Source organism: Hyperolius riggenbachi, chromosome 6 (genome assembly GCF_040937935.1).
Source record: "Hyperolius riggenbachi isolate aHypRig1 chromosome 6, aHypRig1.pri, whole genome shotgun sequence".
NCBI classification, from domain to species: Eukaryota; Metazoa; Chordata; class Amphibia; order Anura; family Hyperoliidae; genus Hyperolius; species Hyperolius riggenbachi.
The window spans coordinates 316105311-316249489 of NC_090651.1; the positions used below are offsets into that span (position 1 = coordinate 316105311).

Genomic DNA, 144179 nt, shown 5'->3' on the forward strand with positions numbered 1-144179 from the left:
ATAATTTTAGTTCTTTGAGGTGGTGTATGAGTATTGGAGAGAGGTGGTGTATGAGTATTGGAGAGAGGTGGTGTATGAGTATTGGAGAGAGGTGGTGTATGAGTATTGGAGAGAGGTGGTGTATGAGTATTGGAGAGAGGTGGTGTACGAGTATTGGAGAGAGGTGGTGTATGAGTATTGGAGAGAGGTGGTGTACGAGTATTGGAGAGAGGTGGTGTATGAGTATTGGAGAGAGGTGGTATATGAGTATTGGAGAGAGGTGGTATATGAGTATTGGAGAGAATACCAATACGGGCAAATTATATAAACAAATATCTATGCGCCTGGTTCAGAATTGCAAAGACCAATAATTAAATAATAACAGCAATACAAGTATAAGAGTGTATAAAATGCGGGTAAAAGTTCAATGATTATATATGCACACGCCTGAACACCCACAAATATGTATATCTGTACACATGTATAAGCATAACATTGAGAGTACAAGTTAATTAAATAGATAGATAGGGGCCATACCAGTTCCTCTGTGAAGAATTATGTGTAGTAGGATAGTTGTGATATGGATAAGCCGATAAGTACACTGTAAAGACTTACATAAGACTGCATATATAATCATTTAACTTTTACCTAGATTATGTACATATACCGTACTTTTATTTTACATTCTCAGACAACGCATTTTGTGGGCAACAGCGCCACTTCCTAATGTTTTAAACGTGCCTAGAGAGATAAAAGTAATAATGCTAAGAGCTCCATACATCAAAAGCCATTTATAGATTAGACAAAAAAAAACTTTCTTAAAATAGAAAAAAATTGCGATAATTCAGGTTGGAGTGAGCTTGAGATGTCTCCCAGAGCATCACTGCTAAATATTTGCAAATTAATTATTGTACCCTTAGCAGCTAAACACACCTCCAGAACCGCTGGAATGCAATGATGTGTCAGCTTGTTAATTTGTACAGAGCCATAATAATCCAACATGCATACAGACTGTTTCGGATTGTTTGATCCTCATCAGTGCATGGCATGGATTAATTTGGCTCTATGGAGTAGGGCTTGTAACATTGAGAGGTACAGACTAACCAGCAAGCTCATGGTGACCCAGAACTCATTGGAGTGTGTAAGGGACTACAATGGTCCTAAAAGCCCCCTTACTAAGATGTTAAGAAAAACAAAAGTTTGCTTTCTTAAAACAGAAGAATTTACGATAACTCAGGTTAGACAAGACATACTATATGATTATTATTATTAGTAGTACTGGTTTAAAAAAGCACCAACTAAATCTGTGCCGCTGTACAAAGTAAGAAACAAACATGGGGTACATAATAAAACAGGCAATGGTATACACCAAATATAGACAATGGTACAAAATACAGAATTGGGAGACATAGTAATTACAGTGACAAATGCAACACGATGAATAAAATGTATAACACATTCCAAGGCACAAAAGGGTGAGAGAGTCCTGCCCTTGCAAGCTTACAATCTAAAGGAATAGAGGGGAACAAGAGGTGGGGCAGTATATAATATTCATACCTAGAGGCAATGGGCCATATGCCATTCACTTTTTCTCCTAGGTAATATTTTCAAACTTTGTCAATAACTTCCCATTAAAACCACCAACAGACAAGAAAATGCTCAAAATAATTTTGATAGTACTTTTTCACCTACTTTTTGGTACTTTTTCAATTGCAAAATTCTGAAAAGTCATTTTAAATAAAAGATGAAAAAATGATCTCCAAAGAGAAAACTCAGGTAAAAAAAAATAATTGCATATGGCTCCATGTGTTTTTAGGTTATCTAGTAAGGAGTATAACTTTGCCAGTAAGGCAGAGCATATGTTTGTGAGAAAAAGTGAGTTTTGAGGGAGCGCTTCAAGATTTCAAAGGTTGGTGAGTGATGGATGTGTTTTGGAAGGCAACTCCAAAGGAGGGGTGAGGCACATGCGAAATGTTGTATAGGTGAATGTGAGGAGGTAATTCTAGAGGAGGACAAAAGAAGGTCATGTGCAGATCTGAGATTGCGATTGTGTTGGTATCTGGAAACTAGTAAGAAGATGTACGGGGGGGGGGGGGGGGGGTGATTATTTAATCTGGATCCTCTGGTTAATTGGCAGCCAAAGAAGAGCTTGACAGAGAAGAGCAGCAGAGGAAGAGTGAGAAGAAAGATGAATGAGCAGCTGTGTTCAATACCGATTGGAGCGGTGCCAGTCTTGCAGTTGGTAGACCACAAAGTAAACAGTTCCTAATGTCATGACTCTCTGCAAAGCCTGAGTAAATGGCTAAACAAACAATGTTTAAGCCTATAAAAAATGGATTCATAAAATATATGCATAAAAAAAAGATTTAAAAAAAGGCTTTTATAAGGCTGACAATATACAGTATGTAGTGTACAAAACATCATTTTAGTTCCTTGAGGTGATCTATGAGTGTCACAGGAGCCCTTGTGGCTGACCGCACTTAGCCTTCTAAACGGTGCCAGCGCACAGATCGTGCGAACTCTGGTCGCAGTCAATGCGCAGGAACCGTTAAGAATTAGCCGCAGACAACTCAGAAGGGAGCCTGTGAGACACGGGTAATTACAACGTCACCTACTGGTTCAGAGTAAACTGCCACCACCGCGGTTACTATGGGACCGTGGGGCCCACTAACTGACTGACTAATCCTGCGAATAAAACGGTTAAACACACGATATTCTGTCTAGCCAACAACAAACAAACAGTAGCGTATCTTCAGAGACCCGGGATCATTTCTGTGTGTGCTGATAAGCAGGGTAGCGAAACAGTGAATGACTTGGGGAAAGTCGTTTATTCACGCAATATAAATAATTAATATATACAGACAATTATGAAAATCAACAATTATTGAAACAGTAATAGCCAGTATGAAAAATAAAAGAAGGGAGAAAAATACTTAGTTCCTGGAAAGATGTCCTGTTTGTGGGAAAAATCAGAGTTCTGGTTTCCAATCAAGTTCAAGCAAAACGGTTTCAAGTTCTTAGAGTTCTTTGTTCGGATGGGTCAGCAAAATGGCCACCAGCCCTATGTCCTCTGGCTGGCAGCAGATTGTCATGAAGATGGTAAAGGGAGGAAGAGCTTCTCAGGCAGCTCATTCACTTTTAATGGAGATGAGCTCAGAGGCGGGCTTCCAGAGTCGGCCCCCTAGGCCGGACTATGGTAATCACACCTGGGCAGGGGCTTTAGCAAATCCATAATCCTGACAGGTTCCCTAGGCCGACCTGCGCGGCCGGCACACAGATAATAATTACATATTCTCGATCCCCAGAACCTACCGATTAATATGATATCAAACTTGGGCATGTTTGCATGCCCGGTTACAAAACGGTGGAATTCCCAGCGTTCTGGTTAGGCTAGGGGCCCAAATTTAATATCAAAACACTCACAAGCTCCGGACCAGCAGAATGATATAACTTTCACATTTCTCCGATGTATGGTACTTCTAAAACATGCATAAAGATCATAACTCTATGTTCCCCTATCCTGGCTGAATGGTTCCGCTAAGTCTGCCCCCTGCTGGGATTAGCTTCCTTGGCTCTGAAAAGACTCCTGGTTTGTTAATTAACATCTCCATGAGATCAGCTAAGTGTCACCTGGCTCCCAGAGCCAAAAGGGAAATTGTGCCTTCCACAGGGAATATGTCCCAGCTAATTAACAGCTTCCCCCCAGGCTGTCACTGTAGCTTAGGAACAGCTGGGGAATCTGTCTTAGCTGAGGGATACTGTCTGAAGCGCAATCGATGCAGGAATCGAGTGCGATCGTTCTTTACTTCACGGGCGGTGCCAGGACGCGCCTGCGTCCCCGCAACCGTCCGTGACAGCCCTCCCCCTTGTCCGCGGCTCAGCCACTCATCCGCAAGATGTGTGGCGGCGCCGCTAACCTGGCTGACGGGCCTCGAGTTGCCGGTACGGCGGGAAAACCTATTGGAGCCTGTGGCTCGGTTCCCCTGGACCGGTCGCGGTCTGCTACCCTCAGGGTTGACCCAACATGGACCGTTCTGGACAGGGCGTTTGCGCCACTGCAGTCGGACGTGGTGCCCGCCGGGACTGCTGACAACGGGCAGTGGGTTGGTTAGGTCAACAGCCAGCCCACGCAGGGTTCCCCTGCTGAGTGGCTGTGGACCTAAGGGAACCCCGCGGGAATCCCTGGACCTTCCCAGCTCCTGACAGACGGCACATGCCCTGCAGTAGTTTGCTACATCCCTGTTCATCCGGGGCCAATAAAACTGGTTCCGAATACCGGCGAGCGTCTTGCGGACCCCTGAGTGCCCTGTCAGAGGATTACCATGTGCGGATTTCAGCACATGTCCCCTGAACGCACTCGGGACCACAAGCCATTTGGTATTCGCGTGGGATCTACCTGTAGGGGCCTGTGCAGACTCACTGTACAGTCTCCCACCTTCCCAGTACACCTTGAAAGCGGCCCCGTCTGCGAGGGGCTCAGCGGCTTGCTGCATGAGCACCTCCAGGCTTGGGTCACTTTGTAGTGCGGCTGAGAATACGGCGCTGTCAGTTTCAGCCAACTGGCTCATGTCACACGAGGCCAGCGGCTGAAAGGTCTCATCCCTGCGGTCAGAGGAGGGGGAGGAGGCCGGAACCCCCTCCACCTGTTCTGAGCTCGGGTTCTGAGCAGTGCAGCTGCGCGGTATTGCTAGCACAGGTACACTGTCAGAATGGCACAGACGGACATTACTCAGATCATCATTGCATGCAGTAATGACATTGACAGGTATAGACATTTTTTCATTACAGACAGGTTGTACAGGAGACTCAGGTACAGTTACAGCATCATCACAACAGACGGTCTGTACCTCAAACTCAGGTGCCTTTGAAGCAGGCACTATTGAACCTGGTACCCTTGAACTGGGCACATTCAACCCACCTCCCCCTGGTGCTCCCCCAAGTGTATAAAGTACCTGGTGGTGGGTGGAGAGTCCGTCTCCTTCCGTGAGCGACAAGGCGGTCGCGGCAGGTTCATAGTAGGACACAAGCTTGCCCAAATCAGTCCCTAGCAACACAGGGACTGGGAGATCCTTCATAACCCCAACAACCCTTTCGTGGACCCCTCCCACTCCCCAATCCAGCTTCACTCTGGCGTGGGCTATGTGGAAAAGGGTGCCCTCTACTCCAGTAAGGGCAAGGGATCGGCTGGAGCTGATGCTCTCCTTTGGCACAAGATGTGAGTGAACTAACGTGATGTCAGCTCCGGTGTCTCGAAATCCGGTGACAACTTTGCCGTTCACTCTAACAAGTTGCTGCTGGTCGGTTCGGTCGCGGATTTCCTGTCCGCGTGCAAACAGGACAAAATCTGATGATCCAGGCTGTGGTTCGCTGGCGGGTTGCCTCTGCTGTGGGTGAGGTGCAGGTGATGCAGATGATCCAGGGGCTGGTGGTGTCTGTCTCCGCTCCGGACAGTCGAATTTCATGTGTCCGGGCTGGCGGCAGTAGTGACAGGTGACCTCTCCAGGCGCTGCAGGCCTGGGTGCAGCAGCTGCGCTGGGTGGCCTCTGTGGCGGTCGGCTCACAGGGGCAGGAGGGTCTGCCGAGGTATTGGGCTGACCTCCTCTCCAGCTGGATGGGACAGTCCTGCGGGTATCAGCCACCCGGGTAGTTGCAAAAGTCTCAGCAAGGTCTGCAGCGACAGTTGCTGAAGCCGGCTTGCGTTCTAGCACAAATTGTCGTACATCAGCAGGGCAAATGTTCAGAAATTGTTCCAGGACTATCAAGTCCTCCAGGACGCCATAAGACCCTTTGGTGAGGCCTAGTGTCCACTGGCGGAGTGTGGTGAGCAAGCTGCTGACCACATCTCGGTACGAATCAGAAGACTTTTTCTGCCAGGCCCTGAACTTTTTCCGATAGGCTTCTGGCGTCAGCTGGTACTTAGTAACGATAGCGTCTTTTATAGCAGCATAATCATTATCCTTCTCCGCAGGCAATTCTGCGAAGGCATCAAGCGCTTTGTAGCGCAGCAACGGTGTCAGATGTCTGGCCCACTGGTCTTGGGACAGACGATACTGACGGCATGCTTTTTCAAAAGATCGCAAAAACAAGTCAATGTCTGTGTCTTTTTCAATATTAGCAAATTTAAATTTTGCACTTACGGGTGCTGCAGCTCCTTCAGCAGGGAGGCTGGGCGGTGAACTCCGGCTGGCCTGTTGAACCTTTGCCATGTTGAGCTCATGCTGTCGTTGGCGCTCCCGCTCAGCGGCATCCCTCTCCGCGTGGCGTTCTGCAGCAGCGGCCTCCCTCTCTGCGTGGCGTTCTGCAGCAGCAGCAGCATTGCGTTCCGCAGATTGGCGCTCCTCACGCATGTACTGCAGGTACTTGTCCAGGTCAGTGTCCATCAGCTTTTGTAATGCCTGCTGCATTAGCGGATCAGTACAAACGGACAGTCCAGTACTGGCCGGTTCCAGGCGAGTACTTTCAGAAATTCTGGGATTGGGGTCCACACTGACAGTCTCTGGCGTAACTGTTGCAACAGGGCCCGCAGGATGCTCAACCTCTGTACGCCTAAGATCTTCAGCCTCTGGTTCCCCTTGATTGTCAGATGGGCTGGTATCCACCTCAGCGGACACTCCCGGCTCCCGCAGTTGCTGGGCATCCCATCTGGACAAGTCTGCTATCAGGTCCCGTTTTGTCTTGCGGAGGATGCCAATGCCCCTCTCTTCGCAAAGATTTTCCAGGTCTGCTAGGCACATGTTCTGGTAGTTCCCGGACATTTCCATGCCAAATAAAATAAAACTTTGGGGAAGGGGTACTGGCTACACAGTCTCTCTGTATATATAAAAAATATATTGCCTTCCAGCTACACCAACGAATTAGTTCGTTTCTCGATAGCGCTAGCGCTATCGCAGATACTTTCAGCACAACACAGATCCAACCGCTGCCTAACACTGTCACAGGAGCCCTTGTGGCTGACCGCACTTAGCCTTCTAAACGGTGCCAGCGCACAGATCGTGCGAACTCTGGTCGCAGTCAATGCGCAGGAACCGTTAAGAATTAGCCGCAGACAACTCAGAAGGGAGCCTGTGAGACACGGGTAATTACAACGTCACCTACTGGTTCAGAGTAAACTGCCACCACCGCGGTTACTATGGGACCGTGGGGCCCACTAACTGACTGACTAATCCTGCGAATAAAACGGTTAAACACACGATATTCTGTCTAGCCAACAACAAACAAACAGTAGCGTATCTTCAGAGACCCGGGATCATTTCTGTGTGTGCTGATAAGCAGGGTAGCGAAACAGTGAATGACTTGGGGAAAGTCGTTTATTCACGCAATATAAATAATTAATATATACAGACAATTATGAAAATCAACAATTATTGAAACAGTAATAGCCAGTATGAAAAATAAAAGAAGGGAGAAAAATACTTAGTTCCTGGAAAGATGTCCTGTTTGTGGGAAAAATCAGAGTTCTGGTTTCCAATCAAGTTCAAGCAAAACGGTTTCAAGTTCTTAGAGTTCTTTGTTCGGATGGGTCAGCAAAATGGCCACCAGCCCTATGTCCTCTGGCTGGCAGCAGATTGTCATGAAGATGGTAAAGGGAGGAAGAGCTTCTCAGGCAGCTCATTCACTTTTAATGGAGATGAGCTCAGAGGCGGGCTTCCAGAGTCGGCCCCCTAGGCCGGACTATGGTAATCACACCTGGGCAGGGGCTTTAGCAAATCCATAATCCTGACAGGTTCCCTAGGCCGACCTGCGCGGCCGGCACACAGATAATAATTACATATTCTCGATCCCCAGAACCTACCGATTAATATGATATCAAACTTGGGCATGTTTGCATGCCCGGTTACAAAACGGTGGAATTCCCAGCGTTCTGGTTAGGCTAGGGGCCCAAATTTAATATCAAAACACTCACAAGCTCCGGACCAGCAGAATGATATAACTTTCACATTTCTCCGATGTATGGTACTTCTAAAACATGCATAAAGATCATAACTCTATGTTCCCCTATCCTGGCTGAATGGTTCCGCTAAGTCTGCCCCCTGCTGGGATTAGCTTCCTTGGCTCTGAAAAGACTCCTGGTTTGTTAATTAACATCTCCATGAGATCAGCTAAGTGTCACCTGGCTCCCAGAGCCAAAAGGGAAATTGTGCCTTCCACAGGGAATATGTCCCAGCTAATTAACAGCTTCCCCCCAGGCTGTCACTGTAGCTTAGGAACAGCTGGGGAATCTGTCTTAGCTGAGGGATACTGTCTGAAGCGCAATCGATGCAGGAATCGAGTGCGATCGTTCTTTACTTCACGGGCGGTGCCAGGACGCGCCTGCGTCCCCGCAACCGTCCGTGACAATGAGTATCGGAGAAAACCGACCTACTGTTTCATCGATAATCTTAAGGGCCCGTTTCCACTAGCGAGGTAACTGGTCCGAATCCGCAGAGTTTTCCCGCAGGCAAATCACATGGGGAAACTCTGCCATAGGAAACAATGGCGCAGCCGGCCGAATCACTTGCCCTAGCGATTCGGCCGACATTGCCATCAGTTTTCGTGCAGGAGGCAGCGAATCCTATAGCCGTGCATGGCATTGCTTCTGGTATTCGTCTGCGTACCCGCAGATCCGGAAGTGTCTCACAGCCAAGAGCTGTGGCTAGTGGAAATGGGCCCTAACAGTCACAATACTGCCAAATTATTTACAGTATACAACCGCATATACAGCTGGTTCGTAATTGTAAAGAACAATAAATAAATAATAACAACAATAGAAGTATAAGAATATAAGACTAAAGTATATCTATGTATAAAATCCAGGTACAAGTTCATTCATTATATATGCACTTGTCTTAGACAAGTCTTTACAGTGTACTTATCTGCTCCTGTATATCACAACCATCTACTACACATAAAACTTCACAGAGGAACTGGATACTATCTATCGATTTAATTAATTTGAATTCTCAATTTTATGCTTATGGAAAAATGTATGCGTACAGATATACATATATGGGCGTTCAGGCGTGTACATAAATAAGCATTGAACTTTTACCTGGATTTTATACTCACATACCGTATATATTCGACTATAAGTCTAGAAATGTAGGTCTGACTCACTAAATAACCTATCAGGGTAGACTTAAACATGAGTCACAGGCAACACTGAGTACACTGCATAATGTGTGTACTATTAGTGATATTACTATTTGCAGCAATGTACTCAGGGGTAAGTGAAACTTTCTTGATAAGGGAAATGCCAAGATAAACAGGTCTGAAAGTCCTGACCAAAACAATTAGCATGGAAAGGGGCAGGGAAAAATACTGGGTTGCAGGAAGGGGAAGGTGGGGGTTGGGTGAATAATTGCAGCACTTGGGGGCCTGGAGGAGTTATTGGCTGGCTTAAAGCGGAATGAAACCCAGCATTTCGTCTTTGCTCTAATAGATTATTTACAGCATATTATATACAACCAGCATTTTTTTTACTAGTACAGCATTCAAAGGGTTACACACAGGATTTACAGTAGAAGCTCTGTGCCAGCGAAGCTGGACGCATCCGAACTAGAGATAATGTTATCTTGTATTTAATTGTATCAAGGGAGAAATGTAAACAAACACTTCTCTGATATGCAGGCCCTCCTGAAAACAGTCAGACGATCAGAAAGCATTTCTGCTTAAGTTAGAACATGAATAAAGCAGTTATAAATAAAATGCAAAGTCAGCTGTCAGAGCAAAAGAGTGTACTTTGGGAATGTATAATTTCTAAATTAATAATAATACTTATGCGCAAAAGCAAATATGATAACCGTATGGCATATAAAAAGTAGGAAAACACGTTTTTATTGAATATTATGTCAGAGTTTTATACCGCTTTAAGTGACAGGAGGGGTTAATGGCTGCAATACTGTATGCAGCGCAGCTGTTAATTCTTCCTGGTCCCCAAGTGCAGCCATTAACTTTTCTGGGTAGACTTATACTTGAGTCAATATAAAAATCTAGCTTAACAGGGTCAAATATTGGAGTCAACCTATACACAAGGTCAGCTTATATTCGAGTACAGGTAAACCCCAGTTTACGAACGCCCGACTTACGAACGACCCGCCGATATGAACGCCCGTCGACCTGCCGCGATGACGTCACGCCGCCGGGGACTACCTCTTCTGCGCCGTTTTTAATGCAGAGTAAGTACAACAAAAGGTAGATAGGGGACATCTCACCTGATCCTCGGCGGTAGAAGGTCCCATCGTGCTGCCCGGAAGCTGCGCGGCCCGTCCTCTCGCTCCGTCCACTGTCCTCCCGGCGACTTCTCATGCGTTGCATAATGACGCAATCAGGAGAAGCCCCCTAGTGGCGGCGCCTCCTGATGCGTCATTATGCGACGCATGTGAAGCCACCGGGAGGACAGTGGATGGAGCGAGAGGACGGGCCGTGTAGCTTCCGGGCAGCACGATGGGACCTTCTACCGCCGAGGATCAGGTGAGATGTCCCCAGTGGCGTTCCTATCGTTGGGCGCAGGGGGGCGTGGTGCACCGGGTGACTGATAGGCAAGTGGGTGTCGCCAAGCCTCCCTGGCCCCTGGAGCAGCAGAACAAGGAGGAAAAGAAGCGCTAGAAGGAGGGGCGTGGAGGCAGCGGCGGGGAGGGGGGCCAGAACCCCCCACTCCCTCACCAGGGACCCCTCCTTCTGCTAGCTTTCCCTCCCGAATAGCGGCGGCAAAGAGGCCAGGCGGGCGGGCGGAGGATTACTCACCTAACTTCCGCGTTCCAAGCGCTGGAGCACAGCGTCCTCATCGTCACAGCTCTCCGCCTTCAATGCCGCCCACTGTGCTTCCTGATTAGCGGAAGCACAGTGGGCGGCATTGAAGGCGGAGACCTGTGATGATGGGGACGCTCCGCTCCAGCGATTGGAACGCGGAAATTAGGTGAGTAATCCTCAGTCCACCTCGCCTCTTTGCCGCCGCTATTCTGGAGGGGAAGCTAGCAGAAGGAGAGGTCCCAGGTGAGGAAGTGGGGGGGTTTTGGCCCCCCTCCCCACCGCTGCCTCCTCGCCCCTCCTTCTAGTGCTTCTTTTCCTCCTGGAGCAACTACACTGGGGGCAACTACTCTGGCCACACTGGGGGGCAGCTACACTGGGGGCAGCTACTCTGGCCACACTGGGGGCAGCTACACTGGAGGCAGCTACTCTGGCCACACTTGGGGCAACTACGCTGGCCACACTGGGAGCAACTACACAGGCCACACTGGGGGCAACTACGCTGGCCACACTGGGGGCAACTACGCTGGCCACACTGGGGGCAACTACGCTGGCTAAACTGGGGGCAACTACGCTGGCTAAACTGGGGGCAACTATAGCCACATTGGGGGCAGCTACTCTGGCCACACTGGGGGCAACTACGCTGGCTAAACTGGGGGCAACTACTCTGGCCACACTGGGGGCAACTACGCTGGCCACACTGGGGGCAACTACGCTGGCTAAACTGGGGGCAACTATGCTGGCTAAACTGGCGGCAACTATGCTGGCTAAACTGAGGGCAACTACTCTGGCCACACTGGGGGCAGCTACTCTGGCCACACTGGGGGCAACTACGCTGGCCACACTGGGGGCAACTACGCTGGCTAAACTGGGGGCAACTACTCTGGCCACACTGGGGACAACTACGCTGGCCACACTGGGGGCAACTATGCTGGCTACAGTGACTGGGGGTAACTACGCTGGGGGCAACTATGCTGGCTACACTGGGGACAACTATGCTGGCTACACTGGAGGTAACTGTGCTGTCTACACTGGGGGTAACTACACTGGGGGAAACTATGCTGGCTACACTGGGGGCAACTATACTACCTACACTGGGGGCAACTATACTAGCTACACTGGGGGAAACTATATTACCTATACTGGGGGCAACTATAATTAACTATACTGGGGCAACTATACTACCTATACTGGGGTGGGGGCAACTATAATAGCTACCTATACTGGGGGCAAACTTTATTATTGCTGGGAGCACCTATACCTGGCATTACCTGTCGTGGCACGCGTAGTTTGCCGCACTTGCTCCTTTTTTTTGGGGGGGGGGGGTGTCTTATAATACCCAGCACCGGGTGTCAAATACTCTAGGTACGCCCTCATGTCCCCTATCTACCTTCCACTGCGCTTACTCTGCATTAAAAACGGGGGCAAAGGGGGCTGTCCTGACTTAAGGACAGATTCAGGTTAAGAACGAGCCGACAGTCCCTATCTCGTTCGTTAACCGAGGACTACCTGTATATACTATATTCTTATACTTCTGTTGCTGCTATTATTATTTATTTATTGATCTTTACAATTACGAACCAAATGTATAGATACTTGTACGGTATATGTAATTTGGTATTATCATGATTGATAAGATTATTGCTTGGCTTTTTTGGGGGGGCTGAATCTATTGAATGGCACTTTATCTGACCTGAAGAAGTGAGCTTAGAGCCACAAAATGCGTTGCCAGTGTATATTGAAGTGTCATTTGCTATATGAAGTCATCGCTTTTGAGGTAAGTTGCCTTCTCTTTTCTCATTTTAGTTATTTTAACAAGTTAACAACAAGTATGTTTTAATTCTGACATTCACTTAGGGGCATACTCACATTTCTTGTCAGTGCTTTAGACATTAATGACTGTGTGTTGAGTTGATTTGATGGGGCAGCAAATTGACACTGATACAAGCTGTACACTGACTATGTTACATTGTATTAAAGTGTCATATCTTCAGCTTTGTCCCATGAAAAGATATCATAAAATATTTTCAAACGTGAGAGATGTATTCACTTTTGTGAGATGTTGTAGAACTGGTAATATTGTATAAGGATTGAATCATTAATGAGCACCTTAACTGATTAACACAGCTACTGGCTAATTAATCAGCATCTAGTATCTTTTTTTCAATGTTTTTAATGAAGGTGCAAAGTTACAGCAATTAACAGGCATATAATGTTTCTTGTACATAAGAACTTTAACTCAAGAGAACAAGTGACAGATTTGGTAGAAAGGGGTAAAGAGGCGCCCAAGGTGAATAAAATGCATTAAAAGCAATTGAAATTTAGATAAATGAGGTGGCTTACCTCAATGATGACACACCCATATAGAAATGGTGTAACGATCGGTGTAACACAGAGAGGATCTGATTACTGGTGATCTGCAGTATCACTGGCAATACAGATATATACCCGATTATTGATGATCTGCAGTATCACCGATAATCAGATATACAAGCTAACCTCTGGACACCTGAGTAGAGTGTTTGGTGCAAACAGTAATATTGAGAGGACTGTGCCTCAGCGCAGTAAGGAGTACTGCACAATTCCTTCTGGACTCTCCCGGAGGGAGGAGTCAGGCTGAGAGAAAGAATGTCAGAACGAGAGTGACACTCAAGAGGAAGTGTCACTATCAGGACTGGGAACCGCCTCTAACAGTAAGGTCGGTTCTCGAGGTCGGACAGATCAGGTCGTAACCACACGGACAGACAAGGTACAGAATCAGAAGGCAAAGGGAGGAGTCTAAAGTACAGGCAGGGTTCGGCAACAGGGTATCAGAAATATCGAGGTACAAAATCGGAAGGCAGATGCAGAGTCTAAGGACGAGCCGGGGTTCGGCAACAGAGTATCAGAAAGGCAAAGTACAGGATCAGAGTTCAGGAGAATGGTCAGGCAGGCAGAAGGTCATAACAGATAATCACAATCAAACTAGTACTTTAAACTATCAACAATCTCTAGCTAAGTGTAGGATTACAGCTCCAGCTGGTCCCGGCACACTTTCGGATCTGATTCAGGTCTGCGTGCTACCACGTAGTGATCGCAACGCCAGACAACCAGCAACTGAACAGCCAGCAGTATATATACACAGACACTCTCCAGGCCCCTCCCTAATTGCTGGATCAATGAGAGTTGTAGAAAATGTCAACTGACCAGCCTGGTCAGCTGACTAACTTCTGGCTGTTATATAAGCTCTGCGCTCGCGCGCGTGTCACTCTGAATCCCGGTGGACCATCAGTCCCAGCCACACCAGTACTGTCTTGCAATGTATCCATCGGACCGAGCGTGGGAGCCGCCGCACCGCTCCCTACACCAGCGGCGGCTTCCCCACGCTCAGCCCCCTTGTCAGGGACACTGCCATGCGGCAAGTCCGCCGCCTCCAATGCGGATTCCGCCGCTCCCAATGCGGATTCCGCCGCTCCCAATGCGGATTCCGCCACTCTGCCTATGCGGCATGCGGTGGTTTTTCCGCGTTGTGACGCCATGCTGGACGCGGAAACAGCCGCCTCACCCTGAGAAGCAGCAGCTTTTCCGCATTTCTTCACAGTACCCCCCCCCCCCTGAGGAGTGGATTCCGGACAACTCCTCCCAGGTTTCTCGGGATGTAAGGCATGAAACTCCTTCCTTAACTCGTCCGCATGCATGCGAGTCCCCGGTACCCATTGTCTCTCCTCAATGCCATACCCTCTCCAATGCACCAGATATTGTACCGAATTCTGGACCATGCGTGAGTCTAATATTTTCTCTACCTCATACTCAGGTTTCTCATCCACCATCACAGGAGGAGGAGGAGTGGGACCCACATGGACTGCAGGTTTAAGCAGGGACACGTGGAAAGATCTTACGCCCCGCATGCTGGCCGGAAGATCCACAGCATAAGTGACGTTGTTGATCTTTCTGGCTATCGGGAAAGGACCGACAAACCTGGGACCCAACTTGTCTGAGGGCTGTTTCAGGGTCAAGTGACGTGTGGATACCCAAACCAAGTCTCCTGGTTGGAATCTCCACTCCAAAGACCGTTTCTTGTCAGCTTGACCCTTCTGACTCAGAAACGCCTTTTCCAAACTGTCTCTCACCATCCGCCAAATGTCTTTAAAAGACCTTTGCCAGGCCTCCAGAGCTGGAAACGGAGTGGGGGCCACTGGTAATGGTGAAAATTTGGGTAATCTTCCAGACACTACCTGGAACGGAGAAAATCCGGTGGAAGAACTTTTCAAATTATTTTGTGCAAATTCTGCAAAGGGCAGAAATTTAACCCAGTCATTCTGCGCCTCTGCAACGTAGCATCTCAAAAACTGCTCTAATGACTGGTTGACCCTCTCCGTCTGACCATTGGTCTGTGGGTGGTAGCCCGATGAAAACGACAGCTTCATGCCCATTTGGTGGCAGAATGCCCTCCAGAATCTAGACACGAATTGGACTCCTCGATCGGACACTATGTTTTCCGGAATGCCGTGCAGCCGGAACACGTGTTTGATAAACAAGTCGGCCAATTCCTGGGCCGAGGGGAGTCCTTTCAAGGGCACAAAATGGGCCATCTTGCTGAAGCGGTCGACTACCACCCAAAGGACCGACAAGCCCTCTGACCTGGGAAGCTCACCCACAAAATCCATGGATAAGTGGGTCCATGGCTCACTCGGGGTGGGTAAAGGCTGCAACGTACCTACAGGTGCCAGCCGGGAGGGTTTGCTTTTAGCACATACCGCACATTCCTTAACAAATTCTTTGCAGTCAGCTGCCAGAGAAGGCCACCAAGCACACCTGGCCACAAGATCCTGTGTTCTAGATGCCCCAGGATGTCCCGCATTCTTGTGTGAATGGAACATCTGAAGCACCCGGAGACGGAATGGCAGAGGCACAAATAAAACCCCCTCAGGCTTCCCCTCAGGGACATCCTGCTGAAAAGGACTCAAGGTCGCTGTCCAGTCTTCCCAAGTCTCCGTTACTGCTAGCACCAAATTCTGTGGGATAATGGTCTCTGGGGCAGAGGGCTGTGCTGTCTCCAACTCAAAGCATCTGGACAGGGCATCTGCCTTAATGTTCTTGCTACCCGGGGTATACGTAATTACGAACCTGAACCTCGAAAAAAATAAAGACCATCGAGCCTGACGGGGACTTAATCTCTTAGCCCCCTCGATGTATTCTAAATTCTTGTGATCCGTGTATACAGTAATCGTATGTTCTGCTCCTTCCAGCCAGTGACGCCACTCCTCAAAAGCAAGTTTAATGGCAAGGAGCTCTCTGTTGCCTATATCGTAGTTTCTCTCTGCCGGAGAGAACCTACGAGAGAAATAAGCACAAGGGTGTAGCCTTCCCTGCAACCCTTACCGCTGAGACAGCTCAGCCCCTACCCCAACCTCCGAGGCATCTACCTCAACAATAAAAGGATAAGAGGTGCCTACATGTCTCAGGATGGGTGCGGAACAAAACAAATCTTTTAAAGTGGAGAAAGCACTTAATGCTTCAGGAGACCAGTGGGTGGTATCTGCCCCTTTTTTCGTAAGACAGGTGAGGGGTGCAATGACCGTGGAATACCCCTTTATGAACCTTCTATAATAATTCGCAAAGCCTAAAAACCGCTGTAAAGACTTCAACCCAACCGGCTGAGGCCATTCCAAAACAGCGGAGACTTTGGCGGGGTCCATAGACAGGCACGTGGTGGAAATTATTTACCCCAGAAAGGCGACAGATGTTACTTCAAAAATACACTTCTCAAGTTTAGCGTAAAGTGAGTTTTGCCTTAGTTTGTTTAATACAAATTTTACATGTGTTCTGTGCTCAGAGAGGTTGTTGGAGAAAACAAGTATATCGTCTAGATAGACTAGAACAAATCTCCCCAACACCTCTCTGAAGACCTCGTTGATGAGTTCCTGGAAAACGGCCGGGGCATTACATAATCCAAAGGGCATCACCAGGTACTCGTAATGCCCGTCTGGCATGTTAAAGGCCGTTTTCCACTCATCGCCCTTTCTTATGCGTACCAGGTTGTACGCGCCCCACAAATCCAGCTTTGAGAAGATCTTAGCGTCGGTGACCTGCGTAAATAAATCGTCTATCAGGGGCAACAGTTAGCGATTCTTCACCGTGATTTTATTTAGTCCCCGGTAATCAATACAGGGCCGCAGGCCCCCGTCTTTCTTTTTAACAAAGAAGAAACCTGCTCCAGCAGGCGATTGGGACGGGCAAATGAAGCCCTTGGCCAAATTCTCATGGATATATTCTTGCATAGCCAACTTTTCTGGCCCAGATAAATTGTACAAATGACCCCGAGGGGGCATACAACCTGAACGGATATCAATGGGGAAATCGAAAGAGCGATGTAGGGGTAATTTGTCTGCTGCCTTGGGACAGAATACATCAGAATATTCCAAATATTGCTCAGGTACCCCCTGTACATGAACCCTGGTTTGGCCCAATGTCACCTTCCCTAAACATTTCTGAAAGCAGTGTGCTGACCAAGAAATTAGTTGGCCGGTGGCCCAATCAATGTGTGAAGAATGTAGGTGCAACCACGGCATGCCGAGTATAATGGTGGAGGTTGTCATATGCAACACAAAGAACTGTAACTTTTCCCAGTGCAGTACCCCTATGGTGACCCCCACCTCTGGTGTCTGAGACAGTGGGTGATTCCCTTGCAGAGGAGAGTCATCCACTGCCGTAACCTGGATGGGTGGTTGTACTGGTGTGAGGGGAATACACAATCTCTTAGCAAACTCAAAATCCATAAAATTTGCCGCGGAGCCTGAATCGATAAAGGCTTCCGTGACCTCAGTCTTATCTTCCCACGTAACGGTACAGGGAAGAAGCAATCGTTTTTCTTCTAGGGGTAAAAGTCGGACGCCCAGGGTGTTACCCCCTACCACTCCTAAGCGGTAGCGTTTCCCCAGCTTATTTGGGCAGTTCTGTACTATATGCCCCCCTTCAGCGCAGTACAGACACAGCTGTTCGGTCATTCTCCGTCTTCGCTCCACCTGGGTCAGTTTTGACCGACCAATCTGCATCGGCTCGGGTGGAGGCAAGACCGGAGTAGGAGGTGGAGTCACTGGAGCTGTGGCGTAAGACACCACTCTGACACGGGAACTACCCCTGGTCTGCTTTTGGTAGCGCAGCCTGCGGTCAATGCGAATGGCCGATGAAATGGCCTCATCAATGGTTCTGGGCTCGGGCTGACTCAACATTAGATCAGAGACCTCATCAGATAGGCCTGACAAAAAGCAGTCCAACAGGGCATAGGTGTCCCACCTAGCTGTAACTGACCACCTTCTAAATTCAGCCGCATAATCTTCGACCGGACCTTTGCCTTGACGCAAAAGCTTGAGCTTCCGCTCAGAAGTCGAGGCAAGGTCCGGATCGTCGTAAATTACTGCCATGGCTTTCAAGCAGGGATGCTCGGATGTGCCTCATCCACGAATTCGGCAATCCGCGTGGTTGCAAAACAAAATCCGCATTCGGCCCCGCCGCATGCGGATTTTCGTCCGCGTCCACGCAACCACGCGGATTTTCTGCAGTGAATGGCGTAATCACGCGTGGATTCCCGCCCGGAGGCGGATTTTCTTTTAACGTTAATAACAAAGCCCCCATACATGCTACAATCCCCCAAATTGCATGGATTATCGAGGTGATAAGGGGCAACATAACTTCAACATAAAAAATACCCCCAAATTTTTTTTTTCTAGAGAAAATGGATTTTAAAGTGAAATCAACACTTTAAATGGGGCTATTAATTGGTAATAAGTGGTTTTAAAAAGGGATATACGCGTTAAGCAATCAAAGAGGTGAAGGCGAGTTCCAATGGCACTTGGCGGCGAAGGTACCGCTGGAGGAGGATGAGTGACTGACGCCAAAAAGGCCCCAGAGAGGTTTTTGTAATTTTTTTTTTTTTTTTTTTTTGCAGCAATTAGCAATGACATCGCTGCAGAGTTGTCAGTGGACACGGGCAGTGTGAACGCAGAGGACAGTGGTGGTAGCGACTGAGTCAGGAGAAGGACTATGCGGGCGGTCAGTTCAGCAGCACAGAAGGACCACAGCAACATACTGGTAGTAGTAGTAGCAGCACAGCGTCATAGTGCTGGCCAAAAAATTAAATGCACCCGGTGACCCGGGCAGTGTGAACGCAGACAGAGTACATTGGTGGAAGCGACTGAGTCAGGAGGAGGAGGACAATGCGGGCGGTCAGTTCAGCAGCACAGAAGGACCATGGCAACATACTGGTGGTAGTAGTAGCAGCACAGCGTCATAGTGCTGGCCAAAAAATTAAATGCACCCGGTGACCCGGGCAGTGATAACGCAGACAGAGTGCATTGGCGCGAAACCCTGCCAGACATGTTGCTAGTAATGAATCACTGGATGCAGTGGGCACAGTACAAGGTCACTGAAGGATGCACCAGGCACAGTACAACGGCACTGAAGGATGCAGTGGGCACAGTACAAGGTCACTGAAGGATGTAGTGGGCACAGCAGTGGGCACTGGATATACAACTAGGTCACTGAAGGATGCAGTGGGCACAGTACAAGGTCACTGAAGGATGCAGTGGGCACAGCAGTGGGCACTGGATATACAACTAGGTCACTGAATGATGCAGTGGGCACAGTACAAGGTCACTGAAGGATGCAGTGGGCACAGCAGTGGGCACTGGATATACAACTAGGTCACTGAAGGATGCAGTGGGCACAGTACAAGGTCACTGAAGGATGCAGTGGGCACAGCAGTGGGCACTGGATATACAACTAGGTCACTGAAGGATGCAGTGGGCACTGGATATACAACTAGGTCACTGAAGGATGCAGTGGGCACAGTACAAGGACACTGAAGGATGCAGTGGGCACAGCAGTGGGCACTGGATATACAACTAGGTCACTGAAGGATGCAGTGGGCACAGTACAAGGGCAGTGGGCACAGCAGTGGGCACTGGATATACAACTAGGTCACTGAAGGATGCAGTGGGCACAGTACAAGGTCACTGAAGTATGCAGTGGGCACAGCAGTGGGCACTGGATATACAACTAGGTCACTAAAGGATGCAGTGGGCACACAAGGATGTCACACTGTGTAATGAGATGCTTATATGCCAGCAAGCGAGCAGTGGGCACTGGGCACGGCACAAGGTCACTGACAGAATGAATGAACTGCGCTGGCAGAGAGTGGCGGCGCCGGCGGTGTGACTGGCTGCCTGCAAATAGTACAAGTGTATAACTGTCACTGGAATATACAAGTGAACACTGCAGCTGCACTAACCTGGCTGCCTGCACTACACACAGATAATCCCCACTCCCACTACACTGACTACACTGCAGCACTGAACCTGCCTGCACTACACACAGTTAAATAATCACTAGACTCCCACACTCCCACTACACTACACTGACTACAACTAACTACAGCAATCACTCACTGACTAGCTAACTGTGTACAGTATAAGAGCAGTGTTAGCAAAAAAACCGCTTTGTTTTTAACACAATAAATGCACTTGCTTAAACAACAATGGCCTGGAGATAATCCTCTCAGCACCACAGTCTAGCAAGGACAGAGCTTTTCCATCATGGCCTCCGCTTTATATTCAGGAGGGGAGGGCATAGCTCCCCTCCTGTGATTGGTTGCTAGGGCCTGGCTGGGGCCCTCTGATTGGCCTGCAATGTGTCACTTTCGCATAGTTTGACGCATTTCCGCTAACCACGACTTCAGCGCCGGGTTCACGAGCGTGAATGCGGATTTCTGTCCGCATTCACGCGAAGCCGAAGCAGATTTTCGTGGTTGAAAATCTATTCATGGCTTAGCGTGTCCGAGGCGGAATGCGTCAAAATGGTCGTGAATCCACGCGTAAGCGTGATCACGACCTGGCGGTGAGCACCACTGCTTTCAAGAACTCCTCCACAGAGGTAAGGGCTAAGTCACCGGCAGGCAAATTGTACGCCCAGGTCTGGGAGTCACCAGATAGCAAGGTTTTAATAAATATGACCCGTTAGGCATCAGTCCCCGAGGATCGGGGTCTCAACTCGAAATATGATAACACTCTACTCTTAAAATTCCGGAAGTCAGACTTGTGGCCGGAAAATTTATCAGGTACGGGCATACGTATGTCATCACTAGGAGGGGATCGCACCTCATCAACTGACGTCTGGAGGGTTCGCACAGAGCCTGATAGGGCATCAATTAATGCTTTGTGCTGGCCCAGTGCTTGATGGATGTTATCCACCGAAGTGGCAAGCACACCCAGAGGGTCAGTGCGTGCGTCCATCTGTTTTTTGGTCTGGCGTTCTGTAACGATCGGTGTAACACAGAGAGGATCTGATTACCGGTGATCTGCAGTATCACTGGCAATACAGATATATACCCGATTATTGATGATCTGCAGTATCACCGATAATCAGATATACAAGCTAACCTCTGGACACCTGAGTAGAGTGTTTGGTGCAAACAGTAATATTAAGAGGACTGTGCCTCAGCACAGTAAGGAGTACTGCACAATTCCTTCTGGACTCTCCCAGAGGGAGGAGTCAGGCTGAGAGAAGGAATGTCAGAACGAGAGTGACACTCAAGAGGAAGTGTCACTATCAGGACTGGGAACCGCCTCTAACAGTAAGGTCGGTTCTCGAGGTCGGACAGATCAGGTCGTAACCACACGGACAGACAAGGTACAGAATCAGAAGGCAAAGGCGGAGTCTAAAGTACAGGCAGGGTTCGGCAACAGGGTATCAGAAATATCGAGGTACAAAATCGGAAGGCAGATGCAGAGTCTAAGGACGAGCCGGGGTTCGGCAACAGAGTATCAGAAAGGCAAAGTACAGGATCAGAGTTCAGGAGAATGGTCAGACAGGCAGAAGGTCATAACAGATAATCACAATCAAACTAGTACTTTAAACTATCAACAATCTTTAGCTAAGTGTAGGATTACAGCTCCAGCTGGTCCCGGCACACTTTCGGATCTGACTCAGGTCTGCGTGCTACCACGTAGTGATCGGAACGCCAGACAACCAGCAACTGAACAGCCAGAAGTATATATACACAGACACTCTCCAGGCCCCTCCCTAATTGCTGGACCAATGAGAGTTGTAGAAAATGTCAGCTGACCAGCCTGGTCAGCTGACTAACTTCTGGCTGTTATATAAGCTCTGCGCGCGCGCGCGTGTCACTCTGAATCCCGGTGGACCATCAGTCCCAGCCACACCAGTACTGTCTTGCAATGTATCCATCGGACCGAGCGTGGGAGCCGCCGCACCGCTCCCTACACCAGCGGCGGCTTCCCAACGCTCAGCCCCCTTGTCAGGAACACTGCCATGCGGCAAGTCCGCCGCCTCCAATGCGGATTCCGCCGCTCCCAATGCGGATTCCACCGCTCCCAATGCGGATTCCGCCGCTCTGCCTATGCGCCATGCGGTGGTTTTTCCGCGTTGTGACGCCATGCTGGACGCGGAAACAGCCACCTCACCCTGAGAAGCGGCGGCTTTTCCGCGTTTCTTCACAAATGGATATTTACTAGTGAAAAAAGCACAGGCAACGTGTTTCAAGGGAAACTCGCCACTTCCTCAGGCCAGATAAAGTGCAACTAGATGCCGGTAGCCGGATTCAAGGCACCTCTCTGTGACAGATTTGCACATTAGGCATAGCAGAGAGAAAATCTTCCAATCAACCTCTGATAGCTCAATGTATTTTTCAGTATATCAGGTCCATCATATGACTTTTTATCTTTTGCCTTACTTTTTTCTTTTTACAGTGATATGAAAATGTTGATGTGGTGTTGAATATCATGAGACTACACCACAGCCTTTCTAGTGGGGATTAAGCCACGCTCATGTTTGTTCCCTGTCAAGTTCATCTGAGGTAAAGCAGCCCTTTTTAAGTCCTTTTAACTTCTGTACAGGGTGGAGTTCTGTCTCTAAAGTTACATACTAATGGAATGTTCTGCAATCTCATGGGAAAGAGGTCAACATGGAAGAAAAAAACTGTAAAGAATTCATGTTTGTCTGCCTGGGAGAAGGTATTTTGCAGTCCAAAATCTTAAGGCTTGTACACACGTGCAGACAATCTGCCCAAATATCATTCCAACCGACAGATGACTGATAACGGGCGGTTTGTCCGATCCAACCGGCGGATCTATTGACCAACTATCGTACAGGCTGGCCACGTGTGTACAAGTCGTTTAAACGACTTGTTTTTTCTTTTAATGCGGGGTATAGTGTACGCAGAATATTTAAACAAGTTGGTTGTTGTTGGTCAGCAGGTTGGTACATAATGATCGTGCAAATAACGAGTCGCGCAGTTGGTCGGTTGGTCGTGCATTAAGTTGCACATGTTTATGTACCTTCAGGGAGGGAACAACACACTAGATGGATTCTGCACAGTCAAATTGCACAGTTTTCTTCTTTTTCCCGCAGGATGCGCTCTTTCGCATACAGTATATTGGAAATGCAGAGAAATCATGGAACGATTGTGGGAAAAATGTTTGTGAAAAATGCATACACAAAAGCCGACACAGATCCGGTAATCGCAGGGTAAAATGGCCCTGCAAGTGTGTTCCCTGCTTTAGGTTACTTTCACACTGATATGTTGAATTGTGTTGGATAAAATAACTGCATAGCAAATGTAATACGCAGGGCTGGATTTACCATAAGGCACTGTAGGCATGTGCCTACAGGCGTCTGGCGGCTCACTCTCCTCTCCGAGTGCCTCCCTCCCTCTTTCCCTATGCAGAGTCCTGATGAGAATGTAAATGAGAGGTTACTAATACTCACCCGACTCTCAGCATTCCACTGATGAGATCTACCTTCAGTCATGTGAGGAAACGCGGAAGCACAGCCGCTCGCTCTCAGAGCGGGGCGGCTGCTTCCGCATCCAGCATGGCGGCGCCGCATGGAGGAGCCGCCGCACGCCGCGTGAGCAGCGGTGAACGCGGAAAGGCCGTCGCACTGCACGCTCCCGCGGCGGACGCCAGGGACAGTGCTGGTGTGGCTGGGACTCATAGTCCACCAGCGTTAGTCGTGACGCGCGCGCACTGAGGCAGAAGATATGATGGCCAGAAGTGAGTCAGCTGACCAGGCTGGTCAGCTGACTCTGGCTCCACTCCTCATTGGTCCAGCACTTGGGGAGGTGCTGGAGAGTTACCTGTGTATATATACTGCTGGCTGTTCAGTTGCTGGTTGTCTGGCGTTGCGAACACATACGTGGGAGCACTCAGACCTGTAGTCAGATCCTTAAGTGTGTCGGGACCAGCTGGAGCTGTAATCCTACACTTAGCTAGATTCTGTTGATAGCTTAAAGTACTAGTTGTTTGTGATTATCTGTTATGACCCTTTGCCTGCCTGACTATCCTCCTGAACTCTGATCTTGTACCTTGCCTTTCTGATTCTCTGTTGCCGAACCCCGGCTCGTCCTTAGACTCTGCTTCTGCCTCCTGATTTTCTACCTCGATATTTCTGATACCCTGTAGCCGAACTCTGCCTGTACCTTAGACTCTGCCGCTGCCTTCTGAATCTGTACTTTATCTGTCCGTGTGTTTACGACCTGGCTTGTCCGACCTCGAGAACCCACCTTACTATTGAAGGCGGTTCCCCGTCCTGTTAGTGACACTTCCTCCAGAGTGTCACTTTCAGACAATCCTTCCTACTCTCAGCCTGACTCCTCCCGTCTTGGAGAGTTCAGGTCTTCGGAAGGAATCCGTGCAGTACTCCTTACTGCACTGAGGCCTAGTCCTCTAAGTGTTACAGTTGCACCTAACACTACACTCTACTCAGGTGAACAGAGGTTAGCTGGTATATCGGATTATCGGTGATACTGCAGATCACTTATAATCTGGTATATATCTGTATTTCCAGTGATACTGCAGATCACCGGTAATCAGATTCTCTCTGTGCTTCACCGATCGTTACAGAACGCCAGACCAAAAGACCGATGGACGCACGCGCTGACCCTCTGGGTGTGCTTGCCACTTCGGTGGATAACATCCATCAAGCACTGGGCCATCACAAAGCTTTAATTGATGCCCTATCAGGGTCTGTACAAACCCTCCAGACGTCAGTTGATGAGGTGCGATCCCCTCTCAGTGGTGATATCCGTATGCCCGTACCTGAAAAATTTTCCGGCCACAAATCTGACTTCCGGATTTTTAAGAGTAGAGTGTTATCTTATTTCAAGTTGAGACCCCGATCCTCGGGGACTGAGATCCAACGGGTCATCTTTATTAAAACTTTGTTAACTGGTGACTCCCAGACCTGGGCGTACAATTTGCCCGCCGGTGACTTAGCCCTTACCTCGGTAGAGGAATTCTTTAAAGCCATGGCAGTAATCTACGACGACCCAGACCTTGCTGCGACCTCTGAGCGGAAGCTTAAGCTCTTACGGCAAGGCAAGGGTCCAGTCGAAGATTATGCTGCCGAATTTCGTAGGTGGTCAGTTACGGCCAGGTTTGACACCTATGCCCTGTTGGATTACTTCCTGTCTGGGTTGTTGGATGAGGTCTCCGACCTAATGTTAAGTCTACCCGAGCCCAAGACAGTCGATGAGGCCATCTCATCGGCCATTTGAATCGACCCTAGGCTACGCCATCAGAGACAGACTAGGGGCAGTCATCGTGTCAGGTTGACTTCATATGCAGCGCCTCCCGCTGAACCCCTTGTAACTCCATCTCCTTCTGTCTCATCGTCTCCGGTCTTGCCTCCACCTGAGCCGATGCAGATCGGTCGGTCTAAACTGACACAAGTGGAGAGAAGACGGAGAATGTCGGAACAGTTATGTTTGTACTGTGGTGGAGGGGGGCATAGGGTACGAGACTGTCCCATTAAGCCTAATAAGAATAAGCCGGGAAACGCTACCGCCTAGGAGTTGTAAGGGGTGACACCCTAGGCGCCCAACTCACACCCCTAAAAGAAAAACGTTTGCTCCTTCCTTGTACGATTATGTGGGGGGACAAATCTAAAGCCACGGAGGCCTTTGTTGATTCAGGCTCCGCGGCTAATTTTATGAGTTCAGAGTTTGCAGAGAAGTTGGGCATTCCAATCACCCCAGTAAAACCACCTATCCAGGTTACTGCCGTGGGCGACTCCCCGCTACAAAGGGACCGTCCGCTATCTCAGACACCAGAGGTGGAAGTCATTATTGGGGTACTGCATAAAGAAGGTTTAAGTTTCTTTGTTTTACACATGACTACCTCCACAATTGTCCTAGGTATGCCTTGGCTGCAGCTCCATTCGCCACTGATTAATTGGGCTGCAGGACAATTAACCAGTTGGTCAGACTTCTGTTCCCAACAGTGTCTAGGGAAAGTGACATTAGGTCAGACCAAGATTCATGTGGAGGGTGTTCCCGAGCAATATTCTAAATTCTCAGACGTATTCTGTCCCAAGGCTGCTGATAAATGACCTCCTCATCGCCCTTTCAATTGCCCCATCGATCTCCGTGCCGGTTGTATGCCCCCGAGGGGTCACCTGTATAATTTGTCTGGTCCAGAAAAAGTGGCTATGCAGGAGTACATCCGTGACAATTTCGCCAAAGGGTTCATTCGCCCCTCCTGGTCGCCTGCGGGGGCCGGTTTCTTTTTTGTTAAGAAAAAAGACGGAGGTCTCCGACCTTGCATCGATTACTGTGGCCTGAATAAAATCACGGTAAAGAATCGTTATCCATTGCCATTGATAGACGATTTATTCACGCAGGTCACAGACGCTAAGATCTTCTCAAAATTAGATCTAAGGGGTGCATACAACCTGATCCGCATTAGAAAGGGCGATGAATGGAAGACGGCCTTCAACACACCCGACGGGCATTACGAGTACTTAGTGATGCCCTTCGGGTTGTGTAATGCACCAGCCGTCTTCCAGGAGTTAATCAACGAGGTATTCAGAGAGGTGTTGGGTAGATTTGTGCTGGTATACCTTGACGATATACTAATCTACTCCAACAACCTCTCCGAGCACAGGGTCCATGTTAAATTTGTATTGGAAAAATTGAGACGAAATATGCTTTATGCCAAGGTGGAGAAGTGTATTTTTGAGGTGACCACTGTCACGTTCCTAGGGTATGTGATTTCCACCTCGGGCTTGTCAATGGATCCTGCCAAGGTCACAGCTGTCTTAGAATGGCCACAGCCAGTGGGGTTGAAAGCCCTGCAGAGATTTTTGGGTTTTGCGAACTACTATAGGAGGTTCATAAAGGGGTACTCCACGATAATTGCCCCCCTTACCAGTCTCACAATAAAGGGGGCAGATACCAACCACTGGTCCCCTGAGGCTGTGGCAGCCTTTTCGCACCTAAAAAAATTGTTTTGCTCAGCGCCTATTTTGAGGCATGTAGACACGTCCTTTCCCTTTATTGTGGAGGTCGATGCCTCGGAGGTTGGGGTGGGGGCGGTGCTGTCTCAACGGTCAGGGTTGCAGGGCAGACTACATCCATGCACCTATTTTTCCCGTAGGTTTTCACCGACAGAAAGAAACTACGACATAGGCAACCGGGAACTTCTGGCCATTAAATTGGCATTTGAAGAATGGCGCCATTGGTTAGAAGGGGCAGAACATACGATCACGGTTTACACTGATCATAAGAATTTGGAATACATTGAGGGGGCTAAGAGACTAAGCCCCCATCAGGCCCGTTGGTCTTTATTTTTACGAGGTTCAGATTTATAATCACGTACACTCCAGGCAGCAAAAACATCAAGGCAGATGCCCTGTCCAGATGTTTTGAACAAGAGACAGCATAGCCCCCCGCTCCTGAGTCCATCATCCCGCAGAGGTTAGTGTTAGCAGCCACAGAGACCTGGGAAGATTGGGCAAGGGTTCTGGGTCCCTTTCAGCAGGATGTCCCTGAGGGAAAACCTGAGGGGGTTTTGTTTATCCCATTGCCATTTCGCCTACAGGTTCTACAAATGTTCCACACCCATAAGAATGCTGGTCACCCTGGGGCTTCCAGAACGCAGGATCTGATTGCCAGGTGTGCTTGGTGGCCTTCTATGGCAACAGACTGCAAGGAATATGTCAGGGAATGTGCGGTATGTGCTAAGAGTAAACCCTCCCGGCTGGCACCTGTGGGAAGGTCACAGCCTTTGCCCACCCCGAGTGAGCCATGGACCCACTTGTCCATGGATTTTGTGGGGGAATTGCCCAGGTCGGAAGGCATGTCGGTCATTTGGGTGGTAGTCGACCACTTTAGCAAAATGGCCCATTTTGTGCCCCTGAAAGGACTCCCCTCGGTTCAGGAATTGGCCGAATTGTTCATCATTCACGTCTTCCGGCTGCATGGCATTCCGGAAAACATCGTATCAGATAGGGGAGTCCAATTTGTGTCTGGATTTTGGAGGGCATTTTGTCACCAAATGGGCATGGAGCTGTCGTTCTCGTCGGGCTACTACCACCCACAGACCAATGGGCAAACGGAGAGGGTCAACCAGTCTTTGGAGCAATTTTTGAGGTGTTATGTTGCGGAGGCGCAGAACGATTGGGTCAAGTTTTTGCCTTTCGCGGAGTTCACACACAATAACTTGAAAAGTTTCTCCGCGGGGTATTCTCCGTTTCAGATAGTAATCGGGAGGTTGCCTAAATTCTCCCCATTACCAGTGGCCTCCACTCCATTTCCAGCACTGGAGGATTGGCAGAGGTCACTCAGGGACAATTGGGGAATTGTTAAAGAGAATTTGCAAAAAGCGTTTCAAAGTCAGAAGGGTCAAGCGGACAAGAAACGTTCCTTGGAATGGAAGTTTCAGCCAGGGGATTTAGTCTGGGTGTCCACACGTCACTTGATCCTGAAGCAGCCATCTGCTAAACTGGGCCCCAGGTTTGTGGGGCCATTTTCTGTGACTAGGAAAATCAACAACGTAACTTATGCCATTGATCTTCCTGCCAGTATGCGGGGTGTAAGAACTTTTCACGTATCCCTGCTGAAACCTGCAGTCCATGTGGGTTCCACTCCCCCTCCTCCTGTGTTGGTGGATGACCAACCCGAGTATGAAGTGGAGAAAATATTAGACTCGCGCATTGTACAGAACTCAGTACAATATCTGGTGCATTGGAAGGGGTATGGCATTGAGGAGAGACAATGGGTACCTGAGAACCGCACGCATGCGGACGAATTAAGGAAGGAGTTTCACGCCTTACATCCCGAGAAACCTGGTAGGAGTTGTCCGCAGCGGTGAACGCGGAAAGGCCGCCGCGTGCAGTGCGGCGGCTCCCGCGGCGGACGCCAGGGACAGTGCTGGTGTGGCTGGGACTCATAGTCCACCAGCGTTAGTCGTGAAGCGCGCGCGCGCACTGAGGCAGAAGATATGATGGCCAGAAGTGAGTCAGCTGACCAGGCTGGTCAGCTGACTCTGGCTCCACTCCTCATTGGTCCAGCACTTGGGGAGGTGCTGGAGAGTTACCTGTTTATATATACTGCTGGCTGTTCAGTTGCTGGTTGTCTGGCGCTGCGAACACATACGTGGGAGCACTCAGACCTGTAGTCAGATCCTTAAGTGTGCCGGGACCAGCTGGAGCTGTAATCCTACACTTAGCTAGATTCTGTTGATAGCTTAAAGTACTAGTTGTTTGTGATTATCTGTTATGACCCTTTGCCTGCCTGACTATCCTCCTGAACTCTGATCTTGTACCTTGCCTTTCTGATTCTCTGTTGCCGAACCCCGGCTCGTCCTTAGACTCTGCTTCTGCCTCCTGATTTTGTACCTCGATATTTCTGATACCCTGTAGCCGAACTCTGCCTGTACCTTAGACTCTGCCGCTGCCTTCTGAATCTGTACTTTATCTGTCCGTGTGTTTACGACCTGGCTTGTCCGACCTCGAGAACCCACCTTACTATTGAAGGCGGTTCCCCGTCCTGTTAGTGACACTTCCTCCAGAGTGTCACTTTCAGACAATCCTTCCTACTCTCAGCCTGACTCCTCCCGTCTTGAAGAGTTCAGGTCTTCGGAAGGAATCCGTGCAGTACTCCTTACTGCACTGAGGCCTAGTCCTCTAAGTGTTACAGTTGCACCTAACACTACACTGTTCTCAGGTGAACAGAGGTTAGCTGGTATATCGGATTATCGGTGATACTGCAGATCACTTATAATCTGGTATATATCTGTATTTTCAGTGATACTGCAGATCACCGGTAATTAGATTCTCTCTGTGCTTCACCGATCGTTACAAGTCAGAGGCACCAGTAGCTACCTAATACTGAGGTTCCTCTAGATACCTAATGTTGAGGGTACTTCTGGCTACCTAATACTAATACAACTATGACTAAGGGCAGATTGTAAGCCTGACACGCGTTAGTTGATCCTGTGGATGTATTGTGTCTTTTTTGTGTGGACTTGTTAATAAAAGAATATCGACATTATACCTACCTTGCCTGGTTTGCAGACCCTCTCCGTTTGTATACGTGGACTAGCCTGGCCGACCAGATCCTGCACCGTTGGGTGTAAGTTTATGGGTGTATCGGTGCGTTTTGAACCATTTTTTTGACCTAATACTAAGGGGCATCTGGACCAGCCAGCACACTGGCGGAGCAGTTTGGTGGGGTTTGTAGGTTCATGAAGGGCGAAGTCTGACGACATCTGTGCCTATAGGCTCTTCTTGTGAGGTAAATCCGGGCCTGGTAATACGATTATACTGCAATGGTACATACATTCACATCGGTGTGTTAGTGGTGTGACAGAATCCATCGGAATAACACAAGGCATGCTGTGTGGTCATGTATAACGTGAGCATTTAAAGTTGTAGTAAAGCATAGTTTTTATGTACCGCTTCACTGTATGCATCGTATCGCATGTACTTTGCAGTCAGGAAATACAATACTATGCCCCACTGTGAAATTAGCCTTAGGGACCTGATCCCCGCAGCTCCCTCTGAAAAGCTGCAATATAATAATTTGCTCAAACTGGAAGCTAAACTCTATTGCAAGGCAAATTGCAACCAACAGCAAATTTTTTTTTTCAAACTCTCAGCAGCGATAATACGCCATATCCTAACCAGAAATTGGCTTCATCAGCACCTTCCCCTTGTTGGGTTAATAGTTGCATCATGGTTTGCCATATCTTTTATTTAGTAATCTTATTTGAATTAGAAAATATTAGAAATATAGTAAAACAATGCAAAGTAATGACAGATTACTGTTCACTCAGACATCCCACCTACCACACCCCATACATACCTCATACATCCTCCATATACTTCCCCCCAAAAAACTCGGACACTTCTAGGTCCTCTCCTCCTCCTTACAAAAACAAAGAGGTATACGGAAGTCAGACAACACTCCGTTTCATAACAACCCAACAAGTAGCATCAGACCTTTCAGTCACATCATCTTCTCCTATCCAAACTCTATTATTTAAAAATGCTATAATATCCTTTTTCCATTCTCCAAGAGAGAGTGGTTCCAGATTTTTCAATTTTTTAATAATAAGCTTCCTAGCTAAGCTTACCCCCAAATCTACCAATAGTTTTTGCTCAGGACCACCTTCTGCTTCTTTTGTATCCTTAATCCCAAAGATTGCCTAGTTTACATCTAATGTAACCCCACGGATTAAGTACCCGGAGCAAAATTCCTCCACCCCCCTCCAGAAGCCCTCCACCACAGGGCAACTCCACATCATATGCAAGAAGGTACCTGAATCCTGTCCGCACTTCCAGCAGGTTTCATCTGGCTATTAATTTATATTGGGCAAGCGGAATATAGGTGTCCGATTTTTAGAATTCCAGTGCATAATTCTCCATTCATTTTAATTCCTTCAATTTTTTCCCAACCGTCACAGAATCGTGGGAGGACCCTGTGGAGGGTGGCATCCAGCACTTTATAAATGTTTGAGAGAGTCCTCGGTGGCCTTTGTTTTAATAGAACCCATCTTTCAAAATTGTTTACTTTGTTGCTAATAACACCCTCCTTTCTCTCCAAATTCTTCCAATAACTCTTTAGCTGTACAGCAACGAAACAATTAATTTTATGGGAATCAAGTAAGGGAGAGATAGCTAGTTCACTATTACCTACTAAGTCTATAAGTCTCATATCCATAGCAAGCCATGTCTTTAGTTGGTCCAAAATCTGGATTATTTACGATTGATATCAGTGGGGATATTCCATCAAAATGCCGCCATCTCTTAATTACTTTAGCTAAAATTGACACCGTTGGTTGGATAAGGGGATGGGAGGGAACCAACAAAGCAGCTCGTATCTGAGCTGGGATCCAGGAAAGGAGAAGGTCCCGGCGGAGGTAGCTCCCCTCTATTCTTACCCATAATCTATTGTCCTCATTTATTCTCCAATCCAGCACACGAGCTAGATGAATACTAGTATAATATCTGTAGATGTCTGGAACTGCCATACCCCTGAGATCCTTACCCCTTGAAGTAATAGAGAAGGCTATCCTACACCGTAACCTTGCCTATACAGGGAGTGCAGAATTATTAGACAAATGAGTATTTTGACCACATCATCCTCTTTATGCATGTTGTCTCACTCCAAGCTGTATAGGCTCGAAAGCCTACTACCAAATAAGCATATTAGGTGATGTGCATCTCTGTAATGAGAAGGGGTGTGGTCTAATGACATCAACACCCTATATCAGGTGTGCATAATTATTAGGCAACTTCCTTTCCTTTGGCAAAATGGGTCAAAAGAAGGACTTGACAGGCTCAGAAAAGTCAAAAATAGTGAGATATCTTGCAGAGGGATGCAGCACCCTTAAAATTGCAAAGCTTCTGAAGCGTGATCATCGAACAATCAAGCGTTTCATTCCAAATAGTCAACAGGGTCGCAAGAAGCGTGTGGAAAAACCAAGGCGCAAAATAACTGCCCATGAACTGAGAAAAGTCAAGCGTGCAGCTGCCAAGATGCCACTTGCCACCAGTTTGGCCATATTTCAGAGCTGCAACATCACTGGAGTGCCCAAAAGCACAAGGTGTGCAATACTCAGAGACATGGCCAAGGTAAGAAAGGCTGAAAGACGACCACCACTAAACAAGACACACAAGCTGAAACGTCAAGACTGGGCCAAGAAATATCTCAAGATTGATTTTTCTAAGGTTTTATGGACTGATGAAATGAGAGTGAGTCTTGATGGGCCAGATGGATAGGCCCGTGGCTGGATTGGTAAAGGGCAGAGAGCTCCAGTCCGACTCAGACGCCAGCAAGGTGGAGGTGGAGTACTGGTTTGGGCTGGTATCATCAAAGATAAGCTTGTGGGGCCTTTTCGGGTTGAGGATGGAGTCAAGCTCAACTCCCAGTCCTGCTGCCAGTTTCTGGAAGACGCCTTCTTCAAGCAGTGGTACAGGAAGAAGTCTGCATCCTTCAAGAAAAACATGATTTTCATGCAGGACAATGCTCCATCACACACGTTCAAGTACTCCACAGCGTGGTTGGCAAGAAAGGGTATAAAAAAAGAAAAACTAATGACATGGCCTCCTTGTTCACCAGATCTGAACCCCATTGAGAACCTGTGGTCCATCATAAAATGTGAGATTTACAAGGAGGGAAAACAGTACACCTCTCTGAACAGTGTCTGGGAGGTTGTGGTTGCTGCTGCACGCAATGTTGATGGTGAACAGATCAAAACACTGACAGAATCCATGGATGGCAGACTTTTGAGTGTCCTTGCAAAGAGAGGTGGCTATATTGGTCACTGATTTGTTTTTGTTTTGTTTTTGACTGTCAGAAATGTATATTTGTGAATGTTGAGATGTTATGTTGGTTTCACTGGTAAAAATAAATAATTGAAATGGGTATATATATTTTTTTTTTAAGTTGCCTAATAATTATGCACAGTAATAGTCACCTGCACACACAGATATCCCCCTAAAATAGCTAAAACTAAAAACAAACTAAAAACTACTTTCAAAAATATTTAGCTTTGATATTAATGATTTTTTTGGGTTCATTGAGAACATGGTTGTTGTTCAATAATAAAATTATTCCTCAAAAATACAACTTGCCTAATAATTCTGCACTCCCTGTATAAAATTTTGGAAATAGGAAACAGCAAATTTTTAAACATGTCACCACACCCAATTTCTATTTCCTTATATCCATGAATGTCTTTGCACACTTGCGCTAAACCTGAGATTAGAAGCTGACTGGCTACGACACTTCCATCAATTAGAAACACTTTGATTTATGTACATGTGTACATTGAAACTTAAAGTCTAAGAGGCGGGGGGTATACAAAAATCATACCTGGGGCTTCCTCCAGCTTCCTCCAGACTGATCGCTCACCACTCTCCTGCGCCGCCTGGATGGTCCATAATTCGGATCAGAAAGTCCTTCAGTTGGTGCCAGTTGAAGCACTGCAGGAGTAGTGAGTGGCGCTGGAGACATAGCAGCACGGCGGCACGTGATCCTCGCATTTAGCCCGGAAGGAGGTGAGTTTTTACTCTTACTTTTAGACTGCTTCCCGCCACTGCCATAAATCTTTTTAATGGAGAGGGGAGCAAGGATAGGGGCCCAAGGAGAGCGAGGGAGGAGTCGGCGAAGCAGTTTATTTCAACGCGTCCTGCTGAGAGCCGAGCTGGGCGCTGTCATAGCAGCAATACTATGATGCACACCATGCGTACCGGTAATACGGAGCACCGGCGGCTGCCAGACCACGCATTACATCTCCCTCCGAGTTGTCGCATAGTATTTAATGGCACCTCGGAGTTTAGCGGCAGCAGGGAGACCCATCATTCGTCTCGTCCTGCGCCGAGACGCCATGTACTCAGAGTTGGGCCGCCTCCCCGGGGCTGCTCCCCCTCCATCACTGTAATCCCCCTGCCTGCCAAAGCAGGGGGAGGAGGGCACCTATACCTGGATACCGACCGTATACTGTGGCACCTATAACTGGCTAACCTATACTGTGGCACCTATAACTGGCTAACCTATACTGTGGCACCTATATCTGGCTAACCTATAACTGGCTAACCTATACTGGGGCACCTATACCTGGTTACCTATACTAGGGCACCTACTGTATACCTGGCTAACCTATACTGGGGCACCTATACCTGGTTACCTATACTAGGGCACCTACTTTATACCTGGCTAACCTATACTGGGGCACCTATACCTGGCTACCTATACTGGGACACTTATACCTGGCTACCTATACTGGGACACCTATACCTGGCTACCTATACTGTGGCACCTATACCTGGCTAACCTATACTGGGGCACCTATACCTTGTTACCTATACTAGGGCACCTACTGTATACCTGGCTAACCTATACTGGGGCACCTATACCTAGCTACCTATACTGGGGGGTTAAATACACTGCATCGCAAACATCGTTCCCAAGCCCTCCAGGGAGGGGGGTTGCCTCAGACACGCTTTCCGAGCTGGTAGCATTTTGCATATGAGAAGTTATGAGTCTTATCAAACTGCACAGAACAGTCCCAGCCAAAGGTATGCGTTTGAGGAGGTGCACAACCGGGTCAGCGCATGCACAGTAGTGCGCACCCCAGCTGACATGCAGGTTTTACCAGGGCTGAAAGCGGATCAATTGAGGTGACCTGAAGGAGAGTGAAGGACCTTTAAGACTAAAAGGGTCTGGAAGAACCCTGGATAAGTAAGAACATGCTTTTCCCCCCTGCCTCAGTATTTCTTTAGGGTGGCCTTTAACGGTACAATATTTTCCTCAGATGTGGTCATTCAGTTATATTTGGAGTATCGTAAATAATCAGAAGGTTATTATCAATTGATAAACAGGACGATTATAGAATTTTCTTCAGATACGATCATAAAATCCAACATTCCGATTGACAAAATTCTGCATTCCAATCGACCATAAAATCATTTCATGTTGATTTTCTCCACCTACTGTGTGGTATTCAATACAATTTGATTGTAAAAATCTGATCGAATGATCGCATCTGCTGAAATGATTGCACAGTTAATGGGCAGCTGTACTCGTACTTGTGACAGTGTCTGTTTTGCCTTACCTTTTATGAAGAACCTCTCAGGTCTGGCTGGAAGAAGCAGAGCCTACAGCAGCACACAAGCAGCTAAACTGTGAAAAGTGACATCTATCAGAGATCAGCTGACAGTAGAGGTGGTAGGCTGACACCTGAGAAGCAGGGGAGGCATGCAGAGAACACAGAAATAGTATATGAATGCTAAAATCTCCCGGGCTGCTAACAATTTACTTTAGCCAGGAGCAGCTCCTGCTCTAATCATTTACAGCAGAGTGGAAAATAACCTGCAGGAAATACCCGTGTTTCTAAGTAATTTGTGAGGCATAGAAACAGTCACTGCTTATCATTGCTGTCACTTACTCATTCATATGACTCAAGTACCTGCATACTTCCCACTGTACTGACTGAGGATTAGTGTTGTGCAGCATTGCTGTGCCTCCTTATGAGACATATTGTATATCTCCCCCCTCTGGCCCTGAAAACTGTCATGACAGAAATCTAGAAGCTGTAACAAGTGCATAGGTCAGGTTAATAGTTTAATGCCATCCATATCTCTTACAAGTATAGCTAAAAGTATTACAGCCAAAGGATTAGACTTGGCAATCACTTTTAAAGAACACCCGAGGTGAAAATAAACGTATGAAATAAACAATTGTATCTATTTTCCTTCTCCTAAAAATGACTTTTTAAGATATTCCACAGTTTTATTTTATGTTTAAATCTACTTTTTAAGTTTTTACTGTTTTATTGTTTTTGCTCAATGACACATTCATTGAACTATGCCAAAGCTAAAATCTATGAACTATTGACCCTTTTTATCTCTTTCCTGCTGTCTGAAGCCATTTTCTGCTAGGAAAGTGTTTTATAGTTGGAATTTCTTATCAGTGGGGGTCACACTGTAGTCACTTGCTGTCTGAGTCAGGACTGAGTCAGCCGCTTACATACATGATGTTAAACTCTTTCAGGCAAAGAAAGAAAAATAACACAGCATAGTTATTTGTGTGCTAGGCACTGTACATACCCATGTCTATCTCATCATGTCACATGTCACCTCGGGTATCCTTTAAGCTGCATAGATAGAAAGTTTTGCAGTCTGAAAATAGCATTGTGGTACTTACAGAGTGAACTGGAGAACTGGATATTACATTATTATGCAAGATGACTGCTTCCACTATTTTTATTTCTGCACAGATTACTTTACTTTTGGTCCAAAGCTGGCAGATTAATAATAATCAATAGTGAGTTAGTAGAGACGTTTTTGACGTTTTTAATTGTACTCAAAATCAAACAGAGAAATCAAACAGAGGGGACTAAGAAGGGAAGGAACAAAAAAATGTAACAGATAATATATACCGTAAGTGTAGAAAAAGGATGTGATGTCATAATATATAACGCCACACCCCCAAATAAGAAACTCGACCCAATATGCAATTATCTTTTTCTCCTGAGTTTTTTTCCCAAGGAGATGATTTTTCATCTTCTCTTTAAAATAACTTTTTAGAACTTTGCAGTTGAAAAAGTATCAAAAATATCTGATTTGTTGCTTGCTGGTAGGGCCCATATGCAATTAATTAGGTTACCAGTATATTTTCAAACTTGTCAAAATACCTTTTAACCTCCTTGGCGGTATGAAAAATACCGCCAGGAGGGAGCGCAGCAGTTTTTTTTTAAATTTTTTTTTTTTTAATCATGTAGCGAGCCGAGGGCTCGCTACATGATAGCCGCTGCTGAGCGGCATCCCCCCGCCCGCTTCGATCGCCTTCGGCGATCTCCGATCAGGAAATCCCGTTCATAGAACGGGATTTCCTGGAGGGCTTCCCCCGTCGCCATGGCGACGGGGCGGGATGACGTCACCGACGTCACTGACGTCGGGACGTCATTGGGAGTCCCGGGCCACCCCTCGGCGCTGCCTGGCACTGATTGGCCAGGCAGCGCTGGGGTCTGGGGGGGGGGCCGCGCGCCGCAGCAAATAGCGGCGATCGGGCGGGGGCCGGCGGCGATCAGAGTGCTGGCGCAGCTAGCAAAGTGCTAGCTGCGTCTAGCAAAAAAAAAATTATGAAAATCGGCCCAGCAGGGCCTGAGCGGCACCCTCCGGCGGCTTACCCCGTGTCCAGCACGGGGTTACCGCTAAGGAGGTTAAACCATCTTACTGAAAAAAAAGTTCTTAAAGTGAACCAGAGACAAAGCACTGCTCAGCCTGCTTGCTATCAGCTCTGATAAAATCCCCAACTGAACATTCAGTCTGGCTTTGCTCAGGAATCATTATAGCTGAGTCTGTCTTCTCTGATGTCTTTTCAAGCCCAAGCCTGCCCTCTTGTGGCTCTGCTATAATGACTCAGCTATAATGATTCCTGAGCAAACCCAGACTGAATGCTCAGAGCTGATAAGAAGCAGGCTGAGCAGTGAAGAATGAAACAGAGAGCAGGGTAGGCGTTTTCTCTAATGTTCCCACTGATATATATGGTAAAATACATGAGGGGGCTTCGTCTCTGGTTCACTTTAAAATAAAATTCTTAAAATAATTTGGAGAGTACTTTTCCACCTACTTGGTTTTGTTATTTTTTGCATTGCAAAGTGCTGAAAAGTAATCCTAATTCGAAGATGAAAAATTATCTCTTTGCAGAAAACTAAGGAGAAAAGTTAAATTGCACCTGGGTCAAGGGCCCTTATTCAGTACATCTTGGCCCATATACTATTACAATGTTTTCCTGAGTTTTCTCCTAGGTGATATTTTAAAACTTATCAATAAATTGCATTTTAGTGTGCAAGGAAACGCTCAAAATAGTTTTGATAGTACTTTTTCAACTTCTTTTTGGCACTTTTTAAATTGAAAATTACAAGTTATTTTAAATAGAAGATGAAAAATGATCTCCTAGGAGAAAATTGAGGAGAAAAAGTGAATTGCAAATGGGCCACCTTCTCAAGTTTTATCTTAGGGGATATGTTCATACCTTTTCAGCAAAATGTCTTTGAAGCCACCAGCAAGAAAATACTCAGAATAGCTATGAAATATTACTGTATCTCCTGGGAGAAAACGTAGGAGACAAAAAATAAACGTGAGGAAAGCCAAAGAGCAATAAACACCCAATGGACTGGTTTGGGAAGGGGGTATAAGTTAAACCTGAATTCTTGTAAAGCCTGGTTGAAATTAGAAATTGTAGTTTTAAGGAATGTGCCCTTCACACAACACAGTATCAAAGACTGCTGATACCATTCAAAGTATTAACATATTTTATAAAACATATGAAAACAATAATGAGTGGTGTAGCCACTGAGGGTGTGGAGTAAATCTGTACAATAAATGTTGTAACACATAATTGCAATGAGATATAATGCTGTGCAAATATCAGTTAAAACATTATAAATTCAAATGATGCATGCAAAGGGAACAGATCACAACATGTCTTGGACTTTTGGAGCAAGATTCTGTGGTAGGGCCTGATGCACATTTTGTTGCTGAAAGACCACTTCCTCAGAGGTCTACAGAGTCCAGTGAAGACCAACATAGTGGGATTAACCACTTCCCCTCCCACGAGTAACTACGTCCCTGCATTTCCCCATATCTTCTTGCAGGGGCGTAGCTACTATGTCCCTCCCCGCCATGCACTCCCACTGACACCCCCCCCCCCCTCGTGCGCTCCCACGCTCGTTACCGCCGCTGGTTCTTAGTCTGGAGACCAATGATTGGGAACATAGTTCCCATACATTGATCTAAGTTCCCATGTGAATGAACGCCGTCATCATTGAGATTGCGCCCTCATTCACAAAAGCCGATATTTACACGTCCACGCATTGCTTCCTGTTTGGGTAGTAATACTACGCATGAGGAAGTTATACACAAGGACATCTTGTGACCAAATAGTAAAATTACATCTACAAACATTTTTTTAGACTAACAGACTTTTTTTTTCATTTAAAATTAACCCCTCACCTCCCACACTCCCCAATAGTTACTCCAAAATTTTTTGTAAATAAAAATATATATATATATACATTAAAAAAAACGGAACTTTTTTTTTAATATGTATGTCAAGAGAGTATAGTACTATTACTTTATAAATTATGGGCTTTTAATAAGTAATGGACGCAAAACTGAAAAAATGCAGTTTTATTTCCAAATAAAATATTGGCGCCATACATTACAAGGGCAGTGACCTGCAAACTTGGCTCTCCAGCTGTTAAGGAACTACAAGTCCCACAATGCATTTGCCTTTATGAATGATGACTGTGGCTGTCAGACTCCTGCAATGCATTGTGGGACTTGTAGTTCCTTAACAACTGTAAAGCCAAGTTTGCAGATCACTGTACTAGGGAAACATTTTAAATGTTGCAATAACTGGGACAAATGGTCAAATAAAATGTGTGAGTTTTAATTAGGGTAGCATGTTTTATTTACAACTATGATGGCCGAAAACTGAGAAATAATAATTCTTTTTACATTGTTCTTATTTTTCCTGTTAAAATGCAGTTAGTATAACATAATTCTTAGCAAAATGTACCCCCCAAAGAAAGCCTAATTGGTGGAGAAAAAAATGAGATATAGATTGTTTTGTGATAAGTAGTAATAAAGTTATAGGCGAATGAATAGAAGGAGCGCTGACAGGTGAAAATTGCTCTGTTTTTTTTTAAGGGGAAAAACCCTTGGAGGTGAAGTGGTTAAACTTGCAGTAGCAATTTTTCCATACTGTGTGAGCACAGAATGCTCCCGTCCACGGGAGTGTGATCAGGAGGCGCATGACCCAGAGCTGCGCATGCATCTGTCAGAAGGGCGCTGCGGCTGAACAGAGGAGCACGGAATGACAGCGAGGGTGCAGGAGGACTGCAGGGAGCTGGAAGAAGCCCATTGTACGGCAAGTTTAACCGCCCGCCTTTATTCCTCTTTAGGTTCTCTTTAATGAAGAAGGCACATAATTCCATGGAAGTATTGATTGGATGAATTTTCAATATCTGTGGCCTTTTTTTGTACCTGCTGTATTTATTGCCATTGAAGCGACATTTCAAATATGAATGTGGATTTTTTTGCATTAATAAAAGAAGATAGAGATAGTTTTTGCCATATCCTTTGGGCATTTGTCTCATATCACATGCTGCTAAAAGATTAGCGCTCTTAAAGTTGTGACATGATATTTGTTTTCATCTGGTCTGTTCTTTAAAGGACAATTGTAACGAGAGATATATTGAGGCTGCCATATTTATTTCCTTATAAGCAATACCAGTTGCCTGGCAGCCCTGCTGATCTATTTGGCTGTAGTAGTGTCTGAATCAAACCAGAAACAAGTATGCCGCTAATCTTGTCAGATCTGACAATAATGTAAGAAACGCCTGACCTGCTGCATGCTAGCTCAGGGTCTATAGTTAGGAGTGTTAGAGGCAGAGGATCAGCAAGATAGCCAGGCAACTGGTATTGTTTAAGGCCTCTTTCCCACCAAGACGTTGCGTTTTAGGGGACGTTAAGGTCGCATAACGTGCCCCTAACACAACGTATGGTGGTGTTGAAGTTGGGCGTCAGATTGAGCTGCGTTATGTGGCTCACAAAGCAGCCGCTCCAAGATAGTGATGGGAAGTCCAGATTTTTTTAAGGATTCCGATCATTCGAATCGGATCAATGAAAAGATCCGGATCTTTGAACCGAATCATTTGAATCATTTTACTAGCAGGGCCGGCCCGCTCATGAGGCGGGGTGAAACTTTTGCTTCAGGCGGCAAATTTCCAGGGGCGGCACCCGCCCGTCCGTGGGTGCGGGGAGCCGGCCGCCGAGCTGGAGGGATAGCTGGTAGGACGGGGGTATTGGGCCTAGCGGCGGGGAGGGGGGTCGGACCCCCCCCTCCCTCGCCTGGGTCCCCCGATCTGCGCTCCCCTCCAGCCTTAAATAGAAGCAGCCGCTACTTGTAAGAGGCACGGGCGGGGAGGACTCACCTCTTCCTCGTTCCAGCGTGCGTTCCACTGACGTCACTTCCTGCAGGAAGTGACGTCAGTGGAGCGCACGCTGGGAAGAGGTGAGTCCTCCCCGCCCGTGCCTCTTACAAATAGCGGCTGCTTCTATTTAAGGCTGGAGGGGAGCGCAGATCGGGGGACCCAGGCGAGGGAGGGGGGGTCCGACCCCCCTCCCCGCCGCTAGGCCCAATACCCCCGTCCTACCAGCTACCCCTCCAGCTCGGCGGCCCCCCAGAGCGGGGAAAATTTGCCTCAGGCGGCAAAAAGTCTAGGGCCGGCCCTGTTTACTAGGGAAGCAGACTGGGGGTGAAATGACTAGCAGGACAGGACTTTCCCTGCACTGTACATTCTGTATGTTCCTGTTTCTTCCAGACAGACATCCACTGTGAACCGAATCATTCATTGTGATGATCCGGATGATCCGACTCACCAAAAAGATCCGGATCAAATGAACGATTAGTTGATGATCCGGACAACACTACAGTCCCACCACAAGTATGTGTAGTACAGATAAGAAATAAAACATTAAGATCAGATACATCAGTCTAATTGTTTCCAGTACAGGAAGAGGTAAGAAACTTCAGTTGTTATCTCTATGCAAAAAAGCCATTAAGCTCTACGACTTTCAAAGTCGTGGAGAGGGCTGTCTTCTGACTTTTATTATCTCAACTGTTCCTGAACTAATTACTTTTTCTCTGCCAGAGGAGAGGTCATTACTTCACAGACTGCTCTGAAAGACTCATTTTGAATGCTGAGTGTTGTGTAATCTGCACATATTAGAGAATGATGCAATGTTAGAAAAAACACTATATACCTGAAAATAAAAATATGAGAATATTTATTCATAGTACACAACCAATTCACTATATCATATTTTTTTTTTCGCTTCAGTGTCTCTCTAAGGTGGCCGCACACGATACAATAAAATGATCCGATTTTACAGAAATTCAATAAAAATGATTGGCTTTCCCCAAAAAATGAAATCTTTTTTTTTTTTTTTTTTTTTAATTCAAGCAAGAAATTGGATTTCCCGATTTTATTCAATAAAAGTCAGTTGGTAGTGTAACATTTTTCTGATCAGTTTTTATGAACACTGAATTGTGTGTGTGTGTGTGTGTGTGTGTGTGGTAGATCTTCGGTGTATTAATATATATACCCAAGCAATTTTCTCAGTTTTCAATTATTTTTTCATAATTGGGGAAAAATGTAATATAGGTGTGTGGTACATTGGTCATATTTTTGAAATTTTACAATCAGTTAGAAAAATTGATTGCAATTCTTGAATTGGAAAGATACCGTACATAACCACTTGAGAACCACAGTGTTAAACCCCCCTAAAGACCAGGCCTTTTTTTGTAAAATAGGGCACTGCAGCTTTAAGGCCAAGCTGCAGGGCCGCACAGCACAGCACACAAGTGATTTCCCCCCCACCCCCACCCCCACTTTTCTGCCCATTAACAGAGCTCTCTGTTGGTGGAGTCTAATTGCACCCCAGGTGTTTGGGTTTTTTTTTAAATATTTTATTTTTTTATTAAAATTGTGTCTTTTTTTTTATTATAAGTGCAGTGACCACTCCCTCCCTCCCCCCGCCAGCTTATCACTGTGATCGGCTATCATAGGCTTCATCCTCTGAGCCATTGGAGGGGACAGCCGTGTCACACAGCTGTTCCCAGTAGAGCGCTGCCTTAGATTGCATCTCTGTACCGGTAATTAGACGGCGGCTTCGCCATCTAACAGTCTCCCGAGCGGCGCTCAGAGACTGAAGGCGGAGCTCAGCTGGCTGCGTGCGATCTCCTGTAAAACAGAGCCCCAGGACTTTAGGCCGATCGGCGTTAGGCGGTCCTGGGGCTGCCGCCGTGGCCACGCCCATCGGCGTGACGCAGTCGGCTAGTAGTTGAAGAATTGTATGGTATGTGTGGCCACCTCTAAAGTTGCGCTGTGACCCGGAACAGGCTTATGGACTTCCTCCTCGCGTGCACGGCAATATGACGCGCGGTAGAGGGCGGGGAAAGAAGCCAGGAAGCCTGCGCATGCACACAGGGGACCTGCAGGCTTCCTATTCCAGGTCACAATGCGACTTTATGCCCAGAGTCACTGATCCAATGTACTGAGAGGAGGAGCGCTTACTGTAAAGCGGACCTGATGGGGCTCCTCTTTTTCCTCGGCTCAAGCGTGCACCTTAATATAGCGCAGGAGAACGATCAGGTCCGCTCTACTGCGCAATATTAAGGTGCACCACAATATGTGGCTTTAGGCCTGGAACCCACTACAAATCGCAATCGCTAGCATTTTAATGAGCATTTTGTAAGCGATTTCATGATTGTTTTCTGGCGATTTTGGTAGCGATTTTAAAAAGTGTAAGCGTTTTGCCAGCGATTGTGTAGCGATTAGCGGTTTTAATTCTAAATGGTCCTTTCAATTATAATTTTGTTACAGTGTGCAGTAATGTAAAAACGAGAGCAAAATCACTCTGTGCAGGTTTTGACGAGCGATAATGCCAGCGTTTTTATATACTTTACATTGCAGAAACGCTAACGCAAAACGCTAAAAATGCTGCATGTCCTGAGTTTGCGATAAAAACACAATTTGGCCCATCCATTAACATTAGCTGAGCGTTTAGGGAAATCTCTAGTGTTTTGAAAACATCCCTAAACTCTCAGAAAATCGCTCTGGTGGGTTCCAGCCCTCCCTCTGGTCACGTCAGTATTTCCTGCTCTGCCTTATGACTGGTGCAAATGTATGCGGGTTGGAAGTGATCCATTCCCCAGCTGAATACATTTTCATACAATTTGCATTGACTCAGAATTTTATTATTGCTACATTTATTTTTATTATTGTTGTCGTTTTTTTTTCTTATTATTATTCTACAGCAGGTTATTGCAGTGTGGTTTCCGGTGTGGAGGTAACTGGCAGCCTCCATGTAAGTCTGTGGCATGCTTATCTATTGCAGTGAATGTCCTGCTTTTGTGACGCTGGAGTAGCTGTCAGGCTCTGTACAGGAGAAGTGTTGCCCTGCAGTGATGTGGTGTGCATATGTACAGTGCTAACGGGTATAACCAGTGGCGTAGCAGAGGTTGCGACTACACCAGGGCCCTTGGGCCAGAGGGGCCCCAAGAGGCTCTCCCTCAACCGTAGTATTAGCTCTTTACTGGCCCTGTGCTGGTAATAATCACTTCTATAGATACTTTGAATAGTAGTAATCATTAACACACTGTTCCCCATCCCCTTCTTACACCTCTAATACTGTGCATATCCTGGGCAGGTTTGGTGCGCCACATCAATGGTTATGTAGAGTGCTTGTGAGGGCCCAATGTAAAATGTGCACTGGGGCCCATAGCTCCTTAGCTATGCCCAGGGCTAGATTTACCATAAGGCACTGTAGGCATGTGCCTTCAGGCGCCTGGAGAGGGTGAGGTGGCTTACTCCTCTCCCCAAACACCTCCTTTCCTATGCAGAGTCCTGATGAGAGAGAGGTTACTCATCTTGCTCTCAGCATTCCTCTGACGATATCTCCCTTCAGTCAGGGTTCCACTAGATGCCAAATACTTGGGGGCAACACTAGCTACTTAATATTGAGGGTACTTCTGGCTATCTAATACTAAGGGGCACCTGTAGCTACCTATGATGGGTAAGGGAGGAGTGACAGCTGGGACAGCCAGCACACTTGCACTGCGGTTCGGCGGGGGTTTGTAGGTTCATGGAAGGCGGAGTCTAGGGTGCCAGGACACCTGTGCCTATAGGCTCCTGTGAGGTAAATCCAGGCCTGGCTACGCTACTGAGTATAACTTACATACGCCAGCCTCTCCTGTAAAATTCATGTGTCCTTTAATTCAAAATAACGAAGGCAAGTAATTGACCCAAATGATCTCAAAAAGGTCACTCCCAGACCTAAACTTAAAGGAATACTGTAGGGGGTCGGGGGAAAATTAGTTGAACTCACCCGGGCCTTCTAATGGTCCCCGCAGACATCCTGTGCCCGCGCAGCCACTCACCGATGCTCCGTCCCCGCCTTCGGTTCACTTCTGGAATTTCAGACTTTAAAGTCTGAAAACCACTGCGCCTGCGTTGCCGTGTCTTTGCTACCGCTGACGTCACCAGGAGCGCACTGTGCAGGCCCAGTATGGTCTGTGCCTGCGCAGTACACTCCTGGTGACATCAGCGGGAGCCAGGACACGGCAACGCAGGCGCAGTGGTTTTCAGACTTTAAAGTCTGAAATTCCAGAAGTGAACCGGAGGCGGGGCTGGAGCATCGGTGAGTGGCTGCGCGGGCACAGGATGTCTGCGGGGACCATTAGAAGGCCCGGGTGAGTACAACTAATTTTCCCCCGACCCCCTACAGTATTCCTTTAACACCTGGTAAGAGAGGTATGTTGAGGCTGCAATATTTATTACCTTTTAAGCAATACCAATTGCCTGGCTGGCTGTGCTGCTGATCTTTGGCTGCAGTAATATCTGAATCACACACCTGAAGGAAGCAAGCAGCTAATCCAGTCAGGCTTCAGTCAGAAACCTCTGATCTGCATGGTTGTTCAGGGGCTATGGCTAAAAGTATAAAGCCTGGCACACACATTCAATTTTGATTGGCCAATCACTAGAAATTGATTAAAGGACAACTGCAGTGAGAGGAATAAAGTGGCTGCCATATTTATTTGATTTAAAAAAAAAATACTAGTTGCCTGGCTGTCCTGCTGGTCCTCTGCCTCGAATACATTCAGCCCTAGACCCTGAACAAGCATGCAGCAGATCAGACGTTTCTGACATTCTCTAACAAGATTAGCTGTATGCTTGTTACAGGTGTCATTCAGACACTACTGCAGCCAAATAGATCAGCAGGGCTGCCAGGCAACTGGCATTGTTTAAAAGGAAATAAATATGGCAGCGTCCATATTCTGCTTACTTCATTTGTACTTAAGAGAGGAAATGGAGCCCTAGGCAGGATAGCACTTTTTGCTGATGGTCACCTGGCTTTTTTTTCTATTAAGATTTGGCGGCGGCTAGCCTCCACCAGGCCCTTAGACTCTCTCCAGGCCCTAGGCATATAACTGCCTTGTGAATGATCCTCCTCTGCCAATCACTGACTGGTCACCTCCATGAAGTATGAGGGTTTTATCTACACAACCTTTTCATAGTATTCAATATCCGTCGACCCTTCAACTACGTGGAGGGGGTAAAATGGGTCAGTGATCAGAGCCAATTATAATAATAATGCAGTGACAGCGATCTGAAGCATACCTCCCAACTTTTTGAGATGTGAAAGAGGGACACTTAAGCCACACCCCTGCCACACCCCTGATCACGCCCCAGCACGCCCCTAGTCACGCATACCATAAAGATTTCATAAGAAAATATGTTGTTTTATAATTCAAACCACACTGGTCCTTTCTATCCTGGTTTATTTTCCTTGATAGTAACATTTTACAATTAGAAACATATCAATTTATAGGATGGGAATAATGTTTAGAGTCAATCAAACACATTTTTTAGTAGAGAAATATATATATTTACATAGAAAGAGGGACAAAGTCCTGAAAGAGGGACAAATGAGGGGGAAAGAGGGACAGAGGGGCAGGGCTCCCAGAGAAGGACAGTTGGGAGGTATGATCTAGAGGGTCCGTCCCGCCTTGCCCACCTGGCATCAGGGTGGGGGGGGGGGGGGCGCCGTTGGACATGTGACATTGTAATTCTGTTAATGTCTGGTGCTGCTCTGACATAGAGCCACATAGGGGGATGCCGTGCCTGTCTAGGTCGGGTAGAAGTGCCTCGAAAGCAAGCACAAACTCTGGATGTGGCCGGTGTTGTGTCTGATTGCGTTGCCTGTTAATTTGCGCTGCCCCGCATGCGCAATAGGAGACTGTGCAGCCACATTTCCTATTTAATTATGCTGCTTGTGGTAAATACTAAATATCTCCGCTTACTTACATCCTACACTGCCCACATTTTCAGGGTAGGGGGAGGGGAGGGGACAGCCATGTCACACAGAACTACCTCTATGCCAAATTGCAGCCTCCGAGCCCCGCTGGTCTCCGAGATGGGTTTCTGTTAATCTATCTCCTGAACCAGTGGAGCTCGGGGGCTGCAATTTAGCATAGAGGTCTTTCAGGAGGTCCCCTCCCTACTTTGAAAATTTGGGGAGTGTAGGATGTCTGGAAGCGGAGATATTTAGTATTTTATCACCTGCAGCAGAATTAACTTCACACTGAGCATGCGTGCTACTCAGTGTGGAAGGGAGCTTCTGGGCAGCACAATCAGACATTACACCGGCAGCAATGTGAGTGTCAGAGGGCCCTTTTACACTTAATCAGTTAGGCTCCGTTATAACTGAAAGAAAACTGATTTTCAAAGTAATGCCCATGTTTTCCTATGGCACCTTTCACACTTAAAGAGAAACTCCAATCTAGAATTGAACTTTATCCCAATCAGTAGCTGATACACCCTTTTACATGAGAAATATAATGTTTTTCACAAACAGACCATCAGGGGGCGCTGTATGACTGATTTTGTGCTGAAACACCTCCCACAAGAAGCTCTGAGTACCGCGGTACTTTTGGCAGTTTGTTACAATGTAACAAGATTCACAGACAGGAAATAGCTGCTTACAGCTGTCTCTAACAGCCAAAACAGCTAGGAGCAGCTACATAACCTGCCCACAGTAAAAATGTCACCATGTCATAAATGTCAGAATGTAAATCAGGGATTTAAAAGATTTTACAATGGGCAAACACTGACTAAATCATTTATACATAATTATGGTAAAAATGAAGCACATTTTTTACTACAATATTTTCACTGGAGTTCCTCTTTAAAGAGAAACTTTGAGGCTACGTTTCCACTGTAGCGTTACATTTTCGCCTGCAAAAAATCGTATAAGATTTTTCTGATTGGTGAAAAATCGCATGTAAATTTGTACGCGTTTTTATGCAAATTTTCGTACGCGAAAATTCGCATTAGTTACATATGCATAATCTGCCTAGTAACAGCTTAGTCATGACTGCTGACAACTTCCTGTAACTATGGATCTAATGCGAATTTTCGGGCAAGTAACGTGAAAATTCGCATTGCCTATACAAAGCATTGTACGCGAATCGTACGCGATGTCCGAAAAAATGATACAGGTTTTTTGACGCGTATGAAAGCGTACGAAAATTCGCATAGAGTGGAAACAGCTGCATTGACTAACATTAGTTTTAAAGTCTATGCAAATTTTCTGAGCAGAAAAACTGACACAAAACGCACAAGTGGAAACCTAGCCTGACCAAGAATTGAACTTTATCCCAATCAGTAGCTGATACCCCCTTTTACATGAGAAATCTATTCTTTTTCACAAACAGACCATCAGGGGGCGCTGTATGGCTGATATTGTTATGAAACCCCACCCACAAAGAAATTCTGAGTACGTACTCTTGGCAGTTTCCTGTCTGTGAACCCTGTTGCATTGTGGTAAATAGCTGTTTACAGCTGTTTCCAACTGCCAACACAGCAAGCAGCAGCTACATCACCTGCCAGCAGTAAAAATGTCACCATGTGTGAATGTCAGAATATAATTCAGGGATTCAAAATATTTTACAATGGGCAAACACTGACTAAATCATTTATACATAATTATTGTAAAAATGAAGCACTATTTTTATTACATTATTTTCACTGGAGTTCCTCTTTAACACGTTTTAACTGAAATCTTCTCCCCAATGCACTGCTATGGAAAAGACGCATACTAACGTGCACGGACGCGTACCAACTGATTAAAGCAGGAGGATCAGCCATACTATGCCAGGGAAAAAAACACATATATAAGTAGATAAATACTTGAGCTACTTACATAACACATGTATTATACTGTCCACGTTTTGATTTCAGTGAATGTTATATAGTAAATGATGAGAATTCTGTTCCTGGTGGGGGCCATGTCTTTTGCCCACAGTTAAGGCTAACTCGTGATGTCATTTCTGCCCTTTACTTTTTTTCTTGTCTCCTCCAATCGCTGAGTCGCCTCAGCCTTGCTTGTAAACACAAGTGAGCAGGGGATCGTGTTTCAGATAAGCAGCTAGCAGGGAAATAAAGGTAAGAGGAGGAATAGATTATAGATAAAAGGAACCCCCAGCATGCAATTCTTTGGCACGACTACTAAAGGGCCAGTGTTCCTTAAGTATGTGATAACTCCAAATAATAACAGCAGAAAAAGTTTTGAATGCATACGCTCGGACCAGTTGCTGTTGAAATTTGATTTTTATGGTGACGATAACGCTTTAAGTGTAAATGGGCTCTAAAGCAGGCCATACACTGGCTCGATTCCCGGCCGTTTCGACAGCAGATTCGATCCTGGGATCGAATCTGCTGCCAATCGTTCGCGGTAAACGCAGCCGCCGATCCGATTCCCTCCCGGAATCGGATCGGTCCGTCGATCGCGCCGTGCGGGAAATTACCCTCGATCGCCCGCGGGTAAAGTGCGCGTCGCTAGCGGCGGCCGATCCGATCAAGTATACATTACCTGAGGCTGGCTCCCGGGCGTCTTCTCCGTGCTGCACGGCTCTGTTCCGGCTCCATCCATCCCGGCGCTTCCTGTGTCACTGCAGTGACCAGGAAGTTCAAATAGAGGGCGCTCTATTTGAACTTCCTGGTCACGGAGTAACACAGGAAGCGCCGTAATGGAGCCGGAACAGAGCCGTGCAATGCGGAGAAGACGCCCGGGAGCCAGCGTCAGGTAATGTATACAGGGGGGGGGGGGGGGGGACAGGCGGCAGGAGCAGCTCAGCAGATGGTGAATCGGTTTCAGGCTGAAATCGATTCACAATCTGTTTGCAGTAAAGGCAGCCATACGATCCCTCTCTGATCAGATTCGATCAGATAGGGATCTGTCAGCTGGTCGATCTAATGGCACATCGACCAGTGTATGGCCACCTTTAGTCTGACACTTTGATTTGAAAAGGCTGACGCTGTGCTGGTATTTTTCTGGCAACAGTGCCATCTAGTGGCACCCAGTTTTCCTATGTCTGACTATGATTGACATTGGACCTTTGAAGGTAGGGATGACAATGCTTAGGAGAGCTCACGGAGAAGCATGTGATCAGTTTGATACAGCTGATAGAGTTGTAAAGCTCTGATTGGCTGGTCCTGATCTTGCGGTAAACCAGGAAGCCATCACAGCAAATCAGAACCTTACAAATCTATCAGCTGATCAAACTGATCACATGCTTCTCCGTGAGTTTTCCTAACTCCTAAGCATTGTCATCCCTATATGAAGGTAAAGGCCGATGTCGGACTAAAGGTGCTCATATACGATACAAGCAAATAGTTTGATTTTTTTTTCTTTTTATCAACTGAAAAACATTTATTTTTTTTTTGCTAAAAATCTGATCGATTGTGTTGGAAAAATCAGGCTGATTGTTTTGAAAATGATATGGTGTATGGTAAGTTTGATAAATAATTTAATAGGTCAAAATCTTATAAAAAAATAAAATTAATAAATTGAATCCTGTATCATCATCTTCAGTCCGACCAAGGATTAGAAAGGTAAAAGGAAAGGAATATGGCGGCCTCCATATCCCAGGCTCTGGCGTCCTTTAACCTTGCAGATGGTGCAGCAGTCAGATTGCCAGAGGTTCTAGAACTGCCCTTACAGGGAGAGCTACAGTACAATCGGTTTGTATCGTCATGCATTGGTTTGTCACATGTGTGGGGCTGCTGCATGTCGTAATATTGTGTAGATGAAATAAACTGATTTTACAGAAGTAAAGATGGCGTTTTCTTCACCGTCCACATTAGGAGCTGATCCAGAACGCAGACGACGCTAAGGCCAGCGAGGTCATTTTCATCTATGATGAGCGAGAGTACGGGAAGGACTCCCTCTACTCCAAGAAACTCCAGGTTGTCCAAGGTAAGAGTCGTGCTCCACAGACGGGTAAAGCTAGGCGCACACAAACCCAATCCTCGTTCAATCGATTTAAAAAATGTCATTGGTAATGAATAGACTGCAGTACAATGCAATGCAATCAATGTGCAGTAGATTTTGTAGTGGAGGGAGATCCCACAGGAGAAAAGCAAAAAAAAAAAAAAAAAAAAAAAAAAAAAAAGCCTGATTTTGCATGCTAAAATGTGTACCCAGCCTAATAGATTGGAGTTCAGTAGCCTGGTAAGGGCTTCTTCACATCTAAAATCCAAATCGCTGACGCCATTGATTTTTTTTCTTTCTTTTTTTCAATTTTTTTCGTGCACTTTTGTAAGCGCTTTTGCAAAGCAATTTTTTTTTTTTTGCACTTCTGACATCAGTCAGGAAGTGAACTCTTTCACCCGGAAATAAATAAATAAAATGTACGTGCTGGAAAATCACTATACAAAGCATTTTTTTCAAGCGCTTTGTGATTTCCCTATACCTTCTAGTGAGGCAAATCGCCCCGAAAATGGCCCAGGCATCGCTTTGGTGAGCTGATCAGAATCAAACCACTCAGATGTGAACACTCTCATAGGGAATCATTGGACAAGCGCTTTTAGGGTGATTTTGAAAATCGATGGTGCTTTAAAAAAAAGAAAAGAGAGTACACAGAGCTGGACAGGACTCGCATGAAGACCTGGAAGCGAAGAGAAATGAGGGATGAGTGTTTTTTGCTCAGGCACCTGTCTAGTACTTTGATCCTCCCTTGAGGAACCTACTATATACAGTATATAGTAACACAGTTTGGTTAAGGCTACTTTCACAGGAGGACGTTGCGTTTTGATGCGACGTTAAAGTCACAACGCAAACTCACAACGCAACGCCCCAAAAAAGTCGCACAGCAACTCTATGCCCCGTTATCGTCGCATACAGTAGGCATACCGGCAATGAAAAGTGCGTACGTTAAAAAGGGGCGCTGGGAAAAAAGGGCGCCGGGTTTTAAACGATAAACATGGATAACGTTTAAAAATATAATGTACTATATTTCGTTTAAAAATAATGTTTTATAAAGTTATAAATCATTAAATAATGTGCATGAAATTGGCAATTGTGAAAACGTTAATCTTCCGTTTAAAAAGTGAAACGTATAATAACGTTTAAAAAAAATAGTAAGTAACCCTCCCTGTACCTACCCCTAACCCCTAGACCCCCGTGTTGGTGCCTAAACCTAAGACCCCCCTGGTGGTGCCTAAAACTAAGACTCCCCTGATGGTGCCTAAACCTAAGACTCCCCTGGTGGTGCCTAAACCTAAGACTCCCCTGGTGGTGCCTAAACTTAAGACCCCCCTGTTGATGCCTAAACCTAAGACCCCCCTGGTGGTGCCTAAACCTAAGACCCTCCTGGTGGTGCCTAAACCTAAGACCCCCCTGGTGGTGCCTAAACCTAAGACCCCCCTGTGATAAGCATTAATAACGTGTGAAAAAAATATTGTGCTGTTTTTCGTTTAAAAATAATGTTGTAAAAAAGATTGTACTGTTTTTCGTTTAAAAATAATGTTTAAAAAATTATAAATCATAAAATAATGTGTAATCATGAGAAGCAGTTATAAAACAGTAAAAGTCTCCGGGCGCCGCTTATAAAACGTTATTTTTCTCCGGCGCCCTTTTTTCCTGTCGGGCGCCCATTAAACGATATTTATTATGGGAGTGAATGGCGGCGCCCGATTTGTCCACTTGCCTCAGGCGCCCGAATTTACTGTTACCATGAAAAGTATGCTTCCAAGTCATTACTGAGCATGTGCAAACAGTCCAACGCAGCTAATAACGCGTATAACACACAGCATGCAGCACTTTCTAATAATGCTACACGTTACACACAAACGCAATGTGTGCACTGCGAATGTCGCACAGACTTAGTATTGCTGTGCGTTAGACCGTGTTGAAACATTTTTTAAAGTGTGACTCTAGCGTTGCACTGTGAAAGAGGCCTAAAAGAAGACATCCAGCCATCAAGTTCAACCAGAAAGAAAAAAATACAATAAACTGTCCTGAACCAGCACATATCCCAATTGATCTATGGGAAGGCAAAAAAAACTTACAAGGCCTGTACCAATTAGCCTTAAAGAAACTCTGAAGCGAGAATAAAACTCGCTTCAGAGCTTATATTCAGCAGGCGTATATCAAAAAAGGGCGCCTGGAAAAAAGGGCGCGGGGTGTAGCCGAAATTATAAGTTTGAATGCAAAACCATATTTTTCGTTTAAGAGGTTATAAACGATAATTTAATGCTAAATACGTTAAATAAACGGAAATGAAATGGCAAAATACCGTCTATAACAGTAAACGAATTCTGAAATGAAACGTCAAATAGCGTCTATAGCAAAAACGATATTTACACTTGTATTAAGCATAGTACTAGAATGGTAGGTTTTACAGGTATTTTACTACAATTATACCTAAGTTTAGGGTCACAGATATCTCTCCTTATCCCTATCCCTCACACCTAGACCCCCCTTTGTGTAAATATACCTAATGTAATAAATTGTATATATCTATATATATAATAGAGTAAGTGCCTCAACCTTCGAGCAAGAAGAAGAAGTACTTTGCATGAGAAAATGTATGCGTGCTCAATCACCAAGTTTTAGGCTTCTTTTCCACGGACTGTTGAGCTGTGTGCTCAGCAAGCAGTTACCAGGCAGCAGCAAGCAGTTACCAGGCAGCAGCAAGCAGTTACCAGGCAGCAGCGAGCAGATACCAGGCAGCAACAAGCAGTTTCCAGGCAGCAGCAAGCTGTTACCAGGCAGTAGTGAGCAGTTGTAAGAGTTTGAGAGGCATGTTACTGCCTATCAACTGTCTGTGGAAAAGAGGCCTACCCTAGTGATGGGCGAACAGTGTTCGCCACTGTTCGGGTTCTGCAGAACATCACCCTGTTCGGGTGATGTTCGAGTTCGGCCGAACACCTGACGGTGCTCGGCCAAACCGTTCGGCCACATGGCCGAACTAAGAGCGCATGGCCGAACGTTCCCCGAACGTTCGGCTAGCGCTGTGATTGGCCGAACGGGTCACGTGGTTCGGGCCCGAACGCGCTCTGATTGGCCGAACGGTCACGTGGTTCGGGTAAATAAATACCCGAACCACGTCATATCTCCGCCATTTCTCTGTGGGTTTAGCTTTGGGTAGGCAGGCAGGGTAGTTCGCTCTCCAGCCACGCTAGCCAGGGTCCCCCCCAGTCATTGTGTGTCGCTGCTGGGAACAGTAGTACACCGCTCGCTCAGCCACACTATATAGCATTCTGTTTACTGCCACTCTGTGTACCTCGCTCAGCCACACTATATAGCATTCTGTTTACTGTTCTGTGTCTGCTGGGAATAGTAGTACACCGCTCGCTCAGCCACACTATATAGCATTCTGTTCACTGTTCTGTGTCTGCTGGGAATAGTGGTACACCGCTCGCTCAGCCACACTATATAGCATTCTGTTTACTGTTCTGTGTCTGCTGGGAATAGTGGTACACCGCTCGTTCAGCCACACTATATAGCATTCTGTTTACTGTTCTGTGTCTGCTGGGAATAGTGGTACACCGCTCGCTCACCCACACTATATAGCATTGTGTTTACTGTTCTGTGTCTGCTGGGAATAGTAGTACACCGCTCGCTCAGCCACACTATATAGCATTGTGTGTACTGCCACTCTGTGTACACGGCTCAGCCTGACTATATAGCATTGTGTGTACTGCCACTGTGCACCTCGCTCAGCCACGCTATATATAGCATTGTGTTTACTGCCACTCTGTGTACACCGCTCAGCCAGACTACATAGCATTGTGTGTACTGCCACTCTGTGTACACCGCTCAGCCAGACTCTATAGCATTGTGTGTACTGCCACTCTGTGTACACCGCTCAGCCAGACTATATAGCATTGTGTGTACTGCCACTCTGTGTACACCGCTCAGCCAGACTATATACCATTGTTTACTGACACTCTGTGTACACCGCTCAGCCAGACTATATACCATTGTTTACTGACACTCTGTGTACACCGCTCAGCCAGACTATATACCATTGTTTACTGACACTCTGTGTACACCGCTCAGCCAGACTATATACCATTGTTTACTGACACTCGGTGTACACCGCTCAGCCAGACTATATACCATTGTTTACTGACACTCTGTGTACACCGCTCAGCCAGACTATATACCATTGTTTACTGACACTCTGTGTACACCGCTCAGCCAGACTATATACCATTGTTTACTGACACTCTGTGTACACCGCTCAGCCAGACTATATACCATTGTTTACTGCCACTCTGTGTACATGGCTCAGCCAGACTATATAGCATTGTGTGTACTGCCACTCTGTGTACACCGCTCAGCCAGACTATATAGCATTGTTCACTGCCACTCTGTGTACACGGCTCAGCCAGACTATATAGCATTGCGTACTCTGCCAGTCAGTGTGTATATTGCTGGGATCAGTAATACTCCACTCACCGTCAACCACTATATGAGCTCACCATGAGTTCCTCAGAGACCTCCGCTGTGAGCAGCACTCCCAACAACAGCAACAGCCAACGCCCCACGCAAGCTATAACATCCACCCCAGCAGCCAGTGGTCAGCAGCAGCCCTCCCCGGAGGAGAACGTTGTGTCCATCGGTCCGGCGCCAGAGCGATTAATGAGGGCTGCCATTGAGGGGATGATGGGGCCTGATGTGGAGGAGGAGGTCGGGCTCAGGCCAGCATCCCAAGTTAATGTTGAGGACGATGAGGGGTCTGTGACTGTGTCTGGGGATGTTGGGGTGGCAGAGGTGGTGGGTGGGTCAGACTCAGGAGAAGAGTTGTATGATGAGGATGATGATCGGGACCATCTGTATGTGCCTCAGAGTCCGACCCCGGAAAACATGTTGTATCGTGTGTTTAGGTACTAAAATCTGCGTTCCCAGTAGTGTTGGGCGAACAGTGTTCGCCACTGTTCGGGTGCTGCAGAACATCACCCCGTTCGGGGTGACTATATAGCAGACTATATAGCATTGTGTTTACTGCCACTCTGTGTACACGGCTCAGCCACACTATATAGCATTGTGTTTACTGCCACTCTTTGTCTGCTGGGAACAGTAGTACACCGCTCACCCGCCACTGTATAGCATTGTGCTCTGTGTCGCTGCTGGCAATAGTGGTACACCGCTCACCCACCACTGTATAGCATTTCTGTACTGCCACTGTACTGCTGCCAGTCAGCGTGTACTGTAAGGATAAGTGAAATGAGGAAGAAATCCGGTGAAAGAGGGAGGGGCAAGGGAAGAGGTGTTTCCCCTGACGGTTGTGCTGGGGAGCTGTACTCCACGGCGGCGGCCCCCCACAATGACATATGACGAGTTTGAGGAGATGGAAGAGGAGGGTATGGACAATGTGGACATAGACCCAGATTTTGTTTGTGAACGAGAACATCGCCGTCGTAGCAGCAGCACAGATGAGTCTGTTGAAGAACCCACTGCTGCACGAGTTCGCCTTGTGCCACAAGGTAGGCGGCGCGCAATTTCAGGCACCACAAGCGTGGAAGTTCAAGTGAGAGGCAAAAGAGGCGCAAACAGAAATCGCCAGCAAGGCAGGTGCTCCAAATTCTGGGCTTTCTTTGAAGACTGCACTGAGGATGTTACCATGGCGATTTGCAAGGTGTGCAAGACCCGCCTGAGCAGGGGGAAAAGTATTAACAACCTCTCCACCACCAGCATGAGCCGCCACATGCTATCCAAACATCCCACTCTGTGGGCAAACGCGGCAGGACAGGGTACCACCAGCAACACTGCCTCCCTTGGGTTCACCAGACTCACCACCAGACCCGCCTCAGCAGCAGCAGTAGCCCAGCCATTGCGTGGTTCAAAACATTCCAAAAAATCAGATGACACTGACACTGTCACTTTCCGGAGTAGTGCTCTTGAGGTCTCCCAGTGTTCATCAAACACAACAACCAACAGCCCTTCGTTGTGCAGCCCTACGGTTCAGTTGTCTGTCTCGGAGATGTTTGAGCGCAAGAGGAAATTGCCAGCAAATGACCCCCGGGCCGTGGCAGTAAGAGCCAGCATAGCCAAGCTTCTGGCCTGCGAAATGCTGCCATATCGAGTGGTGGAGACAAACAGCTTCAAGGGCATGATGTCAGTGGCCATCCCACGTTACGTGGTTCCCAGCCGCTACCACTTTGCGCGCTCTGCAGTGCCTGAGTTGCATGAGCACGTGGTCAGCAAAATAACCCGAAGCTTGAAGAATGCCGTTGCCTGCAAGGTTCACGTATCCGCCTCTCCACAGAAAATGCAGACCGTCTGACTCAAATTAAAATGAATCAATCCTGGATTGGAAATGACTACGCAACACTCCAGGACCCCAACCAAGTAACATGACCAATGAACATCTGGGATGGTTTAGCGTTTCCGGTCCCTGTTTATTGAACCTCTCATCTGTATTACATTTATGACTGCATGGCGGCAAAAAGCATTGCTGCTATATCCGCACGCTTTTTGTCCTCATGCAAGGCCTGGGTTGTTGTGTCTCAAAAAGCATGGCCTTCTCCTCCTGCGCCTCCTCCTGTTCCATCACGTGTGCTGCTGCTGCTGGGTTAGCGTTTCCGGTCCCTGTTTATGGAACCTCTCATCTGTATTACATTTATGACTGCATGGCGGCAAAAAGCATTGCTATATCCGCACGCTTTTTGTCCTCATGCAAGGCCTGGGTTGCGTCTCAAAAAGCGTGGCCTTCTCCTCCTGCGCCTCCTCCTGTTCCATCACGTGTGCTCTGTGCTGCTGCTGCTGCTGGGTTAGCGTTACCGGTCCCTGTTTATTGAACCTCTCATCTGTATTACATTTATGACTGCATGGCGGCAAAAAGCATTGCTATATCCGCACGCTTTTTGTCCTCATGCAAGGCCTGGGTTGCGTCTCAAAAAGCGTGGCCTTCTCCTCCTGCGCCTCCTCCTGTTCCATCACGTGTGCTCTGTGCTGCTGCTGCTGCTGGGTTAGCGTTACCGGTCCCTGTTTATTGAACCTCTCATCTGTATTACATTTATGACTGCATGGCGGCAAAAAGCATTGCTATATCCGCACGCTTCTTGTCCTCATGCAAGGCCTGGGTTGTTGTGTCTCAAAGCGTAGCCTTCTCCTCCTGCGCCTCCTCCTGTTCCATCATGTGTGCTCTGTGCTGCTGCTGCTGCTGCTGGGTTAGCGTTACCGGTCCCTGTTTATTGAACCTCTTATCTTTATTACATTTATGACTGCATGGCGGTAAAAAGCATGCTATCTGCACGCTTCTTGTCCTCATGCAAGGCCTGGGTTGTTGTGTCTCAAAGCGTGGCCTTCTCCTCCTGCGCCTCCTCCTGTTCCGTCACGTGTGCTCTGTGCTGCTGCTGCTGCTGGGTTAGCGTTACCGGTCCCTGTTTATTGAGCCTCTTCTCTTTATTACATTTATGACTGCATGGCGGCAAAAAGCATTGCTGCTATATCCGCACGCTTCTTGTCCTCATGCAAGGCCTGGGTTGTTGTGTCTCAAAAAGCGTGGCCTTCTCCTCCTGCGCCTCCTCCTGTTCCATCACGTGTGCTGCTGCTGCTGCTGGGTTAGCGTTACCGGTCCCTGTTTATTGAACCTCTTATCTTTATTACATTTATGACTGCATGGCGGTAAAAAGCATGCTATCCGCACGCTTCTTGTCCTCATGCAAGGCCTGGGTTGTTGTGTCTCAAAAAGCGTGGCCTTCTCCTCCTGCGCCTCCTCCTGTTCCATCACGTGTGCTGCTGCTGCTGCTGGGTTAGCGTTACCGGTCCCTGTTTATGGAACCTCTTCTCTTTATTACATTTATGACTGCCTGGCGGTAAAAACCATGTTACCTGTGCAAAGAAACATGACATTTTCAGCATTTAAAAGACAATTTTTCCTTTGAAACTTTACAATCAATTTTCTCAAAAACTATAAGCTCTTTTTGCTAAATTTTTTTCCCTCTTGTACCCACTCCCAAGGTGCACATACCCTGTAAATTTGGGGTATGTAGCATGTAAGGAGGCTTTACAAAGCACAAAAGTTCGGGTCCCCATTGACTTCCATTATGTTCGGAGTTCGGGTCGAACACCCGAACATCGCGGCCATGTTCGGCCTGTTCGGCCCGAACCCGAACATCTAGATGTTCGCCCAACACTAGCCTACCCTAGCAAGTCTGGCTTTGCAAATCTGGCCTAATTGGCTATTCATGAGGCAATGCTCATGCAAATATGCATTTGCTTTTGCATGCCAAACTATGCAGGGTCAAAAAACCAATACTGCAAAGCAGTCGCCCTGCTACATGCCAGTGATGAGCGAAAATGCAAAAATTTGTTTCGATAAATTTTTACAGAATTTTCGCCTAATTTCGTTTTGACAGGCAAATTTTCCATCTAATTTTTTCACGTTAATTTTCGCCTAAGGCCAGTCATTTTCGCATTACTTGCGTATGATTGCGGACATTTTCCACATAAGGGCATTAGCGCCCGCATTCAGAGAAGTTCCTTGTGCATTATTGCGGGCATTTTTCCGTATAAACGTCCGCATAGATTGAATTTCCATGCGGATTATTGTGGACATTTTTCCGCATAAGGGCATAAGCATCCGCATACAACGAATTTTCGATGCTGGTCAAAAACGCAAATATTTCTGAAGATTTTCGTTAAAAAATTCGCCAAAAAACGAAAACGGGATTTTCGAGGAGAAAATTCGCAAGCAACACTGCTACATGCTACATTAGCACTATCCAGGAGCGCCACGGGGGGGATTCCCAATGCCCCCCTTTTATACAACCGGGGGGACCACAGGGTCCCAGGCTCTCTCACTGCCTGGGAACCACAGCGACACCCCGGAGAGGGAGGCGCAGGCGACCCCCCCCCCCAAGCGTGGCCAGCGTCGGGGAGAGCCGTCCACACCCACCTCCCAATATTAAAAACAGGCACTTACCTTAACGTCCATTGCGTTCTGCTACATGCGCATTAACTTGGGGGCACCACATGAGAAAGGAGTGAAGCATGGGTCACCCGAGCTTTAGAGCTCAGGGCTGACTCACATACAGCACTCCAGAGGGGGGGGGGGACAGGTGCAGACAACTCACTCCAGGGCTCACACCACCGGAGCAAGCCATCCACCACCTGCCTCCAAAGGATACAAACTGCAAAAAATGCTTTCCATGAGAAAATTAATGCGCATGTAGCAGAACGCAATGCACGTTAAGGTAAGTGCCTGTTTTTAATATTGGGAGGTGGGTGCAGACGGCTCTCCCTGGCGCTGGCCACGCTTGGGGGGGGGCGGTCGCCTGCGGCACCTAGCCTCCCCCTCCGGGGTGCCGCTGTGGTTCCCGCGGTCCCTCCGGTTGTATAAAAAGGGGGCATTGGGAATCCTCCCTGTGGCGCTCCTGGATAGTGCTAATGTAGCATGTAGCAGTGTTGCTTGCGAATTTTCGCCTAAGTCATTTTCGCATCGAAAATCCTGTTTTCGTTTTTTGGCGAATTTTCACGAAAATCTTCAGAAATATTTGTGTTTTCGATCAGCATCGAAAATTCATTGTATGCGGATGCTTATGCCCTTATGCGGAAAAATGTCCACAATAATCCGCATGGAAATATAGACTATGAATGTATTTTGTAGGTACTGATCTTTTGCAGGAACGGATCTTTTGCAGATAATGATCTTTTGAATGTGTACAGCAACTTTGTGTGCAGCATCTTGCAAAGATTTCTATCTAATGGGGAGTGCAGCTCAATAGAATAGACTGTGTAGGTGTGGCTCTGATACTACATGGAAGGGGGTAAAGTTGGTCTGTGATCTTTCATTTTTCCAAAGAGTTTTATCTGATGTGTGTACCCACCTTTATTCTTCTTGCTTCAAGGTTGAGGCACGTACTCTATTAGATAGATAGAAGATGCGGCGTATGCTACGACGCGGGACGGCTAGTTACATATATTGTACTATAACTATACCTAACCTTACTCTCATACAGAGCCCTCCCTATACCTATCCCTAACCCCTAGACCCCCCTGGTGGTGCGTAAACCTAAGACTCCCCTGGTGGTGCCTAAACCTAAGACCCCCCTGTTGGTGCCTAAACCTAAGACTCCCCTGGTGGTGCCTAAACCTAAGACCCCCCTGTTGGTGCCTAAACCTAAGACTCCCCTGGTGGTGCCTAAACCTAAGACCCCCCTGTTGGTGCCTAAACCTAAGACTCCCCTGGTGGTGCCTAAACCTAAGACCCCCCTGGTGGTGCCTAAACCTAAGACCCCCTGGTAGTGCCTAAACCTAAGACTCCCCTGGTGGTGCCTAAAACTAACCACCCCCCTGGTGGTGTATATTGCACTGTATTTATACCTAACCCTCCCTGTACCTATCCCTAACCCCTAGACCCCCCTGGTGGTGCCTAAACCTAAGACCCCCCTGGTGGTGCCTAAACCTAAGACCCCCCTGGTGGTGCCTAAAGCTAACCACCACCCTGGTCCTAACCCTCCCTGTACCTATCCCTAACCCCTAGACCCCCTAGTAATGCCTAAACCTAACCATCCCCACTGCACAAAACACGCTAAACACATATAAACAATAATATATTTAATCCTTAAAATACTTCACTCCAAATAACATGAATAAAATAATTTATATATTTGTAATAGAATAACTAGCCTTAAAATCACGTAGAAATCTTAAAATAACAGTAATTTGTAATAGAATAACTAGCCTTAAAATCACGTAGAAATCTTAAAATAACAGTAATATTTAAAGCGATATTTTAGTAACTATGATCAACGCATTAGAAGTGTAAAAACAAAGTTAATACCATAAGCGATGTATTTCTAATACAATCAGCTTTAGAAACGTTATTCAAGCATTATACATATGAAAACGAATTTTAAATGATAAGAGAAGTGTAAACGAAATTTTAGTTGTTATAGTTTTATAAGCGCATTTTTAAAACGAAAAAACTAGTTAAAACCCATATAAGCGAAATTTGCAAACGGGAAAATAAGTATAATACAAAGTTTAAACGAACTTGTAAACGATATTTGTTATAAACTTTATCCTGTAAACGAAAACCTTTGTTAACACGATCCCTGTAAACGCTATTTCTCGTGCGCCCTTTTTTCCTGTCGGGCGCCGAATAGCCGATATTTTGCATTGCAGTCTATAGCGGCGCCCTTTTTGTCCACTATCCCTGTGCGCCCTTTTTTACTAGTTCCATTCAGCAGGGGCAAGTGTGCCCCTGCAAAAACGCCGCTATCACGCGGCTAAACGGGGGTCCCTTACCTCCCAAATCCCCTCGTGGTGCCCGGGGATCTCTTCCTGGTGAGGCAGCAGGGCTAATCTCCGCCTCTTCCCCGCCCCTCTCAGTCTTCCTTCACTGAGAGGGGCCGGGCGGGGGAGAGGCGGCGATGCGCCGCTGATAGACACGCTGAGAGGCTGCGACTGTTAGCCCTGCCTCAACAGCAGCAAAATCTACGACCAAGTTGGTCGTGGATTTTGCAGGGGGGAATTTGGGAGGTAAGGGACCCCCGTTCAGCCGCGGGATAGCAGCGTTTTAGCAGGGGCACACATGCCCCTGCTGAATATAAGCTCTTAAGTGAGATTTATTTTCGCTTCAGTGTCTCTTTAAAAGGGAAAAATTCCTTCTTTACTCCAGATGGCAGTCAGATAAGTCCCTGGATCAAATCTTCTGGGATTCACCTATTATAGCCATGGATGCCCTTCAATAGAGTGACCATATTTTTGTGGGTCCAACCTGGGACGTGGGGGGGCGGCGCGCGCAGCGCGCCGCTGCGAAAAGTGGGGAGGACTGAGCGCGCAGCGGCGAAGACTGGGGGGGTTGTTGCGCCGCGCCGAAAAAATGGGCGTGGCCATGACATTGTATGGGCGGAGCTAACGTAATGATGTAACAGCGAGGCATAAGAAAGCAGTGTTTACGCCATGATGTGGACAAACGAGACTTTGCATCATGGGTGTGCAGAAACTGTGTGATGCTAATAGTATACCGTAACCACAAAGCAGCAAACATAGCCATCTATGACCAATCAAATAATAAATGTAGTAACAGTTACCCCGGACACCATAAAATAAACGCAATAGGCAACATGTCAGCACAAAATAACCGCAATGCGGGCAACATGTCAGTACAAAATAAACGCAATGCGGGCAACATGTCGGTACAAAATAAACGCAATGCGGGCAAACATTTCACCAGAAAAGAAACGCACTGCGGGCAAACATTTCGCTAGAAAAGAAACGCACTGCGGGCAAACATTTCGCTAGAAAAGAAACAATGCGGGCAAACATTTCACCAGAAAAGAAACGCACTGCGGGCAAACATTTCGCTAGAAAAGAAACAATGCAGGCAAACATTTCCCCAGAAAAGAAACGCAATGCGGGCAAACATTTCGCTAGAAAAGAAACAATGCGGGCAAACATTTTGCTAGAAAAGAAACGCAATGCGGGCAAACATTTCACCTGGAAAAGAAACCTAATGCGGGCAAACATTTCACCTGGAAAAGAAACCTAATGCGGGCAAACATTTCACCTGGAAAAGAAAGCATTTACTCACCTGGCAGAAGTGTCCGGCCTCTGGCGCGCTGCTCCGTCCCGGGACCGTCTTGTTCCTCCTGCTCTTCTCTCCCGCGCTGACAGGGCTACGGCAAGATGGCGCCCGAAGCCCTGTACTGTACAAATAGGTCTCCAGTACAGGGCCCGACCGTTCACCCTTGACCACTAATCTGTTCACAACATGCTGTGCTTGTCCTTGCTGTGAACTGTTAAGGAGAACTTGGAACAAAAAAAGTTCCCCTGGGGGGTACTCACCTCGGGAGGGGGAAGCCTCAGGGTCCCAATGAGGCTTCCCACTCCCCTGTAGCTGCAGGCAATCCAGCACTGGCTCCCCCGAAGTGTCCGGCAATCCTCCCTCGACAAGCCTGATAAGCGCTGATTTATTTACTTTTCCTGGCTCCAGCGGAGGCACTGTTGTAGCTCTCCACACGGAGATAGGCAGAAATAGCTGATCTCCGTCGGGTCCGCTCTACTGCGCAGGAGCAGGAGACTTGCGCCTGCGCAGTAGAGCGGCCCGACAGCGATCGGCTATTTCCACCTATCTCCGAGCGGAGAGCCAATACTGCACCTGCACTTGAGCCGGGAAGGTAAATATTTACATCCCCACTGTTCGGGGAGCTTTATCTCCGCCACCATTTGACCGAGGAGGATGGGGGAAGCCTCAATAGGATCCAGAGGCTTTCCCCACCCCAGGTGAGTACCCCCCCAGGGGAGGTTTTTCTCATTACAGGTTTTCTTTAAGGTGGTTACCCGTTTGCAGAGTTGACGTCCTTCTACCAACCATCTTTAGAGGAGAATGAACTTGCTTTCTACAAGTGCTTCCCCCACTATCATCATATTGAGAGGGGTGATCTGGCAGCTTTCCTGCTGTCAGTGTCAGAGTGAGATGTCTAGCACCTTCCCTATTAGCCTCCAATAGTAGACCTTTGTGTATTGCTAATTAGCCTTCAATAGTAGACAATTTGTGTATTGCTATATGCACACGTTAGATTATCCTCTGCCCTGGCTGAGTTTAAAGACCGTCTCAGCCGAGAATCTAGCCCCTCCTTCTTTAGTATAGATGGAGGTGTAGTGCAGCTATAATAACTAAAGGTAGCCATACATCTAGCGACGATGGGCAGATTCAACCAAGAGACCAATCTCTCTCTATTACACACATAGCAGAAGCAGAGCGAAGTGAGAAATGATCACTAGATACTTTGATACTAGATATTTAAAAATAGCAGCTATGCAATAGCAGCTTTAATAGCAAATAAACTATACTTGTAGTTTGGAAACATACGATATTACTTGTGCACAAAAACAAATATATACGATAACTGTATGAGTAATAAAAAGAAGGAAAATGTGTTTGTATTCAATCCAATAGTGATTGGCCAATGACTGATCAATTTTGCCACCACCATGTAGCATAAGGGCCAACCGATTTTGTATAATATGAGGAGATTGTATAGGTACACTTTCAAACTACATGGAAATGGTCAAATGTGGCCAATGATTGGCCAATCAAAATTTGTGTGTCAGGCTTAAAATACTTAAAATACGTTTGGTATTAGAGTACTTGTTTGCCTACTCTTTAGTACTTTTTTAATTGCTAAGTGCTGAGAAGTTACTCTTTAGACAAGGTGAAAACGCATCTCCTGGCAGAAAATGCAGGAAAAAAAGCTTATTGGAGCCGTAGTATCTTTGTACTTGCTTTTAGCAATGGCCCGTGATATGCTATGAATTGTGGCTTTCATGCAAATGATATGTGGCTTGAAATTGGACCAGTCATCAGTATCGGCAGAAAGTGCCTCTGATTGGCCATAACCCACTTTGCATCGAATTTGCATGCTAACAGAAATAATTAGCATCCCACTGACTATATTTACTTTTTTCTGCATATGAACAGTTTATTAACAGCTTCCTGTAGTGAATTAATTTCCTGCAACGCCTTCTCACATTCGTATATGTCCTGTTTCCTACCAGATTACCCAGCCATCTTCAGTGGAAACAATTTTGGCTTTCTGGACCCCCAGGAAGAGATCTTGCACAGAGGAGGTCGTCTGTGGAACATTGAGAAAGATGGCCGTGAGATAGAGGAACTTTCAGATCAATTTCAACCTTTCCAAAAGGCCTTGGAGTCCCTTGACGTGGGCTCCTGGGAGGAAATTCGCCATTCCGGACATTTCAGGGGAACCCTCTTTCGTTTCCCTCTTCGATTAGATCCTTCTGAAATTTCAGAAAACATTTACAGTTCAGAGAGGGTCCAAGAGCTGTTTGAGTCTTTCATAAAAGATGCCAGCATCAGCCTTCTTTTCCTCCGTCACGTGACTAGAGTGTCTCTGAAGAAAATTGACAAGGAAGGAGTGCTAACACCACTCTTAAGCACTGTTGTTTCTATTGAAGAGACCCATGAAAGCACTACAGCTGGGCTGGATGTTAAAACACACCTGAAAGTTACTACACTAACACGTTGTGGAAGTGAAGAGGAAGAAAGTAAGTGGTTGGTGACCTCTTGTGCTGTCCAAGATGACTTATTTCCAGACTTGACAGAGTTGAGCATCAAACTCTGCAACAAACCATCACTTGACCTGGCATACCCCTTATCTGAGACCAATATGGACTTGTATGGAGGTCGGTTAAGTTGCATTTTGCCCCTTCCAGACAAAGTGGAGAATCGGACTGGTCTACCCTTATTAATAAATGGGTGTTTTGATCTTACTGATGACAGGAGAAGCTTGAAGTAGCTTGAAGTAGACCAGCAACATGATGAAGCTGCCAAGTGGAACCATATCCTGGTGGAACAGGTTTTGCCTCTGCTATATACACATGCAGTCCGTAATGTGGTTGCTCTTGTCAAGTTGTCCAAAATTCCAGCAGAAGTGGCACAAAGCATTTGGCCGGACCCAGAAAAGACACAACATAAACACAAATGGCAAACTCTTGTAAATAAAATAGCCATGAACTTGGTGAAAGAAAGCGTTTTTCAAACAGCTGACCAGTCTTACTGGATAACTGCAAAAGAGGCGATTTTTCTAGTTTCTGAACATGAAGACCACCATGCTGGTTTAGAGGAGCTTCTTCTGTTACTGAAAGTTCCACTAGTTAAAGTTCCAAGACATGTCTACTCAACCCTCCAGCTAGCCTCAAAACCAAATCCTGTTTCTCCACATTTGGTGAGGCAGAAGTTACGCAACAGCAAGATGTGGCATCCGTTCTCACAAGAAAAAAAGCAATCCATTCTGAAGTATATCATCAGCGATGGACAGTACACCGAGCTGCTGAATCTTCAACTAGTACCCTTGACAGATGGATCCTTCACAAGTTTCCAAAATGCAGAGGACAGCATGATTTACATAGACAGTGAAGACTTTCCTAGGTAAGCTTCTTCCATCTCTGGTCTTGTAGTCCTAGGGTATTTTGTTGGTGAAAAAGTTGTTTTAATCTGTAGCCATTGAAAGCCTGTCTTCACTGGTGTAACAATAGGGCCTGCTCGGGGCCGTTTTGGGGGGCTGGAGGGGACGCAACATGAGGGGAAAGCCATGCCCATAGTCGGCGAGGAGGGGGGAAGGTCCCCCCCCCTCCCTCACCTCGGGACTCTACCCTCTGCGCTCACCTCCAGCTTAAATTACTGTCTGGGCAGCGGCGGGCAGTGTCTGGGCAGCGGCAGCTACATACCTTCTGTGCGCTCCAGCGTGTGTTCCTTTCTCTAGTCTCTGACGCGACTTCCTGTTTATACAGGAAGTCTCGCTGGAGAGCACGGAAGGTATGTAGCTGCCGCTGCCCAGACAGTAAATTAAGCTGGAGGGGAGAGCCCTGAGGTGAGGGGGGAGGGGGGGAACGTCCCCCCTCCCCGCCAAGCAAGGCCATGGCTTTCCCCTCATGCTGCGACCCCTCCAGCCCCCCAAAATGGCCCCCGAACGGGACCGGGGGGGGGGGGAGCTCAGAATTTCTGCAGGTGGGCCCGGTGGGGCCTAGTTACACCCCTGCCTGTCTTCATATTTTAGTTTTAGATGGTCTGAAAAAAGATTGCACTCTCGCAAAATGATTTACACTTACCCGTGGCTTCCTCCAGCCCCCTGTAGTCCGTTTGCTCCCTCCGTGTCTGTTCAGTCCCCTCCGTTCTGCTACTGTAAAGTCCGCAATAAAGTAAGGTTACGGCTACTGAGCTAGCATGGTCCCGCCCGTGCACCCGCTAATCACGGTTCCGTAGCCGGGAGCAGTCTTAAAAAAAAAACTGTGCATATGCAGAATGCTCCCGTTAAATGGAGTGCGGTTGGGTGGTGTGAGCAGTAGTTGCCAACTGGCCCAGTTATGGTTTTTACTGGTGCTGACAGCGGCACAATTGAGAGGCCTGGGGGGATGGGGAGGTAGCTGATGGACTACAGGGGACTAGAAGAAACCCCAGCTAAGTAAAAGTGCCTAATTCCTGTTTGCATTAAAGGGGAACTGTAGTGAGAAGTATATGGAGGCTGCCATATTTATTTCCTTTTAAGCAATACCAGTTGCCCAGCTAACCTGCAGATCCTCTGCCTCTAATACTTTCAGCCATAGCCCCTGACCAAGCATGCAGCAGATCAGGTGATTCTGACAATGTCAGATCTGACAAGATTAGCTGCATGCTTTCTTCTGATGTGATTCACACTGCTGTAGGCAAATAGCTTAGCAGGGCTGCCAGGCAACGAGTATTGCTTAAAAGGAAATCAATATCTCTCTCTCTCTCTATCTATCTATCTATCTATCTATCTATCTATCTATCTATATATATATATTTTTTTTTTTTCTTTTCTAATTGATGCTTCTTCAGTCCCCATCTGAAGTGAGGGAAAGTATCAATAGGGACAGAAACAGCATGCAAATCCCAAATTAGTTGCAATTCCTTTCCCCACTATCCAAAGCTAAAACCATCCTTCACCTGGAGTTTTAAGCAAACGTAATTAAAAGACAACTGTAACAAGAGGTATATGGAGACTGCCATTTTTATTGCCCTTTAAGCCAGGGCTGTGGAGTCAGTACAAAAATCTTTTGACTCCGACTCCTCAGTTTATGAAACCACGACTCCAACTCCCACTCCAGGTACCCAAAATGGCTCCGACTCCGACTCCTTAGTCTAATACTTAAAGAGAGTCTGAAGCGAGAATAGATCTCGCTTCAGACCTCATAGCTAGCAGGGGCATGCGTGCCCCTGCTAAAACGCCGCTATAGCGCGGCTTAACGGGGGTCCCTGTCCCCCCAAACCCCCTCCGAGCAGCGGGGGAGCGCTTCCTGGTTGGGGCAGGGCTAACCGCCGCAGCCCTGCCCCATGCGCGTCTGTCAGACGCGTACCTCCGCCTCTCCCCCGCCCCTCTCAGTCTTCCTTCACTGAGAGGGGCGGGGGAGAGGCGGCGATGCGCGTCTGATAGACGCGACTGGAGGCAGGGCTGCAGCCGTTAGCCCTGCCTCCAGGAAGATCAGCTCCAGCGACCTTTTTCCGACCCAGGTTTGCGGGGGGTGGGTTGGGGGTGAAGGGACCCCCGTTAAGCCGCGGGATAGCGGCGTTTTAGCAGGGGCACACGTGCCCCTGCTATATATAAGACCTGAAGCGAGATTTAGTCTCGCTTCAGTGTCTCTTTAACAGGGCTGTGGATTTTGTACAAAAATCATCTGACTCCTCAGTTTATGAAACCACGACTCCGAGTACCCAAAATGGCTCCTACCTCGACTCCGACTCCTTAGTCTAATACTTAACAGGGATGTGGATTTTGTACAAAAATCATCTGACTCCTCAGTTTATGAAATCAACTACTCCAACTCCGGGTGCCAAAACTTGCCCCGACTCCTTGACTCTGACTCCTTGACATCCGACTCCAACTCCAACTCCGACTCCACAGCCCTGCTTTAAGCAATACCAGTTGCCTGGCTGTCCTGCGGATCCTCTGCCTCTAATACTTTTAACCATAGACCCTGAACAAGCATGCAGCAGATCAGGTGTTTCTGACATTATTGTCAGATGTAGCCACATAGATCAGCAGGGCTGCCAGGCAACTGGCATTGTGTAAAAGGAAATAATATGGCAGCCTCCATACTGTTCTCTCTTCAGTTGTCCTTTAAGGCGATGCTATAGTGGCTTGGCGGCATACTACGTGATCTTGCCACTTCAGCAGTGCAGTCCCATTGAGTCTCCACCCCCTCAGTGGTTGAGACCAGGGCGTGACAGTGGGATGTAAGGAAGTGTGTGGCTTATGCAAAAGGGGTGCATTATGTTTCATAGTCACTAACATTTTGTTTTTCTGTTGTTTTGTTTTTGTACACAGAGTCTTATTACCTGGACTTGCACATAGGTTTATTCCTGAAGATCTGCCCGCTGATCTCCGGCTGTTCTTCACAGATCTTGGAAAAGCCAGTAAGGATATTTGCATTGTTTAAATACAAAACTTAAATGCCTACTTTGGGTTTTGTGTGAATGTAGCAATGTTGTGTGTTGGATTTTAACATTCCTGTCACCCTTGTGGAGAGACCTCCTGACCAAATCCCCTCAAGTGAACCTGGTTTGCTTATTTCCTCCTGGTCTGAAGGCCACTGGAGAAGAGGTGGCTAATGGGATATTGAAGTGGGGGTGTCAAATACAAAGTGGGTCACAAATGAACACTGGGACCAGGTCGGCGGCCAACCTCAATGAACAGCGGCCACGTCCCTCCTTCATAAAGTTCCCTTGTGTATAATGCCCCCCCCCCCATACAGTTCCCTGGTGTTTAGTGGTACTCCCCCCCCCCCCCCCCCCCATACAGTTTCCTGGTGTCTTGTGCTTTCCCCTCCCTCCCCCATATGGCTTCCCAGTTATTTAGGCCTTCACTCTCAACATAGCTTCCCTGGTGGTTTAGAGTGGGCCAAGCTATGCACAGTGGGGAAGCTACTTGTGGGACAAATTTCATGGCTCTGCAGGCCAGATTTGGCCCACGGGCCAGAGTTTGACATGCGTTTGTTAGAGGTATCTGCTTGTATAACGGAAGCATCATTCATGCCTGTGTTACCACCAGCGGCCTGATGCTGCACTATAGAGTCACCTTCAGGGCTGTTGCTGGGTAGAGGCAGTTAATTGGGTGCAAATCATTTCATCCTGCATACAAATTTAACCACTTCCGGTTTCAGAGTTTTTACCCCAGTTTTGGCATTTGTTGTCACAGCAATACCATGTTTAATAACTTGTGCCATCAAAGTTATGTATATTGCTTTTTTCAGGATAATCTAGGCTGTCTTTACGTAATATTTTTTGTTTCTAAGCATTGTTTAATTTTAAAGGCATTTTACAGGGGAAAATTAGGCATAAATGCAGAAAATAGGGGGCACAAAGGGGACAGAAGGGGGCACAAAGGGGACAGAAGGGGGCACAAAGGGGGCAGACGGAGGCACAAAGGGTGTACAGAGGGATGCTCAGGGGGGAAAGGCAGTGCAAAGGGACAGAAAGGGACAGGTGCATCACATCCCCCACAATCTCAGATCAAAAGGATGTAATACCTTGGTCACCCCCAGAGTCCACCTCAAAACCTTTGGAGACCGAGCCTTTTGTCATGCTGCCCCTACACTTTGGAACTCCCTGCCACTCCCAATCAGGAGTGGACAGCTCCATCCCTGGAAGCATTTAAGTCTAAACTGAAAACCTACCTCTTCAGTCTGGCATTCATGAACACCTGATTATTTCCTCTATAACACAACCCAGCCTGCAGCACTGTATTAATCTGAGACACAACTATGCACTTTGAGTCCTATGGGAGAAAAGCGCTTTACAAATGTTATTGTATTGTATATTGTACAGAAAGAGGCACAGGAGGACAAAAGGAGGCACACTGATGAGAGCAGAGGGAGTCACAAAAGGGAACAGAAGGCATCACAATGGGGGACAGAGGGAAGCGCAGGAGGGCAGAGGTGGCACAGGGAGACAGGAGGCACAAAGGGACAGCAGGGGTAGAGGTGGCACGGGGGAATTCAGGGGCATGGTTTCCCCAGGACAAATAGCACTCATTGCAATGGCCTGGAATGCCTTTGCCTAAGAATGGCCCCTTGGGCCATGGCCCTTAGTAGACACCATGGGAGGGGTTTCAGTCACTATCAGTCACACAACCCTCCTTGATGATCTATTTGAGAAGAGGTGAAGATTTATTGTGGATTAGGGGGTACTGATTGGCATGAAGTTCAATCCTGGGATAAAGTTCCACTTTAACCATTTCAGCCCGTGTGTATTTTGCACCTTATGGACGAGAGGAATTTTCACCTGTCAGCACTTCTCCCATTCATTCCCCAATAACTTTATCACTACTTATCACAACTAAATGATCTATACCTTGTTTGTTCTGCCACCAATTAGGCTTTCTTTGGGTCGTACATTATGCTAATAATTATTTTATTCTAAATGCATTATGATGGGAATAATAACAAAAAAAATTGAAAAAAATCATTGTTTTTCAGTTTTCAGCCATTATAGTTTTAAAATAATTTATGCTACCATAATTAAACCCCACACATTTTATTTTGCCATTTATCCCGGGTTATTGCAACGTTAAAATTATATCCCTAGTATAATGTATGGTGACAATATTTTATTTGGAAATAAAGGTGCATGTTTTCAGTTTTACATCCATCACTCATTTTTAGTCCATTATTTCATAATTATACGCCCTCTTGTCATAAATATGATTCTTTTTTTCTTCCCTAAAGTCAGTAGGTGTACTTTACTATTTGGCCACAAGATGTCCCCGCTGAGAAAAAAAAAATCCTATTAGCGTACTTTGTATGCTACATAGGATACAATGTATTGTTACATTGTAACTAGGGGAAGTGACGTAGGCTTCCATCGGAAGCCTCCGATCACGGTGGCGGTGGGGAGATTATGAATGGAAACATTGTTTCCATTCATAAACTTAATGATCGGGCAGCAGAAATCAGCGGTGGGAGATAACGCGGCTGCTCTATGTAAGAATAAACACTGTTTTTGAACAAAACAGTTTATTCTCGGCGGAGTTGCTCGGATTGGCACAGGGGACTTGGCAGCCAATCCCCCCTGCTAGCAGCAGCAGTGCAATCACGGGCATCTGTCCACACGATCGCCTGCAGACCCCCCAGACTGCAGGGAACGTGACTAGCGCGTCCCTGCAGCTCTAGCACCTGCCGCTGCGGACGTGAAGCTCACGCCGACGCTGCATAAATGGTTAAAGGACAACTGAAGTGAGAAATATATGGAGGCTGCCATTTTTATTTCTTTTTATACAATACTAGTTGCCTGGTTGTCCTGCTGCTCTATTAGGATGCAGTAGTGTCTGAATAATGCCAGAAACAAGCATGCAGCTAATCTTGTCAAAATATGACAATGTCAGAAACACCTGATCTGCTGCATGCTTGTTTAGGGTTTATGGCTAAAAATATTAGAGGCAGAGGATTAGCAGGATAGCCAGGCAACCGGTATTGCTTAAAAGGAAATAAATATGGCAGCCTCCATATCCCTCTTGCTTCAGTTGCCCTTTAAATGGTTTTATGTCAACTTTTTTTTTGATGGGATAAAAATGTGCTTGATACATGACAGAAGGTGCAGTTGTTGCCAATCTTATTCTCTTGAGGCCCACTATAGCTTTCTTTGGCAATGCACATGTTAGGAAGATGACATTGCGTTGAGTTCATAGACCTCACTATGGTATGATATGACCCAGATGAGGGCTGTAAACGATTGCCACCATACATCAGTGGGTTTCTACTAAATTGAGGTTGTGCATGTAAAACCCCTAGCAGTAGGTTCTTCATTCCAGGAGAACTACATTGACTGACCCTTTAGGCTACTTACACACGAGGACGTTGCGTTTTAGGGGATGTTATGGTCGCATAACGTGCCCCTAACGCAACGCCTGGTGCTCTTTGATGTGGACGTCAGAGTGAGCCGCGTTGTGCAGCTCACTCTGGCGTCCGTGATGCCGTGATGCGTACTCTTGGACGCATGCGGCATCACGTGGTCCCGCCAGCCAATCGCCGCACAGAGTGGCCGCTCCAGGAAGTAAACACTGCACACGTCACAAAGTGCAGTGAATATTAATTAGCCATGTGCCTGGCCGCTCTCCGCTCCTCCCCAACATTACTGAGCATGTGCAAACAGTCTAACGCGGCTTAGCCGCGTCTAAAGTACTGCATGCAGTACGTTGTCTTGACGTCTTGCGTTACAACGTAACGCAACGTGGGCACTGTGAACAGCCCATTGATTTTTCATTACTGTGAGTTGGGCTGCGTTACAGGCTGCTCTAACGTGCGCCTGTAACGTCCCACTGTGAAAGCAGCCTTAGTCTTTTGTCATGGCCTTGCACGATTAATTACCTGTGAAGATTATTATTATGTATTGGATTTATATAGCGCCAACATATTACACAGCACTGTACAATAAATAGGATTACAGACAATAACAGGGGTGACAGCACAATACAGATAATAGACAATAGATACAACAATAGTAACAAGCAATAAGATACACAACACAATGCAGATAGTAATACAATGCCAGATCATACACTGGAGTGGTAGTGGTAAAAATACCATAAGTCCCATAATTCTGGGTAAAGCGCACACCGCCAAAGGCTTACAGTCTAGAGGGAGGGGGTGGTGACACGAAGGGAGGGGGTGCATCAAGAAGTTCTTGGCAGAGAGGGTTAGGGCAGTGTTGAGTTGATTTAGGCCTCCTTGAAGAAGTGGGTTTTGAGTGCTTTTTTGAAGGTGTTGGGTGCTTGCCCCCACCATGGGAAGATGTTTATTATTTCTGGAGAGTGGACAGCTTGCATATATTAACCTATTATTATGATCATCCAATACCAAAATATACATTCTGAGTAGAATTGGTCCAAAAGGACACCTGACGTGAAAAGGCTGCCATTGTTTATTTCCTTTTAAACTATGCAGATTGCCTGGTTGTCCTACTGATCTCTCTCTCGAATACTTGTAGCCATAGACCTGGGATGTCAAACTCAAATACAAAGTGGGCCGAAACTGAACACTAGGACAAGGTCACAAGGGCCAACCTCAATGCCTAGTGGTTACCTCTATCTCTTAAAACATTCTCTGTTGTCTAATGCTCCCCCCCATACAGTTCCCTGGTGTCTAGTGGCCCCTTCCATCCCACTTTTACATAGTTCTCTGGTGTCTAGTGGCCCCCTCCCCTATACAGTTCCCTGGTGTCTAGTGGTTACCCTCAATAGTTTCCTAGTGTCTAGTGGTCCTCACTCACACCTCTAAACAGTTACCTGGTATCCAGAGACCTACCCCTCCCCCAAAACAGCTCCTTGGCATCTAGTGCTTTCCCCCTCCCTCCCCCATATGGTTTCCCTGGTGATCTAAGGCTTTACCCCAATATAGCTTCAATGGTGGGCCAAAGAGTTGGCCAAACATAATGCAAAGTGGGAAAACCACCTGCGGCCAAATGTAATGGCTCTGCAGGACAGATTTGGCCTGCAGGCCAGAGTTTGACATGTATGCCATAGATATGCCAAGCATGCAGGTCAGATGTTTTACTGAAGTGTGGCTAGATTAGCTGCATGCCTTTTTCAGGTGTGTGATTCAGACATTACAGCAGCCAAAGAGATCAGCATGAAGACAGGCAGCTGGTATAATTTTAAAAGAAAATAGATATGGCAGCCTCTATACCCTTCACACTTCAGGTTTCCTTTAATGGAGATGGTCAGTGAAATGCTCATAATTTTGAGATGATTTAACATTTCTATTAATATTGAAGCAAACCTATGACTTTCCAAAAGGGAAAAGTTAAATACTTTTCCTCCTGGATCCTTAAAATGTACCTGAGACAGGCAAAGTAAGAGATTTTATACTTATCCACGGCTTCCTCCAGCCCCATGAGCACTGATGTATCCCTCGCCATCCTCCCGAGTGCCTTCGTTCACGTGGTAACCTGGCTCAGCTGTGCCAGTCGGCCCCTCTGCGCATGCACAGAAGAGCTGACTGGTGCGGCTGAGACAGATTACCGGGATCAATATCGGGTGAACGGAACCACTGAGGAGGAGGGCGAGGGACGCGTTGGTGCTCGTGGGGCTAGAGGAAGCCCCTGGCAAGTATAAAATCTCTTACTTTGCCTGTCTCAGGTTTACTTTAAGAGGCTTCCAATCAGTGCTGCTCGGATACCCCTTTTCAAAATCCGAATTGATTTCGGATCCGGATACCCAGATATCCGGATCCGAATCCGATATCCGAATCTGAACTTTTTGGTATCCGCGGATATCTAAACACATTATCCGGGATATCCGCACAGATTCAGATATCCGGATAGGAAAACCGGAAGTGGCCTTTACATTGCTTCTAAAAAATGTTTAGGGTAAATGAGACATGTAGCATCATGTTTGGAAACACTAAACTATTATGTGGGGAGTTAAAATAAAAAAATGGTTGTCAATTAACATCAGGACTAGGTTCCAGTCAGCGGTCGTGCAGCCCACATTGTGTCCAAAGTCCGACCGCACAACTGGGACATGACCGTTTTCAGCCCAGACACCTCCAAAAAATTACGCAGCAATTGTGTTTTGGGTTAAATATAGATGGTATCAGCATCACCAGCTATGGCATTTGGTTTGTTCTATCTCAAGCTGCATGCATTTGCATAAAATTAACATAAGCTTTGCATCTACACAAAATTACATTTTATTAACCATTTTTGCTATTTGTCATTCTGTATGACCATAGAGGAGGTTGGTTGAAGGGATAATACAGATCTAAAGTGTATTTTGAGATGTGAGGGTATAATTCTGTACAAGTGGACGCAGAACTGGTTTGTTATGCAAAATGTCCATTAAATTTGGCTGTATTCCTTTACTAGGCAGTTAATAGTGAAGCCTTAATAAGACCATAATATCCTGATTTTTCTTTTCTTCCCCAGAAACCTTCAAGAACCTGGTATGCTTAAACGAAGATGTAGTATGTAGACGGCTACGTGAAGCTCTTCCAGGAAGTTGGCTTCTTTGTCCTGATAAAGTCACCTGGTATCCACAAAATCGGGACCATCCACCACTACAATGGATTACTGCACTGTGGACCTTCCTCCAACGATATCCTACACTGGACTCCTTTGAACAGCAGCCCATTGTGCCCTTAAATCTGGTGGATGAAAGTTCTTCTGAAATTCAGCTTGCACGGCTAAAAAGAAAGACAACATTACTTCTACAAAACTGCGACCGCCACAGCCTGGCTGACTGCATCTCGGCAATCCTGGAGAAAGCCGGCTGTACTGTCCTACGACGTAAGAACTCTTGGTTGTGGCATAAAAACCTGGACATGTACCTTCTGGCACCAACCTCAAATAATATCCTGAAAGCCTTCACCCACTTGGATGTAAATCAGATCTCAAAAGTACTCATGGAGGCTACTGATGAACATATAAAGCTGCTTTGTGAAGTGCTTTCTCAAGCCTACTCCTTCACGCCCTCAGAGCTGGATATTCTGCACAAACTACCAATCTTCTGCAGTGCCCCATCTATTGCAGCTACAAACCCCAAACAGGTGGCTGCACGTGGTTTAGATGCCATCCAGAAGGACACTGTCCCAGCTGTCCCTCATGACCTGATTTTGCCGAACATAGTAATAAAATGCAGAGATGAATCTGACCGAAGGATGCTCCAGCAAATGCAAATCAGACTGCTGAATGCGGCAGATGTGGCTTTGATGACCGTGACCGCAATCCAAAATAAAAAATATGCTGCTCTTCCAAACAAAGCCGAAAGTGCCATGTTGTGGATACTGAGAAATGGACAAGTGCTTTTTACTCAGAGTGGCCAGCTGAAGAACCTATGCAGAGATCTGAACTTCATACCTTCCAATGGTCATTTTACCCAACCGTGTGCTCTTTTTTAACCAAAAATAGACATTCTAAAGGAGCTGCTTGCACTTGAAAAATTCCCACCCTCAGATTATCATGAAGATTCTGTGTTGGCTTCACTGAAGAAGTTGGGGCTAAAGGGCTCCATAGAGGATCTTACACCTGATGAGGTTCTACAAATTGCTGAAACTGTAAGGAAAAATGGATCACATCACTCTGCTGCAAAGGCCAAAGCACTGGTCAAAGTTTGCAATGAAACTAGTGTTTTATCTCGATTTCCTCATCACAGCTTACAGAAACTCTGCAACCTTCCCTGGGTTCCAGCTAAGAATTACAATTCACAGTTGGTTTTCAGCCAACCAGTAAATGTGAGAACTGTTGTGTATCGTGACATTGTTGGATTTTCAATGGCTTTTACAAGTGACTTCTCAGAAAAGTCAAATGCCACTCTTGGCTTAAGTAAGCAGCCACCTCCTACAAAAGTAAATGAACATCTTAAAGCTCTTTGTAAACAGTACAAAAATGGTGCAAAAGAAAACTCCTTTGAACGGAAGCTGCAGAAGGTATATGATTACATGCAAGATAATCTTTCCCAGTTCCATGATCATCTTCTCTCTGAACTTCTAATATGGAATGGAAATGGCTTTTCGTCCCCACTTGAGATTGTTATGTCCTATCCTGATGGCTTGGATCTCAGCTCCTTTGCCAAAAGTATTCCTTCGAGTTACCTAGCCTACCAGCCTCTCTTCACAAGATGTGGTGTAAAGAAAACCTTGTCAAACCAAGAGGTAGTTGAAGTGCTGTACAAATTAAAAGAGCGCCTACAAGGTGTTTCTTCAGGCCTTGGAACATACAAAGACTTAAAACTTGCAGTTCTGATCTTGGACTGGATGAAAGCAAATTCTGTAGATGGAACAGATGACCTTCCTATACCAGTTCAGTCTCGAAGCCATGGATTTGCATTAGAGCCACTGTCCAAAACTTTGTTTTGTGATATTGATAAACAGAATTTATCAAGTACCTTTGCTAATGACATGGACTGTTCTATTGTACATGAAGAGGTTTCTGTGGCAACGGCAAGATTTTTGAAGGTTCAGCTTCTGAGCACTAAGGTATTAAAGCCAGAGTTTTTTGAGCCATGGGGACCATCTGAACCAGTGACTCTTCTCATTAGAAACATCCTTCGGGAATACAGTGAACTCGCAGAGATTTTTAAAGAACTCATACAAAATTCAGAAGATGCAGATGCAACAGAGTGCAAATTTTTGGTGGATATGAGACAGAACTTGGATAATCGACAAACTCTCATAGATCCAGGCATGGCTAGCTGTCATGGACCTGCACTGTGGTCTTACAACAACAGCACATTCACACAGAAGGACTTTATAAACATTACGCGAATTGGTGCAGCCACTAAAGAAACACAGGCCCACAAAATTGGAAAATTTGGCTTGGGTTTTAACACTGTCTACCATATTACGGATGTGCCTGCAATTCTAAGTAGGTCCACCATACTCGTATTTGATCCCAATGTCAATCACTTACAGAAACACATTCTAAGCAATAACCCAGGAATGAAGTTGGATCTCCAAAATAATTCTAAACCTCTTCATGCCTTTCCTGACCAATTCCAGCCTTTCCTCGGTGTGTTTGGCTGTGAATTTGAACAACCTTTCTTCTTTGATGGAACTCTTATTCGCTTGCCATTCCGGACTGAAAAAGAAGCTAATGACTCAAAAATCTGTCACCAAGCCTTCAGCGAAGAACAAATCTATACGCTCATGAATGATTTTGAGGCTTTTGCTGACACACTTCTCATTTTCTTAAAACATGTGAGGGAAGTAGAATTAAATGTCCTTTCTGATGGTTGTGACCCTAAAGAGAAGATTATAAAAGTGCACGTTCAAAAAGAAATAGTCCAAACACTGGCTGTGCCCCTGGAGGTGTCCTTGCAAAAAGAACAGATTGAAACATCTAAGAAGCTTGAAACACCGCTACTAATCTTGGACTTTACCACTTCAAATATCATAAAACTGACTGAACAAATTACAGCCATTGAGAGCAAGTATTATCTAACGCAATCCAGTCTTGGTGTCAATTAATCATACCAGATGTTTGTAGAAGATAAAAATATCTTCAGTTTGCCAGTTTCCGGAATTGCCCTTCCTCTAAAGAAATGTCCCAATTATGAGAAATGGACCCCCGCTTTGGAAGAATTCCAAGGCATGGTTTTCTGTTACCTTCCCCTGCCTGTGTCCTCTAGCCTTCCCTTTCACATCAATGGGACTTTTGCTGTCATGTCAAATCGCAAAAACCTATGGGATACAACTGTAAAAGGCGACTGGAATAAGAAACTGCTCTGTGATGCGCTCCTGGTTGCAATGATAACAGCACTGACTCAGTTACAGAGCTTGTATCAACAGGGTGACTTGCAGGACTACGACTACTACACATTTTGGCCAGACACCACAAAAGTCAACACCTTTTACGCAGGAGCAGTTAAAAGATTTTACCATGCTGTTACTTTTGGACTGAGAAACTCACTCCCTGCTCTGTTTAGCAATGGCCAAGAATGGTGCACAGTCAAACATGCCTGCTTTTTAGATCTAGAAGATATCCAAGATGAGATCATACAACATCTTGCCAAAAAGGTATTTTCCTCGCTACTTAAAAAGCCATATATGGCAGTAAGCCTTCCAAAATGGGTGAGAAAAAGTTTCAGCGCAAGTTCTTGCTTCAGTGAACTGGAGAAGAATTTTTACAACTCTGAGAGGTTCTACAAGGAGATAATATTTGAACAGCTGGAGGATATAAGTGTAGAGGACAGAAATAAGTTAGTACTTCATGCCATTGATCTCCAGAATAAATGTCTTGATAAGCTACTGATGTCTAAACCTTGTATCCCATCTTCTAATGGCAGAATGCAGTTTATTGGGAAACTTGTGCATCCAAAGGGAAAGGTGTCATTACTGTATGATCCTGAAGAAGGGTGTTTTCCTGGAGAAGTTGAATTTCTGAGACCAGAAAGACTGGTACGTTTACAGACTTTAGGGATGCAGAAGGACAGCCTGCCCATGACTGAGCTCCTGCAGAGAGCCAGCAAAATAAAAGATGTCTGGAGGATTGATAGGGCTAAAGCTTTAAATCGAATTGGCTGCATTTTGGAATTACTTAATGACCTGCTTCAGCAAGGACTTGACACAGTCCATCATGGACTATTCAGAGAGATCCTGTTTCTTCCTGCTATCCCCCCTCAAAGCAAAGATGTCCAGTCAAGAGATGTAACATTAATGAAATCAAATGGGCTTTATTATTACAAACACATAGCTCTTGTCTGCATGGTCGAACATGTGCTCAGCAAACAACATTTAGGAAAGGTCAAATGGTCTAACGCATTGCTGTCCTTTTTGGGCCTTAATAGTCTTCCTTCATTTGAGACAGTGTTCTCCCAACTGCAAGAAGCTTGCAAAGTTCCCAACCGGTTCAAACCTGAAGATATACATTGTCACAGGAGCCCTAGTGGCTGACCGCACTTAGCCTTCTAAACGGTGCCAGCGCACAGATCGTGCGAACTCTGGTCGCAGTCAATGCGCAGGAACCGTTAAGAATTAGCCACAGACAACTCAGAAGGGAGCCTGTGAGACACGGGTATTTACAACGTCACCCACTGGTTCAGAGTAAACTGCCACCACCGCGGTTACCATGGGACCGTGGAGCCCACTAACTGACTGACTAGTCCTGCGAATAAAACGGTTAAACACACGGTATTCTGTCTAGCCAACAACAAACAAACAGTAGCGTATCTTCAGAGACCCGGGATCAGTTCTGTGTGTGCTGATAAGCAGGGTAGCAGACAGTGAATGACTTGGAGAAAGTCGTTTATTCACGCAATATAAATAATTAATATATACAGACAATTATTAAAATCAACAATTATTAAAACAGTAATAGCCAGTATGAAAAATTAAAGAAGGGAGAAAAATACTTAGTTCCTGGAAAGATGTCCTTTTTGTGGGAAAAATCAGTTCTGGATTTCAATCAAAGTTCAGAGTTCAGACCAGGTGGATGCCAGCATATCCTCAAGCTGGCATCTCATGAGTGCAAGATGTTTCAGTCTGGAGGACACTGAGTTTGGGTCCTCAGCCATTCTTATGCCCCTGCTTCAGTAGGAGGGAGTGAGGGCGGGGAGCCATACACCCCCTTAGAAGATGAGATGAGCCCTCCCCTTATCCTGGGGGCTAGAAATCATATCTACCCATATATGGGCTCTATCTCACAGAACCGTACAGGTCAGGGCAGATTTATTAACATTTTCAGGTCTGTCTCGATTTACCCAGCGCCCTGATACCAGACATGAGGGGTGGGACCCCTGTGGTATCATCAGGGCATTTTCAAACTGCCTAACTGGCAGTCCTTACCTCAGAATGTTCTGAAACTTCCTCAGAACCAGCACCGGGGCTCATGCTACACTTCCCCCACGTTTGGCGAAGCTGCCATCTCAGGAACCCCAGAAATATGACAGATCTGGGAAGTTATGGATTATGCTATGAGACTCAGCAGCTAGAACACATCCTGAATAAACCTAACAGCTGGCTTCCCTTTGATCTTTACCAGTGAGCAAGGTGTCAAGACCTCCCGTGGATTCGTAGCCTGCCTGGCTGTACCTAGGCATCCTTTGGTTAATTAACATCTCCATGAGATCAGCTAAGTGTCACCTGGTTCCCAGAACCAAAAGGGGAATTGTGCCTTCCACAGGGGATATGTCCAAGCTAATTAACACCTTCCCCCCAGGCTGTCACTTCAGCTAAGACAGATCCCCCAGCTGTTCCTAGGCATAGGGATACTACACGTCAAATCTTGGTTCTATTGATCTGAGGCGCAATCGATGCAGGAATCGAGTGCGATCGTTCTTTTCTTCACGGGCGGTTCCAGGACGTGCCTGCGTCCCCGCAACCGTCCGTGACAGCCCTCCCCCTTGTCCGCGGCTTAGCCACTCATCCGCACGATGTGTGGCGGCGCCGCTAACCTGGCTGACGGGCCTCGAGTTGCCAGTACGGCGGGAAAACCTATTGGAGCCTGTGGCTCGGTTCCCCTGGACCGGTCGCGGTCTGCTACCCTCAGGGTTGACCCAACATGGACCGTTCTGGACAGGGCGTTTGCGCCACTGCAGTCGGACGTGGTGTCTGCCGGGACTGCTGACAACGGGCAGTGGGTTGGTTAGGTCAACAGCTAGCCCACGCAGGGTTCCCCTGCTGAGTGGCTGTGGACCTAAGGGAACCCCGCGGGAATCCCTGGACCTTCCCAGCTCCTGACAGACGGCACATGCCCTGCAGTAGTTTGCTACATCCCTGTTCATCCGGGGCCAATAAAACTGGTTCCGAATACCGGCGAGTGTCTTGCGGACACCCGAGTGCCCTGTCAGAGGATTACCATGTGCGGATTTCAGCACATGTCCCCTGAACGCACTCGGGACCACAAGCCACTTGGTATTCGCGTGGGATCTACCTGTAGGGGGCTGTACAGACTCACTGTACAGTCTCCCACCTTCCCAGTACACCTTGAAAGCGGCCCCGTCTGCGAGGGGCTCAGCGGCTTGCTGCCTGAGCACCTCCAGGCTTGGGTCACTTTGTAGTGCGGCTGAGAATATGGCGCTGTCAGTTTCAGCCAACTGGCTCATGTCACACGAGGCCAGCGGCTGAAAGGTCTCATCCCTGCGGTCAGAGGAGGGGGAGGAGGCCGGGACCCCCTCCACCTGTTCTGAGCTCGGGTTCTGAGCAGTGCAGCTGCGCGGTACACTGTCAGAATGGCACAGACGGACATTACTCAAATCATCATTGCATGCAGTAATGACATTGACAGGTATAGACATTTTTTCATTACAGACAGGTTGTACAGTAAACTCAGGTACAGCTACAGCATCATCACAACAGACAGTCTGTACATCAAACTCAGGTGCCTTTGAAGCAGGCACTATTGAACCTGGTACCCTTGAACTGGGCACATTCAACCCACCTCCCCCTGGTGCTCCCCCAAGTGTATAAAGTACCTGGTGGTGGGTGGAGAGTCCGTCTCCTTCCGTGAGCGACAAGGCGGTCGTGGCAGGTTCATAGTAGGACACAAGCTTGCCCAAATCAGTCCCTAGCAACACAGGGACTGGGAGATCCTTCATAACCCCAACAACCCGTTCTTGGACTCCTCCCACTCCCCAATCCAGCTTCACTTTTGCGTGGGCTATGTGGAAAAGGGTGCCCTCTACTCCAGTAAGGGCAAGGGATCGGCTGGAGCTGATGCTCTCCTTTGGTACAAGGTGTGAGTGAACTAACGTGATGTCAGCTCCGGTGTCTCGGAATCCGGTGACAACTTTGCCGTTCACTCTAACAAGTTGCTGCTGGTCGGTTCGGTCGCGGATTTCCTTTCCGCGGGCAAACAGGACAAAATCTGATGATCCAGGCTGTGGTTCGCTGGCGGGTTGCCTCTGCTGTGGGTGAGGTGCAGGTGATGCAGATGATCCAGGTGCTGGTGGTGTCTGTCTCCGCTCCGGGCAGTCGAACTTCATGTGTCCGGGCTGGCGGCAGTAGTGACAGGTGACCTCTCCAGGCGCTGCAGGCCTGGGTGCAGCAGCTGCGCTGGGTGGCCTCTGTGGCTGACGGCTCACAGGGGCAGGAGAGTCTGCCAGAGTATTGGGCTGACCTCCTCTCCAGCTGGATGGGACAGTCCTGCGGGTATCAGCCACCCGGGTAGTTGCAAAAGTCTCAGCAAGGTCTGCAGCGACAGTTGCTGAAGCCGGCTTGCGTTCTAGCACAAATTGTCGTACATCAGCAGGGCAAATGTTCAGAAATTGTTCCAGGACTATCAAGTCCTCCAGGACATCATAAGACCCTTTGGTGAGGCCTAGAGTCCACTGGCGGAGTGTGGTAAGCAAGCTGCTGACCACATCTCGATACGAGTCAGAAGACTTTTTCTGCCAGGCCCTGAACTTTTTCCGATAGGCTTCTGGCATCAGCTGGTACTTAGTAATGATAGCGTCTTTTATAGCAGCATAATCATTATCCTTCTCCGCAGGCAATTCTGCGAAGGCATCAAGCGCTTTGTAGCGCAGCAAAGGTGTCAGATGTCTGGCCCACTGGTCTTGGGACAGACGATACTGACGGCATGCTTTTTCAAAAGACCGCAAAAACAAGTCAATGTCTGTGTCTTTTTCAATATTAGCAAATTTAAATTTTGCACTTACGGGTGGTGCAGCTCCTTCAGCAGGGAGGCTGGTCGGTGAACTCCGGCTGGCCTGTTGAACCTTTGCCATGTTGAGCTCATGTTGTCGTTGGCGTTCCCGCTCAGCGGCATCCCTCTCCGCGTGGCGTTCAGCAGCAGCAGCAGCTTGCCGCTCCCGTTCCTCCCGCATTTGGTGCTCCTCACGCATGTACTGCAGGTACTTGTCCAGGTCAGTGTCCATCAGCTTTTGTAATGCCTGCTGCATTAGCGGATCAGTACAAACGGACAGTCCAGTACTGGCCGGTTCCAGGCGAGTACGTTCAGAAACTCTGGGATTGGGGTCCACACTGACATTCTCCTGCGTAACTGTTGATGCAGGGCCCTCAGGATGCACAACCTCTGTACGGTCAGGAGTCTCAGTCTCTGGTTCCCCTTGCCTTGAGTCAGATGGGTCAGCGTCTACCTCAGCAGACACATCCAGCTCCTGCCGTTGCTGGGTATCCCATTGAAACAATTCCGTTACCAGGTCCCCTTGTTTCTTGCGGCCGACATCAATGCCTCTCTCTTGGCAAAGATTTTGCAGGTCCGCCAGGCACATTTTCTTGTAGTTCCCGGACATTTCCACACCAAATAAAATAAAACTTTTGGGGAGGGGTACTGGCTACACAGTCTCTCTGTATATATAAAAAAAATATATTGCCTTCCAGCTACACCAACGAATTAGTTCGTTTCTCGATAGCGCTAGCGCTATCGCAGATACTTTCAGCACAACACAGATCCCACCGCTGCCACCACTGTCACAGGAGCCCTAGTGGCTGACCCGCACTTAGCCTTCTAAACGGTGCCAGCGCACAGATCGTGCGAACTCTGGTCGCAGTCAATGCGCAGGAACCGTTAAGAATTAGCCGCAGACAACTCAGAAGGGAGCCTGTGAGACACGGGTAATTACAACGTCACCCACTGGTTCAGAGTAAACTGCCACCACCGCGGTTACCATGGGACCGTGGAGCCCACTAACTGACTGACTAGTCCTGCGAATAAAACGGTTAAACACACGGTATTCTGTCTAGCCAACAACAAACAAACAGTAGCGTATCTTCAGAGACCCGGGATCAGTTCTGTGTGTGCTGATAAGCAGGGTAGCAGACAGTGAATGACTTGGAGAAAGTCGTTTATTCACGCAATATAAATAATTAATATATACAGACAATTATTAAAATCAACAATTATTAAAACAGTAATAGCCAGTATGAAAAATAAAAGAAGGGAGAAAAATACTTAGTTCCTGGAAAGATGTCCTTTTTGTGGGAAAAATCAGTTCTGGATTTCAATCAAAGTTCAGAGTTCAGACCAGGTGGATGCCAGCATATCCTCAAGCTGGCATCTCATGGGTGCAAGATGTTTCAGTCTGGAGGACACTGAGTTTGGGTCCTCAGCCATTCTTATGCTCCTGCTTCAGTAGGAGGGAGTGAGGGCGGGGAGCCATACACCCCCTTAGAAGATGAGATGAGCCCTCCCCTTATCCTGGGGGCTAGAAATCATATCTACCCATATATGGGCTCTATCTTACAGAACCGTACAGGTCAGGGCAGATTTATTAACATTTTCAGGTCTGTCTCGATTTACCCAGCGCCCTGATACCAGACATGAGGGGTGGGACCCCTGTGGTATCATCAGGGCATTTTCAAACTGCCTAACTGGCAGTCCTTACCTCAGAATGTTCTGAAACTTCCTCAGAACCAGCACCGGGGCTCATGCTACACTTCCCCCACGTTTGGCGAAGCTGCCATCTCAGGAACCCCAGAAATATGACAGATCTGGGAAGTTATGGATTATGCTATGAGACTCAGCAGCTAGAACACATCCTGAATAAACCTAACAGCTGGCTTCCCTTTGATCTTTACCAGTGAGCAAGGTGTCAAGACCTCCCGTGGATTCGTAGCCTGCCTGGCTGTACCTAGGCATCCTTTGGTTAATTAACATCTCCATGAGATCAGCTAAGTGTCACCTGGTTCCCAGAACCAAAAGGGGAATTGTGCCTTCCACAGGGGATATGTCCAAGCTAATTAACACCTTCCCCCCAGGCTGTCACTTCAGCTAAGACAGATCCCCCAGCTGTTCCTAGGCATAGGGATACTACACGTCAAATCTTGGTTCTATTGATCTGAGGCGCAATCGATGCAGGAATCGAGTGCGATCGTTCTTTTCTTCACGGGCGGTTCCAGGACGCGCCTGCGTCCCCGCAACCGTCCGTGACATGCATCAGATAGCAAAACAATGCTACAATTATTTTAATATAGAAATTGAGAAATGCCCAAATCGTTATCTGGAGATAAAGAGGGAAGCTGCCGCTATGAATTTTGTTTATGTGGATGAAGAATTTGTTTCACTTAAGGTAGTCGCCCATCAAATTCCTTTTAATGCGCACCCTTATTTGCACAAACTTCCAAAAGATTACGAACCATTTGATGAACTCTGGGCTTGTATTGGAGTACGGAAAGAATTTTTAGCCCAAGATTACTTTTCTGTTCTCAGCCAGATGGCTAATCAGATTGGAGAACAACAACTTTCGGTTCGAGAATTACAACTTGCCGTTAACTTGATAAATCACAGCTTAGAAAAGTCTGGATTTGCATCATATGAACCATCTGTAGCAAAGCTTATATATATACCTGACAAGCAAGGCATATTGCGTCATGTGAGTGATATCTTTTACTATGACACGCCCTGGATTCCCTATAATGAAGACCAATATTTTTGCCATGATAGAATTCCACTAGAGGTGGTATCAAAATTTGGTGTTACACCAAAAACCCATCATATACTTCAGAATCTAAAAATTTCCAATCTCTCCAACTGGGTTTCACAGTTTGGTGCAAAGGAACAACTTACCACCAGAATCAAGAACATTATAAAAGAGTGCTCTTCAAAAAAAGAAATTTTGAAGGAACTTATTCAGAATGCAGATGATTCTGAGGCGACTGAAATACACTTTGTACTGGACTGCAGAACCCATCCCACTACGAGAACTTTTGGAGAAGAATGGCATCCACTGCAAGGTCCAGCTCTGTGCATTTACAACAATAAGAAGTTTGAGTCAAAAGATATTGATGGAATTCAGCAGCTGGGCATAGGTAGCAAAGAGGACCGTTTAGACAACACTGGAAAGTTTGGACTTGGCTTCAATTCTGTGTACCACATAACTGATTGCCCATCTTTTGTGACTGGTGACACCACCTTGGGCATCTTTGACCCTAATATTTTGTTTTTGGACATCTCTAACGAAGCCAGTCCAGGTAACCTGTTTACTGTGAACAATGAATTCAAGGACACATTTGAGGATGTGTATAACACCTTTTTACCTTCAAAATTTGATCTGCAAGAAGGCACACTATTCCGACTACCACTAAGGATGGCGAATACTGTCTCAAGGTCAAAAATAAGTAATGAAACTTCTTCAGTACAGGACATCAGAAGCATGTGTGAGGAACTGAGTCAAGAGGCAGAAAACATGATCCTCTTCTTGAATAACATTAGAAGGATTTGTTTTTCTGAAATTAGACCTAATGGTGACTTTATTGAAAACTTTTCAGTTGAATGTAAAATAGATTGTAAGGATGAAGAAATGCTGTCTTCCTTTCAACAAAGACTCCTTGAGTTTTCTAGGAAGAAAGAGCATTTGTTGGAGACCTCATTCTTTCAAGTACCTTACACTGTAGATATTGCACACAGCAAGTCAAGTAAGGGAAGCAACTGGCTTGTACTTAAGCAAATGGGTACAGAAGGCAAGAAAAGCTTGGACAATTTGAAGACAATTTCAGGCCGTTTGCATCAAACAGTTGTCCCCCATGGTGCGGTAGCTGCCTGTCTCAGCCATTATATACAAGGAAGAGCTTTCTGCACCTTGCCTCTACCACTTGAAACTGGTCTTCCTGTACATGTCAATGCCAATTTTATTGTGGATTCAGCACGGAGAGGCATCTGCCAAGAGGATGGGAACAGCCCAAAGACTGAGTGGAACACATTTTTGTTTTCAGATGTTTTAGCTCCACTGTACAGCTGTCTTCTCGAATATCTGTGTAAAATATTTACAAAGCAGCAAGGGGAACCACTCAAGTTCCAGAATTTAGACTCCTGCAAGCTTTTTTTGACCACATGTTTACATTTTTTTCCAAAGGTGACAAAGTCTGTGTCTCCTCAGTGGCAAACATTAGTTAGGAAGGTATATTTGACTATATTTGAAAAGAAAATGCAAGTGGTTACAATTTGCAAGGAACAGGAAATTCAAGGGAAGCTTGTAAAGAAAACATGTATTCATGTTGAGTGGACAAGTGTTGGTAAGACCAACCTCACAGAAGAACCTTTCTTCCTTACTAATGAAGAAAATGAATCTGTTGGATCTGCCTTGCAAAGGATTAACATGCACTTAGCATTTGGAGGGTTCTCCAATTTTCTATGCACGGAATTTAAATCAGCTGGAGTACCTGTTCAGGAACTAAGTCCTCCGTCCTTGTGTGAGTTCATGAGACATGCTCCGCTAGTCCCTCATGGTCAAGAATGTCCTACTTCTGTGTGCAGGACTCTTCTCAGAGATGAGGAAACCTGCAGGGTTCTTGTAGAATACTGCCTGAAAGGAATGTCAGCCAAGACCGTAACTGATTTGCAAGGCGTTCCTTTACTAGTTACCGTAGACGGATTGCTCCACATCTTTGACAGAAGTAATCCAAAATTTTCATCAAGATACTATGAGCTTTTCCCTGATCACAGCAGCCAGTTTGCTACATACAACCAGTTCACTCTTTATTGATTCAACTTGGCTTTTTGAAAATTCTAACTATCACAAATTCTGCTGCTTTTGTAAAGAATTACTTGGGTGAATTACATAACATGTCTTCAAGTAAACCTTGCCCTATCCTTACCACTGAGAAGGCCAGGTGGCTGGAAAATTTATGGAAATTCTTTGAAAGTGAGATAAGCAAGAAGAAACAAGATGAAAAGGTTGAACTTTTTGAGTCCATTATCTCTTTGTACTATCACTGGGCAGTTTTACCTGTGTGTTTTTATGAAAAAGAACCCAAAATCCTTTCATTTGCTCATATAGAAAATATATTGCTTCCAAGTCAAAGCGATGTTGCTGAATATTTCTTGAAATTGGGATTTGCCATGTTAGAACTGCGTTTATTTCCTGCTAAAATACTTTTTTTACTTGCAGCCCTATCTGCTGAACACCGAAGATGTTGAAGTTGTTCTTCAACATCTGAGCTCCAGAAGAGATTATCTTCGTTGGGAGCTGATGGATGATGTCGAGCATGATATGTTTCTAAAAAGGATCTTATCAAAGCTTAATAAACAAAGAACGCCAAAATCTATAAACAACCTGCAGTGTTTACCCCTGTTTGAAGCACATGATGGAAAAATACAGAGTTTGAATGAGTATCAGACAAAATATCTGCTTGGCTCAAGGTTGGAGGTGGAACCTCTGAAACTTTCTGAAATTGATTCGCAAACAATATTCCTTAAAGATACCAGCCTTAACCTCTTGCCGACCGCGTCACGCCAGTAGGCGTGGCCGCGGCGGCAGCCCCAGGACCGCCTAACGCCAATTGGCGTAAAGTCCTGGGGCTCTGTTTTGCAGGAGATCGCGCGCAGGCTGCGCGCGCATCTCCTGCTTGGGGGGCGGAGCTCCGCCCCGCCTTCAGTCTCCGAGCGGCTATTGCCGCTCGGGAGACCGGTAGACGGCGTGATCGCCGTCTATTTACCTTGTGCAGCGCTGCGATCAGCAGCAGCGCTGCACTGGGGACAGCCGTGTGACACGGCTGTCCCCCTGGGGGACAAGAGAGCGATCGGCTCTCATAGGCAGAAGCCTATGACAGCCGATCGCCGTAATTGGCCGGCTGTGGGGAGGGAGGGAGCGAGGGAGGGAAGGGGTTTAAAGGAAGAGGGTTTTTTTTAAAAAAAAAGGCAACAATAATATTTATTAAAACAAAAATAAACATGGGGGGAGCGATCAGACCCCACCAACAGAGAGCTCTGTTGGTGGGGAGAAAAGGGGGGGGGGAATCACTCGTGTGCTATTTTGTGCGGCCCTGCAGCTTGGCCTTAAAGCTGCAGTGGCCTTTTAAACTAAAAATTGCCTGGTCACTAGGGGGGTTTAGCCCTGCAGTCCTCAAGAGGTTAAAAGACAAGCTTATAAATTCTTAAACATTCCACTAATTGGTGACCTTGAACTGCTTACTGAATTCCTCCTCCCAAGAGTACAGTACCTTCGTGAAAACCAGTTGTTGGCGGTTCTACAGATAGTTTTAGATCTGCAAAAGTTTAGAGGGTTTCGGGAGAAAGAGAAGGACATTTTATCCTTTCTCGGACCAGTTAAGCTTATCAAAAGTAAACAAGGACAACTGCAACAAGCCTCATATTTTTATGACGATGCTGTAAATCTGTTCAACACATTTGGACTACAGGACTATTTCATCCCTAGCGATTTTTGGGAAATGTTTAAGTTGCACAAAACACCATTGCGCACTCTACTGCACAAGATGGGCATGAAAAACCAACTAGCAGAAGATGATTTTATCGAATTTGCCACTGTGATACAGGAGGATGCAAAAAGTAGATGCTCAACAGAAACTCTGACCGCAAGAGCTGAGGAGTTATTTGATTATTTGCTTTCTATGAATTTGGACAAATTAAGTTCCAGTTTCACAACCAGGGTGGGAAAAATTGCATTTGTCATCCCATCGAAGGTTGAACATTTAGAAGCTTTACATCCTCCATGTACTCAAAACATCATGACAATTCCTCTCCAGGGATCACTGCTAAAATGTAACGGTTATCAGTATGTGGTTTGGACCACTATGCCACTAATAGAAAAAAACATAAGTACTGAAGAACAATGGCTAATTCTACACAACTGTGGAGTCCTTCCAGAACCACCCATTCCTTGAGTAACTGAAAACGTGAGAAACGTTTGTAAAACTCTATGTAACAACAAACAATTAAAAATGATCAGGCAGAAGGTCTTAAAAAAAACTTACAGGTTTCTTCAGAATCACATTGCGGATGTGGATCCCAATTCCCTCAAGAATGTTCCATTTGTTTTAGTAGATGATAATGACCTTGCCATACCCGGACAAATTGTATTTAACCTTCAAAATTCTGATGTTTTTCGACCATATCTTTACAAATTGCCTCCACTGCTGGCATGTTACAGTAATCTGTTTCAAAAAGTAGGAGTTGAGGCAGAGGCCTCTGTGATTCACTTTGCAAACGTTCTTTTATCTATTCATGCGGACACGGAAGACAAAGAGTCTTTGCATCCTAACCTCCAAAAGACTGTCTCTGAAGCTATAGAGCAATTTTTCAGGCTTCTGGAAAGCAAAGTGCCAAAACATAATCTTCAGAATCTCAGACCCCTGTATCTTCCAGCAATTAATGGCAAACTCTATATGTCATCCAGTTTGATCCTAAATGACTGTCGACCTGAGGGGGAAATTAAGGAATGGAATATTGCATCTGAATTATTATTTCTACACCTTGATTTTGACCTATATAAAACAAAACACCTTCTCCAACTATTACCTGTGGAGATTCGCCCAAAATTGCTTTCTGACATTACAGTTGAGGCTATCCATGATTTTCAAAGGTGTGCGCTTGAAGAGTGCATAGTCAAAAGAACTCTAGAGGAACATCTTCATTCTCCATCTTTTCTTGATGGCCTGGTTTGCCTTCTGCGGAGCCAGAGCAATGGTAAGATTAGCCAGGAGGAAGGAGAACAAAAATGCTCCAATATTTTTTGAAAACTAGAGGTCATATGCTGTTGTAAACTCCTAACGAGTCTTGTGTATAAAGATGAAACAGTGAAGGGTTTTCAGGTACTGAAAACTCTTGTATGCCAAATTAACAACTTAATTGGTAATGTATTCACAGAAAAATCAAGAAATATAGTTGAAGGAATGCTTGCTTGTGATAGTCCTCATGAGATACAGGAAGTACTGAAGGATAATGACGTATGGATTAACGAGGGTGAAAGCAAAATCCCCTGTAAAAAAACCTGGAGAAGTGATTGACAAAGAGTGGTATGACAGCTTGGAAATGAATAATGCCAATACATTTAAAGTAGGGGACATTGGCCTCGATTCATCAACACTTAGCAAATTTGTTAACAACAGTTTGGTAAAATACCAAATTCGTTAACTTCATTTCAGGATTCATCAAAGTTATCTACAGCTGTTAGCGAACATTCGTTAACGATTCGGTAACAATTCGCTAAAACGAAAGAAAGTGCAATTCATGAAAAAGAAAGTGGGCGTGGTTTAGCGTTACATTTAGGATTAGTTATCTCCTTCACTGCTCTGTCGTAATTCCTGTCAGATCATTGCTGACAGAGAAGATGGAGCCATTTGAAGTGGTTATGTATCAGCTGAGAGTGATTCAAAGGCGCAGAAGGGCAAGAATAAGGTCTGCAACCATATAAATTTGTAAGAGAATAGATTAATTTGCTATAACACGACATCTGCATTTCTCTTGAATCATCTTGTAAGAGAACACAGGCAGTGCCAGGGTTAACTAATTTTGCTAGCTGCACTATAATTTTTTAGAAAAGGCTCCTATCAAATTGTGGGATTGTCCCAACCACTTTCAGAATCCTGGTCCAGGTGTAAAGCCCTATTCAGAATGTTGCTACGTAGTGCTCAAAGGACTGCCTTTTACCCACAATTCCATGGGAATCTTATGGCCTTGTGTTAAAGTACCACTGTAAAATGGAAATATCGACACGTTACCGAATGGTTACCGAATTGTTATCGAATTCACACCGAATGAGGAAAAACCTTGATGAATACAACTAGAAATCGCTAAACTTCGAATTCGGTAATTTAACAAACTGGAAAAAGTTATCTCAAAGAGAATGATGAATCGAGGCCTATGTGGGCTACAAGGTTCCTGAAGAAGAAGATGAGGTGTATATGTATGCTGTAATTAAGGAGGAGCTGGATGCTAAAATATTTGAAGGTTGTGAAGTCCCGATGTATCGCATAGACATTGGTCAAGAAAAATTAATTGATGTTAGTGTATTTGATTTATATCAGTTTAAAAGTTCTGCAAACTTCGATTCAAAAGCTCTTATCCCACATGATAGCATAGGAACGCCACAGCAAAGTTCTGAAAGATGGCACGCAAGTTCTTTGGAAAAAATTAAAGAAGAAATTGACCAGGATCTAATCAGAATACAGCAACTGCCTCAAGCTGAAAGGATAAAAGCCACAAGACGCATCTACTTAGCGTACCACCCAGACAGAAACCTAGGTCACGAGGAAATCTCAACAGAGGTTTTCAAATATTCTCAGCAGAAGGTTATAGAAATGGAAGCTGGTGAGGGCATTCAGCTTTGTACAACATCCAGTCGTCATTCCAACAAATCGGGAGGCGTTACTACATTTTGGGTAAAATGGGATCGAGAAGCTTTCCAACACAAACAACACAGACAAAGCTCTTCAAGAAAAGCTGCGCACCATTATGGTTATTTGGGCTATGGCAGCACAGCTCAACCAAAACCTCAAGAGGCCGAGAGGTGGCTGAGGCAAGCCAAATCCGATTTGGATGCTGCCGAGAATGATATTGACCGCCAAACAGAATGGGTATTTTACAAAGTGCACCAAGCTATGAAAAAGGCTCTCATTGCAGCACAGTATATGAAGGGGAAAAATGTCGACAGGAATTAAGGCCTAGCCACCTTAGCTGAAAAGGTATCTTCCTACAGTGAAGGTCTTCAAGGTCTTCTTGATCAGGTATTACAAATCACAAGACATGGTGTAGATGACCAGAAAACCCAATATCCGAGCAGTTTCCCTCCACCCCAAATTCCCAATGGAAGTTTTCCATCAGACAAAATAGCGGAAGTTATTACACTTGCAGACCGCATTTTGCAGAAGATAAAGGATTATGTTTTTTCCTAAAAGATCAAGATATCTTGCCCTAGAGCACTGAAGGGAACACTGGAATGCACTAACTTCATGCTTTGCAAAAAATGCAATTTAAGCATCTAGATCAGGCATGGGCAAACTTGGCCCTCCAGCTGTTACGGAACTACAAGTCCCACAATGCATTGCAGGAGTCTGACAGCCACAGTCATGACTCATAAAGGCAAATGCATTGTGGGACTTGTAGTTCCGGAACAGCTGGAGGGCCAAGTTTGCCCATGCCTGATCTAGATCCTTTAAGACCGCACAGCTAGTTACGAGATGAAAAAGACAGGAAATGTTTAATGAGAATAAATTGCAAAATGACTGTTAGGCTGTAGACACACTGTTAGCACTTTCTGGGTGCTTTTCTGACCACCAGCTCTTTGAGTGTTTTATTTTTTAAAAAACGCTCCCATTAACTTGCAGTAAAATAGCTGTATAATTGCCACAATCACGATCTTTCTGAAAATCACGATTGCTGATATTTAACCGGGATTTTAATGCAAGTCAACAGGAGCGTTTAAAAAAAAATGCTCAGAAAGCGCTGATGGTCAGAAAAGCACCCTGAAACAGTTCATAGTGTATCTACAGCCTTAACTTTGTTTCCCTGAGTTTTTTCATACCTCATGACCGTTAACCAAAATGACAGCATTTTTACTAAAATTTAAGTAACTACTCTTAAGTACATAAAATAACATTTGAAAACCTTTCCAAGCATTCTCTGTGAGTAAAAAAGTGTATTGTCACTGCAGAGAGCAGTACAGGCTTGCTTATCTCTGGTCATCAGCAAATATAAACAGTACTGCCTGGTGTCTTTACTCTGATTCTCCTCCCCCCCCCCCTTCCTTTCTGCTGAAGTGACTGAGAGCTTCAGCCAGCTATGATTACATTTGCCGATTAGCCAGAGATAATCAAGCCTGTACTTCTCTGGCAGTGAAAGTAAAGCTGGCCATACACTGGCCCGATTTGCCGCCGTCTCGACAGCAGATTCGATCACTGGGATCGAATCTGCTGCCAATCATTCGCGCTAAACGCACCCGCCGATCCGATTTCCTCCCGAAATCGGATCGGTCCGTCGATCGCGCCGTGCGGGAAATTACCATCGATTGCCCGCGGGTAGGGAGCGTGTCGCTAGCGGCGGCCGATCCGATCAGGTATACATTACCTGACGCTGGCTCCCAGGCATCTTCTCCGCGCTGCACCGCTCTGTTCCTGCTTCCATCCCAGCGTACATTAACTTCCTGTGTCACTGCAGTGACCAGAAAGTTCATATAGAGGGCGCTCTATTTGAACTTCCTGGTCACGGAGTGACACAGTGTACGCTGGGATGCGGTGCAGGATGCTGGGATGCGTGCAGCGCTGAGAAGAGGACCCGGAGCCAGCTTCAGGTAATGTATACGGGGGGACGACGACGACAGGCGGCAGGAGCAGCTCAACAGATTGTGATCGGTATCAGGCTGATTCACAATCTGATTCACAATCTGTTTGCAGTAAAGGCAGCCATACGATCCCTCTCTGATCAGATTCGATCAGGGAGGGATGTATCTGTTGGTCAGATCTGATGGCAAATCGACCAGTGTATGGCTACCTTAAAGGTTTTTACACACAGGGAATGCTTTCAAATATTCTTTTATGTACCTAAGAGCAGTTTCTGAAATTTTTAGTTTTCAGAGTATAAACCAACTTTAAGCCCCAAGAGAGCAAGGCAGTACTCAAGATAACTGATATTAACTGTTTTTGTAGTTTCTCGGATGTTAAATGTTAATGAAGAATATGGAGGCTGACATGTTTATGTCATTTTATATTAAGCAGGTTGCCTGGCGTCCTGCTGATCCTCTGTCTCTAGTACTTTAAGCCATAGTCCTTGAACAAGCTTGCAGCAGATCAGGTGATTCTGAGTGGCTTAGCCACATGCTTGTTTCAGGGGTGTGATTCACATAGTACTGCAGCCAAAGAGATCAGCAGGACCACCTGACAACTGATATTGTTTAAAGCGGATCTGAATTTAGAACTTCATCTTGGCTCTAAAAGGTAAGCAACATCCCCTTAAAGAAAAAAACATTTCTTTGTTACAGCTGATACATATCCTGCAATAAATCTGCAGTGTGTCTACTTCCTGCTGACGCAGCTGAGATCAAATTACACTTGTGATTATTCACATATGAGGGGGAATAAGAAAGGCTAAACTCTGTAAATACATACAGGGTGCATTTCTCTTTGTTTTCCTCCTGTCCAGTGCAAGAGTTCAGGTCCACTTTAACAGGGAATAAATATGGCAGCCACCGTGTGCCTCTCAGGATGTGCTTTGAGGTGTTATTTTGTGAAACTGAATTCCCTGAATGTCTTGTTAAGAATCTGGGTTATCCGGCTGCGTCCGGCGAAACGTGTTGTGTGAATAAATGTACTTGTGCAAAAACATGCTTTGTCATCCTTAGTGTGAGCCCGCTCTCCATTTCTGCGCAGAGCATCTATTAATTGTATTGTTATCCTTCAGCAGCTGTTCCTGCACCGTGACATACAGGTTACTAGCACTCTTGCTTTGCAGCATTAGTGTTCAGTCTGGGCCAGTACACTATCTCCATAGAGCTTGTGTCTCCTCCCCGTATTTGTGTGGGATTCCTCCGGGCACCCAGGTTTACTCCCACATGCCAAGAACATACAGATAGGGTCACCGGACTCGCCAAAAGTGACCTAAAACTACAAAAGGAAAATTAGACAGTGACTGACTATGGTAGGATATTAGATTTTGGCAATGGTAGGATTAGAGTGTGAGCTCCTCTGAGGACAGTCAGTGACATGACTATGTACTCTGTAATGTGCTGCAGAAGATGTCAGTGCTATATAAATACATAATAATAATAATAAGGTAGGACATTAGACTATGCCTATGGTGGGATTAGAGTGTGAGCTCCTCTGAGGACAGTCAGTGACATGACTATGTACTCTGTAATGTGCTGCAGAAGATGTCAGTGCTATATAAATACATAATAATAATATGGTAGGACATTAGACTATGACTATGGTAGGATTAGATTGTGAGCTCCCCTGAGGACAGTCAGTGACATGACTATGTACTCTGTAATGTGCTGCAGGAGATGTCAGTGCTATATAAATACATAATAATAATATGGTAGGACATTAGACTATGCCTATGGTGGGATTAGATTGTGAGCTCCTCTGAGGACAGTCAGTGACATGACTATGTACTCTGTAATGTGCTGCAGAAGATGTCAGTGCTATATAAATACATAATAATAATATGATAGGACATTAGACTATGCCTATGGTAGGATTAGATTGTGATCTCCTCTGAGGACAGTCAGTGACATGACTATGTACTCTGTAATGTGCTGCAGAAGATGTCAGTGCTATATAAATACATAATAATAATATGGTCGGACATTAGACTATGACTATGGTAGGATTAGATTGTGAGCTCCCCTGAGGACAGTCAGTGACATGACTATGTACTCTGTAATGTGCTGCAGGAGATGTCAGTGCTATATAAATACATAATAATAATATGGTAGGACATTAGACTATGCCTATGGTGGGATTAGATTGTGAGCTCCTCTGAGGACAGTCAGTGACATGACTATGTACTCTGTAATGTGCTGCAGAAGATGTCAGTGCTATATAAATACATAATAATAATATGGTCGGACATTAGACTATGACTATGGTAGGATTAGATTGTGAGCTCCCCTGAGGACAGTCAGTGACATGACTATGTACTCTGTAATGTGCTGCAGGAGATGTCAGTGCTATATAAATACATAATAATAATATGGTCGGACATTAGACTATGACTATGGTAGGATTAGAGTGTGAGCTCCTCTGAGGACAGTCAGTAACATGACTATGTACTCTGTAAAGTGCTGCAGAAGATGTCAGTGCTATATAAATACATAATAATAATATGGTAGGACATTAGACTATGACTATGGAAGGATTAGATTGTGAGCTCCTCTGAGGACAGTCAGTGACATGACTATGTACTCTGTAATGTGCTGCAGAAGATGTCAGTGCTATATAAATACATAATAATAATATGGTAGGACATTAGACTATGACTATGGTGGGATTAGATTGTGAGCTCCTCTGAGGACAGTCAGTAACATGACTTTGTACTCTGTAATGTGCTGCAGAAGATGTCAGAGCTATATAAATATATAATAAACAGGAAGGCCTACTTCTGGGCCATTCCAGTGATACAAGAATGGGTAAAACAATATTACTGGAAGATGGATATAAATTGGCATCTGTTCCTGCAGAGCATCTGGAAAAGCATCTAAAGCTTTATTAATACATAAACACCTGGAACACCGCTGATCCCTCTCTTCATACACACATTATCCAATGATTTCCCTGCAGTTGAGATGATGAATGAGATGCAAACAATTGTGGCTTGCATGGCAGCTTACATCAGGCTCGGAATCGACCCAATAAAAAAACAGCAGGAAGTGGATTTGATTGGCCCAATTCTAAGCCGCTTACAATTTGCATTACATTTGCATGCAAGCTAGAATGATTAGCATCTCATCAACCTTCTGTGTACAGCACAGAAAAGTGGGGGTGTCTTCATATCCCAGGAAAAAAAGGACATAGAGACAACGGAAGCCCAAATGGTGCAGCTCGTTAATGGCTGATGGCTGGATAGTGTACGGGTAAGGGCTCTGCCTCTGACACAGGAGACCTGGGTTCCAATTTCGGCTCTTCCTGTTCACTAACCAAGCACCTATTCGGTAAGGAGTTCTTGGGCAAGACACCCTAACACTGCTATTGCCTACTGAGCGTGCCCTATTGGCTGCAGCTCTGGCACTTTAAGTTCACCAGGAGAAAAGCGCAATATAAATGTTCTGTGTCTGCAACTAATAGTGAGTGTAGTTAGAAAGGGCTACTCACAAAGGTAACTTACCTTTGTAGAATGGGTAACCAACCACTTAAAGAAAACTCGAGGTGGGCTCAAAAATGAAAAAAAAAAAAAAGTAGGCTACCTGATCCGCGGGGCTGAGTGGATCAGGTAGCTGCAAAAACCGCCGCCCCCGTGGGCCGCATTGGCCCACTTTCACTTTCGTGACCTCTGGTTCACCGTTGCAAGGAGAGATTGTGTTTCTCATACATAGTGTGCGGGGCGTGGCCAGGAGAGCTGCCCAATGGCAGCTCAGGAAACCCTGCAGGAACGCCCCTGGTGGGTGTTTTGAACAGGGAATACCTCTCCCCTGTGTTTACCTCAGAGTTAGGAGGGCAGAGAGCGGTGGTTGGGGGACACAGAGCCATGTCATTAGGCAGAGGACATTGTGTCCCATCTGCCCCCTGAAGATCCACCTCGGGTTCTCTTTAAGGCAGGTGGAGACAATGAACCCAACTCCACTCGGGGGGTACCTATGGGGCTGAATGCATTTGCTCTCTTGTGTAAAAAGCCCAACTGGGAATCACAGTGGCGTCCACCATGTGGTACCAGAAAGGATGGGTCCCCTCCAATGATGCGATGGGGGTGTGAGGCACATTATAATGGTAGAGAGGTGCCCAGGTTATAATATCATTGGATTAGAAACAGGATAAAATGAGAGCATCCATCTGAAAATGGCGCCTGTGAATAATGGCGCACAGTGTTGCCGCTAATCCGTTTGCCGCTTATCGCTATTTAAAGAGACACTGAAGAGAAAAAAAAATGATGATATTATGATTTATATGTGTAGCACAGCTACGAAATAAAACATTAAGCTCAGATACATCAGTGTAATTGTTTCCAGTACAGGAAGAGTTGAGAAACTCCAGTTGTTATCTCTATGCAAACAAGCCATTAAGCTCTCCGACTAAGTTAGTCATGGAGAAGGCTGTTATCTGACTTTTATTATCTCAACTGTTCCTGGACTATTTACTTTTCCTCTGCTAGAGGAGAGGTCATTACTTCACAGACTGCTCTGAAAGACTCATTTTGAATGCTGAGTGTTGTGTAATCTGCACATATTATAGAATGATGCAATGTTAGAAAAAACACTATATACCTGAAAATAAAAGTATGAGAATATTTTCTTTGCTGCTAATCTTCTAGTAATTATTCATAGTACACAACCAATTCACTATATCATATTTTTTTTTCGCTTCAGTGTCTCTTTAACGTTAAAGCCTTATTGTTATTTAGCGTTAAAGCCTTATCGTTATTTAGCGTTAACACACAGAACCCTCTCTGTACCTATCCCTAACCCCTAAACCCCCCCCGGTGGTGCCTAACCCTAACCACCCCCTGGTGGTGCCTAACCCTAAGACCCCCCCCCTGGTGGTGCCTAATCCTAACCACCCCCCTGGTGGTGCCTAACCCTAACCACCGCCGGTGGTGTATATTGTACTGTAACTATACCTAACCTCACTCTCATACAGAACTCTCCCTGTACCATACCCTAACCATCCACTTGGTGGTGCCTAACCCTAACCTTGACAGTGTTACATTAAATCCATTCACAGTTTTGCAGTTAAATAACGTCTGCAGTCTGGCTTATGTAGGGCGCTACTGATAAATAACGTTAGTGTGTGTCACTATTGATAAATAACGTTACTGTGTGCCGTTTTTTTAGCGATAAGTGTATCTTTTTAATGCGGCGCCATTTTTATGCATAGGCGCTGTGCACCATTATTCACTGATCCCAAAATGAGAAAAGTGTGGGGTGGCTTACCTCAATAAAGACAGCCGAATGTGACAATAAGAATTTATTATGCTCCGGCAACGCATTTCATACCTCTCGAGGATCAATAGTTCATATATATATATATTAGCTCTGGCATACTTCAATGAACATGTCATTGAGGAAAAACAATAAAACCAGTTAAAACTTAAAAAGTAGATTTAAACATAAAATAAAACTGTGGCATATCTTAAAAAGTAATTTTTAGGAGAAGGAAGATAGATACAATCGTTTATTTAAATAGTTTATTTTCGCTTTAGGTGTCCTTTAAAGTAAATGTTTATGGTTGACTGGTCCTGGCCCCCCGCTCCCCCCCCCCAAGATCATGGTGGTGATAGTTACGTGTTATGATTGTCAACTTAAAGCAGTAGGATCAGCCATACTATGCCAGGGAAAAAAACACATATATAAGTAGATAAATACTTGATCTACTTACATAACACATGTATTGTACTGTCCACGTTTTGATTTCAGTGAACGTTATATAGTAAATGACGAGAATTCTGTTCCTGGTGGGGGTCATGTCTTTAGGCTAAATTCTGATGTTATTTCTGCCCTTTACTTTTTTTCTTTTCTCCTCCAATCGCTAAGTCACCTAAGCCTTGCTTGTAAACACAAGTGAGCAGAGGATCAAGTTTCAGATAAGCAGCATGCAGGGAAATGAATATATTATAGATAAAAAGAACCCCCAGCATGCAACTGTTTGGCACTGACTACTAAAGGGCCAGTGCTCCTTAAGTATGTGATAACTCCAAACCATAACAGCAGAAAGTTTTGAATGCAGGATTAGCATCTTTATCACTTAATACACTCAGACCAGTTGCTGTTGAAATTAATTTTTATGGAGTCATTCCCGCTTTTAAAGAGAAATCGTAACCAAAAATTGAACTTTATCCCAATCAGTAGCTGATACGCCCTTTTACATGACAAAACTATTCTTTTTCACAAACAGACCATCAGGGGGCGCTGTATGACTGATATTGTGGTGAAACCCCTCCCACAAGAAACTCTGAGGACCGTGGTACTCCTGGCAGTTTCCTGTCTGTGAACCTTGTTGCATTGTGGGAAATAGCTGTTTACAACTGTTTCCAACTGCCAAAAAAGCATGCAGCAGCTACATTACCTGCCAACAGTAAAAATGTCACCATGTGATAAATGTTACAATGTAAATCAGGGAGAGGAAAGATTTTACAATGGGCAAACACTGACTAAATCATTTATACATAAATATTGTAAAAATGAAGCACGCTTTTTTATTACATTATTTTCACTGGTGTTCCACTTTAAGTTGGATCTTATGTTGCAGTGGGTGGTAAAATGCAGATTGTTTTAATGCCTAATATCCTCCCCATTATTATTGGCTTATAAAGTGCCAGCATAGTTTAGGCACTGTACATGGGGTACATAATAATATAGACAATGGTATACACCAAATATAGACCCTGGTACAAGATACAGAACTGGCAGACAAATGTAACATGATGAATAAAATGTATAACAAATTCCAACACACAAAAGGGTGAGAGAGCCCTGCCCTTGCAAGCTTACAATGTAACAAATAGGGAGGAAACTAGAGGTGGGATAGTATAGTAGTATACAACATGTGTACCTAGAAGCAATGTATTTTTCTCCTGTTATATATCACCTGCCCCCCCCCCCCGCAATACCCAAGCACTATACCCCCCCCCCCCCCAATCACACACTGCCCATTCCTAACTTACCTATACCCCAGACTGTTGCAGCTGGTGCCCATTTCTCCTCTCGGCTCCCTCCACCCCGTAAATTTCTGAGCGACTTACTAATGGCAGAAGAGAGGCAGTAATGCCAGCAATAGCTGGAATCTGAATGACATCTTACCGCCTGAGTCCATGGCGGCCTGGAGGGGAAATAGTAATTAACGCCGCTGGGACCTCTGCAGGAGCAGGGTGAGATGTTTTTCTGCTTCACCCTGTGCCCAAATCTCCTGGCGGCTTAATTATAGGTACCTGTCTGTACCACCTGGGCAGGGCACTGTACAGGGTGGCTTGTCTTTCCCTTCCCTATGCCGAGTCACCAACTTTCTCAAATGCATGTCCATGACTTCCACATCCTCTACTCTAACTTGCTGGCCGAGTTAATTAAACACGTGAGGTGGGAGAGGAGAATGCAGTCAGGGGCAAAAGACCATTTCATTCTGGTGGTGCTCCAGACACGGGCCTGGAATAGCTGTGGCTAGAAGCGCCACTGTCTGGGACCTTCTAAGCAAGGGCTTGTCGGATCTGCTGTTATGGCCAGCTCCGGGACGCCCATGACGCCAGGTGACGGCTCTTCCTTAGAAGGCAAACCTGCGCCAGGGCGGCATTTCCCCTCCCTCTCTGGCTACTGCTCATTTCCCTTCTGTGGGGTTGGGGTGTCTGCCAGAAGTGGGGAGAGGGGCCGACATCATTCCTCCCTCCCTCTGTGTGCCTCTCCTGTCCCTCCTGTAGAGCTGGTGCAGTGGTCCGGGTTGTAATTAACTCACCTGCTCACTGGCTCTATACGATGTGTCCCCGCTAGAAGCTGTCTCCTCTCTGTCCGTCCGATCTCTGTATGATGCGCATAATCACACGTCATGCAGGGAAACCGGAAGTAGAGAGGAGACACTGCCAGCAGGGACACCGCATGGAGTGAGTGAGCAGGCAAGTTAATTACAAAGCACACCAGTGCGTCAGCTCTTCAGGGGGGCAGAAAGGGGGTCCATGGAGAGGGAGGTAAGAATTATGTCAGCTCCCCTCCTAGATCTGCTACCTATATTGGGGGCACTTATACCAAGCTATTTATACTGAATGCACCTACACCAGGCTATCTATACTGAGGGAATCCATTCCTGGCTTCCTTTACTGGAGGCACCTATACCTGGCTTCCTATACTGGTGCCACCTCTACCTGGTTAACTATACTGGGGGCACCGATACCTGGCTAACTATACTGGGGGCACGATACCTGCCTAGCTATACTGGTGGCACCGATACCTGGCTAGCTATACTGGTGCCACCTCTACCTGGTTAACTATACTGGGGGCACCGATACCTGGCTAACTATACTGGGGGCACGATACTTGCCTAGCTATACTGGTGGCACCGATACCTGGCTAGCTATGCTGGTGCCACCTCTACCTGGTTAACTATACTGGGGGCACCGATACCTGGCTAACTATACTGGGGGCACGATACCTGCCTAGCTATACTGGTGGCACCGATACCTGGCTAGCTATACTGGTGCCACCTCTACCTGGTTAACTATACTGGGGGCACCGATACCTGGATAACTATACTGGGGGCACGATACCTGCCTAGCTATACTGGTGGCACCGATACCTGGCTAGCTATACTGGGGGCACCGATACCTGCCTAGCTATACTGGTGGCACCGATACCTGGCTAGCTATACTGGGGGCACCTATACCCGGTTTCCTATGCAATCATTCCAAATCGGAAGGGGCGGGGGGGTTGCGCATCCTCACAAGTCTGCCACCGGCAGCATAGAACCGGCTGTAGCAGTGCTCCTGTGGGTGTAGAAATGCAGCCATGTTCCGCATCAAGGGGTGTATGGTGTCCAGAGGAGTCCAAGAACCATCTAGTGGATACAAAAGAAAAATCAGAGACACCAGGAGCCCTTTATGGTGTAGTATGTCAGGATGATACCTTAAAATAGTAGAGATTAGTCAAGAATACTCACATATGTAGGTTGCAAAACCAGCAACCACAAAACAAAAACAAGTGGAAACCCCCAATAAACTGAAGGGCTGTTTAGGCTATAACTGGGAGAGAGGAGGCACTCCAAAACTGACTATCAATATAATAAATAGTAAGAAAAGATGACTAACTTACCTCTAAAAGAAGGGGCAACACCAAAATAAACTTTAATAAACACTTGAACGATAATGTGTTTCGTGGAGCACAGGGTGAAAAACGAGTGGAAGATAAGAGAAACTAGCGGGCAAAACGTTTGGGCGCAGAATCGAGCACCAGAATTGACCCGCATATTAGATGCCTATGCACTGTATACGGATTGTCACATGATTTCAGCATGAGTCTATTGGAAATCTGTGGAGCTACCGGCGGCTGCCAGAGAGATACGTAGAGGACGCACTTCTTTTGCGCAAACTTGCCGCGACTGACTGAAGTGACGGGACACGGTACCTGCGGCGGTACAGAAGACTGAGGACTGGGAGTGATCTGTGCACATGGGGCTGGAGGAAGCCCCAGGTATGTATAAAACTTTTAGTTTATCTCAGCTCTGATAAACTTTAAGGATCCCTTTAAAGAGACTCTGAAGCGACATTAAAAAATCGCTTTTACCTTATAATCAACATGGGTATGGTTGCCCCTGCTAAAACGCCGCTATCCCACGGCTGAATGAGAGGTCTTTACCCCCCCAAATCCCCTCCGTTGTTCCCAGGCAGCGCTTCCTGTTGAGGCAGGGCTAATGACCGCAGCCCTGCCACTCAGCGCGTCTATCAGCACATATCTCCGCCTCTCCACGCCCCTCTCAGTCTTCCTTCACAGAGAGGGGCGGGGAGAGGCGGAGATCCGCCGCTGATAGACGCGCATGGAGGCAGAGCTACAGCCATTAGCTCTGCCTCCATGAACAGCAAAATCTACGACCAAGTTGGTCGTGGATTTTGCAGGGAGGGGGGGGGATTTGGGGGGTAAAGACCCCTCGTTCAGCCGCGGGATAGCGGCGTTTTAGCAGAAGCAAACATGCCCATGTTGATTATAAGTTAAAAAGCAATTTTTAATGTCGTTTCAGTGTCTCTTTAAGAATCCAGGACTGTAAATGACATTTCCTCTGCTGCTAAAGTGTTGGGTAAAGCCTTGTACACGTTAGATGATGACTGGATTAGCTGCATGCTCGTTTCAGGTATGTGATTCAGACACTTCTGATGCCAATAAGGCCAGTGGCCTGCTGCTCTTTTTGTCATCAGAAGTGTCTGAATGACATAGGCAACTGGTATTTTTTAAAAGGAAATAGTGGCATAGTGGTTAGCGCTCTCGCCTTGCAGTGCTGGATTCCTGGTTCGATTCCCAGCCGGGGCAACATCTGTAAGGAGTTTGTATGTTCTCCCTGTGTCCGTGTGGGTTTCGTCCAGGCACTCTGGTTTCCTCCCACATCCCAAAAACATACAGATAAGTTGATTGGCTTCCCCCTAAATTGGCCCTATACATGCACTACACGATACATACAAGGGTGCTCAAATACCCCTTTTCAAAATCCGAATTGATCCGGATCCAGATATCCGGCTCTGAACTTTTGGGTATCTGAATAAAATCCCAGTATCCAGGTTAGCCGGGCGGATTTGGAAATCTGGATAGGGAAACCGTAAGTGGCCTTTATATTGCTTTTAAAACGTTTTTAACGGTAAATGAGGCATGTAGCATCATGTTTTTTTAAAGGGAAACACAAATTGATGGTGTGGAGACTTAAAAATCACCCTCCTCCCCCCCCCTCCCCCCCAAAAAAAATGGCTGTCAATGAACATCAGGACTAGGTTCCAGACAGCGGTCGTGCAGCCCACATTGTGTCCACATTGTGCACATCTGGGACATGGCTGTTTTCAGCCCAGACACCTCCAAAAAATTATGCAGCAATTGTGTTTTGGGTTAAATATAGGTGGTATCAGCACAGCAGCTGTGGCACCCTGGCGGTGAGAGCAGCACAGGCAGCAGGAGCAGGGCAATGCAGCAGCAGCAGGTGTAACATCTGCCAGGAGCATGCCGGACGAGGCACTTTGCACTTGGCACTTTTCACGTGGCACTTTGCACTTGGTACTTTGCATGTGGCACTTTGCACTTGGCATGTGCAAAGAGTCACGTGCAAAGTGCCACGTGCCGAGTGACAGTCAGACAGCAGAGGAGAAGACACTAGTGCACACTAACTGTCACACTGGCACTGCTCACAGCACAGCAGTTCTATAGTAAGCTAACACAGTAGTACTACTACTCTAACAACTACTAGCACTGACTGCAGTACTACAGTACTTACTACACAATAACACAGTAATCCTATTCCCAAACCTAAACTATACTGTAGCTAAGCAGAAAACAAAGCAAGCGCTCACCAACATGGGCTGCAACTGAATGACTCATCACCTCATATGCACCGCTTATATAGCTCAAATACACACTCAGCAATCAGACAGATGCAAAACATATGCATAACTAAATACTTACCATGCAAAACAGGATAGCACAATGGGTGCTGCTAGCCTGGTAGTTACAGAATTATGGAAACAAAGTAAAGGTAGAAGGCTGCGCATCCCTGACCCAATACTGCGCAATTGAATGGTTAATCGCTGTAGCGCACACCGGTCCGCCCCCCCTGGACTGAAATGTACGCCCGCATCCAAACAATGCAATACTGGTCTATGGAGACATTTTAGCTTCCATCATAGTTTTGCATGCAAAAATATAATATACTGGACATCTGCACCAACGTTGAGGTAAATCTCCAGAGCAGATATCCTAACACTAACTAACCTAAGTTAAAAGCAAATGTCTTTACCCTGGCAGCAGCTACGCTAAAATGTGTAACTTACATTCAATACAGACAGCAGAAAACAAAGCAAGGGATGCGCAGCCTTCTACCTTTACTTTGTTTCCATAATTTTGTAACTACCAGGCTAGCAGCGCGTACGTACAAAAAGGGCGCCCGGACAAAAAGGGCGCGCGGTGTAAACTCTAAATAATAATTAATCATTAATAGGGTTTATAAAAATAGTGTGCTATATTTCGTTTACAAATAAAGTTTAACAAAATTATAAATCATTAAATAATGTTTATGAAATCGGAAATTGTGAAAACGTTAATCTTGCCTGTTTCAAAAGTTAAACTTATAATTACGTTTATTAAAAAAACAATAATATATGTTTAATTGTTATAATTGTATATTATTGTGAATAACCTTCATTTATGGTTTGTTCTTATAATAAAATCTGAAAATATTATTTATAACGATGATATATATATAACTACATTCGTAATAAGTGTTGTAAAACATTAGTAATTATTACTAAAATTTTACAAAAACTATACCTAAGCCTACTCTTACACAGAACCCTCCCTGTACCTATCCCTAACCCCTAGACCCCCCTGTTGGTGCCTAAACCTAAGACCCCCCTGTTGGTGCCTAAACCTAAGACCCCCCCTGTTGGTGCCTAAGTAACCCTCCCTGTACCTACCCCTAACCCCTAGACCCCCCTGTTGGTGCCTAAACCTAAGACCCCCCAGTTGGTTGCTAAACCTAAGACCCCCCTGTTGGTGCCTAAACCTAAGACCCCCCTGTTGGTGCCTAAACCTAAGACCCCCCTGTTGGTGCCTAAACCTAAGACCCCCCTGTTGGTGCCTAAACCTAAGACCCCCCTGTTGGTGCCTGAACCTAAGACCCCCCTGTTGGTGCCTAAACCTAAGACCCCCCTGTTGGTGCCTAAACCTAAGACCCCCCTGTTGGTGCCTAAACCTAAGACCCCCCTGTTGGTGCCTAAACCTAAGACCCCCCTGTTGGTGCCTGAACCTAAGACCCCCCTGTTGGTGCCTAAACCTAAGACCCCCCTGTTGGTGCCTAAACCTAAGACCCCCCTGTTGGTGCCTGAACCTAAGACCCCCCTGTTGGTGCCTGAACCTAAGACCCCCCTGTTGGTGCCTAAACCTAAGACCCCCCTGTTGGTGCCTAAACCTAAGACCCCCCTGTTTAATATTTAGCAATTTACGTTACATACTGATCGCTTTATTTTGTGAATAATAATGTTTTACAAACAGTAAGGGATAAAACTTTAAATAATGTTTGAATTAGTATGTTTAGTATTTTTATAAACGTTATTCTGCACGGGTGCATTTTATAAACGTAAATCACCACAAGCACATTTATAAATCATTAAAAATCTCCTGGCGCCGTTTGTAAACGTTATTTGTGTCCTGCGCTCTTTTTTCCTGCCCGGCGCCCATTAAACGTTATTTATTATGAGAGTGAATGGCGGCGCCCTTTTTGTCCACTAGCGGCCTGCGCCCTTTTTTCCCGGCTCTGGAAAAAAGTATGTGATAGTGCATTAAACTCTGGGACAATTGCACATCTTATACTGCACATATACATACACATATACTGTATATGCACACATATACATGTACTCAGAGCCAGTACAAGGTCCTCCGGCACCCAAGGCTGAGACACCAAAGTGCGCCCCTCCATCCCTCCCACCCTAGCCGTCACACACTGATTGCTATAAGAGTAAGAGGTGCCCCAGAGGCTCCCCCCCCCCCCCCCAACACCTTAATCTCTAGTTATCTGGCTTGCAGTCACTGCCATGTATCCCATTTTCTTATTTCTCTCTGCTTTAACCACTTAAAGGACTTGCGAGGCCAAAATCCGACCCCCAAATGTAAAAAAAGTTATCTACCTGTATGACTTTCTAAGGCACGGAGGACGCCGTCCGCGCCCTCCGTGCCGTTCCGCCGGGTCCCCGCCTCTCAATACGACCCCGAATGGCTCCCGACCCCACGGCCAGGGTCGGGCTCTGCTGCCTGTATAAAGATGGCCGCCGACCCTGGCCGCGGCTGCGCACTCCGCATGGCCGCTACTGCGGCTGCGCAGCACTAGGGCCAACCCCCTGATCCACGCAACAGGCTGTTTCCTGTAGCGTGGATCGGGGGGTTGGCCCTAGTGCTGCGCAGCCGCAGTAGCGGCCATGCGGAGTGCGCAGCCGCGGCCAGGGTCGGCGGCCATCTTTATACAGGCAGCAGAGCCCGACCCTGGCCGTGGGGTCGGGAGCCATTCGGGGTCGTATTGAGAGGCGGGGACCCGGCGGAACGGCACGGAGGGCGCGGACGGCGTCCTCCGTGCCTTAGAAAGTCATACAGGTAGATAACTTTTTTTACATTTGGGGGCCGGATTTTGGCCTCGGAAGTCCTTTAAGGACCAGGGCTTCTCTGACTGATCTGTGCTGCGTGGGCTCTCCGACCCACAGCACAGATCAGGTTTCAGCGAGGGCGATCAGACTTCCCCCCTTTTTTCTTCACTAGGGGGATGTCCTGCTGGGGGGTCTGATTGCCGCCAGCTATCTGCGTGCTGCGGGGGAGGGGGGGGCTCCTCAAAGCCCCCCTCCGCAGCGATTTCCGCTCTCTCTGCCCTTCCCTGTCTCTCACTCTAGGTATGGGCTGCACAGGACGGATATCCGTCCTGCGCCGCCTAGAATAGGCTTCAGCCTATCAGATGTCGGTGATCCCCGGCCAATCAGAGGCCGGGGATCGCCGATCTGCTTTACGGCGCCGTATGATGTAAACAGCGGGGATTTCTTCCCCGCGTGTTTACATTTAGCCTGCGAGCCGCGATCGGTGGCTCACAGACTGTTCACGGAGACACCCTCCGTGAACTGACATGAAACGGCCGCTCGAGCGGCCGTTTCCATGGGAAACCACTTGCGACCTGCCGACGCATATCGGCGTTAGGCGGTCGTTAAGTGGTTAAACACAATAGGGGAATGATAGCTGAGGGAGTTGTGCGCCCTATCCTACACTGCACCCTGAGGCTGGAGCCTCTCTTGCCTCTGCCTCGGCCCGTCCCTGCATGTACTTTAAATGTTACAATTTTTTGCAATAGTGGGGCTTGAATAAAAATCTTCTTTGGAATATACCAGATAATAAATTCACTAAAACACAGCGGATGATGAGGCTGCAGTAACTATCCTTCCTACTGCGGGACAGATAAAAATTAGTGTTATATACTGTATCTGGCTTTGTCTTCCTGCTGATCGACTGCAATGTGATCAGCTGCTCCTCCAACTGCCAAATGCTCCAACTGCCACTATTGCAGGAAGTATCACACTGTGGCACCTGCCACCCCACTCAACAGTGGCAGTCTATGGGCATTTCATTAGGAGGTACAGGTTTTATAGTTTGTTACATTTTTACAGTTCAGTTCACAGAGAATGTAAAAGAGTTGAAACTGTAACAACGTTTCTTCGTTGTGTCTGAATTGGAGGAGACTGGGACCATACACTATGCAATATTTTGAACAGATTTGATGTTAGGGGCAAAAAAAATCATGTAATGAGAAATGATGACCCTCTGGATTTATTTCAGGTTTTCAGGTGTGCTGATCACACAGAAGAGAAGTAACCTTCATCTGACCTGATCCTGGAGTTCAATCTGCTAAAGCTGGGGAACAGGAAAGAACAAAGTGTTTGCCTTTCCATGATAGTGAATACAGATTAATGCATAAGCTATATATTCCCTTGGCTACAGGTGGCTAAACGTTACTCGCTAGGAGGAACCCCCTCTTGTCTGTTTGTATTTAAGGTGCAAGGATCCATGTAAGAAGACTCTGTTGGCGCTGCTATCATTACTGGACTTGTACTTGGGATTTGACTCTCATCTATAGTGTGCTGCCTGGAGCTCAGGGGACATTAAGGACATTGTGCGCAGTAACATCTGATAAGGACCCTCTGGATTGATGTTTGCTTTATCTGTTGAACATTATATGATCTGATATACAGATAATGGTGCCCATACATGGTACAATTTTTTCATTTTTCAGATTACATAATTGCGTTTGATTATTCCGTTAGTTCAAATATAAAGATTTTTCCAACATGTCCGATCAGATTTATATAGAAAAAACAGGATAATCGTTCAATTTTCTAGATTTAAAAAAATATTGTTTTTAACTATTTCTGCCGCCCGGACGTGAAGCTCACGTCCGGGCGGCTGCTCTGCTGCGGTTCCGTGCTTCGGCGCGCTCCCGCACACGATCGTGGGCGTGCCCTCGTGGTGTCCCCCGGTAGCCCTGGGATCAGTGAACGGAAACATGATCCCCGATCACCGATCCGTGTCCCCCGCAGAAAAACCGAAGCACTCTTACAAGAGGCTTCAGTGTTTCTGTGCGTCAAAATTTCCGCATCCCCCTTGTGCTTCCGCTTAGCGAGAAGCACAAGGAGGGAAAAAAAACTGAAGGTGGCCATCTTGTGGCCAAATAGTAAAACTACAGCTACATATTTTTTACATTACAATTTACACATATAACAACATTAAAAATTAACTGTTTATTTCCCACACCAAAATATTACCCAAATAAAAATTTTAATGGGAAAAAAAATTACAATTGAAAAAAAAAAAAAAAGACAAATAGTTACCTAAGGGTCTGAGCTTTTTAAATATGCATTTGAAGGGGATATACTACGAACATTTTTTAAATTATAAGCTTGTAAATAGTGATGGACACAAAACGGAAACAATGCACCTTTATTTCCAAATAAAATATTGGCGCCATACATTGTGATAGGGACAAAATTTTAATGGTATAATAACCGAGACAAACGGGCAAATAAAATACATAGGTTTTTAATAATGGTAGCGTGGATTATTTTAAAGCTATAATGGCCGAAAACTGAGAAATAATGATTTTTTTTCCATTTTTTACTTATTAATCCTGTTAAAATGCATTTATTAAAAAAATAATTCTTAGCAAAATGTACCACCCAAAGAAAGCCTAATTAGTGGTGGAAAAACAAGATATATATCAATAAATTGTGATAAGTAGTGATAAAGTTATTAGCGAATGAATGGAAGGTGAAAATTGCTCTGATGCATAAGGTAAAAAATCCCTGCGGGCTGAAAAGGTTAACTTTCATTCGATTCGATCGTTTTGGTCGAGTAAATGGGAAAATTGAACGTTTCTATTGTACCATGTATGGGCACCATTAGATCAGATCTCTCCTGGAATCCGATATAATACTAAGTGGTGCAATGTAGTAGGCCAGGTAAATGATTGGTATCGTGGAATAGATCTATGTGGTTTGATCCATCCTATAAAATACCGCAGACAGAGCCCTGGTTATCCAGAACTCAACCAGCCAGCACAAATAGTCAGCAGTACTCACAGTGGTGAAGGCCAACGTTTTAGACTGTTTGTGGGTTCCACAGCTCCCCCAAGGCTATTATACTTTCATTTGCTGTATTTTAACATTTAATACAGAGTTAATGGTATGTATATAGAGTGGGGTATACTACTGCATTAGCTAGGCCTATGTTTAACATTAAGTCTCAAGCAACCAGAGAGCACATCAACCAACTCCCCATCCGTGCCAGATAATGTATCTGTACAGCACTATGGGATATGTTATACATGATATCTGTTCTAAGTGGGTGAAATCCAGGCACCTCTATATTGGGGAAATGTGGGCTAAATGATATAGGTATTTAATGAGCCTAATCTGGGTATATTCTAATGGGGAAAAAGTGAGCTGCATGATCTGGGTATGTAATGGGCATAATCTGGGTCCATCCTTTTTACTAGAAATTTGTAAAAGGCCATTGAAGAGTAAAGTAATACAGTCATCTTTTCTGTTAAATTGGCTGTATAGTGTATTAAGGGCTCTTCCTGTTCAGTAAGCTAGCACCTATTCAGTAAGGAAACCTTGGGCAAGACCCCCTAATGCTGCTACTGCCTACAGAGCGCAGCCCAGTGGATTTGAGTCTGCCAGGAGAAAAGCGCAATAGTTTTCTCTGTATGTCTGTATCTTTTCTGTTAAATGATCTCACCTTACTTATTAACCCCCTGGTGGTAAGCCCTAGCCCCCGGGAGCTCTATGCAGAGCAGTGCAAGCAGCGGACATTTTTACTCACCTCCTGGGGGATCCAGACGTCGGTAGCCGTTCTCCTTCCTGTCCTCCAAGGCTCTGAATCACTCTAGTGAGATTGCCGTCAGTGATCTCACTACATAGTTACAGCGCCACCTGGAGGACAGAGGGAAAATTGCAGCGCTGGAGCCCAGGGGTGAGTGAGACACACAGCAATTGATTTGCAACCAGTAGTGTGCCATCTTTATTTGTGTGGACGTTTCCAGGGCTGTGTGAGCAATCCGGCCTGAGACTTGGCACCAGCCTGTAGCCAGGTTTTGTATACCTGAGGAGCAGTTTTTCCTGCAGTACATTGTGTGGGTGAGTAAGTGCTGGGGCTGCTGCTGGCTTTCAGGCAGCATGATTTTTTTTTCCTGATTTTAGAGTCTGAAGCAAGCTGAAAAGACCCTAAAATCTGGAAATAATCATACCACCAGGGAGGTTAACTCACAATTTATCTTTCCTTGAAGCAGGGGTCACACAGAGAGCAGGATCATCCAACAGGCAACCTAGGCAGGTGCTTGGGGCCTAGTCTGTGTCAAGGGGCCCACCTGCCACCCTCTCTGACCTCTCTCCACTTAAGCTTACCAAAAAGTCCACAAGGGGGTCCCAAATCTACTCTCTTGCCTAGGGCCCTATTACATCTTAATCCAGCTCTGGTCACACTTGTCTATTCGTTTTTCTGCATGCGTTTTCTGCACACCAGGCGTTTGAGCTAACGTGTCCACAGAAGCTAATGTGATTTATAGGAAAATGCATACCGTTCTGCACTGCTGTCAGTTCTGCTTGGGAAAAACGCATTCAAGTGTGAACTAGCCCACTGATTAACATTGAGGGCAGGAGCACACTAGGCAGAAACGCCAGCATTGCGTAAACCGCTAGCGTTAACTAACGCACATAATGTAAGTTAATTGCATTCTGCAATGTGCGTTTTTGAAAACGCTGAACTTGAATTTTTCCAAAATGCATCAAAAATGCACATAATGTTTGTCAATGGTGACGCAGAGGTATACCTTTTTATTGCGTTTTTTTATGCTTCTTTTTAAAAAAAAACAAAAAACAAGTTTGATGATGTATTTCCGCTTCCTGTTGATTTCCTAGTGATGAGCGTAAAACGCAGACTTGTGATTCATATGTCCGAAACGCAAATGCATTAATTATGCAAGCAAAACGCATGTGTGGAAGCGCAAACGCACTCAAAACGCACATAAACCACACAAATGCATATGCAGCAAAATGCAACCTTTCACGCAAAGCCTAGTGTGTTCCCAGCCCGATTCTTAGTATATGTGTGCAAAAAACGCGCATAATAGCAGACAAGTGTGACCACTGCCTTAATGACTTAACTCGTGATTTATTTCTCCTTATTATTGCTATTACTATTGTTATTGATTTACAAAGTGCCAACATATTGTGTGGCACTTTGCAAAGTAAGAAACAAACATCGTGTACATACAGTAATAATACAGACAATGGTGTACACCAGGGCTGCCCAATAGGTCGATCGCGATCTACCGGTAGATCGCGACCGCCTGATCGGTAGATCGCAGCCTCATGGCCGCGTCCTATTGAATTTTGTGGCCAGCAGCTGTAGGTCCGATCAGATGCTGCTGCTGGCCGCTGAGGGGGAGGAGAGAGGTCAGGGGCGACGCTGGAAGCAATACTTCTGCCTCCACTCACTCTGCCTGCCGGAGCTCTCCCTCAGTGAAGTGAAGAACAGGACGCCACCGCTGGAGCTGGAGGGAGGTAAGTTATAACATGTACCTGGGCTCCTACACCCAGCTACCTATACTGAGGCACATATACCCAGCTACCTATACTGATTTGTGGGAAGGGTAGGAGGCGCCTGGTAGAACGGAAAATAGTATATTCACTCTATATGGTAGATACAGCATTCAATAAAAAATGGTGTGATCCTACCTTCTAGGTGTCCCCTTTCGGGAAGTATACAAACGGGAGTTTATGCAGACAGTGAACAGAGGCACTATCATTGACCTGAGGAAGCGTCTCTGACCGTGAAATGCGTTGTCTTGTTCAAAATAAAACTCCCGTTTGTATACTTCCCGAAAGGGGACACCTAGAAGGTAGGATCACACCATTTTTTATTGAATGCTGTATCTACCATATAGAGTGAATATACTATTTTCCGTTCTACCAGGCGCCTCCTACCCTTCCCACAAACCCCTAACCCTACCCTAACCCCTTCTCTTAGGGGAAGATCTATATCGGAAAGCTTACAATAGATCTATTTTTTGGAGCAGCGACCAAGAACAAAGGCTGAGTGGGGACGGAATTTCCCCACAAGCGAAAACGAGTGGTTACCTCACCCAGCAACCTACTCTTGTGAGTATAAAATCTACTGTACTTACTAAATATCCCCGTACCAACTAACATATTGCACCAGATTGGGCTTGGATAAAGTGAGGGTGACAGAAGAAGTGCTGCCTCCTGCAGGGCAAAAGGGAAGGCACACAGCTGCACAATAAGTAAATGGAGCACTGCTGGATCTGCAGGCAGGGTACATTCAATGCTATGCCAATGTACATGGCCCCAGGAGCACCATCACTACATGAACCTTACAGGCTGAGCCATCACACCTTACTTTTACAGAACATCTCAAGGGGCACGGATCATCCAGATTCAAACTTTTTTACTTTAAAACCATCAATATGCAGTTCAGATATAAATCCTACTTGTGTCTGTGTGTTTCTCCTTCAGGCCTGGTGTGGTGGAGCCATCATTGTAGCATGAAAAAAAAATTCAGGTGCACAGAATGTGTCTATGTACATGGATCACAACATAAAGAGTATGAGCTGCCCAGCACCGTGAGAAAGAGTATAAAACATAATCAGGCTACAAAAGCTGAAAAAAACAGTTTCTGGTAATAAAATCCTGCGTTTCAAGCCCTACTCCATAGAGCCAAATTAATCCATGTCATGCACTGATGAGGATCAACCAATCCGAAACAGTCTGTATGCATATTGGATTATTATGGCTCTGTGCAAATTAACAAGCTGACACATCGTTGCATTCCAGCGGATCTGTAGGTGTGCTTAGTTTCTAAGGGCAACAATGGTTAGTTTGCATATATTCAGCAGTGATGCACTGGGAGATATCTCAGATGCTCACTCCAACCTGAATTATCGCAAATTCATTCTGTTTTAAGAAAGCAAACTTTTGTTTTCCTTGGTAATAAAATGACACCTGGGGAAAACAGCTGCACATAGATAGACACAGAAGTATTGCAGCAGTTAGCAGTTCAGCCACTAGATGTCGCTGATGTAATCCTCATAGGAGAGATGGATGGGAAGGCACTGCACCTACAGACAAGAGTCCTGGCTTAGGAGTTGAGGCTGGCAGCCTGGGAAATAAGGTGCAAACTAGTGTAAAAAGATATTCTAAGTAGTCCTATTTTATCTTTAACTGATCCATTATTAAAAACAAGTATTGCACTTGAATTCTTGGCCATATCAGAGTCACTTTTTCACATGTTAAACACCAAGTGGGTAGTGGGTGACACAAGCTGCTGCCACCATCTCCTTGCAGAATTCTTCCAGTACTATGAGACCGAGGCAAAAAGTTTCATGGCCCAGCCTGAGGAAGAGGTACAGAAATAAATATTGTAGTGCTAAAATATCACTGAAGTACAGACAGCATCCAGAAATGAACAACCATTTGCTTTTATATGCCACAAGATATTCCTTCCGTGTAACTTAACTTGCTTCTATCAGGTTAATCTCCTTTCTCCCTGCAGAATGCTGGTAACTGCTTGTCCAACAGCATCAACATGAAACCCCTCCCAATTCCTCCAAATCATAGGTGAGGAGTGTGATGCTACTACAACTAAGGGATTGAAAAACCTTGTAAAAATGTATGAAATTAGGGAGGTGATTATGTGGAGAAATAATCAGACGATACAGTGTCTATTATAAAATAAATGATAGGTTTACTTTATAGGATGGAAACAGCTGTCACTTTCCAGGTGACCCTCGTATTTTGCACTTCCAGCAATTCAAAATATATTAGAAAGAATAAGCTGACAATTCATGGTTTGTGACCCCTAAACCTTGTTTAAAAGTATACCAGAGCTGAAATTAAAGAGTGTTCTTTTACTAACCTGGGGCTTCTTCCAGTCCCCGTAGGCTTGTATGTAACTCCCAGTCCTCTTCTTCACTCCGCTGTTTGGCCCGCTACAGCAGCTAAGTTGCCCAAGCCGCATAGTACTGTGCATGCACTGGCCCAGCGGCGGGCACCCTTGATCGCGGTCCTGTAGCATTCTGGGAGTGGGAGCATTCTGCGTATATGCACAGCTATGGGGCTTGATGTAGCTAGTGTTGGGCGAACAGTGTTCGCCACTGTTCGGGTTCTGCAGAACATCACCCTGTTCGGGTGATGTTCGAGTTCGGCCGAACACCTGACGGTGCTCGGCCAAACCGTTCGGCCATATGGCCGAACTAAGAGCGCATGGCCGAACGTTCCCCGAACGTTCGGCTAGCGCTGTGATTGGCCGAACGGGTCACGTGGTTCGGACCCGAACGCGCTCTGATTGGCCGAACTGTCACGTGGTTCGGGTAAATAAATACCCGAACCACGTCATATCTCCGCCATTTGTCTGTGGGTTTAGCTTTGGGTAGGCAGGCAGGGTAGTTCGCGCTCCAGCCACGCTAGCCAGGGTCCCCCCCAGTCATTGTGTGTCGCTGCTGGGAATAGTAGTACACCGCTCGCTCAGCATTCTGTTTACTGCCACTCTGTGTACCTCGCTCAGCCACACTATATAGCATTCTGTTTACTGCCACTCTGTGTCTGCTGGGAATAGTAGTACACCGCTTGCACAGCCACACTATATAGCATTCTGTTTACTGCCACTCTGTGTACCTCGCTCAGCCACACTATATAGCATTCTGTTTACTGCCACTCTGTGTCTGCTGGGAATAGTGGTACACCGCTCGCTCAGCCACACTATATAGCATTCTGTTCACTGTTCTGTGTCTGCTTGGAATAGTGGTACACCGCTCGTTCAGCCACACTATATAGCATTCTGTGTACTGTTCTGTGTCTGCTGGGAACAGTAGTACACCGCTCGTTCAGCCACACTATATAGCATTCTGTGTACTGTTCTGTGTCTGCTGGGAACAGTAGTACACCGCTCGCTCAGCCACACTATATAGCATTCTGTTCACTGTTCTGTGTCTGCTGGGAATAGTGGTACACCGCTCGCTCAGCCACACTATATAGCATTCTGTTCACTGTTCTGTGTCTGCTGGGAATAGTGGTACACCGCTCGCTCAGCCACACTATATAGCATTCTGTTTACTGTTCTGTGTCTGCTGGGAATAGTGGTACACCGCTCGCTCATCCACACTATATAGCATTCTGTTCACTGTTCTGTGTCTGCTGGGAATAGTGGTACACCGCTCGCTCAGCCACACTATATAGCATTCTGTTCACTGTTCTGTGTCTGCTGGGAATAGTGGTACACCGCTCGCTCAGCCACACTATATAGCATTCTGTTTACTGCCACTCTGTGTACCTCGCTCAGCCACACTATATAGCATTCTGTTTACTGCCACTCTGTGTCTGCTGGGAATAGTGGTACACCGCTCGCTCAGCCACACTATATAGCATTCTGTTCACTGTTCTGTGTCTGCTTGGAATAGTGGTACACCGCTCGCTCAGCCACACTATATAGCATTCTGTTTACTGTTCTGTGTCTGCTGGGAATAGTGGTACACCGCTCGCTCAGCCACACTATATAGCATTCTGTTCACTGTTCTGTGTCTGCTGGGAATAGTGGTACACCGCTCGCTCAGCCACACTATATAGCATTCTGTTTACTGTTCTGTGTCTGCTGGGAACAGTAGTACACCGCTCGCTCAGCCAGAGTATATAGCATTGTGTTTACTGCCACTCTGTGTACACCGCTCAGCCAGACTATATACCATTGTTTACTGACACTCTGTGTACACCACTCAGCCACACTATATACCATTGTTTACTGACACTCTGTGTACACCGCTCAGCCAGACTATATACCATTGTTTACTGCCACTCTGATTCTGCTGGGAACAGTAGTACACCGCTCGCTCAGCCAGACTATATACCATTGTTTACTGACACTCTGTGTACACCGCTCAGCCAGACTATATACCATTGTTTACTGACACTCTGTGTACACCACTCAGCCACACTATATACCATTGTTTACTGACACTCTGTGTACACCGCTCAGCCACACTATATACCATTGTTTACTGCCACTCTGATTCTGCTGGGAACAGTAGTACACCGCTCGCTCAGCCAGACTATATACCATTGTTTACTGACACTATATAGCAGACTATATAGCATTGTGTGTACACCGCTCAGCCAGACTATATACCATTGTTTACTGACACTCTGTGTACACCGCTCAGCCAGACTATATACCATTGTTTACTGCCACTCTGATTCTGCTGGGAACAGTAGTACACCGCTCGCTCAGCCAGACTATATACCATTGTTTACTGACACTCTATGTACACCGCTCAGCCAGACTATATACCATTGTTTACTGCCACTCTGATTCTGCTGGGAACAGTAGTACACCGCTCGCTCAGCCAGACTATATACCATTGTTTACTGACACTCTATGTACACCGCTCAGCCAGACTATATACCATTGTTTACTGCCACTCTGATTCTGCTGGGAACAGTAGTACACCGCTCGCTCAGCCAGACTATATACCATTGTTTACTGACACTCTATGTACACCGCTCAGCCAGACTATATACCATTGTTTACTGCCACTCTGATTCTGCTGGGAACAGTAGTACACCGCTCGCTCAGCCAGACTATATAGCATTGTGTTTACTGCCACTCTGTGTACACCGCTCAGCCACACTATATAGCATTGCGTACTCTGCCAGTCAGTGTGTATATTGCTGGGATCAGTAATACTCCACTCACCGTCAACCACTATATGAGCTCAACATGAGTTCCCCAGAGACCTCCGCTGTGAGCAGCACTCCCAACAACAGCAACAGCCAACGCCCCACGCAAGCTATAACATCCACCCCAGCAGCCAGTGGTCAGCAGCAGCCCTCCCCGGAGGAGAACGTTGTGTCCATCAGTCCGTCGCCAGAGCGATTAATGAGGGCTGCCATTGAGGAGATGATGGGGCCTGATGTGGAGGAGGAGGTCTGGCTCAGGCCAGCATCCCAAGTTAATGTTGAGGACGATGAGGGGTCTGTGTCTGGGGATGTTGGGGTGGCAGAGGTGGTGGGTGGGTCAGACTCAGGAGAAGAGTTGTATGATGAGGATGATGATCGGGACCATCTGTATGTGCCTCAGAGTCCGACCCCGGAAAACATGTTGTATCGTGTGTTTAGGTACTAAAATCTGCGTTCCCTCCCAGTAGTGTTGGGCGAACAGTGTTTGCCACTGTTCGGGTTCTGCAGAACATCACCCTGTTCGGGGTGACTATATAGCAGACTATATAGCATTGTGTTTAATGCCACTCTGTGTACACGGCTCAGCCACACTATATAGCATTGTGTTTACTTCCACTCTGTGTCTGCTGGGAACAGTAGTACACCGCTCACCCGCCACTGTATAGCATTGTGCTCTGTGTCACTGCTGACAATAGTGGTACACCGCTCACCCACCACTGTATAGCATTTCTGTACTGCCACTGTACTGCTGCCAGTCAGCGTGTACTTTAAGGATAAGTGAAATGAGGAAGAAATCCGGTGAAAGAGGGAGGGGCAAGGGAAGAGGTGTTTCCCCTGACGGTTCACGTACAGGCCACAGGGGAGCACCCAAGAAAACCCACTCAATACTGCCCATGTTGTCCAGGACAACAACCCTCACAGATCCAAAAGAACAGGACCAGATAATTACTTGGATGACCTCTCAAGCGTCCAGCAGTGGGTTAAGCAGCACCAGCACATCACGCACGAGGTCCGAGTCCTCAGCCAGTTAAAGTCTGGGCTTTCTTTGAAGACTGCACTGAGGATGTTACCATGGCGATTTGCAAGGTGTGCAAGACCCGCCTGAGCAGGGGGAAAAGTATTAACAACCTCTCCACCACCAGCATGAGCCGCCACATTCTATCCAAACATCCCACTCTGTGGGCAAACGCGGCAGGACAGGGTACCACCAGCAACACTGCCTCCCTTGGGTTCACCAGACTCACCACCAGACCCGCCTCAGCAGCAGCAGTAGCCCAGCCATTGCGTGGTTCACAACATTCACAAACATCAGACGATGCTGACACTGTCACTTTCCGGACTAGTGCTCTTGAGGTCTCCCAGTGTTCATCAAACACAACAACCAACAGCCCTTCGGTGTGCAGCGCTACGGTTGAGTTGTCTGTTTCTGAGATGTTTGAGCACAAGAGGAAATTGCCAGCAAATGACCCCCGGGCCGTGGCAGTAACAGCCAGCCAGCATAGCCAAGCTTCTGGCCTGCGAAATGCTGCCATATCGAGTGGTGGAGACAAACAGCTTCAAGGGCATGATGTCAGTGGCCATCCCACGTTACGTGGTTCCCAGCCGCTACCACTTTGCGCGCTCTGCAGTGCCTGAGTTGCATGAGCACGTGGTCAGCTAAATAACCCGAAGCTTGAAGAATGCCGTTGCCTGCAAGGTTCACCTCACCACTGACACCTGGACGAGTGCGTTCGGCCAGGGTCGATACATCTCCCTTACCGCGCACTGGGTGAACCTTGTGGAGCCTGGCAGCGATTCCTCACCTGCTACGGCGCGGGTGTTGCCCACGCCGCAAACAGCTGGATAACAACAGCAGCACCTACCTCTCTGACTCCTTCTCCTCCAACGCATCTCAAAGCTGTACCTCATCCGGAAATGCTAACCCAGCACCAGCAGCAGTAGGATCGTGGAAGCAGTGCAGCACAGCTGTTGGCATGCGTCAGCAAGCGTTGCTGAAGCTGATCTGCCTTGGGGATAAGCAGCACACAGGGGAGGAAATTTGGAGGGGAATAAAGGAACAGACGGATTTGTGGCTGGCACCGCTGGACCTGAAACCGGGCATGAAGCTAGACACCTGGCACGAACTGGCAATGTACGCAATAGAGGTGCTGGCTTGCCCGGCAGCCAGCGTTATGTCGGAACGCTGTTTCAGTGCTGCCGGAGGCATCATCACAGATCGGCGTATCCGCCTCTCCACAGAAAATGCAGACCGTCTGACTCAAATTAAAATGAATCAATCCTGGATTGGAAACGACTACGCAACACTCCTGGACCCCAACCAAGTAACATGACCGATGAACATCTGGGATGGTTTAGCGTTTCCGGTCCCTGTTTATTGAACCTCTCATCTGTATTACATTTATGACTGCATGGCGGCAAAAAGCATTGCTGCTATATCCGCACGCTTTTTGTCCTCATGCAAGGCCTGGGTTGTTGTGTCTCACAAAGCGTGGCCTTCTCCTCCTGCGCCTCCTCCTGTTCCATCACGTGTGCTGCTGCTGCTGCTGGGTTACCGTTGCCGCGTGGTCCCTGTTTATTGAACCTCTTATCTTTATTACATTTATGACTACATGGCGGTACAAAGCATGCTATCCGCACGCTTTTTGTCCTCATGCAAGGCCTGGGTTGTTGTGTCTCACAAAGCGTGGCCTTCTCCTCCTGCGCCTCCTCCTGTTCCATCACGTGTGCTGCTGCTGCTGCTGCTGGGTTACCGTTGCCGCGTGGTCCCTGTTTATTGAACCTCTTATCTTTATTACATTTATGACTACATGGCGGTACAAAGCATGCTATCCGCACGCTTTTTGTCCTCATGCAAGGCCTGGGTTGTTGTGTCTCACAAAGCGTGGCCTTCTCCTCCTGCGCCTCCTCCTGTTCCATCACGTGTGCTGCTGCTGCTGCTGCTGCTGGGTTAGCGTTGCCGCGTGGTCCCTGTTTATTGAACCTCTTATCTTTATTACATTTATGACTACATGGCGGTACAAAGCATGCTATCCGCACGCTTTTTGTCCTCATGCAAGGCCTGGGTTGTTGTGTCTCACAAAGCGTGGCCTTCTCCTCCTGCGCCTCCTCCTGTTCCATCACGTGTGCTGCTGCTGGGTTAGCGTTGCCGCGTGGTCCCTGTTTATTGAACCACTTATCTTTATTACATTTATGACTGCATGGTGGTACAAAGCATGCTATCCGCACGCTTCTTGTCCTCATGCAAGGCCTGGGTTGTTGTGTCTCAAAGCGTGGCCTTCTCCTCCTGCGCCACCCTCCTCCTGTTCCATCACGTGTGCTGCTGCTGGGTTAGCATTACCGGTCCCTTTTCCTGGAACCTCTTATATGTATTACATTTATGACTGCATGCCGACAAAAAGCATGTTACCTGTGCAAAGAAAACAGACATTTCCCGCATTTAAAAGACAGTTTTCCCTTTGAAACTTTAAAATCGATTTTCTCAAAAACTATAAGCTCTTTTTGCTAAATTTTTTTTTCCTCTTGTACCCACTCCCAAGGTGCACATACCCTGTAAATTTGGGGTATGTAGCATATAAGGAGGCTTTACAAAGCACAAAAGTTCGGGTCCCCATTGACTTCCATTATGTTCGGAGTTCGGGTCGAACACCCGAACATCGCGGCCATGTTCGGCCTGTTCGGCCCGAACCCGAACATCTAGATGTTCGCCCAACACTAGATGTAGCACACATGGGGGAGCGTGATCATGGACCCATGCCAACAGACCAGTCCAAGCACAGTACTGTGCAACTTGGCCGACTCGGCTGCTGTAGAGGGCCAAACAGAGTGAAGAGCACCACTGGGAGGACAGCGAGGGACATACACATAGGCAAATGCAGGGGGGGGGGGGGATTACAGCTGCCCAGAATCCCCCCTCAGACCCGGGCCGGTGCAGTGTCTGGGGACCTGCTACAGTTGACTTTGGATGTAAAACGCAGCAGCGTGTGTACAGAGCATAAAGCAGCTCTGGAGAACTTAACAGAGTCAGGTATGGGCACAGCCCTATGCCCTGCTGTATGAATGCTTCACTTTCCCCTTCATTAGCAATGTCAGCTGTCCTCATTATTTTCTGTATCCAAACTGCTCCTGCTCAATCCCATTCTCGATTGGAAATTTAGGAAATAATTGTCAGATCCTGTCAGTGGGGCATTATGTGTACCCAGCATAATGTCCTACTATATTATTATACTGTATTGTGTGTGGCTGAGGGAGACCTTTCAGAAATCCCCCCTTTGAAAATCCTGGGTTTGACCCTGATTCCTGCCTACAGGGGCTGGAAGAAGTGCCAGGTAAGTAAATTTCAGCTGTGGTATCCTTCAAAGCAATTATGTGTCACAGAAGTGCATAATACAGCCTCTTACACACACTAGAGGGGTCCTGGCCAGTTGGGGAACTCTCTTCCGAGAAACTAGCAGGTGTAAAAGCATCGCTGAGAGATCCGGAGTGGCGGATCATATCGGTGGAGTTGACTGTTCTCCTCCTTACCCCTCCCACACTAAGCCGCTCCATTGTCTCCCCCCATCCTCCAGAGCAACTGATGCCTCCTTAGGCTGGGGAGGGACTGAGTCCTGATCCCTGTGGGATGACAGTAAGGACCCATTCACACTTAGGCGATTAGCAGGCATTTACTGCTTATTGCCAGTGATCGCAAGCGCAGTGTTAACTACATGGCAGTGATCTCACTGCTGCAATCACCAGTGATTCCCGATTAGCGCTAAACGCAAACACGCATTTTATTTATTTTTTTGCATTTTTTGAGCGATTGCTATTACACTGTATTTCAATCGTGAATCACAATCAATCAAAAAACGATAAAATGTTATGTGAAAGATATGCGTTTTATGGCGTAAAAATCGCTGACACAAAATACTAGCACTAATCACTAACATTTTGCATTTCTAAGTGTGAACGGGGCCTAATTGTGCGTGTGTATGCATTCACCGATAAGTAATGATAGTTATAATTTGCCTACTTTGTGATTTTTTTTACAGCCTTTAGATTTTATAATTCATGTTTTGAATCTCTGACGAGTATAAGGAGTCATTTGCCTTCCTCAGTGTATGTGACCACCATGAATGTCGGTTGATTGACATGTTTATTTTGCTTCCAACTGTCATTTTACAGAACTGATTTTCAAATGAAACAGTTTTTTTCTGGGCAACAGATGAATACATGGGGCTTGATTCACAAAGCGGTGCTAACAGTTAGCACGCTGGTGAAAAGCCCTTTATCACGCCTAAACTCAGTTTAGGCATGATACGTTTAGGTGTGATAAGTTTAGGCGTGATAAGTTTAGGCGTGATATCTATAGCACCAACTGGGTTAGCACCGCAGTGCACAGCTGATCAAAAGTTTTGTGCTAGCAAAGTCTGGTGCACTTCGCATAGAGTTTAATGGCGCTGCTTTGCGTGCGGTCTAAACTTATCACGCCTAAACTGGCTTTTCACCAGCGTGGTGCAATGGTTATCACGCCTAAAGTCTTTTAGGCGTACTAACTGGGTTAGCACCGCTTTGTGAATCGAGCCCATGCTCTTCACACAAGACTCTGAGATACAGGTTTATCTTCCTCACTAGAAGAGCTATACTAGACATACTCAAATCTTCCACCACCAATATCACATGACTGGAGAACAGGTGTTATAAGGTTGCTAAACAGTATCCTTTTATTTTTAAAAAAATGTACAAAAGGTTACTATAAGGCCCAGTTCACACTTGTGTTGAAGTGGCAAATGGATCCGTGAAAACGGATCTGATCACCGGACGATTCCGTTTCCCCATATCCCCCCAGAATCCCACCCCCAAAGTGTATTTTTCTACTTAGAACGGTCCGTTTGTTCACTAGTGTGAACAAATGTTCCAGTTTCTCATTATCCCCAATGCAGTGATTTAGCTTCTGTTCCGCTGGGCTCGGCTGTCCGGAAAAATTAGTGCCGCAGCTAACTTGTGGTCCATTCAGCGGATCATGTAGAACAGACCCGTTTGAACGGACGGATATGAACGGATCCATAGGTTAGCATTGGCTCCATTTGCATCCGTTCTCTTTCGATCCGGAAACAGACCAGGTTTTTTTTTTAACACTAATGTAACCGGGCCTCACTGCTTTAAAAGGATACATAAGGCAGGAAAACACTATAAAAACTTTTACCTCCATGTATCCAGGGTGCTAGGCAGTGGTGGCCCGCATCCTCCTTTTAACCCCCCACCACCACCACCAACCCAGTGCTGCATTTTCCATACCTCCCAACTTTTTGAGATGAGAAAGAGGGACACTTAAGCCATGCCCCTGCCACACCCCTGATCACGCCTTTAGTCACACCTCTAGTCAGTGTCACGCATACCATAAAGATTCCAAATATGTTGTTTTATAATTCAAACCACAGTGGTCCTTTCTATCCTGCTTCATTTTCCATCATATTAACATTTTCAATTTAGTAATATATCAATTTAAAGGAAAGGAATAAAGTCAATAAAACACATTTTTAGTAGAGAAATATATATATTTACATAGAAAGAGGGACAAAGTCCTGAAAGAGGGACAAATGAGGAGGAAAGAGGGACAGGGCTCCCAAAGACAGTTGGGAGCTATGATTTTCTAATAAAAAGTTCTGCACTAGGCCCCGAATGTCCTTGCTCTAGCGCATAATTATATGACTATCACGCTTTGTATCTACTTATATAAAGTGACCAGATTTTTGTGGGTCCAACCTGGGACGCGGGGGGGGGGGGGGGGGGGGAAAGTGGGGAGGACTGAGGAGCGCCGTGGCGGAAAATGGGCATGGCCACGATGTTGTATGGGCGGAGCTAACGTAATGATGCAACAGCGAGGCATAAGAAAGCAGTGTTTACGCCATGATGTGGACAAACGAGACTTTGCTTCATGGGTGTGCAGAAACTGTGTGATGCTAATAGTATACCAGAACCACAAAGCAGCAAACATAGCCATCTATGACCATTAAATAATAAATGCAGTAACAGTTACCCCGCACACTAGAAAATAAACGCAATGGGCAACATGTCAGCACAAAATAAACGCAATGCGGGCAAACATGTCAGTACAAAATAAACGCAATGCGGGCAAACATGTCAGTACAAAATAAACGCAATGCGGGCAAACATGTCAGTACAAAATAAACGCAATGCGGGCAAACATGTCAGTACAAAATAAACGCAATGCGGGCAAACATGTCAGTACAAAATAAACACAATGCGGGCAACATGTCAGTACAAAATAAACGCAATGCGGGCAAACATTTCACCAGAAAATAAACGCAATGCGGGCAAACATTTCACCAGAAAATAAACGCAATGCGGGCAAACATTTCACCAGAAAATAAACACAATGCGGGCAAACATTTCACCAGAAAATTAACGCAATGCGGGCAAACATTTCCCCAGAAAAGAAACACAATGCGGGCAACATGTCAGTACAAAATAGACGCAATGCGGGCAAACATGTCAGTACAAAATAAACGCATTGCGGGCAACATGTCAGTACAAAATAAAACGCAATGCGGGCAAACATTTCACCAGAAAATAAACGCAATGCGGGCAAACATTTCACCAGAAAATAAACGCAATGCAGGCAAACATTTCACCAGAAAATAAACGCAATGTGGGCAAACATTTTACCAGAAAATTAACGCAATGCGGACAAACATTTCCCCAGAAAAGAAACGCAATGCGGGCAAACATTTCCCCAGAAAAGAAATGCAATGCGGGCAAACATTTCCCCAGAAAAGAAACGCAATGCGGGCAAACATTTCACCAGAAAAGAAACGCAATGCGGGCAAACATTTCACCTGGAAAAGAAACGCAATGCGGGCAAACATTTCACCTGGAAAAGAAAGCATTTACTCACCTGGCAGAAGTCTCCGGCCTCTGACGCGCTGCTCCCGGGACCACCTTCCTCCTGCTCGTCTCCCGCGCTGACAGGGCTATGGCAAGATGGTGCCCGAAGCCCTGTACTGGAGACACAAATAGTCTCCAGTACAGGGCTTCGGCAGCCATCTTGCCGTAGCCCTGCTCGCCTGCCGGTGTCGGAACAGACACCGGAAGACTAAGGAGGCTGGAGCGGGGCTGCAGGCAATGAACTGGCACGGTGTCTATAGACACCGCTGCCAGTTCATGAGGATAGAGTGGCCAGAGTCCCGAGGCCGGGACGTCCCGCTGCTGAAAGCGGGACGTTTCCCGGGACCTCATGCAGCCTGGGACAGCGGACCCCGAATCCGGGACGCGTCCCGGGCAATCCGGGACATCTGGTCACTCTGGACTTGATGCAATTTACCCTATTTGTATAGTTTACCCTTTAAAAGAAGAGTGTTCAGATATTTTTGGGCTCACATGGTCTCTCTCTCCTCCTTTCTCTATCCCTTGATTTAGTTTACAGTAAATCGAAGGAACCCGCTTCTCCGTATACCAAGCCAATACCCTTATTTGGCCACAAAATGGCAATGGTGCAAACCAACATACAGGCCAAAATAAGGAGGTTTTGCTGCACATCATTGCTTGGCAACCACCACGCGAGACAGAGGCCTGAAATGCAGCACGTTGAGTGGCGAGGATACGCCAAAAAGACAGAAGTCGGCAGCCCGTGCCACACTGGAATCCAATGACACGCTGGTATGAGGGCCCTCATCTGGAGCTCTCTTCCACACAGGGTTGCCAAGCGTCTGTCAATTCACGGACAGTCAGTAAAAAATGAGGCAAATTAGTCCCGTCCGTACTGCCCATATTTTTGCACTGTGTGTCCGTTTAATTTACTTAGCAAGTCGGCATGTGCATTCTTACAATTGTGATGTACTGCAGCTCCTCCCTCTTGCTGCAATACATCACTCGGCCTCACCCCTTGCAGCCAGTAAGATCCCTTCTCTCTGTAGTCTGTACTGGCGTCCTCCAGCGTGCCTGGCTCCGCCTCCAGCCTCGTGAGCTTTCTTCAGATGACTGGGACAGCATGGGGACAGAAACAAGTGAGTCACAATTGGGCTCACTACACCTCGGAGGGTCTGGCCAGCATGCAGCACAGTAGCTGGCTCAGTAAATGCTGTCCCTCCTCACATTCCATCGGGGCTGCTCTGGTCTGGCTGACAGTGTGGTGAAATTTTTTGCAACTTTATCAGATTTTGCAACCGGTTGCACTTATTTATAGGTATAGCTATCAGAAAGTGTAACCTTACCATTGACTTTAACCTATCTGTATCAGAAAATGCAACCCAACCAAACCCTATTCTCACACAGAACCCTTCCCTCTTGCTCAACTAATAACCCCCCCTGGAGGGAACAATCCCCCCTCTTGCCCAACTAATAACCCCCCCTGGAGGGAACAATCCCCCCTCTTGCTCAACTAATAACCCCCCCTGGAGGGAACAATCCCCCTTGTAGCTCAATGGGATCTGTGGTTGCAAAAAATTACAGGCGTGTTAACAGAGAGGAGCCACGCCTACACAGTCATACACTGTCCTCTATGGCAAGTTGCAAAATATGATGGGTAGCTAAATTTTTCACTACAGCGGCTGTCTGTGACCACTGACCAGGTCACATATAGGCCATTCATGCCTGTATTCAGCATCAAATGCAGAGCAAATTCACAGTTCCCTCTATTCAGGGGTTTCCTGCTGCAGTGTATGTGTGAGAGGTGAGGAACAGTTCAATCACTGCTAAATGAGTGGAAAAAAAAAATATATATATATATATTTTCAATGTGTAGTGGCATTGTTTTCTCCCATCCTGCCACTTCTGCCAGCATCTTTCTAAGGCGTTTGTTCACTGCTCTTTCTATACAGTATAGCAGACCTCCGCTGTGGCAGCGCTGATGAATTCAGGGACATGAGCGTATTATCTATCGTGACAGGAAACTATGAACTGCATCAGCAAGGATCACTTATTATTTAGCATTTATATAGTGCTGATATCTTCTGCAGCGCTTTACAGAGTACATAGTCATGTCACCGATTGTCCTCAGAGGAGCTCACAATCTAATCCCTACCATAATCATAGTCTAATGTCCGACCATAATATTATTATTATGTATTTACATATGTATTTATATAGCACTGACATCTTCTGCTGCATCTAATCCCTACCATAGCCTAATGTCTTATAATAATATTATTATTATTATTATGTATTTATATAGCAGTAATATATTCTGCAGTACTTTGCAGAGTACATAAGTCATGTCACTGACTGTCCTACCATAGTCATAGTCTAATATCTTACCATATTATTATTATTATTATTATTATTATTATTATTATTATTATTATGTAGCATATAGCACTTACATCATGTTTCTTTTATGGATAAACAATTCTTCTCAGTTCAGTAGGGCTGTTTCACATGACCTTTATGCAGTAATCACTTGCTTTAGCTATGTTTCTTCTTCCCGAAATAAACAATAAGTTCTCTAAAAAGCCCGCTACTGACTCCACCCTTGACTCCGCCCCCTGTCCATCCAAAATTTGGGGTGTCCAGATTTTTTTACCATTTTGTCCAGTAAAAATTAGAAATTGGGTTGGCATCCCCGCTTCCACAGCCTGTTCGTCATGCTCCAAACCTGGCCATCTTCCAACGCACTCTTAAAACACACTTTTTCAGACAAGCTTATAACATTTTATAGCCCCCTATTTACTTACTGTTCACAATGTAATCAGAAGCAAAGGCTCACTGCCTCATCTAGCCATCCCCCCGCCCCCACCTAGTGTGTCCCCTGCCCCCACAACCCTTTAGATTGTAAGCTTGTAAGGGCAGGGTCATCCTCCTAATGTTTACTGTTTTTGTTGCAATATTTGTGCTGCTTGAGACTCTGCTGTACATTTTTTTGGGTTGTACCTATGTTCCCCTTGTCGTCTTATTGTGCTTTATAAAGCGCTACAAAATATACTGGCGCTGTATAAATAATAATAACACAGCAAGTGAGCACTTCACTCCCTTGGACGAAATGGCTGTTAGGTTGCTCCGCCCCTGGCACGGACTAAGTAGATGCCATCCTTACACACAATCCACATCTAAGAGATGCAAGTATTATGGAGGCTTGCACCGCACAGCTCCACTCCATGTCAGCATGCTTTGCGATATACCTGAATGTGTTCACAGTATATGGAATAGGGTCTTTTGAAGAATCACAAGTAAAGAGGTGTCTTTTTATCCATCTTGTGCCTGCCTTGTCTTTGGTACTTCAGCAAACAGAATGTGCGCTCACTGCTCCAACATGTGAGACATGGATCCAAAACCAGTTCTCCAGGACGTGCTCACAGCTACAAGGAGATCCAGGCTGGACAGTGAAGCATACATGAACAACATTCGCCAAGTACAGTCCAAATGCAGGTCATTTATTGAAAAGTCCTATGCAATTCCCTGTCATGCATATGCATTAATACTGGACTGGTGTGTGGTGCAGAGATGTGGGTGCTCAGGCACAAAGGATTGGCAGAGTAGACCCGGATGTCTCCCCAGACCCTTCACAGCAGAGTAACGCAGCAGGCAGCATTACTCTCCATCTCCAGCGTCCACTCTCCAAGTCCGGAAACATCTTCTCTTCCAGGCGTCTCCCCCTAGCATCTGAGAATTATAGGATTTCTAGCGTCTGATTCATTCTCAGACACTAGGGGGAGAGGCCTGCAAGAAAAGATGTCTACAGACTCCGGGGACTAAGCGGCCGGAACAGCTGAGTATTGCAGCCTGCTGTACAACTCTGCGGGAAAGGGGGAGGGGAGAACATCCAGGGCACCCCAAAATAGATCAATGGCACATGCTATCACTGGCGTAGTTAAGGAGCTGTGGGCCCCGATGCAAGTTTTACATTGTAGCCCCCCAAGCACTCTATACATAACAGTTGGTACGGCGCACCAAAAGCTGCCAATGGCATTTACAGTGTCTGAGGTTCAAAAAAGGAATGGGGAACAGTTTGCTAATGATTACCACTATAAAAAGTATCTATAGAAGTGATTGTTATGAGCACAGGACCATTAGAAAGCAAACACTGCAGATGAGGGAGGGCCCCTCCGGCCCAAGGGTCCCGATGCTGTAGCAACCTCTGCACCCCCTATTGCTACGCCCCTGAATGCTATACAGACAGATCTATTGCACTTGCTTGGTGCTTTTAGTAAACTTCCAAACCTTCTTACCGATTGCGATTTTGCATTGCAGTATTCTGCAATTTTTTGGTAAATACATTTTGTGACTCTCATTTTAGAGAATGAGAATCACAACACAATCACTAGGAAAATTTTACATGCAGCACGTTTGCGATCGTCAAAAATCACAAGCATGCCGTAATCACAGCAGTGTGAGTAATCCCATAGGATAATTCATATAGCAGCACTTTGCTGATCACCTGCAGTCACCAAAGCACAAATCGCAGGCCAAAAGTGCCCGAGGGTGAAGTCAGCCTTCAGATGTTTTGTCTGTCTACAACTACACAACTATACACTTTCAAAATAAAAGTTGGTTGTTGGTTTTAAGACTGAATCTCTTCTATAACACTGGTCAGGGCCGCCATCAGAAATTTTGGGCCCACCCACTGGTTGCTGTGCCCGCCCACTAGCCACCCCACCCCGGTGTCTGTGCGTGAAGTGCGCTGCGGCAAAAAATGTGCATGGCTCCGATACTGAAGAAAGCAGTATGCACAGCGTGATGCGGCAAAAAGTGGGCGTGACCATGGCATGTTGTGGGTGGAGCCAAATACTAGCAAAATACAGGTAGTCCCCGGTTAACAAATGAGATAGGGATTTGTAGGTCCGTTCTTATCCTTTATCCATTCTCTTTTGTCCCCCTCTTTTCTTCCTGTGCCTCTTTTGTCCACCTCTGTCTCACCTCAGTTTGTGCCTCTTTTGTGTCCTTCTGTGTGACCTCATGTTCCCATCTCATCTCTTTTCTCCCTGTGCCTCTTTTGTCTGCCTCTGTTCCCCCTGTGCCTCTTTTATCTCCCTGTGTTACCCCAGATGCCCTGGGCCCATCACTGCAGTGTCAGTTGTCCCCCCTGATGGCTGCCCTGACACTGGTACTTCATTCCTCTTTGGGCAAAGACATGTAGGACGACAAGCGTGTCTGCTACTCCTTATTGGTGGGAGCTGCCCTTCCATTTGTTGTTGCTAAATTGTATCTTGTATACATTAAATTACAATCTCAGAATTTAATACAAAAAGACAAGTTACATTTTTTATTTCATTATTTTATTATAACTATGTAAATAGTATAATGCTGTTGCCCAAGTGAGTAGATGGTGGAAGCTGGTATGTGTCCCAAAACAACTCACCAACCCTCACTGGCAAATTATATACGACTTAAAGCGTTCAGCTTCTATCTGGCGGGACTTCTGTGCCTCAGATTTGTGATATCCAGCACAGTTATGGTCTCGCTTGGTTTTTCCTGTGGTAGTTCTGGAATGGGGGCTGCGCCTCTCCGGACTCCACAGCTTTCCAGATTATGGGGCTGAGGAACGGCTCTTCCCTCAGGTTTTTCACCAGTTCTTTACGGTCTTTCTGGTTTTTGCACAGGAGCTTCTCTAGGAAGTCTTCCAGCGTGAGGTCCATCACCTCTGAGAAATCTGGTAAATCGTTACAAATGGAGCGTCTAATGGCAGATTCTTCATCATAAACATCCTCCATGAATGGGTGTTTGTTGCATGCCATCTCACAAAGCACGACTCCCATAGAGAAGTAATCTATGGTGTGGCCGTAGTCCATCTCTAGGCACACCTCCGGGGCCATATAGTACACGGCCCATTCACGTGATCCTTTAATCGTGTCGTGCTCAAACACATTTTGTGCTGCTAGGCCGAAGTCAGCGATCTTTATATTCCCGACTCCGTCCAGAAGGATGTTATTCGGCTTGATGTCTCGGTGGATTATACCCTTGGAGTGGATGTACTCCAGGCCGATGACCATCTGTGCAGCAAATAGTCTGATGGAAGAGAAATAAAATAAATATTAGCATGACATGTTCAATACACAAATAAAGCAGAAAGATGTATCCATGTGGCTAGGTGCACACATAGCAAAAACGCTAGGGTTGCGCAAACCGCTGCGTCTTATGCACCATGGGCCGCATAAAAAAAATGCATGGGTGTGCGTTTGTACTTTAGCATTTTTAAAATCGCTAGTTTTGTTGGATATTATGCATGAACGCATCAAAAACGCACATAATGAAACTAAATTGAAACGCAATGTATTAAGTTATGTATGCGTTTTTGATGCTTTTTGTTTTAAAAAAATAAAGATATCTGATGTATTTCCGCTTCCTGTTGTCTTCTTAGTAATTTGCATAAATGGAAATATTAAACAGCATAAAATATGCATACAAATCTCACATGCGTTTTGTACCTGCAAACCGCAAATGCATTAAAACGCACGCAAAACGCTTGAAAAACGCACACAACTTAAAATGAAAACATGACAAAATGCAGCCTTTTTTAACGTTATGTTATGTGTGCACCCAGCCTGACTCATTCTAAAAAGATCTAATACAAATTTCAGTGTGTGTAAAATGACTTCTCCACAGTGATGTGATGTAAATAAAGCATTTTACCACAACCTTTTCTAATAAGGGTAATTTACAATATGGAATAGTTGTAACAGGAAGACTAGCAGATAACCCCCCCCCCCACACCCCCCCCCCCCCACACACACACACACACTAGTATGCAGAGCAGTGCAGGAAGAAATGTATGCTACCTGCTTGCAGCACCATGTTGCTCTGATATCCTCTCCACAGTGGGTGGCCTCTGTGCTGCACACCTCCACATGGCTACTGGCTCCTCTTCCATGTCATGTGACAGGTATGCAGCATAATGCACAGCTGCTGTGAGGAGGGGAGTGGCACAAGAACAGGTAACATACGCTGCTCCCTGCACTGCTCTGCATATTGGGGATGGGGAGGTGGGCCCCCATGGGCTACAGGGGCTTTTATTAACTCCCCAGAGGGGCAGTTGTTAGCTTTATAAAATAGCAGAGCAATCTTACCTCAGGGTTGTTATGTCAAAGCGCTCGTCAGCAACTTTTAGCCGTTCCATCAGTTCCCACAGTTCTCCCCCGCTCATGTACTCCATGGCAATGTAGAGGTAATCCTGTAAAAAATGGCAGAACAGAAGACAGGTTAAGCATATTATACGGCTATTTTCTCTTTCTGAGGGGTTATATCAAAGACAGCACCAGCACATAAAGGAATGGAGCAGAGGTGATTTCCTTACATTTTTTTGAAAAACAGCTTAAAGGGAACCAGAGAGGAATGGAGCCTGGAAAATAGAAACAGCTTTTATACATACCTGGGGCTTCTTCCAGCCCCATAAGCCTGGATCGCTCCCACGCCGCCATCCTCCGCTTCCTGGAACCGCCGGTACCGGGCCTGTCACTTCCGGCGGACGCGGCCAATTGTCCACATCACAGGGGCTCCCTCCATACCCGTAAGCATGAGGCTGCGCAGTAGGCAGCCTCATGCGTACTTGTATAGAGGGAGCTCCGTGTGATGCGGAGAATCGGCAGACTGGCCGACTCGTGGCAATGACGGGACCCGGTGGCGGCGGATCCAGGCAGCAGAGGACGGCGGCGGATCCAGGCAGCAGAGGACGGTGGCGTGGGAGCGATCCATGCGTATGGGGCTGGAGGAAGCCCCAGGTATGTATAAAAGCTGTTTTTTTATCCTCTCTGGTTCCCTTGACTAGTTGTAATTTTACATTGTGTTCATACAAACATTGAAAACGTTGTCTGTCAGCTAATCTTGAAGCAGTAAAGTGTTGTACCGTGTTAGCCATGAGTAAAAGCAAGAAGTTTTGAATCAGGATGATACCATTTATTGGCTAACTTAGAGATGGATAAACAGTGAGCTTTCGACTTATAAAAAGCCTTCGTCGGACTGGTTCCTGACCAGAACTGAAAAACACAGCTTATATACACTGACACACAGAGGAGAAACATTCTTTAGCAAACATAAATGTAATTAGATGCCTTAACTGTTACTGAGGAGGCTTTCCCAGGCATCCTATCTAAATTGATAAGATCAATAGAATCCTCAACATGACATAAAGCAGACTCTGGTGATGAAGAGACATCGTAAATTCCGAATTCAAATGGTAACTGGCCTGGTTACATGCACCATTAATTCTAAGCTTAAGAGAATTGTGGCATTTAAAGCCAGCACCTGAAAGCAAATAAAATGAATAGTGACAGTGAATTCCATCTTACACAGCATATGGCACAAAAATGAATGAAAAGATAGAAAAATTAAAATTAAAAGAACTGTGGCAGCTAATCTTGATGGAGACTTCTCCCTCTAGTGGTGATATGCAGCACTGCACCGAATAATATGTCTGAGCAGGTGTCCCATGTGCAATTATTATAACCAAGTCCAGATTTCTGTAAAGCAAATTTATACAAGAAGACGCAAACCATGCGGGATTGTGAGGTGTAAGACCGTAGCCAAAGTCCAAGAAATTTCAAAAGGTCCGCACACTCAGTCAGCTCAAATAAAGCTGTTTATTAACCATCAGGTATCAAATGAACTGACAGGAGGTTTTCGGGGCCACAGCGGGTCCCCTTTATCAATGCATGTACAGAATAGTAACTGTTTGGTTGCAGTGCTGTACATGCCTTCATAAAGGGGACCTGCTGTGGCCCCGAAACAGCACGTTGGTTTATTGAATGGACATTTGGCACCTGATTGGTTTAATAAACAGCTTTGTTTGAGCTGACGGAGTGTGCAGACCTTTTGGAATTTCTCAGATTTCTGTAAAGGCCACAGAGGCCCGGGCCTTGGGTGGCTCCCGCCTGAGGTGGCATGGCTGGACATGGAAGAGCATTTTCTGCATATTGTAGACGAGGCTGCAAATAGAATATGAAGGCTGCATGTGGGCAGCAACAAGTGGAAGAGGGAAGATGCCGCCTTAGGTGGCTGTACAAGAAAGAGAAGGGCTGCTGATCATAGAGGGGCTATAAGAAAGCTGGTCTAGTGCTGGAAAAAGTATAAATCTGGACTTGGTTATACCATTGCAGCACCAGGATAAAGGGGTCTCCTACTACACAAGGAGGGCATGTGCAGAGCTGGCACACCTCATGACTAGTATGTAGGTGCCAGCTGGGCATTTATGCTGGATAATCATCTGTTTAACAGAGTGCTGTCTTTATACATTTATCTCTATAAGCTCTTGGGGAATGGAAGGGATGCATGGGTACGGGATCTGGTGAGAGAGCTGATAGTAGAACGGAATAATACTTACCTCTGACTGGAATGTACCAAATAGCTGGGTGATGAAGGGACCCTTCCTAAGGGTCTCCAAGACCTGACATTCCCTGAAGATGAGCTCGGGGTCTTTCTTTTTGACCATTTTTATGGCCAGTTGTTGGTCACTGGCTAGATGGGAAGCAAGGTGAACCTGGAAGAGACAGAGAAGAAAACTTAATGTTCTATAGATAAAATGGACCGTCACAATACAACAATGCTGCAGGCCGGGGGCTGCCTGTCTATATCTAGTTCCACTGAGACCAATAAAGATGACTATCTAAAGCCATATCTGGTCTGACATCCCCTCCCCCTCCCTCCAGGGAAATCTGTCCAATTACTCACCTTGCCAAATGCTCCCTCTCCAAGACGGTCATGGAACTTGAAGCTGTCCACAGTCAGTGGCGTCCTGATGGTCTGGATTCCACTCGGGCCTTGGAAAAGAAAGAGAAATCACATTAATATCATCATCTACTGAGATATCCTATAAGCCAAAGCATATACATAATCAAAGCTTATACATGATTGTAAAGGTAGCCCTACACTGGCAGATGTCTCGCTGAGATTAATAGGTAGTGAGAGATCTGCTTGTGCTCATCCACATCTTTCCTGCCGGGACCTTCTCACACTTATCTCCACTCCTCTATATGTCAGCCAGCATTCTCCCGCATGTGGCCTCTGTGAAATAGTGATGAACCTTCTACCCTAGAATTTCCCCTAAAGGAGAGGTCATGGAGAAATGTGATGGGCTGGTCATGTGATCACAGTGCATGGGCTGTGTTACCCGGGGATAACTTACCTAGGCCGCCACCTCCATTCTAAAGCTCACCATGCCGCTCTTCATCTTCCGGCACTTCCACCTCCTACACTGGAAGTCCTTCTGTAAAGGAAGTGTCAGAGGATGGAGAGCGACGTGGAGCACATCAGAAGGCAGGTGGCAGGCTAGGTGAGTTAGCCCTTGCTTACACTGCCCCACTCACTCCGGGACAATTATTTTTTTTTGTGTGAAATCAATTGGACCAATCATACAGCCTGATTGGGCCCATCACATTGCACAATTTGACCAGTCACATAGCACAATTAGACCAATCAGATAGGACCAATCAAATAGCAAAATTGGATCAATCAGTTTGGACCAATCAAATTGCATGATTGGGCTAATCAGATTGGACTAATAACATTGCACAATTGTATCAATCAGATTGGACCAGGCACATTGCATTATTGGACCAATCAGATTGGACCAATCACATTACATAATCAGACCAATCAGATAGGACCACTCACTTTGCACAATTGGACCAATCAGAGTGGCGCAATCAAATTCCACAACTGGATATATCAGATTGGACCGATCAAATTGCATGATTGGACCAATTACATTGCATGATTGGGCCAATCAGATTGGACCAATTACATTGCATGATTGGACTAACCACATTGCACAGTGAACCAATTAGCTTTAGGACTGTACGGTTGGCGGCAATTGGATATATCAGATTGGACCGATCAAATTGCATGATTGGACCAATCAGATTGGACCAATTACATTGCATGATTGGACCAATCAGATTGGACCAATTACATTGCATGATTGGACTAACCACATTGCACAGTGGACCAATTAGCTTTAGGGCTGTACGGTTGGCGGTAGTTTGAAATTCTCCAATTAAAATCTATGAGACAAAGTTGGGTCTTTGGTGGGCTGGCCCAGGGGCATGGAGGGTGGAACCATTAAAAAAAAGTGCAAGTAAACCTAAACCGCTAAAGGCCAAAGATGTGCAAAGTTTCACAACTATCCTCCTAAAACTGTAGGAGAAAAAGAGTGTAGAAAATAGCTATATTTTTACTGGCTGGGTTTTTAGCCCCACCCACTTTTGGGTATCCCAAATAAATGTCAAAATTTCCGCATCAAAGTCAATGAGGCGAGTGCAAAGCACACACAGACACACAGATGCTGGCTGGAAGTTATTACGAAATGATGAACCCCTTTTTGAAAGATGTGGTTTACAGTGTAGATTTTTATTAGAAAAATATTATTTACAATTATAATACAAATAAATAAATAAAATAATTTGAACAATTAATCAGACCAATTGTAACAAAAAACAAGATCAAAGAAACAAGAAAAAGCAATCAATTCTGCATATATATGTGCAAATAAACGCAGGACTTCTATGTCCAAAAACAACAAAATCAAGATAACATTATCATACAATATTAATCTGTTATGAAGACCTGAGCAGAAGAATGCTCAAACATACCACCGATTCAACCAACGAGACATGACTAAACAACACAGACCCAACACCTGAACATATGCAACAAATGACAATAACCAACACCACACAATACCTGACATCACCTAACAGCCTAGAATCATGACTTTGTACATGTTGAGCACATTAAAACCACTTCCCTACCACAGGTTATTTCCCCTTAACAACAAGGTTAACCTGTTAGCGGGGGTTAAAGGACAACTGTAGGGAGCGGGATATGGAGGCTGCCAAAGTTATTTCCTTTTAACAAATACCAGTTGCCTGGTAGCCCTGCTGGTCTATTTGGCTGCAGTAGTGTCTAAATCGCACACCAGAAGCAAGCATGCATCTAATCTTGTCAGATCTGACAATAATGTCAGAAACAACTGATCTGCTGCATGCTTGTTCATGGTCTATGACTAAAAGTATTAGAGCCGAGGAAGAGGATCAGCAGGATAGCCAGGAAACTGGTATGGCTTAAAAGGAAATAAATATGGCAGCCTCCACATACCTCTCCCTGCAGTTGTCCTTTAACTCACCTAGGCCGCCGCCTCACTCTCGGTGCGCTCCATGCCACTCTTCATCTTCTGACACTTTCATCTTCTAAACTGGAAGTCCTGCTGTACAGGCGGAAGTGTCAGAAGATGGAGAGCGACGCGGAGCGCATCATAAGTGAGGCGCCGGGCTAGGTGGGTTAGCTGTTGCTTACATCCACACACACTCCGGGACGATTACTTTTTAGTGAAATCGATTGGACTAATCACATTGCACGATTGGACCGATCACATTGCACGATTGGACCAATCACTTTGCACAATCGGACCAATCATATTGCATGATTAAACCAATCAGATAGGACCAATTACATTGGACAATTAAACCAATCAGAGTGGACCAATCAAATTGCAAGTGTCTCAAGGAAATAACACACTATACTGAGCACAGGGCCAGTGCTTCCAGAGGGGAAAACAAGGCAATTTCTCAGGGCCCTAGAGCAGGCTAATGACCCCCCAGGTCTATCCCCAAGATAATAGTGTCCACTCCCTCAGGGTCCTGTATTGATGGTCGGTGCACTATTAGGACCAGCAGACCTGTCTCCAACAGCTAACTTGTGCACTGGCCCTCGAAGAGGAATACACTAGCAGGAAATACAATGTAGCAGCCCTAATAAGGGCTTAGCTATTCAAGACAATGTGGTGGCAGCAAGAATGTGCACTGAGAGGACACAGAACACAGGCCTACCTAACTCTCTCCCTGTCAGCAACACACTGCCCCTGCTCTCACTAACACTGCAGCCACAGAAAGAGTCTATCAAGGCTGACTTCCTGGCATTTTTATAGGGGATTGTGGTCCAAAAGGGGGTGCAATCTGATTGGTCAGCGCACATGCACGGCACATGGGCAGGCGTTAGGAAGAACATGAGGACAGGGAAGGGGGGTGATCGAGTGTGTGCTGTGCACGGTGTGCGGGCGTGTACGCTCTGACCTGCGGTTGATGCTGCGGCGATGGTGACGAAAAGAGCGGGAGGTGAGGGGGGTTGTGAGGAGTGTAGCGACAGAGGCCTAGTGCCAATTATCGTAACGGGCCCAATGCCTATTAACAGATAATGATGTAATGCTTACCAGCTTCCTCTGCTGTATCAACATAAAGGGAGATATCCGACAACTGATATCCCGGCGCTGGATTCTCAGCTACTTCCTCCACCACATGACCGGAATCACCTGTGAACACATAGATAAAAACAATGATTAGCCTAGAATCATGACTTTATACATGTAGAACACATTAAAACCACTTCCCTACCACAGGTTATTTCCCCTTAACAACAAGGTTTACCTGTTAGCGGGGGTTAAAGGACAACTGTAGGGAGCGGGATATGGAGGCTGCCAAAGTTATTTCCTTTTAAACAATAGCAGCTGCCTGGTAGCCCTGCTGGTATATTTGGCTGCAGTAGTGTCTAAATCACACACCAGAAGCAAGCATGCAGGTAATCATGTCAGATCTGACAATAATGTCAGAAACAACTGATCTGCTGCATGCTTGTTCATCGTCTATGGCTAAAAGCATTAGAGGCAGAGGATCAGCAGGATAAGGATAAGCCAGGAAACTGGTATGGCTTAAAAGGAAATAAATATGGCAGCCTCCACATACCTCTCCCTGCAGTTGTCCTTTAACTCACCTAGGCCGCCGCCTCACTCTCGGTGCGCTCCATGCCACTCTTCATCTTCTGACACTTTCATCTAAACTGGAAGTCCTGCTGTACAGGCGGAAGTGTCAGAAGATGGAGAGCGACGCGGAGCGCATCAGAAGTGAGGCGCCGGGCTAGGTGGGTTAGCTGTTGCTTACATCCACACACACTCCGGGACGATTACTTTTTAGTGAAATTGAATAGACTAATCACATTGCACGATTGGACCAATCACTTTGCACAATCGGACCAATCATATTGCATGATTAAACCAATCAGATAGGACCAATTACATTGGACAATTAAACCAATCAGAGTGGACCAATCAAATTGCAAGTGTCTCAAGGAAATAACACACTATACTGAGCACAGGGCCAGTGCTTCCAGAGGGGAAAACAAGGCAATTTCTCAGGGCCCTAGAGCAGGCTGATGCCCCCCCCAGGTCTATCCCCAAGATAATAGTGTCCACTCCCTCAGGGTCCTGTATTGATGCAGTACTTACAGTGAAGCACACTCACCTCTCCAGCCGACACGCCCCCTTCCTATGTTCTGCCGTTTCCATCACCGAACACTGGCGCCTGCCCTATGTGACCCGGCAGCATGTACATACTCACATAGCATGCTGCCAGGTCAGAGAGAACAGCCTCCAGTGCTAGGGGATGGTGACAGAAGGACACAGGAGGGGTCTGGCTACTGGAAAGGTGAGTGCACTGCTGCCATTTTGCATCAATACAGGGCCCTGGATGACCACTATTAGCTTGGAGGGGATACCTTGGGATGGGGCAATAAGCTGGCTCAGGGCCCTGGGGGACAACACTATCTGGGGTGTGGGGAGCAAAGGGAACAACTATTGCTGCATTGGAAAGTGTAGAAACATTATGTAATGTGCCTTGATAATAGCAATGAGTCAGCACTCATTATTGGTGTTCCTGCTGTACACTCATTGCTATAGATTCCTCAGTATTAACCTACATAGTTGAGATGTGTAATAACCAATAATGATGTAGTACTTACCAGCTTCTTCCTTCTCCTCCACATCCACAAGAGGAGAAGCATCAGACAGCTGATTTCCTGGCGCTGGAGCCCTAGCTACTTCCTCCACCACATGACCAGAAACATCAGCTTCTTTCTGCTCCTCCACATCCACACAAGGTGGAGCATCCGACAACTGGTATCCTGGCGCTGGATCCCCAGCTACTACCTCCACCACATGACCAGAATCACCTGTGAACACAAAGATAAAAAAATGATTAGCCTAGAATCATGACTTTGTACATGCAGCAAAATGCAACCTTTATTATCATTATTATTATTTATTGTATTT

General features: G+C 46.1%; 1 pseudogene; it reads left to right on the forward strand.

Annotated features, from left to right (window-relative positions):
* Nucleotides 1–20526: 20526 nt before the first annotated feature.
* LOC137522181 (sacsin-like) lies at nt 20527–94971 on the forward strand (annotated as a pseudogene).
* The last annotated feature ends 49208 nt before the right edge of the window (nt 94972–144179 follow it).